Source organism: Xenopus laevis, chromosome 1S (assembly GCF_017654675.1).
Source record: "Xenopus laevis strain J_2021 chromosome 1S, Xenopus_laevis_v10.1, whole genome shotgun sequence".
In the NCBI taxonomy this organism is placed as follows: Eukaryota; Metazoa; Chordata; class Amphibia; order Anura; family Pipidae; genus Xenopus; species Xenopus laevis.
Window position 1 is genome coordinate 60,947,111 of NC_054372.1, and position 128,742 is coordinate 61,075,852.

At 39.9% G+C, this 128,742-nt stretch overlaps 1 protein-coding gene and 1 long non-coding RNA gene across 9 annotated transcripts; one reads left to right on the forward strand and one right to left on the reverse strand.

The window, feature by feature from the left end:
• Positions 1-41,103: 41,103 nt before the first annotated feature.
• Positions 41,104-48,890, forward strand: LOC121399312. Its single transcript, XR_005964904.1, has 2 exons — positions 41,104-42,778; positions 48,081-48,890. It is a non-coding gene; the product is annotated as an uncharacterized LOC121399312 (long non-coding RNA).
• Positions 48,891-54,854: 5,964 nt separating this feature from the next.
• npnt.S (nephronectin S homeolog) lies at positions 54,855-118,197 on the reverse strand. Of its 8 annotated transcripts, XM_041579658.1 has the most exons (15): positions 117,795-118,197; positions 104,612-104,712; positions 92,573-92,626; positions 86,521-86,613; positions 78,131-78,223; positions 75,700-75,819; positions 74,645-74,764; positions 73,258-73,392; positions 70,857-70,979; positions 69,367-69,417; positions 68,860-69,234; positions 62,947-63,039; positions 59,627-59,725; positions 58,759-59,018; positions 54,855-58,441 (listed from the first exon to the last, which is right to left on the reverse strand). In XM_041579658.1, exons 1-15 carry the CDS (start codon positions 117,863-117,865, stop codon positions 58,355-58,357), a joined length of 1,875 nt encoding a protein of 624 aa, XP_041435592.1. In that variant the 5' UTR covers positions 117,866-118,197; the 3' UTR covers positions 54,855-58,354. The 8 variants fall into 8 exon arrangements, with proteins under 8 accessions (XP_041435592.1, XP_041435593.1, XP_041435590.1 ...); XM_041579659.1 differs by lacking the exon at positions 69,367-69,417; XM_041579656.1 differs by having other exon boundaries at positions 68,860-69,417; positions 117,795-118,194.
• Between the last annotated feature and the right edge of the window lie 10,545 nt (positions 118,198-128,742).

Below are 128,742 nucleotides of genomic sequence, written 5' to 3' on the forward strand. Positions count from 1 at the left end.
ATATTATTCAATTCTCACGGATATTATTCCATTGTTATCTCCTTTATCATCCTTCCCAAACACAAAACTCACCAGTGGGTTCCGAGCAGGATCTTCATTTTCTATCCAGCACTGTCTCCTAAAAGCCGGTCTAATTATCTCTTTCTCGATCCACTCTTTGTCATCAAGCACAATGACTTCAATATCATCATAGAAAACATGTATAGATGCTATGTTGTTACTAGAGACCTATAGCAAGGGCAAATAAAAAAAGATAACATTAAGCATTAATGGAGAAAATAAAATTGCAATGAATGCAAGAAGCACACTTACTCAATACCATGGGAATAATAAAACAGTGTCTTATTATCCTTCCCAAACACCAAACTCACCAGCAGGTTCCAAGCAGGATCTTCGTTTTCCATCCAGCGATGTCTTCTAAAAGAAGCTAAAGACAAAGACAACTATAAGTCATCAGTTTGTACCAAAACACCATTAGAAACTCTGCATATTAAATTATGTATTTACATAAATATGATTATGATCATATTTGCCCTCTCTAATCCTAACCTCCTCTTTATAAACATTACCTGGAGTGGTGGGTCTAAGTACTTCTATCTCGATCTCCTCGCTTTCAGTGTCATCAAGTGAAATGACTTCAATATAGTCATCTTCTTTGTAGCAAACAGGTATAGAGGCAATATCTGTGCTATAGTCCTATAGTGAAGGCAAGTAAACAAAGATAATGTTAAGGCAAGCAGTACATAATTTATGAGCAGAATAAAACCATTGTTATTATCCTTCTCAAACATAAAACTCACCAGTGGGTTCCAGGCAGGATCTACATTTTCCATCCAGCACTGTCTCCTAAAAGGAGCTGGGGAATAAAAAGAAATAGATCATTATTTAGTACCAAACATCATTAGAAACTGTACAGATAAAATGATTGGGCAAATGGATATTGGCCTAAAGGGATTTACAGACAGAGCAGGACTTGATTTAGTTCCAGGTATTTGATGTGCTACCAGGTCATGGTAACTTTGCCATGTACATAAATGGGCTCATGATCAGAGACTCCAATTCTTTACTAATCTTACCTGGAGTGAGCGGCCTTAAGAGCTCTTGCTCATCCTCCATCCATCTTTGACTGTCATCAAGCTTAATGATTTCAATATCTTCCTCTTCCTGGGAAGGAACTGGGAAAACAACAACAAATATATATATATAATATTAGCCATACTAATATTACAGAATGTGTTCTTACAAACATTGATTGAGAATATTGGGTTCTGTGACTGTTCCAATACCAATTATTTGTTTCCGCCACCATATATATCCCAATTGGGTGAGACCAAGTGCCTTTGTCAAAAGACCACAATCCCTGTTGGTTTTTAGTAAAGGGGTTCTAATACTTCAGTAGGAAATATGTATATAAGGACATAACTATCACAACAGCGCAATCCCTTATATTAGAGTGTATTTAGAATTATTTTGCATGTGAGTGATGTATTTAGATGCACTTTAGAGTTGGAAATTAAGCATCTAGGGATACACAATGTTTTAGGCAGGGTTGTGATCATATTTGCTCTTTATTTTTCCTTAAAAATCTTTACCTGGAGTAACTGCTTCTTCCACATCTTCTTGGGGAAATTCTGGTTCATCTGCAAAATCGCTACTGCATTGCTATGGAAGAGACAAGCGAAAGTCACAATTAATCAATTACTGTAATTTGAATATTGTATTTGTATATTGTGTTGCTCTTATGACTTAAAGACTCCCACAAACAGTATTGGCTCAAGGGCTAAATACCAACCACTAAAGCACTGAGCTCAATAAATGAAAATGCCAATCAGATTCTGCCCTGGAATTGTCTACAGGCTTGTGATTGGCAGATGATTTATGTTCCCATTCCCTAGAAGTTTTCACCCTTACCTTCTTCCTACATCCAAAGAGTCTTGAAATTCTCTTTCTGAGTTTTCTGAGCTTTCCAGGCTTCCTGGTTCCTTCTATAATGTAAAATAGAGAAAAAAAATCTTTATTTATAGGAATTAGATACAGTAGAACAGAAAGTGAATACTGTTATGAAAACAGTACAATATAGTTTACATAATATAAATAAATATATATATATAAATCTAGATTCCTTACCAGGAGCTTTCTCAACTGTAGGTTCTGGGCTCAGTGATGTTTCTTTCTCTTGAATTTCAATGTTGTCCTTAATAAATGAAGAAAAGCAAGAGAAAAATGCAAAAAATTAAATATAATCCTAAACTGAACACAAAGGGGCAGATTTATTAAGGGTCGAAGTTTATGGGAGTTTCTAAAAACTCCTATCAATTCCCATAAACTTGAAATTGCGGGGGGGGGGGGATGACCAATTGCAACTTATTAAATCGTTTTTTTGATTGAATTCTATTCGAATGTTTTCACCAAATGAATGTTTTTTCAAAAGTCCACTAAAATACAAATTGATTGTAGGAGGTCCAAATCCAATTCGAATTTGAAAAAAAATTGAAAATTCAAATATTGAAATTTATCATGTACTGTCTCTTTAAAAATTTGACTTAGACCATTCGCCATCTAAAACCTGCCGAATTGCTGTTTTAACCTATGGGTGGCCTCCTAGAACCTATTTGGAATTTTGGTGGAATTTGAAAAAGTTTTTTTTTGGGAAAAACTTCTAATCGAATTCGATCGAAAGTGCTAGTCTTTCGATTCAGATTCGGCCGAATACGAACCTATTCGGCCGAATACAGACCTATTCGATCAAAAACAGACCTGTAAAAAGTAGCAATAACAATACATTTGTAGCCTTACAGAACATCTATTTTTTTTGGATGGGGTCAGTGACCTGAATTTGAAAGCTGGAAAGGGTCAGAAGAAGAAGGCAAACAATTAAATAAACTATAAAAAGAAAAAAAACAAAGGCCAATTTCCACTTGCCATTGGGGTCAGGAAGGAATTTTTTCCCTCTTGTGGCATAATTGGTACTGGCTTCAGGCTCGGTTTTTTTTTTTTTTTACCTTCATCCGGCTCAAAAAAGCAGCTATATGATCATGTATTTTACATTTGGGGGGTTATTTAATAAAAAGTGAATGTTAAAATCTCAACAAAATCCACTATAAAACTTGAATTTTTAGAGAAAGAAAACCCTCTAATGTTTTGAGATTTATTATGACCCCAAAAAAAATCTGAAAATCCGCCATCTCAGACTTGTCAAGGTCCTGTCATGGGGGAGGCACTTATCCCAATTTGAAGTTTTTGTGGTCTGTGCTGGGTTTAGAAAATCTGACTTCTGTGGGGTTTTTGGACAAAAACTGCCCGCCCCCTGTGTTCGGGTTTAGCCATCAGCAAAGATGGCAACCCAAATTGACTCCCAGCAAATGGCTCACCTAACATTCATACATCTGGCTGCACCATAGCCTTAGGCTGCCTGACAGTCTCCCATCTGGCCTGGCTTTTGATGCTGTTAAATTATCTGCACAGATCCTATTACTACAAGACATAGAGTGCTCTGCTTTCATACTTATTGTTCCCTAACCTAGCCCCCCCTACTCTCCTGCTGATCTGTGACTACTTTGCTGAGCTGGCTGACTACTGTTACTATGTATAAGCAGCCATCCTTCCTCAGCCTGCATCCTCCAAACCCCACAATTCCCTGCACACATGATTTCAATAAGTAATGAAACATCCCAGTGCAATGCATTGTGGGTTATGTAGTTCCTGAAATGCTGTCTGTAAGCTGTGGAGAAGTTGTTTCAATTTGTAACAACAGTGTTTAGTCCCTCCTTCCCTGCCAGGATTTCAAATGATGCAGAAAGAGAAGAACTGTTAAACAGGTAAAGAAACAGGTAACTATGATGGGTTTATTAGAGGTTTCTGTGTTTTATCAAATTTTCGTTTGGAAGCCGGAGTTCCCCTTTAATAATATTTTCCTTTTCTGTCCAGGCCAGATTTCAGCACTGGTTATGTATACAAATGATTTCATGGGATGGAATGTTTTGCTTTCTAAATATGGATGTTCATAAAAATATTGAAATGCATGTCTGAGCCAAATTCTATTTCAGATTGTGAGCATAAGAATATGCTTGGAGCACTACAGCACACTGTGCAGATCATAAAATAATCCACGTCCCCATTCTTTGTGGGTTTAATAGTTACTAACCTCTGTGGCCCTTGTCATTATCAGTACTTGATGATCTACATTGCCACAACCTCAGTTCTATTTCTTTGCACAAAATGCATTTGTAGCTTCCAATAGGAATAATGAATTATCATTTGAAGAATTAACATAGAATTAAAGGTACCTGCCTACAATTTCACATCCTCTGATGTCATGTAAACTGTGCTTAGCCATTCATGGCTGGCTGGCTATGCCTTCCCTTATTAGTATCTCTCTCAGATATTGATTTGCTCAGGACTGCATCAACCAGTGGATTCCATGAGTCTATACACTCCCTTATATGATCAATAGTCCAAATCATTGGAGAACCCTAATTGGTCCCACATTTTTTCTTCAAAACACATTTTCATTACATCTAGAAATGCAAGTAAATGTTGGTCCCTAGCAACAGGGTCTGCTGTCTCCCTCCAGGGCTTAAGGTCCCCATAGACGCAAAGATTTCTCTTGCCGAACGACCGATTTTAGCGAAGTCCGACCAATCCTTCAAAATTATCGTGCGGTTAGAGGGATTCGAACGATGGAACATCTTACGATTTTTCGGCCGACATCTGTCAGGAAATTGATCGGCCAGGTTAAAAAAATCTTTGTCGGCCCAATTGCAATCTATCTATGTTTGCAGGGCCAAGCAGGGAGCTCCCCTTTGTTTTCCTTACTTTATATACTTTTCTGTTAATCCAATTCCTGTACCCAAGGCAACCCTTTACTGTATTCATGCACTTTTTATTGTGTGATATTCTCCCACTATTATTTTGTCACGTGTGTTTTATTTTCCTTGGAATATTCAGACAATTTTGAATTAATTGCATGCAAAGAACATTTGTGCGCAAGAGGTAGCATAAATTTTGTGAGGTATATATGCAAGTGTAGAGAGAGTGTACAATTGCTGTGGAAGTTTATTCTTTGGGCTAAATATGGGGTAATTTAGTAAATATGCACCCACAGCAATCATATTTCCTTTCAAACAGGTGTCTGGTTGCTGTAGGTAACTACTATACCGGTAGAATACATTGTACACTTTATTACATTACACCCATGGAAAGCTAGAATCAAATTTACACCAGTTCCCATTTAATTCTTTTCCATCATAGAATTGGTGCACACTCCTACAAATTAAATGTGAGGTGCCAATCCCTTGGAGGCTGCCCATTAAAGTCTCAAATATAATAATACTCAAAATAAAGAAAAAGGATTGCACATTCAAGATTGAAAACGTTTTTTTTAATTCACAACAATATTTACGTCATACAGTAACTGGCCATTGCCCTATGCGTTTCAACCAAAGGCAGTCTTCAGCCTTTTTTTGTAATCTTTCCCCTGATGAAGACCACCTTTGGTCGAAACGCATAGGGCAACGCCAGTTACTGTATGATATAACTATTGTTGTGAATAAAAAACCTTTTTGCTTTTTTCAATCTAGAGTGTGCAATCCTTTTCCTCTTTAATTCTTTGGATTTTTATCCTTTTTTTCTTGTGGCTCAAGAGCAAATTGCTTTCTCTTTTGGTTAAATACGTCCATTCTCTTGATGCTCCAGATAAGTGCTCCATACATTTCCTTTGTATTATTATGAGAAGGAACCTCAAAGTTCCATCCAAACAACAAACAGCTGGATGTTCTGGCATCGTTCAAACATGGGAAAAAGAGATATATAGCGCTGTCAAGATACAGTGCTTGTAAGTTTTTTTGTGGTGCAGTTATTTATATACGTTTTGTGTTATCTTTGGTTTGATATTAGAAACTCTCTGTTAAAAGGATTGCCCCCTTTTAGATGATTGCCATTTGACAAACATAGTTGAAGGCCAAGGGGCAGAAGTAAAGCGTTTGACTAACTGTCACTGTAACTGTTCAAATAAAATGCCAAAAAGAGATTGCAGACGGGTGGAAAATGAAATGGCACGCTGCCTGATGATGCTGAAACTCTTTAATCTTCTAAGAGCTTCTCTTTTAATTTATCAATGCTTAGGTAGCTTTGATTACTAATATTAAAATAAGAGGCTTTGAGTTTTACACTGGTTGTGGAGAATTAAACCCATTATAGTTGCCACGACCCATTATTATGCTGTATAGAGAGCAAGAAACATAAAATAGCCAGGAAAAGATCATGTCAGTGGTCATGGTATTGCTTACTTCTTACTCAACGGGGAACTATTGCGAAAATGAAAATTTAATATAAGCCTCCTCACACTGATGTAAGAAACTTTCTAAAAACAATCAAATCAATTAAAAAGTCTGCATTGTTTCTGAAATAATCAAGTTTATATTCACTATCCCTCTCTCAGCATGTTTCTTTTCATTCTGTCTTCATGCAGCAGTTGGGTGTCAGATGAATGATCCAATATATCTTTTAGGGGGGCTCCCTTTCTTAGCAGATGTATTAGAGCCAGTGTCGGACTGGCCCGGCGGGACACCGGGAAAATACCCGGTGGGCCCCAACCCTCATGGGCCCCCGCCGGGCCAGAACCCCTTTCTAAATATTTATATTTAAAAAAATAAATACAAATTATCGGCGCTGAGCAGCGCCGCCTGCGCATGCGCGCCAAGCGACGCTGTTGCGCATGCGCACCGAGCGGCTTCCTTGCTGAGCCGGCGCGTCACAGTGGGGGGACGGGTGGCCGGAGGGGGGCCCTCGGCAACAGTCCCGGTGGGCCCCGGTCCCCCCAGTCCGACCCTGATTAGAGCTCTTTCAAGTAACTGATTCCAGTACAAACAAAATAACTGCCCTTTGCATAAATTCTGCATGTAGAGAGACAGTATTTCTGGTGATTTTAATAGAGTGAGCTCTAATACATCTTCTAGGCAAAAGGACCCCCTTATAAGAAATATTGCATCTGACACCCAACTCCTGAATGAAGACAAATTTAAGAGAAACAGATGCTGAGAGAGTAATAGTGAAGATAAACTTGATTATTTCAGAAGTTGTACCAAATTTTTAATTGATTGTATTTAGAAAGTTTCTTATTTCTGTATGCTGAAGCTAATATTACATATATTTTCACGATAGTTCCCCTTTAAACTGAACCCAGAGACTGACCCCTTTTAAGTTTTTTTAATGCTCTTATGAAAATAGGTAGCAGCTTATACTGTGTACCATACCTGTTTCTTATCAGTGTTTGGGGAGATAGAGTGATTACCCCTGGACATAGCTAAGTAGGAGTGAATGTTTAACTTTAGGAAGCCTGAAGGCCTGGTGCTTTATCAGCATTCAGGGGTGGGCTGGAGGTGGTTAGTTGAAGTGTGGAGGCTAAAACTGGAGATGAGAGAGGAGCATTGGACTGCGCTGTTGCTGAAATGGAGACAATTCCTGCAAAGAGACAACCAGCATTATCCTATATACCTATATTATTATCAAATCCTTTCATGATACATTGAAATGTAAAGTGCAGAAGGAATAATTCTTCCTGTAGATTTCCTAAATTAATTTATCTTGAGAGTATTTGAGATATCGACACACCTCTGGTCCCCCACAAGAAGACTTGTAAGCGCATATTTTAGAAATCAGTATGTGTTCTACTTGTAAATTTTGAGGAATGAAAGTAGAAGTAGAGAGACTGCACATGATCTATAGTCCAGTTAGCCCTTAAGCAGCTGGAATTTTTAACAAGCAAAGGTGAAGCGCAGTGCTTGAATTCCAACTGAATCATAGAGATAAGGATTCCAGGGAATGTGTGTGCCTGTTGTATAGCAACCAAAGGTGGTGTTATTCAGAGATGTTTTAGTAATATGAACTAGCATTCAGTTAACGTCACATAGCAACTTCTATAATACAGAACTTTATTGCAGCAATTTCTTATTCAGGCCACATATGCAATAGCAGTTTACTTGAATATGGCCCAGTCAAGCAAAAGTGAAAACCAGCTCAATCCAATTCAGTTTGTAGCTGTACAAGTCTACAATTCCTGTAGAAATCTGTTTGTGGCTAAATTCCATTAACAACAGTTGGTAGAATTGTAGCTTGGACCTAAATTTCAACATCTGAAGACCAATTTTTAGCACAGTGGAATCTGGTATAATGTTGAAGTGTATTGGCAACTGCAAGTTTTTTTGCTTGTTTGTTTGTTTGTTATTTTTTTAAGTTTTAGAATCAATTGTTTCAGGTATATTTCCACCTCACTTCTGCAATAATTCTGTGATTGTCTGTAAAAACATTTGAGTTGCATTGTGAGTTAAAAACGTTTTGCATCTTAAATCACGGTCTGTATTGATTTGCATCTAAAATCATGGTTTGCACATTTGGCTCTGGTCACAAATGACCCCTAGAGACTTTGAAACTGAATCCTGATGATTTCTTGTTATGTGTAACATCCCAGAAACATAATCTTGATCATTTCTTCTTCTGTCCATGATATGCCGTTTACATTTGTAAGGGTTACAGCGTGGAACCGCTGTGATAGTGGATAGCCATTCCATTGGGAGAGGATATGGCGGAAGCCCAGGGGTGTACCCATAGATGATAAGGGAGGCAGACATGGTGAAAATAAAGCAGGTTTACTTGGAGCTTGCAAATAACACAGGAACAGTTCAAAATAAGGTAATTACCAGGAAGGTGAGGATAAGGAAACAATGCTGGAACAAGGCAACACAGGAGCTTGGGATACAGGTAAGGAAATCACAGGAACAAGATACAGTGACCAGATACAGGATACGAATACAATTAATGACTCAGCCCTGAGCAAAGCTCAGGGCGGGGTTAATAAAGGGACAGTAATTGGGAATGGGAAACACATGAGGGTAAACGAGGTGGGTGGAGAATGGGGAGGAACACACTAGAAACTGACAGGTACATGAAACACAAGAGACACAAGGCTAAGGATCAGCCTCAAAGAGCCCCCAGTGGCTCAAAAGAACACACATTGTCCAGAATCTGGGAAATAAAGGTTCGAGTCCCGGGCTGATCCTTACAGTACCCCCTCCTTAAGGGTCGACCTCCGGGCGACCCAAACGAAAGACCCCCATCCTTTTTAGTCCAATGACTGGAGATGGGGACAAAAGTTTTGCCAGGGTCAAAGGCTGGATAGCCGCCAGGGTCAAAGGCTGGAGAGCCGCCAGGGTCAAAGGCTGGAGAGCCGCCAGGATCGGAAGCCAAAACGGAGAAGTCACCAGGTTCAGGTACCGGAGAACCGCCAGGGTCAGGAGCCAGATCAGAGAAGTCGCCAGGGTCAGGAGCCAGATCAGATGGACGGCCAGAGTCAGCCTGCATAGCAGAAGAACCAGCCAAGGCACCCATTACAGGCGGCGGACCAGCAGAGGCACCCATTACAGGTGGCGGACCAGCAGAGGCACCCATTACAGGTGGCGGACCAGCAGAGGCACCCATTACAGGTGGCGGATTGCCCAGGACAACAGGAAGACCACCACGAATAGCAACAAGACTGGTAGACTCTGGAGCACCAGAACTATCAGATCCTGCAGCAGGAATGGCAGGTCTAGAAGTAGATTTGTCCGTGGGCCCAGAGGCCATGGTACACAGGTCCTCACAGGCTGAACCCAGCAAGGCTGTTGGCACAGAGGCTGGAAGCGGCAAGGCTGCTGGCACAGAGGCTGGAAGCGGCAAGGCTGCCGGCAAGGCTGCTGGCACAGGAGCTGCCGGCAAGGCTGCTGGCACAGGAGCTGCCGGCGGGACCGCTGGCACAGGAGCTGCAGGCGGGACCGCTGGCACAGGAGCTGCAGGCGGGACCGCTGGCACAGGAGCTGCAGGCGGGACCGCTGGCACAGGAGCTGCAGGCGGGACCGCTGGCACAGGAGCTGCAGGCGGGACCGCTGGCACAGGAGCTGCAGGCGGGACCGCTGGCACAGGAGCTGCAGGCGGGACCGCTGGCACAGGAGCTGCAGGCGGGACCGCTGGCACAGGAGCTGCAGGCGGGACCGCTGGCACAGGAGCTGCAGGCGGGACCGCTGGCACAGGAGCTGCAGGCGGGACCGCTGGCACAGGAGCTGCAGGCGGGACCGCTGGCACAGGAGCTGCAGGCGGGACCGCTGGCACAGGAGCTGCAGGCGGGACCGCTGGCACAGGAGCTGCAGGCGGGACTGTAGGAACTGGAGCTGAAAACGTAATGGGAGACATGGAAATTGACAGAGACAGCTTTCGGGGAGCCGGCACAGGAACAGGCAGCTTTCGGGGAGCCGGCACAGGAGGCAGCTGCTGGGGGCCTGGCACTGGAACAAGAGGCAGCTGCTGGGGGACCGGCACTGGAGCAAGAGACTGCTTTCGGGGAGCCGGCACTGGAGCAGGAGGCTGCTTTCGGGGAGCCGGCACTGGAGCAGGAGGCTGCTTTCGGGGAGCCGGCACTGGAGCAGGAGGCAGCTGCTGGAGGACCGGCACTGGAACAAGAGACAGCTTTCGGGGAGCCGGCACAGGAGGCAGCTGCTGGGGGCCTGGCACTGGAACAAGAGGCAGCTGCTGGGGGACCGGCACTGGAGCAAGAGACTGCTCTCGGGGAGCCGGCACTGGAGCAGGAGACTGCTTTCGGGGAGCCGGCACTGGAGCAGGAGGCAGCTGCTGGAGGACCGGCACTGGAACAAGAGGCAGCTGCTGGAGGACCGACACTGGAGGCAGCTGCTGAGAAGTCGGCACAGGAACAGGCAGCTTTCGAGGAGCCGGCGCAGCAGACAGGACAGGCTGGGAAGCCGGCACAGCAGACAGGACAGGCTGGGAAGCCGGCACAGCAGACAGGACAGGCTGGGAAGCCGGCACAGCAGACAGGACAGGCTGGGAAGCCGGCACAGCAGACAGGACAGGCTGGGAAGCCGGCACAGCAGACAGGACAGGCTGGGAAGCCGGCACAGCAGACAGCCAGTTGGGAGCCAGTCGTCGGGAAGGTCCAGCTGGACACTTGGGTAGCCGATGCTGCTGCGAAGCCTCCTCTCTTGGGGGTACTAGGCACGGCAGAAGCCCCATTTTGGGAGGCACAGAACATGACAGAAGCCCCTCTTCTGGGGGCACAGGACAAGGCAGAAGCCCCTCTTCTGGGGGCACAGGACAAGGCAGAAGCCCCTCTTCTGGGGGCACAGGACAAGGCAGAAGCCCCTCTTCTGGGGGCACAGGACAAGGCAGAAGCCCCACTTCTGGGGGCACAGGATCAGGCAGAAGCCCCACTTCTGGGGGCACAGGATCAGGCAGAAGCCTCACTTCTGGGGGCACAGGATCAGGCAGAAGCCCCTCTTCTGGGGGCACAGGATCAGGCAGAAGCCCCTCTTCTGGGGGCACAGGACAAGGCAGAAGCCCCTCTTCTGGGGGCGCAGGACAAGGCAGAAGCTGGGCCAGGACTGGAGGTAGCTGTTGCAGAGGGGTAGCAGGACCGGGAACTGAAGCAGACCGCTGTGGGGTAGAGGGCCCAGGAATAGACTGCGGAGGGATGGCTGGTGCTGGAACAGGAGCAGACTGCAGAGGCATAGCTGGCCCTGGAACAGGAGCAGACTGCAGAGGCATAGCTGGCCCTGGAACAGGAGCAGACTGCAGAGGCATAGCTGGCCCTGGAACAGGAGCAGACTGCAGAGGCATAGCTGGCCCTGGAACAGGAGCAGACTGCAGAGGCATAGCTGGCCCTGGAACAGGAGCAGACTGCAGAGGCATAGCTGGCCCTGGAACAGGAGCAGACTGCAGAGGCATAGCTGGCCCTGGAACAGGAGCAGACTGCAGAGGCATAGCTGGCCCTGGAACAGGAGCAGACTGCAGAGGCATAGCTGGCCCTGGAACAGGAGCAGACAGCGGTGGGGATTTCAAAGGCCAAGAAACTGGAGGTGGACGACCAGACACAGGCCAGATAGCAGTTTGTAGCTCATCTTCGCTCGAATCTGAATCTTCCCAGCCCACATCGAAGACTGAATCCTCCCAGTCATCGTCAGAGAGAAAATCCTGATAGACATCATCACAGAAATGGGAGCTGACTTTTGCCTCATTCTCCCCACCCCAAGGGAGTTGTAGTTCCACATCGGGACAAGAAAGCATGGAGGGCTTTCCCAAGGGCTTCTTGTTTGGCTGAGTCATTCTGTAAGGGTTACAGCGTGGAACCGCTGTGATAGTGGATAGCCATTCCATTGGGAGAGGATATGGCGGAAGCCCAGGGGTGTACCCATAGATGATAAGGGAGGCAGACATGGTGAAAATAAAGCAGGTTTACTTGGAGCTTGCAAATAACACAGGAACAGTTCAAAATAAGGTAATTACCAGGAAGGTGAGGATAAGGAAACAATGCTGGAACAAGGCAACACAGGAGCTTGGAATCCAGGAGCTTGGGATACAGGTAAGGAAATCACAGGAACAAGATACAGTGACCAGATACAGGATACGAATACAATTAATGACTCAGCCCTGAGCAAAGCTCAGGGCGGGGTTAATAAAGGGACAGTAATTGGGAATGGGAAACACATGAGGGTAAACGAGGTGGGTGGAGAATGGGGAGGAACACACTAGAAACTGACAGGTACATGAAACACAAGAGACACAAGGCTAAGGATCAGCCTCAAAGAGCCCCCAGTGGCTCAAAAGAACACACATTGTCCAGAATCTGGGAAATAAAGGTTCGAGTCCCGGGCTGATCCTTACAACATCCTGACAGTACTCCACCTTTGACAGGCTTTATTTATTGTTTTAAAGTTAGGGCTAGGGGTACAGAAAACAATATGCAATAAGCAAGCAAGTACACATCATTACATCTGTTTCAGTTCTTGACAGTGGGGCTCATTTATAAACAGTGGGCAAATTTGCACCTGGGCAGTAACCCATGGCAACCAATCAGATGATTGCTTTCAGTGCTCAACCTGCAGCTGTTTGAAAAAAGCTAATCACTGATTGGTTGGTATGGGTTACTGCCCAGGTGCAAATTTGCCCACTGTTTATAAATGAGCCCCAGTGTTTTTAGAATACCAACAAGTGAGTTATATTGTATTCAGTATAGACATAAGCACTAGTCATGTGCGGGCTGGGCCAATACCCGCAGGACCCACAGGTTGGGTGGGTTTGGCCCAACCTTGCACTCCTCTTCGCCATCTTCAAATGCCGACTTCCGGCTTTATAGCCGCGTGCCTGCTCGCCCTGCCCCTTCTGTGACATCATTACATTACATTTTTATTGTGCGTCCACACAACATGTTTTGGGCACCAAGGCCCTTTTTCAAGTGTCGAAACATGTTGTGTGGATCCACAATAAAAATTTAATTGCAGTTATTCTGCCTTCAGTACTTGATTCCCAAATTCGTATTTACACTGTTAACCAGCTGAAATTCCCAACCTGACAGCAGCAGAACAAAAAAAATAAGACAAACTGCAATTATCTTTGAATAATGCTACTGTATCTAAGTTCACGTTAAGATGAATTACTCTTTTGAGAACTTGAAAGTGCACTGCTCCATTCCTGGAAATGGAAACGTTTCCACTGTTTATGTAAATCAATTAAACTAGTACTGATCTAAACAAGCTTTGCATTCTGATTGGTATGATAGAGGATGGGCTGCTATGATTGTAAATGTCACCTCACAGTTTAAAATTCTAATATTAGATGATTTTTTTTTATAATTGTACTTTGTACTTGTAGTTTCTGACATCAGTCTGTAGCTTAGAGGTTCTGAATAGGTTCAGTTAGATTGCAAACAGGGCCAGAACTATGGGTAGGCAGGTGTCTAAGGCACAGAAACTGGGGCTGCCATTCCCAGGGGAATGTTTTTTCATAAACTTTTGTGTGTGTGTATATTCTGTATATTATATATTTTGTCAATCTTCTTTGCACTTCGGCAGCTACTACAAGTCTTTGTTGGTCCGGCAGCAGTGTATGGGTGCAGCAGGACGATGAGTGGGGCTGTTGTGGTTGTGTTTCTGCTGAGACTGTTTTGGAAGGGCTGGTGTCACTGTCTGGGGGTGATTAGATGTGCTATAACTAGGGGGTGTGTGGGCTGCTCTGTCATACGTGCTGTGATTGTTTAAGGAGTAGGGTTTGGTTGGATTGCTGTGCTGTTATGGGTTGGGGAGATTTGTGATTCAGTGCTGTGAATATTAAAGGAAATTTGGGCTGCTTCATTGTGTCTGGTAATGTGGGAAATGGTAAGGTGGGATGCAGGACAGGCGTGGGGAGCTGAACGTTGCACTTGGCAAAATATCTTGGCCCGGCCCTGATTGCAAATATAATGATTTCAGTCTGTGTGACAGGTATGGAAATCTCTAGTGCTTTTTTAGTATAGCACAAAGGCCCAGTGACAAAGCATCTCTAGAAATGTTTACTTTTTTGGCAACTATGGACTGAAAAGATTATGTTGCTATTTACATAAACTTGATAGCTGCTGTAGGAGTAAGACACCAACGGGGGAATATAATAAAAGTCGCAAAGAGCAAAACAATTCGCACCAATAAGAATAAAAATCCACATCTCGCAATGTAATATTGTTCCTCAAACTGGGAATTTTAATTGCGCACTCTTAAGTAGTGCTTGAAGGTGTCGTAATCTTTTGGAGCAAACATAATGACTTTTTTCAGTAAGAAGTTTTATTACACTGACTATAAAATTTGCTGTCGGAAGTGGTCGGTAAACAGTTTCCGGGTTCATAAAAGCTGTATTAAACTTGTGCAAAGCAAAATTTGTTGGCGCAAAGGCATAACTGTTTGCATTACAAATAGTTTTTCTGTTACCGATTTTATTACATTCCCCCGCAACTGTTCACTGCTTAGAAAACCAATCTGAACAGCCATATATTATAACTTAACTCAGCTTTTTATGCCATTTCACTACATTTCAGGCTTGATATATAGTTAAGTGATATACAGTTCATTTTCGTTGGAACTGCACCATATATATAAAGATAAATGAAAAAAGCAGCACTCTCAATGCCACAGTTAATTACCTTATAATGACTTTAATAACAAATATGTTTTCTTTTAGTACAGTATTTATTTGCTTTTTAAATGTTGCAATTGAAAAGGCGTTGTTGCTTTTGATGAGGTGTAATATCCAGTTTTATAGCACACAGAGCCAAATGCAAATCATTTCCATAATTTCTCCATCCTGGTATATCTTGGGGGCATGTTGTAGTTGGAATGATTAAGGCTGGCAAAATGACAACTTCATGCAACGTGATAATGTGGTTATATTATAGTTATGTTACTGGTATGTACCAAACCACAAGAATGTGTATGCCTAGTGCTAACCTCTAGTTTATAATAAGATCAAAGGTATTTTCCGAGATTACATAAGGATAACAGGGCAATGTATTCAGAGTCAGGGCACACTGAGTGTTTTAAATACTGCAAAGTTTCTCTGGCAAAGTAATTGTATGAAAATTCACAGAATTGCTGTAGACTTCTGTTAAATATGCAGTAGCCCACCTTTTGCATGTGTAATGACAGGCTATAGGCTACTTCCCAAACCTACTACTGATGTTTTAGATTTGGATGATGCCACCTGGGTTCCCGGACTTGACAAATCCAGGCCTGGATTGGCTATCTGTGGATTCTGGCCAGAATGTCTGTAATAAAAAACCAAGGGCTGATAGGGAGCTGTTTGGGCGTTTGTGTATTTCAAATGCCTGGGCCTGGACAAACACCACACACAGTCACATTACCAGCCTGCTTGTCATCACTTACTCTGTAAGGACCACCTAATCAAGAACACACCAATCATTAACCAAGTGTCACATTTCTATAGCAACACTTGGTTTCAAGGTGCTCCCCTTTTGTTTCAAGACAGGTGGAGCATCTCTTTAAAATAAGGGCCATGTGCACAGTAGTACAGCTTCTAGGGAAGTGATGTCATTGAAATCTATATAGTGGTAACACTGGAGATTGTTTTGTTCCAAAAATCAGTTAAATTTGGGTTTTTGAAAAAAATATTAAGGTTAAGGAGACCAGGATGAGGACTAGCTATAGCCATAGTTTTTTTTTTTTTACCTTTCTTCTTCCTTTAAGCTGCAGTTCTCGCCAAACCTCATTTATCAACTAGAGATATTTTATAATTCTACCTGCAGTTAACTGCCCAAAGCTTAGTGCTACTGTGAGTTACTTGACCTGTTCAAATCGCTTAGTGTTAGTTGACACACAGTCAACCCAGAGTAAAGTAAAACATGGTTGAGTAGGGAGTTTGCTCCAATTTGACACATGCTAATGTATGTCCTAATAAAGATACTGCATTACCAGTATTGAGTCTCTTCCTATTTACATATAATTATATTTCCCAAACAATTGGTAACCCTTGGACTGGGGGTTTCCAGGGATGAGACCACTATATAACTTTCTCCAAAAGGAGTATTTGACTTAATGACTTTTTTGATAAAAGAGAAAAGTTATACACCATTTCCTATTATTTACTTAAAATGTATGCCCTCAGAACTTCATCAATGGGGATGTAAGGGCGAAAAAATATGCTTCTTTTAAGGTTTATGAGCAATACATGTAATATTGTTTTTTGCCTTTACACCCTTTTTAAGTACTTGTTACTTTATCATAGATTCTGATTTATCCCTTTTTTGCAATGCTTTTACCAAATACAAAGTATTATTTGACCTATTTTATAATAGGGTTTAGAGAAATCTGCCCTTAAAATAAAGACATATCTTTGAATTGTTATATGCAAACTATGCTATGACAATTTCCGGCTAAGCAGAGTATTATTTAACGTGGATGCCAGTTGATGCCTGGTTAGCTTGTTTGAATCCCCAGGCTGACGATCTAGCCAAGTGCATAAAGAGAAGCTTTGTTTAAGTGATAAAGAAGACTTTGATAATCGCCTGCAATTAAAAAAAAATGTTTTCATTTAATAGCTGGGGAAGGCTCAGCCACTTGTTCCCAATCAAAAGAACCTTTTATGACAATGACTGCAAGGTAGATATTTTTCTACTGATTGTCCTTCAAATGGATTAACTTACTGTAACATGTGAGCCAACGTTTCTGAAATGCAGAATGGCTGTGCTTTTTTTTGAAAGCCAGTGCCAATATGTGACAATTCTTCTGCTACCAATTTCCGCACTGCCACTTTACTTGTGCCTGCTGACAACCCCCCCATCCATTTTTTACCTCTTTTATTTAACCAAATCAGCTGCTGTTTGTGAATGATGTCCCAAGAGATAAAAGTTGTCAGCAAAACATAAGTTGGATGGGGGTGGGTTGGTGGGTTTAAACACCACTCATTTTCTTTGTCATGTATTAGGAGGAAACCTTGAAACTCTGAATATAACAGGTCAGTCAGATGATAAATCAAGATGAGAATGAAAAGAAGCATTGCATTGTGTATTTTATGGCAGCTGAACATAGCTAGTGGGCTGCAGTAACATCTACTAGAAAAAAAGCTGGTTAGATTTATGAATGCCTTAGCTAGAAATACAGGTCCCAGCTTGCAAGGCGCATTGGAAATGAGCTTGAACATTTTTATAGGATACCGGTGTCATGTTGTTTAAAAATGAAGCATGACGCTCCCTGTGCCTCTTGCAAATTGATGCCACGAGTCTAAACTTGTAAAAGTCAGAACCTATAAACTGGTTTCCAAAGGGGCCAATAAAACAAGAGCAATTCAGTAATCTGCCCTGGGGCTACACATGTGTTGGAAGCTATCTGTCAGGCTGCAGCTACGCTGAAGATCTGACTGGACTTTGAATGGGATGTGATACGCAGAGTTTGACATCATGTATAAGCACCTGTAAATACTATTCCGGGATTCAGTGTGCCTTGCAACATATAGGCTAAGCAGTGCTAATTATAGAATACACAACAACATGTATTCACTATTCCCAAATTAATATTTCAGTAACTATGCTGAATTAAGTATATGCTGATTAAAGATTACATAGGCTAAATCTGCTTAGTTGCTGTTTTTGTGCCTTTTCAGATCACTGATTGTGTTCCTCACTGTACCGCTCACTAAATGTACCCTACAGCCCTCTCCTTGTTAGCCAAAATGTTTAAAGGAGAACTAAAGCTAACTAAAGAAGTAGGATAGAAATGTTGCACATTATGTTTTGAGCTTCTGTACCAGCTCAAGGCAACCACAGCCCTTTAGGGTAAGGCCAGACGAGGAGATTCGGGCAGATTTTGTCGCCTGGCGACTTATCGCCACGTCTTTTGCGCGACTATCTCCCCGAACTGCCTCAGCGTCTTTTCCCCATAGGCTACAGCGCAAAATCGCCTGCGCTAATGCACACGCGGCGATGCGTTTTCAATAGTCGCCCAAAGTTGCCTCAGCCTCAGGCAACTTTAGGCGACTATTGAAAACGCATCGCCGCGTGTGCATTAGCGCAGGCGATTTTGCGCTGTAGCCTATGGGGAAAAGATGCTGAGGCAGTTCGGGGAGATAGTCGCGCAAAAGACGTGGCGATAAGTCGCCAGGCGACAAAATCTGCCCGAATCTCCTCGTCTGGCCTTACCCTTAGCAGTGAAGATCTGTGTCTCTAAAGATGCCCCAGTAGCTCCCCATCTTCTTTTCTGCTGATTCACTGCACATGCTCTGTGCTGCTGTCACTTACTGAGCTTAGGGACCCACTCACAATATACAGAATAGAATAGAAATGTCACAATATAAGGCTGATTAGTAATTAATACAGATAATTACTACATGGCAGCACAGAAACCAGTGCAATTAGAATCAGAACTTAATAATCAGCCCTGTAGCATCAGCTTATATTACAGAACAACCTCATTTTCTGTTTGATAATTTGCAACGACCCCTAAGCTTAGCTTCTCAACAGCTGCTCAGAGCCCACTGAGCATGTGAGTGTCACAGACACTTTCCAAGATGGTGACAAGCTTGAAGTCCTGGATCATTGCTGCTATTTTCAAGCTGAAACTTTAGGCTGGTGCAATAAGTTCAGTATATAAAATATGGCATTTTTAGCCATATTCATTTTTAGGGTTTAATTTTCCTATAATAATTTTACCCTGTCCTAGTTGTTTATTATCATGATGCAGTTATATAGTGCAGGGTTTCCATACATAAATATCTGTGTCATACATTTACTGTTTTCAATGATGGTTCTCTTGAATTTCTCTTTATTTTTGGGTCTCACTGTCTACAGTAAACATTATTTTCCTCCATGTTACAAGCTTTTAATGTAGTTTGTGCTACTATAGGTATGGGATCAATGATCCAGAATGCTCGAGTCCTGGAAGTTTCCTGGTAAGGGATCTTTACATATTCTGGATTTTCTTACTTTGCCTACTATCTAAACATTAAATAAATCCAACAGGCTTGTCATACCTCCCATAAGGATGAATGATATTGTAGTTAAAATTAGTTACAAGGTACTGTTATATATATTACAGACAAAAGGGAAATCATTATTAAAATTTTGAATTTATATGATTAAAAATGCGTCTGTGGGAGATGGCCTTCTCCTAATTCGTAGCTTTCTGGATAACGGATCCCATACCAGTACCCACCAAACTGTGTCATGAAAATAACCTCTGCAATGAAAGCCATACACTAGAGCAGTGATCCCCAACCAGTGGCTTGCAAGAAACATGTTCTCACCAATCAAAAGCAGGTTCTTATTCTTCAATTCCTGGCTTGAAGGGAAGCTTTAGTTGCATCAAAATCATGTGTATTGCAAAACAGATCCTCCCATGATTTCAAGAATGGCGTAAAGCATAGTTTGCATTACAGAGAAATGACCATGTATCTGTAGAAAGGAGAAAAGATGGTCTTTGTGTCCCTCAGGGTTAACTCTTTTATTGCTTGGCAGGGAAGCAAAGATTATACATCTGGCTCTTTCTAGTCTATAGCTATGCAAACACCATAGATCGTGAAAAAAGAAAAGTTGGGTTGCAGATGAAAAAGGTTAGTGGCAAGGGTGCTTAGTTTTACTAAGCTTATATTTCTTCTGTAAGTGATTATGCTATAAAGGTGCATCAGAGTTATTTTTGATAAGGACAAGATAAGTATACAGAATCTAATTACTCAGACTATTAAAATGTATAAAAACGTAAATGCCGATGGGTTAACTGTCTCAAAAAGGAAACAGCATGGTTAACCTCTTGACCAAGAAAATGAATGTCATAATTAAAAAATATAAAGAGATACCAATCTTTACTTAAATTGGTATTGGAATTGATGCAGTTTAAATAACAGATTTATTTCAAGAAAAATCATCTCTAACTTAGCCCTATAAATATGGTAGTGTAGTGTGCTATTGCCTAAGCTTGTAACTGCTTAGCGTATTTACGCAGTGGCCGGGTGTTTTTAAAACCCAACTGAGTTTCCGCTGGGTTTTTCGGCTCCTTAGGCCCCGGACACACATGTTTTTTTTTTTGGAGCGGTCAGTGACACCGTTTTTATAAAAGCGGACCGCCATGTAAATACGCTTAACGGTTTCAAGCTCAGGCAATGGCAAAATACGATAGCGTATTTACGTGGAGTTCAGCTTTTTTTAAAAAACCTCCCAGCGGACTGTGCCCAAAAGATGCATGTGTGGCAGGGGTCTTTAAGCTGTAGGTCTGGGGGCATGGACCCCCATTCGATGGGTGAGTTAACCCCCTTGTGGTATATACTGCATGTTTTATTCAAGTATTGTTGTTGACCAAACACTTGTACCTTAGAAACTACACTTGTTATTGCTGTCTTTTTATTTAAGGGAGGATCAGGATAAGAATCATGAGAACTTCAAAGAATGATAAATGCCATTCCTTGACAACGCACTCACAGATTCAGTCATGGCCATATACCTGGAAGCATCAACTTATCATCTGGCCATGCATTCCCAACTGAAAGGGATTTGGCTCCATGTCCTGCAAGTACCACCCTGCAAAACTTCTAAGGGTAAAGCGATTGTAACTGTGGGGCATGCGGGCCGAGGTAAGTCCTAATATGTTTCTATTTCTAAATTCTAATATATTCAATTCAGCCTTGCCATAAAGGTTCAATAAAAAGTTCAACAGGGCCTTGTTAAATAGCAGCAAATGCCTAAGGTATTCCTGGGTAAGATGTAGGAATGAGCAGGGCAAGCACAACAATGTTGATTTTTACTAGCTTTTTAAATTTCCTAGTAGAATATTTTACATTTCACTGTACTAGCGTACTGGTTAGTACTTTTGGAATAGAATTTGCAGTATTCCCAATGCATTTGCGTGTTTGGAAATAAAAGCTATTATAAGGGTTTTGAGCTTTATTCACATTTTTAAACACACTGCTATTATTCTCAACGCAACCCTTAAACTGGTACATATACAGTATGGCCTTGATATATGATCTGATCAATTCAGCTGAGCCCTAAGCACTGACTGTGTGGCTAGTTCAGATGCAAAAGGAGAGGTCCATATCGGTCTAACTGCTGAGGATCACTTGTTCAGCCATCAGGTGAAACACAAAGGTGTTTGCATGGGAACGTCAGGGAAATGCAGTTGACTTATGAACACCCACACATAGGATCATGGAAAGACTTGAAAATCAGACTTGACTGACTAATGCAGTCAATGTGGCAATAGTCAATTATTTCAAAACCACACATATATAGGTTTAGATATAATATAGATGGTAAGCTTTTATGAGCAGGGTCCTCACCCTAGTGTCAACAATGTTATTGAGTTTAGGTGGAAACTGTTATGTCCTATATTTTTGTCACCCTAAGGGGCTATACACCGGCTGGTCAGGTGTACTCTCTGTAGACCGAGCAGATGGCATAGCCTTCTTTCTATTGTTCTGATAGAGCAAAGCACAAACAATCTGATCAAACTGTGGCTCCTCTTTCATACACAGACAGCTCATTTACCCCTGTGTACCCCTATTTGCTACTTCTCTCCTGTCTCTATGTACCCCTAATTCCTCCCTCTCTCCTGTCTCTGTGTTCCCTTATTACCTCCCTATCTCTCCTGTCCCTGTGTGCCACTATTTCCTCCGTCTCTCTCCTGTCCCTGTGTGCCCCTATTTCCTCCTCCCTTGTGCTCTGTGTATCCCTATTTCCTCTCCCTCTGTGCCCCTATTTCCTCCTTCTCCCTCTTTCCCTGTGTACCCCTATTTCCTCCCTCTCTCCTGTTCGTGTACTCATATTTCCTCCCTCTCTCTCCTTTACCTATGTGCCTCTATTTCCTCCTAATCCCTCTTGTCCTGTGTACCCCTATTTCCTTTCTCTGTCCTCTCCCTGTGTCCCTATTTCCTCTTTCTCCCTCTTGCCCTGTGTACCCCTATTTCCTTTCTTGTTCCTGCGTGTCCCGATTTCCTCCTTCTCCCTCGTGCCCTGTGTACCCCTATTTCATCTCTCCTCTCCCTCTGTGCCCCTATTTCCTCCATCTCCCTCTTGCCCTGTGTACCCCTATTTCCTCCCTCTCTCCTGTTTGTGTACTCATATTTCCTCCCTCTCTCTCCTTTACCTGTGTGCCCCTATTTCCTCCTACTCCCTCTTGCCCTGTGTACCCCTATTTCCTTTCTCTCTCCTGTCCCTGTGTGCCCCTATTTACTCCCTCTCTCTCCTTTCCCTGTGTACCCCTATTTCCTTTCTCTCTTCTGTCCCTGTGTGCCCCTATTTCCTCCCTCTCTCTCCTTTCCCTGTGTGCCCCTATTTCCTCCTTCTCCCTCTTGCCCTGTGTACCCCTATTTCCTTTCTCTGTCCTCTCCCTGTGTGCCCCTATTTCCTCTTTCTTTCTCTTGCCCTGCATACCCCTATTCCTTTCTCATTCCTGCATGTCCCTATTTCCTCCTTCTCCCTCGTGCCCTGTGTACCCCTATTTCCTCCCTCTCTGTCTCCTCGATCTACTCAGTTTGTGATGAAGTATACACACCATTACATTCATTTTGGCAAGTCAGGCACAATTACATCAGTTGCAGCTAGGGTTCCCACCTTTTAAAAAAAAAATTACCGGCCAGTGGTGGGGGTGGAAAATAAAGGGGTGGGATGTGACACAAAAAGGGGCGGAGCCGGTGAGGCACCCTGCAAAAGGGGTGGGGCCATGGGGGTAGCGTCACAAAAGGGGCAGGCCACCACCTGGGGTCACCACCGAAGCCGAAGAAAATGTTTTCATCGGCGGGCAAGGGGCTTTGTAAATGGTATTACAAATTACCGGCAGCTACATTGCCGGTAAATTTGTAATACCAGCCCTGGCAGGTGTTTTACCGGGTGGCAACCCTAGTTGCAGCATAAATGCACCAGATCCCATGCCCTTTATGTCTGCAATGACACTAGAATATTGGGAAAAATGCTGTATTGTGCAGAAAAAAATTGCACAGTGGTCACTGCACTGGCAGACGAAAATGAGATATCTTTTTTAAATTTTAAAATGTTCTTCTTTGTTTGCTGGGTAATGCAAGTATAGTCATAAATCCTATGGGTATGTTAGCTGCTTCACATTTGTCTTATGCAATAAATATAAAGCATCTGGATTCACAGTAAAAAATTATAGCTTATTATATCATTTTAAGTAATATTTGTCTGCATTCCTTTTTATCCTTTGGTCATGCTTATATTTACGGATGGAGAACACCTTTATTTTCCTGTTGCCTATTCTTAGAGGAATGTGTTGCTGTGGGGCAGGCTGTGCAGTAAGCAATTTTTGTACTACAAGTGTAATTGTTTCCTCTGTTTCATTAGAATTCTCATAAAATAACCAGTGTTAATGTAGGTCACATAGTTTCTCATTTTGACTTCGGAATGCCTTTGAATGCTCCTGGCTTCTAGCAGTAAAACTACTGTAAATATTGTGTGGATAAAGCTTGCATTATTGTAGAATATGACACAATAGCTAATTTTGCTGTGAGCTCGAGTGAATGGGAAGTAGTATCCATCTGGTCATCCCGACCCAAACGGTCTAGCTCTCAGTAATCTTGTTGTGCACTTTTTCCAAGGTTAAAAAGAAATTAACCATAATTAACCATATATCCAGACTGGATTATGCAATAATAAGAAGACTGGCTTGCTGCTTTCTAGAGTCATTTGCAGCATTATCAATTATTCTTTTTCCTAAGTAAGTAAATAATAAACATACAATAGCTATTGAAAAACATATAACTAAGTTACTCGTAGATATCAGCCCCGGGCACCCATGTCATGCCCCGCCCCCAGTGGGACCGTGAGCAAGTGAGGACAAGTGTGAGCAAACGAGTGCGGACGGAACTGCGTCAGCATGCTTTGCATCAGAGACGCTCTCTGGTTTTTCCTTTGCTATCTCCCAGAACTGCATGTACAATAGCTTTTCCAGGATTCTGATGTTCTGTGAAAAATTCTGATGTTCTGTGATATTAATAAGAAGAGTACAGGAATTCAGTTACATTTAATATTTGCTAGAATACTGCATGCAAGCTCTTCCGTGGGTTACTTTGCTGCATAGTATTATATAGCAATGCTAATCTGTTCCAGGCACAAATGTTCTAAAATCAGATTGTATAAATATTGTTGTTACACAAAAAAATATAATTGTGGCCAAGAACAAAATTATGTTTAATGCTGACCATAAAATCACAATTTGTGTTGTCAGGGACCATATTGGCAGGTTCCTTAAGGCTTCCGACACATGGGCAGAAACCCTTGGGAAATCTGCACTAACAGTGGTTGACATATCTGCAAAAATCCTGTGTATTGGAGTCAATAGGAATCTCCGGCACTAAAACATATGAATTTCATAATTGCCGCAAAGATAAAGCAATTTTTGCAGATTTCCCGATGCATATCTTTTATGAATTCCCACTAAAATATGTGCAAAAATATTTTCGGGAGATCGGTCACCAACAGGTAGCACAGATTTCCTATGGGTAACAAATCTCCTCCCGTACCATCAGCCTAAATTTTACTGTTCGGAGTTATTGAATGCACCACACATTTTACATTGACAGGAAAGAAATAATCAAGTAAACCTAGATTGAAACCTATACACATAATCTGAATGAACAGATCAATATCTTTTATATTGTACAATACAACTAAAATTAAAGAAACCACTGTCTCAAATTTTAAAACATGTGAACTTTTCATTAGGGATGTACCAAATCTATCTATTCGGGATTCAGCTGATTCCCAAATCCTTTAACCCTTGGTGAAACGAGTGGGCATAAAATTGTACATTGCTAAACACCATGCAAACATATTTTTCGTTTTTTTTAAGTGTTTGAATTTGGTTCAGTCCCGTATTGTATCCTGGACGCGGTGCATCCCTAATTTTCATATCCCCTTTCAAATACATGTAGGAGCTTTTAGCCTGAAGATCAGCTTGTTGTATCCAATACTACAGCCCAGGTCAACAACTGCATCATTTTAAGCCCATTCTGTCCTCTCAGAAGGTGACAACATAAATGGCAGTCTGCACAGCCAACCTATGGAGCACTTGCTTCTCTTTTCAAAGAATACATAATCTTTGAAAAAATTAAATCTAATCACAATCAGAATACCTTAAAGGAGAACTAAAGCTTAACTAAAGAAGTAGCAAGAAATGTTGTACATTATGCTTTGGGCTTCTGTACAAGCCAAAGGCAATCATAGCCATTTAGCAGTAAAGATCTGTGTCTCCAAAGAAGCCCCAGTAGCTCCCCATCTTCTTTTCTGCTGATTCACTGCACATGCTCTGTGCTGCTGTCACTTACTGAGCTTAGGGACCCACTCACAATATACAGTACACATAGAATAGAAATATCACAATATAAGGTTGATTAGTAATTAAAAAGAAACCAGTGCAATTAGCATTAGAATTTAATAATCAGCCTTGTAGCATCAGCTTATATTACAGGCCAACCTCATTTTCTGCTTGTAAATTTGCAATGAACCCTAAGCTTAGCTTCTCAAAAGCTGCTCAGAGCCCACTGAGCATGATGCCCAACATAGTGGCAGGTAGGGGCCATAAAGGAAGGATGCCTTTTTTTTTTTTTTATTTAATAGGAATTTTTCATAGATAAGGTAATTAAGAAATACAAATAAATAAAAATAGGTAAAAAGTAGATTAAGAGCAAATAGGACAATTTCAGCAATGTACCATACAAATTAAAGTGTACAATATACACATGCAACCAAAGCTTTAACAGTTATAACAACATGATGCTGCTAAAATATTGTTGGTAAAAGAAGATATATGGTAGCTAAACAAACCCCCTACTGGTTTCTATTTTGCGGAATTAGATCGTCCATTATATCCTCTTTTAGCCAAGCCTCCCAATTAAGATTATCTATTCAGAAACAATATCCATGGTTCCCATATTTTCAAGTACCTTTTGCTTTTATTATGAAGTATATGGGTTATTTCTTCCATCTTCCTAGTTTCTTCAACTACCTGCTGCCATTCTATAAACCTCGGAGGAACCGAATTTTTCCAATGTCTTGGGATTACTGACCTAGCTGCATTCAATAAGTGCAAGGTAAGTGAATCCCTCAGTATTTCATTTTTGTCTCTATCTAGGCTTAACAGGATTAATGGAACATCCACCGCATTAACATTTATATGCGTTACTTCTGTTATTACTTTCAAAATTTTCCCAATAGTGTTTCAAACTCCTACATTTATACCATATATGGACATGAGTCCCCTTATCTTTACCACATCTCCAGCACATATCTGTATTTTCTGGAAACATCCTTTTCATCTTTACTGGGGTAAGATGCCATCTTTTTTCCCTCACTCTTGCCGCTCTAGATGATTTATGACCTAAAGCCTGAATCTTATTCCACATTGAAGGGGAAATGTTGATGTTTAATTCCTTTTCCCACTCCCTGCACGCTGTATCTTCCTCTAAAGAGATAGATGGTATAAGTAATTTATATATAGTAGAAATTGCATTATCAAGGGTCTCTTTACTCTCCAGTATAGCTTCCCATTTAGTTGGCTCTCTATTCTATTCTGCATCTTTCATTTTATAGATATAATGTCGCAATTGGCAGTAGTTCCATAAATCTCTAGGGTGATTGCCCCAGTTCTTTGGAATTTCTGGTAATGATAATATTTTGTTATTCTTCAAAAAATCGCTGATTCTTGTAGGTCTGCCATCTAATTCTTGCCATTTCTTAAAGGCACCTTGTTCTTGGCTGGGAGTAAATGAAATATTGTTCACTAGAGGTTGTAAATTACAGGGTGTTTTAGTCAGATTCCACCCTATTCTATTTCTGTACCATGACATATATGTAGGGGCGATTAATGGATGATCCCTTGCTGTTCTCGGTAAACTATTAGGGTCACTCCACAGGTAAATAAGCACTGTTGTTCCAGGACTACCCACACTTTCTTCCTGCCTTCTAGGGACCATTGTTTTATTTGTGTTAGATGTATTGACGTGTAATATAGCTGTGCATCGGGTAAAGCTAACCCTCCCCTCTCTTTTGGTAGTATTAGTTGTCTGTATTGAATCCTAGCCTGTTTTCCCTTCCAAATACATTTTGTAAACAATGATTTAATTTTTATGAAGAAAACTTCTGGTATCATTATTGGCAAAACTTGTAGGTAGTAATTCAATTTGGGCATCAAAACCATTTTCACTGCTTGTACTCTTCCCAGCCATGACAGATTTAGTTTGTTCCCTGTATTTACACTTTCTTGAGTTGATTTCAATAAAGATACAAAGGAAGGATACCTTTTAATGCTTCCCCCACTCTCCCCTCACTGACACAGTGCTGACTGAAGTAGTCTGGTCTGTATTGGAGAAGGGAGCTGCAGGTCTGTGTGCAGGGAGCCAATTTTGTCTTTTCCTGCACATTGTGTGGGGCACTCAAGGGGATGACCTCAAATCCTCTTTAAAAGCTTCTTCAAATTGTATTTACTGCTTAATATGCATACAAAAATGAAATATTATAAATTATGCGACCTGATCTGGTGCTGTCACTTCAGCTGAATATACATAGAAGGAAAGCCACAGCTGAAAGAAATTCTTTTGGAATCTCATTTACACTGTCATTCTTTTGAGGTTTCTTGGACATACTGTATGGGACAGAGCAGGTGAACCAGTGGCCCCAATGCAAACTGAACCATGGCATCAGCTCTGTAATACATGCTGCATCCTACATTCATAGAAGGGCTCAGTTACAAATCAAGTGACACATAGTTTTTGCACAAATGGGATTTTCTGCAGGGTAATATAATGGCAACTTTTCTTTTGCTCACTCCATAATCTTCCATTTAATTAATACAGTAATTAAAGCATCACCTTAAGATCTCTGGCCAATGAGTACCCAGGTTATATGTGATTTCCCTTCTACATTTGATAATATGAGATTTAAGGTAAAATGACATTTTTATAGATGGGGAGGTGCAAAAAAGAGTCTTTTTTAAGCTATTGCCTTAAAGGAGAAGGAAACCCCCAGGGCGCTAAACCCCTCCCCCCCTCCCCTGTGCTGCCCCCCCTCCCTCCTCCCCCCCTGGCCTACCTGTCCCCCTGGGCAAATGCCCCTAACTTTTTACTCACCCCTCTGCGCAGGTCCTGTCCACGGAGTACGCAGTCGCCATCTTCTCCCACGCGCGTCTTCTTCCTGCTCTGATCGGCGTTTTCTGGCGCATGCGCAGTAGGAACAGGTACCGGTACGGCTCTACTGCGCATGCGCCGAATGTCACGAAGTTTTCCGATTTCACTTCGTGACATTCGCCGCATGCGCAGTAGAGCCGTACCGGTACCTGTTCCTACTGCGCATGCGCCAGAAAACGCCGATCAGAGCAGGAAGAAGACGCGCGTGGGAGAAGATGGCGACTGCGTACTCCGTGGACAGGACCTGCGCAGAGGGGTGAGTAAAAAGTTAGGGGCATTTGCCCAGGGGGACAGGTAGGCCAGGGGGGAGGAGGGAGGGGGGCAGCACAGGGGAGGGGGGGAGGGGTTTAGCGCCCTGGGGGTTTCCTTCTCCTTTAACTCTTTACATTGGATCCTGTACTTTTAACTAAATCAAACTACTTTAGAGCAAGCTGAACAGGTGTATTGGCCCGTGCCGCAAAATGCTAAGGGACGTATATAGGTATAATGTGAATATTATAGTGCTCATACTGTAATTATGTGTCTGTTTTAGTGCCTTCATGTGTTCATATATGAGCCCTATAGATGTATTTATAGATACTTGGCAAACTATTGTCAATCTAATTGATGTATATTGCAAAGTTGCTTGAAATTATGTTTTTATGGAGTTCCCCTTTAATCTTCCTGTCTCTAGTGTCTCAGTCTGGCAGCTCAGTAATCCAGGAGCATCTGAACTGTTACAATTTGCTACATTAATTGATACAATTAGTTGATCTATTTCTCAGCAGTTTCTGTAGAATGTTAGCAACTATTGTATCAATTCTAACAGCTGTCTTTAATAAAGCTCAGGGATTCTGCTCAGCAGGGCTAAAGATAATGAATGTATCAACTAAATGTATCAATTTAGAACAGTTAAATAGTCGGCGATCCCCCCCCCCCCCTTCCCAAAGCTGGTTTAGAAGGTGAAAAAGGAAACTTTACACAAATAGGTCACAAATTGAAAATAGAAAGTAATGGGAAAAAGTCTTTATTTCTGGTGAACAATCTGAAACCAACTGAACTGAAAAAAGTGTTTGAAGGTAAACGACCCCTTTAATGTGCTTTTTTATTTGTTTTTTTGGTAGATTTGAGCAGGACCCTCTTAACCTCTTGTATCAGTTAACAGTATTTTTTATGTAGTTTGTATGATCAGTAAATACACCCATTTATTGTACAGCACTGTAGCATTTGTTGGCACTTTCTAAATGTGGTCTAGTAATATCAGTCTGTATTGCTTGGAGCAGTAAAAACCGGTGGTGATCAAATCAAATGATTAATGTCTCAGAGGGTTTAGTACAGAACCAAGGGATTTAGGTTTCAGGTATAGGCAGGTTGCAGAACTTGAAGTCATCCTTCATATCATAGTGTTGCTCTTAAGGTTCATTATATCCCTATGTTCCCCTGCTGCGCCCTCTTGCCAAATTCAAGATGAGGAATATGATAAACTGTATATTACATGCTGCAGGATTTGTTGCAGATTCTTCCTTTGATGTTGGAATGGGTTCCTTGTGGTTACAGCACCGGTGGGCCCTCTACAGTCAAATCAACCCTGGATAACCGCTGTATGTCCCCAATGGCCAACAGTTCCTTAATTCAATATTATACTCCAGTGCCATCATGTACAGTGGCCTCTCAAACTGTAAAATTAATTCTTCTGTAATGAAGATACAGTTATTTGTCCCTGTGAGTTAGTAGGCCCCATGACCCAGTTGCTGCACCTTATTTAGATACCACCCCTAGATCTTGGGAGAGATCTCATATGAGGCTGATCTGGCAGCCGGCCTGAAATACATTTTTACATTTTATATTTTTTAATTTGCATTTTTTAACTTAACTGATTTACATGTTTCTTCAGGTTTTATGTAACTGAGCAACTTTCTTTAGTGCTACTTAAGGTGGGGCAACTTTCAACATAAGATCTGTAGATAACCTCAAATCCATTTCTAGAGTAGTAATTATTTCAAAGTCGAACGATTTTAGTTCCTGGTCGAATATCGAGGGTTAATTAACCCTCGATATTCGACCCTTAGTAAATCTGCCCCTTATTCTTCTTCCACCAAACTTTACTATGGCCAAAGTGCATTCAGGCAGTTGGTGTTCTCCTGGCATTTGCCAAACAAAGCCTATTTTCTGTCAGACTGCCATATCAGACTACCAGTCATCAGTCATTTCCGTATGGCAGTGACACCCACTCCTGCCAACACGGGAGGCACAGTTATTAAAGGTCGAATTTCGAATTCATGTGAGTTTTTTTCAACTCTAATATACTCTAAATTTGATTTGGGTTATTTAACAAAAACTAAATCTAATATCTTAAACTCGCACAAATTTTACCAACTCGAAAACTGGAATCGAATTCGAATTTTCTCCGAAAAAAACTTGAATGTCAGGAAGGCTACGAACATGTCCAAACTGGTCCCTGGACCTCTCCCATTGACTTTGCATTGAACTCGGCAGGTTTTAGGTGGCAAATAGTCGAATTATAGTTTGTATGTGAGTAGTGGGTGTTTCAGCTGAGGAGCTCTCATTTTTAGATGGAATGTCTGGATACTTTTGGCTGTAAATGTATTCGGATTCTATTGAACATATATTGTATATCTCCTTTTGTGCAAATAATTGCCAGATACTTTATTGTTTTTCTCTTTATATCTTGCATATTTTCACTTCCTTCTTTGGCAGGACAAATATATATTAAAGGTTTTTTTTATACAGTATCTCTAGCAGTAGATATAGTAATAAATAATTGTCAAGCACTCACATGGGCCACCTCTCATGTCATGCTCCAGGGATCCCACATCAAGGTAAGATACCACAGAGCTTTCCAAAGTCCATCACCCAGCACATAACCCCATCCGGTATTATCAACTAAGCCCCACGTTTCATTTGAAGTCAGACGATCAAGGAATTTGTAATAACAAGGGAATGTTTAGATCAAAAAAGCTGGGTGACTGCCGGGCTATTTCCGTGCTGGCACAGATTAATGCTTATGTTATAGCTTTGCCACCATGTTGCCAGGCATGTACCCATAAACCAGTATAAAATTAAGATGTGCTAAAGGAATGGCAGTAATGTAAGATGAAAGTAACTCCTTTTAACTTAAATGCAATAAAGCAGCTGAATGTAATGCATGCCTTGCTCTATACAAAATGGGCAGACTTTGGAGCATGTCAATATATATATATATATATATATATATATATAGATCTATATATATATAGATATATATAGATATATATAGATATATCTATATATATATATATATATATATATATATATATATATATCCTATATAATAAAATCCAAGTGTCTCTGCGTCCAGTCCGTCCCTGTGTCCGTGGAAATGCGCTACTGCGCATGTGCCCCACGGACTGTCTCTGGCGCTACTGCGCATGTGCCCGACGGACGTTAATTTAACGGGCTTAATGTTAACAATAATACAAGTGTCCTTGGGCCGTGCCCTGGGTCCATCTGAGGTACAGCAGGTATCGGGACACAGGGACCTCTGGTGAGTCCATAGCTGGAGGGTCAGTTCCCCACACAGGCGGCAGCACTAGCAATGGCCAGTCGGTCTAACTCCCTCCCACCAACAGGATTGCGCTTCCTCATTCCCGGATCCTCCCATTTCCAGCAGCAGGAGGGACTGATGTAGTCGGGGGATCGCTGCTCGCTCTACCTGCCCTGCCTGGGCTTCTGTCTCGGGGAAAGCTCCTCAACATGCCGGCTAAAAGCCGCTACAACCTGGTGGACGACGGCCACGACCTGCGGGTCCCGATGCACAATGAGGAGGCTTTCCAGCATGGCATCAGCTTCGAGGCCAAGGTGAGCGCTGCCCTGTCTCCTCATTGGAAATGTGTGGCCCCAAATGTAGATTTCCCCCTCTGCCCATTGTACCTGTGTCTGTACCTGTCTCTGTGCGACTCCATTGGCTCCAGAGAGCAGCACAGTCGCTGCTTCTGTTGGACCCGGAGCAGGTGTTTGTTCTGTAATATAATAAAGGGCACAGATTGAGGGGCTCTATTCCCTCCCTATAGTATAGCCAAGTCACCTCAATTCATCAGAATACCTGTTAACTCACAGCTGCCCCCTCCTCTCTTTGCCCTCTATTCTCATCAATACAGCGCTGAGTGCGCAAGTTGCGCTATTATTATCCATACATAGATCAGTGGGGCTTATTTATAAACACTGGGCAAATTTTCACTTGGGCAGTAACCCATGGCATCCAATCAGAAGATTGCTTTCAGTTAGCTAAAAAAAAAAAAGTTGAAATGGGTTACTGCCCTGGTGCAAATTTGCCCACTGTTTATAAATGAGCCCCAGTGAGTCAGGGGGGATAGTTCATCTCCCTGAACAGTGTCGGACTGGGACACCAGGGGCCCACCAAAAAATCTTAGACCAGGGACCCACTTTACTATTATTCTTCCTCTCCTCAACCTCTATTCTCCCAGTCTCTTTTTTTTTTACATATCCTATATAATAAAGTTGAAGTGTCTCTGCGTCCAGTCCCTGTGTCCGTGGGATTGCGCTACTGCGCATGTGCCCCACTGACCGTCTCTGGCAAATTTTCTACATATGTTCTAGCGCCCGTTAAATTAACGGGCTTAATGTCTAGTATATATATAAAATGATTGAAGGACTCGCACACCATTCTTCAGTGAATAAAACGGTGTTATTTTATTCTTTTATGCACTTCCAACGTTTCGGCCCCCATTTGGGCCTTTATCAAGGATATGATGGGGGCCGAAACGTTGGAAATGCATAAAAGAATAAAATAACACCGTTTTATTCACTGAAGAATGGTGTGCGAGTCCTTCAATCATTTTGTATACCAATATTGACCTACGCACCCGAAGTAACTACAAATCTAGTAAGAGTGCATACACGCGAAAAAACTTATATATATATATATATATATATATATAGATATATATATATATATATATATAGACAAATACAAGATTCCTCTGCACTCAACCCATTATCAATATATTTAAGACAGAGACATTTTGTGCATACTGCTACTGAAAAATGCCTTACCCTTTAAACAAAACAGGGATTGTTTGTCCATATATTGCAATATATTTAAGCTGGCCAACTACGTCAAAGTCATCCCATATCTGGCCAGTCCTATGCTCAATTTTCATTTGATTCATTAAGAATTCTATGGTTTCATTATACATTTTATAAAAGGGACGAATACGTTTTACCTGCAACTTACTAGCTGCTTTCAAAGTAAAACTCCCAAACTTGGCTGCCCTTTTATTAGACACCAGTGGGATCACCTGACTATAGTTGGAGGGGGTGGGAGCTACAACATGGAGCTGGTCACTGCTCTTGTAGAACTATAACAAACAAGGGAAAGTTGTGCTCACCACTAGTTTTTAAAATCATTAGGCGGGGGTGCAATGAGGGTGTGACCACAAAATACATATAGACAAATACAAGATTCCTCTGCACTCAACCCATTATCAATATATTTAAGACAGAGACATTTTGTGCATACTGCTACTGAAAAATGCCTTACCCTTTAAACAAAACAGGGATTGTTTGTCCATATATTGCAATATATTTAAGCTGGCCAACTACGTCAAAGTCATCCCATATCTGGCCAGTCCTATGCTCAATTTTCATTTGATTCATTAAGAATTCTATGGTTTCATTATACATTTTATAAAAGGGACGAATACGTTTTACCTGCAACTTACTAGCTGCTTTCAAAGTAAAACTCCCAAACTTGGCTGCCCTTTTATTAGACACCAGTGGGATCACCTGACTATAGTTGGAGGGGGTGGGAGCTACAACATGGAGCTGGTCACTGCTCTTGTAGAACTATAACAAACAAGGGAAAGTTGTGCTGACCACTAGTTTTTAAAATCATTAGGCGGGGGTGCAATGAGGGTGTGACCACAAAATACATATAGACAAATACAAGATTCCTCTGCACTCAACCCATTATCAATATATTTAAGACAGAGACATTTTGTGCATACTGCTACTGAAAAATGCCTTACCCTTTAAACAAAACAGGGATTGTTTGTCCATATATTGCAATATATTTAAGCTGGCCAACTACGTCAAAGTCATCCCATATCTGGCCAGTCCTATGCTCAATTTTCATTTGATTCATTAAGAATTCTATGGTTTCATTATACATTTTATATATATATAATTTTTTTTTTGACAGAATATATATATATTGGCAGCAGATTTCATTGACAGTTAGATCCAATATATCTTATGGGGGGGGGTCCTTTCCTAGCAAATGAATTAGAGCTCACTTAAATAACTGATTCCAGTACAAACAAAATAACTGACGTTTGCACAAATTCTGCATGTAGAGAGACTTGATGTCTGGTTACATAGTTAGTTAAATTGGGTTGAAAAAAGACAAAGGCCATCAAGTTCAACCCCCCAAATGAAAACCCAGCATCCATACACACACCCCTCCCTACTTTCATATACATTATATATACCCATATCTATACTAACTATAGAGCTTAGTATCACAATAGCCTTTGATATTCTGTCTGTCCAAAAAATCATCCAAGCCCCTCTTAAAGGCATTAACTGAATCAGCCATCACAACATCACCCAGCAGTGCATTCCACAACCTCACTGTCCTGACTGTGAAGAACCACCTACATTGCTTCATCTACCTACGTTCATTTTAATACAGTGAGCTCTAACACATCTTCTAGGCAAAAGGAGCCCCCCTATAAGATATATTGGATCTAACTGTCAATGAATATCTGACACTCAACTGCTACATGAAAAGAGAATGATGAGAAACAGATGCTGGGAGAGGGATAGTGGAGATAAACTTGATTAATTCAGAAACTATGCAGAATTTTTAACTGATTATATTTAGAAAACTTCTTATTTCAGTATGCCGAAGCTTACATGAAATTTTCATTTTTGCAATAGTTCCCCTTTAAGTAAAAGCTATTTATGGGTTAGGCTGTGTTTCTTGAAAAAGTAAACTATATAAAAGACCAGTAAGATCATTTGAGAAACATACTTTGTGGTTGTTTATGCTGGTGTTTAGGATTTGTACCCAACTGGGAGATAAATGAGTAAGTATTATTGCCAAGCCCTGTGTTGTATATTGAGCCAAGTGTGAGGCTACAGGCCTGGATTGTGATAGGCAAAGGGTCTAATATAAAGCAGAGATTCCAAGACTGTGACATATTTAGATGACAAGCTTAACACAGGACTATAAAGAGCAGAGCTGTGAGTGTATGACAGCTGCCTAAGCCACTCTAATATGAGCACTTGCTGAGGAAGGATTAGGTGTCAGCTTCACTGGCTAAAATATGCATGCCATTTCACTGCAGCGTGTGCCTTATTTATACTTGGCTTTGTACCCTCTATAGGTGGCCACGTCCCACACTGTATGAAATAGGCATTGCAACATGTCAGCACTTTGAGAGGAATGACCAGCTCCAGTTGTTATGGAGGTCAGATCTGATTATCCTCAGGCTGAGCAATAACTGTATTAGTTAACTGGTGTGTTGTGTAGCTGATAATATGTTAAGAAATACCAAATATTGTTTAGCTGATTTTATATGACGTTTTCCTATGTGTAGAATTGATTACAGATATGGGATCCGTTATTCGGAAACCAATTACCCAGAAAGCTCTGAATTACGGGATGGCCGTCACCCATGGACTCAATTTTATCCAAATAATCTGAATTTGTAAAAATGATATCCTTTTTCTCTGTAAGTAGCTTGTACTTTATACAAACGAAGATATAATTAATCCTTATTGGAAGCAAAACCAGCCTATTGGGTGTATTTAATGTTTAATTGATTTTCTAGTAGCCTTAAGGAAGACCCGAATTACAGAAAGATACGTTATCTGTAATAACCCAGGTCCTGAGCATTCTGGATAATAGGTCCCATACCTGTACCAGTATTTATAGCTTTTGGATCTAAACAGTTTTTAAGTGCCTGGAATACCTTTCTGTGCTGATGGGTGTGTCTGTGTATAACAGCATAACTTGCAGGTAATTTACTCTCCCCCCCGCCCCAAAAAACAAATTCTTCGGCCCACTTACCCCCCAGCCCACAAGGTGGCTAGTAAGATGGTCAGGCTGTAGTTATAGCTTCATGTAGGGTTGCCACCTTTCCTACAATCGGAATCCGGGCAGGGGGCGGTACCCACGACTTCAGAGGCCCGGCCAGTGACATGAAGGGACGGGCCAGTGACGTAAAGGGGCGGACCTGTGACGTGGCAGCCCGTGATTGGCCATAACACCCGGGAAGCAGGTAACAGGCTTGCCCATTTTTCAGACTTCTGAAAACCAGACAGGTATTTTCGAACCGGACAGCAGGTGTAAAAACCGGACAGATGGCAACCCTAGCTGCATGCATGCACTTGGAGACAGCACAGAAGCAAACTAAGAGTGCTCTGGTGATTAGGCTATGGATTATGTACATTCCTGCTAAAGCAAACAGTCTTATAGCATCCATTACTATGCTAATTCAAATAAGCAATGAAGAAATATTATGCTTATAACCAGCTGGATCATAAGGATGAACTGCTCCAGCCATTGGATGCTTTCATTGTTTTAATTCTGCACAGCAGCATGTATCTTTATACTGGGCCACAGGGCAGCCATCAGGGGAGCACAAGGGGTACTCTTGTACTAGGCCCGGGCCTAAAAAGGGGGGCCTGGCTGTGCTGCACTTTTCGAAATAGCGAGCACCCCTTGACAGTGCCAAAGCCATTCCCTGCCGATGTCCAGAAGAGCTGGAGTCCTGAAGAGCCGAAGTCCCGAAGTTTATTAAACCCCCGGCCACCAATGTATTATTTTAATACTCTATAGGCCCCTGCCACCAAGGTTTTTTTAAAAAAATATTCTCTGGGGTCCCAATGTTTCTTTTTAACTTGTAAGGGGGGCCCTGGTGCCAAAGTTTTTTTTTAAATACTTTTATAGGGGGCCCTGGCACCAAAGTTTTTTTTAACTTATGGGGGTTTATGGTTTTTAGTGCTGATGTCTGTGTGGTCTTTTAACTGTGGTGTAGGGTGGGCATGATCTGGGGTGGGGCTTGGGGTGTTGTTGTTGTACAGGGCCCTGTGATTTCTAATGGCGGCCCTGTTGGGCCATGTGCAGGCTGCACCAGTAACACTCATCACATGTTGGGCAAAGATGGGCATGGAAGGGACAACATACACACGTCATCTTTCTAGTTTCAATCAAACAACTTTTACAACATCTTATAATTCTGGCACTTGGCACACTATTTCAGATTTATATATATCTCTAGATCAGTGATAAGATTGTGTGACAGCTATAAACCATGAACCTTTTACAGTTAGAAAGACGATGCTATCATTAAAGCTGTGACTACTTTTACAAATAATTTTCCATAGTGATGTTCGGACATGCTGAGCATTGTTTCTGCATTACGGCTAAAAGAAGGTAAAATGCTAATAAATAGGTAACCTAAAGATTGTTTTTGTAAATGCCTTTAGGGGCATGTTGTAATGGAATTGCTCTCAAACTGTCTAAATACTCTTGATGCAAAGTAACTTTCATGCTCAATACTTATTCTTGTCAGGATCAGCTAGAGATTTGTTCAACTTGTTTTGACAGGTTTCTTAAAGATTTGATGTTAATACATAAATCTGGTTGCTGCCTATGTGCTGCGGCTTGTCATTATTATTATTATATGTTGCATCATATGTATCCTTGCAAAACCCTTATACTGATTTACATGGGCATTAGGAAGTTTCCTTTTTTCAGAGGGATGGCTATAGATGCATATACACAGGCTGATAACAGCTACCAAATTAGCTCCTCCAGACCTCTTTTGGAGAGTTTTTTAAAATACAGGTATGGGATCCGTTATCCGAAGATCCGTTACCCAGAAAGTTCAGAATTACGGAAAGGCCGTCTCCCATAGACTCCGTTTTATCCAAATAATCTACATTTTTTAAAAATGATTTCCTTTTTCTCTGTAATAATAAAACAGTACCTTGTACTTGATCCAAACTAAGATATAATTAATCCGTATTCAAGCCAAAACCAGCCTATTGGTTTTAATTAATTTTTAAATGATTTTTTAGTAGACTTAAGGTATGAGGATCCAAATTATGGAAAGCTCCAGGTCCTGAACATAATAACACCTGTAATAACAATACCTGTACTCCCATGTAGAGTCCTGCGCGGGTCCATTTTTTGGGCCCCGTACCCGCAACCTGCAATCCGCAACCCGGACCCGTGACCAACATTCTTACCCGCTAGGAACCGCTACCGACCTGCAAGTACCTTATCCGCAACCGCGACCCTTTGACCATCAAGAATCAGGAAGTGCTGTCATTGTAAACTGGAAGTGACATCATCGTGACCAGAAAAAAGGAGTAAATATCGCTCTTGTGAAAACCGATGGCCCGACACCCGAGCACAAAATCGCAGAACCGCCAACCCGCGTCTTTACCTGCACCCAGAACTTCAACCCGCAGGGTACCGCAGGTTTTTGCGGGTAACCCATGGGTACCCCACCCACTGCAGGAGTGTTTTTCTGTTATTCCTTTACAGAAAGTAAAACCAAAAATGAAAAAAGTTTATAGGCTGTTGGAGGAGCCCTGCATAAATTGGGACACACTGATCTCTCATTTTTTTGGTCCTCAATTTAAACAATTGCTGACATTTTTGATGTCACCCCACAAGTGTTCTATTGGATTAAGGTCTGTTGATTGAGCTGGCCACTCCATAACGTCACCATAAATACTGGCAAGCACTCCGCAGTCAAAAACATTTCAATCCTGACGCGTTTCGTATCAAAGATACGTATGACTACATATCTTTGATATGAAACGTGTCAGGATTGAAATGTATTTAATCTGCTGAAATAAACTTGAATGATTTTACCCTACGAGTTAACTGCGGAGTGCTTGCCAGTATTTATGGTTTCGAATGCACATCACCTACAGCTACGGGTTCAGGGCGATGCACCCGGGCCACTCGTCTACCTTGGTGAGTGCGGCTTTTCCTAAACCTCTATGTATTGAATGAAAAGTGTTGTAAACCCAGGAGCGTGGGACCTGGGGTATATAAACCCAGGTAATCGGATAAAAAGGGTGAGCACGTTAACGGCTAGAAGGAGGTTATTAGTTTCTGTAAACAAAAAAAATAATAGCGGGATTGAGATATTTCCCAGAAAGAATATTCATGTATACTAATGCCCTATAAGAAATGTAGGTTGAAATTGATCTTATACTTATAGTTGAACTCCATAACATCAGTCTTGTTGGTCTGGAACCTAATAGATCAATGTGATAGAAAGGAGGTAATTGCAGGAAGTCCACGGCAGCAAGCTGAGTCTGCAAGTGTATCTTTATTGGGGTAGTGAACAGCACACAGTGCACACAGTGTGCTGTTCACTACCCCAATAAAGATACACTTGCAGACTCAGCTTGCTGCCGTGGACTTCCTGCAATTACCTCCTTTCTATCACATTGATCTATTAGGGTATCACCACAGGATACCCTGCAGGAGTACCACCAACACATCATACAACTTGCCAGAGTTCAGCCCTGCTACTTTTTGGTCTGGAACCTAGATGTTAATTGTTTACTGGTGAGTTGTTTTGTTGAAACATCCATTTCAAGGGCGTTTCCTCTTAGGCATAAGGCAACATGACCTCTTCAATTATTTTGATGTACTGATACTGATCCATGATCCCTGGTATGTGATAAATAGGCCCAACACCAAACATTCCATATAATCACAGTGTACTGTGGCTTAAATGGATCCTGTCATGGGAAAACATGTTTTTTTCAAAATACGTCAATTAATAGTGCTGCTCCAGCAGACTCCTGCACTGAAATCTGTTTCTCAAAAGAGCAAAAAGATTTTTTTATATTTGATTTTGAAATCTGACATGGGGCTAGACATATTGTCAGTTTTCCAGCTGCTCCCAGTCATGTGACTTGTGCTATGATAAACTTCAGTCACTCTTTACTGCTGTACTGCAAATTGGAGTGATATCATCCCCAGCAGCCCATCAGTAGAACAATGGGAAGTTAACAGATAACAGCTCCCTGGTAGATCTAAGAACAACACTCAATAGTAAAATCCAAGTCCCACTGAGACACATTCAGTTACACTGAATATGAGAAACAACAGCCTTCCAGAAAGCAGTTCCATCCTAAAGTGCTGGCGCTTTCTGAAAGCACATGACCAGGCAAAATGACCTCAGATGGCCGCCTACATGCCAATATTAGAACTAAAAAAATACACTTGCTGGTTCAGGGATGACATTTTATATGGTAGAGTGAATTATTTGCAGTGTAAACAGTGTCGTTTAGAAATACAAACTGCATCATAAAAATTATGACAGAATCCCTTTAAATTCAGTGTTTGGTGCCCCTAAACCCCAAAAGAACAATCCTGCTTTCATCTTTCCTGTTTTTGTAACCATGATTAATCGAGAACAATCGAATCACAAAACGATATATATAATTTTTGAGTGCTGTGTTGTGTCAAACATTTGAGATCTTTAAATTCAACATATGATAATTGCCTCCTGTCATAATACCAAAACACAGTGCTGTCATTATACGTCTAAATCAATTTGCAAACACCTTCAGGAAAGAAAAGAAAACTTTCACACCATAAATCTCTCAGTCTTTCCCCAGCCACCAGCTGAGAGAGTGAATATAATATCTCCTGATCATTGTGTTAACACTGATAATAGTAACATATCATATCTCCATAATGTCCCTGTTATTATTGTATCATTCCATATGAAATAAAAGCAACAATATATAACATACCTTTGTGTGATGTAAATGCCTTCAGTAATTGAAAAACATGTATAAACGACAGTAAATCTGTTCCGTAGACATTGGGCACCCAGCAATGAGTGCAAATTCTCCCTTAGAATCAGGCACTAGTGTCTAACAAAGAGAAAGCTGAATAACTGTGTTTGTTTAGGAAATTATGGTTATATTTACTAAATACAGAGTAGATTTGGGGGCAGATTTATTGATGTTCGAATGGTAAATTTGAAATTTAATTTTCAAGTTGAATTTTTGGTCAAAACTCAAAAATTCGAATTAGGAAAAATCCAAACTCGAATTCAAATTCAACATTTATCATACCTCTACCCTGAAAGTAACTCAAATTTGATCACCACCTAAAACCTACCGAATTCATGTAGAAGTCAATGGCAGAGGTCCATTGACCCACTTGGAGATGTTGATGTTTCGGAAAAAAAACCTCAATTTGAATGCCTTTGATCTGCGGTCAAATTCGATTTGGGTTTTCGGGTCGGTAATATTCGTTTGAATTTTGTTAAATAAGATACCTAGTTTCTAGGTTAATCTAGTTCATTCAAGGTAAAAAAAATCTCTCTATCACTGGACCTTTGATAAATCTGCCCCTTAATGTATCAAGGTTCAAAAGGTTTTCATTAAGGAAAGGTATTATGTTTTCCCACTTTCCCAAAGAGTTTATATTTGTTTCACATTTAGCTAATCTCATTCATGGTGGTGTGTATTTCTGGCATCAGTTTTATTTACGTCAGCCTTTGTATCAGCTGCTACAACTGTCATTGACCAGAAACTTGCAAACTCACTTGATCAGTTTGGATAATGGATAAAATGCATGCAGTGCTTGATAACTCAATGCAACAGACAAAAAATGGTAAATCCAGATAATTTTTTAATGACATTTTGTGACTTATTGGTGGAGTCTTGGAAAATAAATGGTACAAAACTAAAACTTGGAAATTTTGTTCTGACTATTCTTTGGGGGTAACAATCAAATGTAATTTACACTTTCTGAAAAAAAGTCTTCCCCTTACTACTGTAGAGGACACCAGGGTTGGCTCCTTGACGGGAGGTATATTTCTCCATTATTTGGGCTGTGGTCCCTTTAAGCAGCGTGTGTTTCAGGGAAGGAGTCTGGGAGTTATTTGGCAGCAACACCAGTTGCTGTTTTTTTCTTAGTTTTTCAGGGACCAGACTCTGGAATGGGAGGGAAGGTACAGGGTGGGCCTTCCCATTCCACCCAGGTACACACCTGACTTTTACTCTGCATAAAGAGGAGTCACAGGTGCAATTGAGTGTAGAGAATGGTGTCTGGAGCCTGTGAGCTGGAAGTCTTTCTACAGGCTCAAGGAAAGGACTAAAACAGATATCCTTGTGTGCAAAGGACTATGGAAGAAAGTCTGCTAATATTGAACATTTGCTGGTTTTGTTGTTTGGCCTCAAGTGGACTGACCAGGCCTACTTTGGACACTGTAAAACCAAAGGACTTTCACAAGCTGAAGTAAGCTGTTTATTATATGTCAATTTACTTTCTGCTGAGGAAAAAGCTTCTTTGGGTTTAAGTTTCTAAATAAATTGACTTTCTCTAAGAAACTGCATGCTGACTGCGATTCCCCCTCAATATTATACTATCTACATGTAACAAATGAATCCCCTTTCATTAAAATATCTACAAAATGAAATTCCTCCCTTCATAATCCCACAACAATTAGTAACACACACTTTCCCAATATTAACATATTTCCCTAATAATCAGTGCTCTTATCTCTGGAATAGCAATAATAATACACAGTCTGTGTGCTGCATGAACGCATGGGTGACAAAATACTTGAAAATGTTCTTCTGTTGCAGCACATTGAAATCCCATGGGAATATCAGTAAAAGTGCACCCATAATTCATTAGGAGGGCATTCCACTCTATTACTGATGTACATATGCGCCAAGACACTCTGTGAGCAATGCCTTCAAAAATGATCGTGGTCCTTCTTTCCTATAACACTGGAATGTTTTTATCAGTTAATGGAATGATGAGTAAGTGTGAGCTCTTCTCCCACTGCATCCTCCCACTGGGAAAAAATCTGGTGGGCGCTCTCCCAGGCCGCTGATCTCCCTCCCCTGATGTGCTGAAGGAAGGTTTAATTTACATTTAATTAATTATTAATTTAATTTGGGGAAAGGGGTAGGGTGGGTGGAGGCAGCTACTGTGTGGGGGCACGGCAGGGGCTCCTTGGGGGTGCAGGGACCCCCGGCGCTGCACCCACCATTCCAACCCTGAACTTAAAGGGGAAGGAAACCTATTCGGCGCAAACCCCCCTCCCATTGTTGCCCACCCTCCCTCCTCCCCCCTGGCCTACCCGTCCCGCTGGGCAAATGCCCCTAACTTGCTACTTACCCTTCTGCGCAGGTCCAGTCCAGGGAGTTCACAGACGACATCTTCTTCCACGCAATCTTCTTCCTGCTGTGAACGGCGATTTGGCGCATGCGCAGTAGGATCATATCGCCGGTACGGATCTACTGCGCATGCGCCAAAAGTCACGCGCATGCGCAGTAGATCGTACTGGCGATATGATCCTACTGCGCATGTGCCGTTCACAGCAGGAAGAAGATCGCGTGGAAGAAGATGTCGTCGGTGAACTCCCTGGACTGGACCTGCACAGAAGGGTAAGTAACAAGTTAGGGGCATTTGCCCAGCGGGACGGGTAGGCCAGGGGGGAGGAGGGAGGGTGGGCAACAACGGGAGGAGGGGTGGGGGGTTTGCGCCGACTAGGTTTCCTTCCCCTTTAAAGTCAGCTCTATTCTTCTTCTATGTACCTAATTAATTATTACTGTTAATACTGTTACCTCCAAAGGAACAATTTGACCATTAAGAAATCTGCCTCACAAGTAAAATTTTGAAAAACACAATGTTTATTGGAAATATGGCAAGTGTTTGAAACACTGTATATATACATACAGGTATGGGATCTGGGTTCAGAATGCTCGGGACCTGGGGCTCTCCGGATAACGGATCTTCCCATAATTTGGATCTTCATACCTTAAGCCTACTAGAAAATAATTTAGGCATTAAATAAACCCAATAAGGATTAATGGTATCTTAGTTGTAGGGTTGCTACCTGGCCTTGTGTTTATGCCTTTTGCCAAGCCATGCCTGAGCAATTATTTTAGTACTAGACATTAAGCCTGTTAAATTAACGGGCGCTAGAACATATGTAGTCAAACATTCGCCAGAGATGGTCCGTGGGGCACATGCGCAGTAGCGCAATCCCACGGACACAGGGACTGGACGCAGAGACACTTCAACTTTATTATATAGGAGGATACAGCATAGCATATATCATATAGGAATGAAATGTACTCTCAGTAAAGCTGGGGTCACAACGGCTATGCATGGAGGGGGTTGAAGTTTCACAAAAAAATTGCATCCTCAAACTAAGAGTATTCCTGCACACTAAAAGGAATGGAGTTTATGAATATGCCCCCCCCCCCCAGCTGCCAGGATGAAGTGATCCCACTTGAGTTTTATCTGCACTGCTGACTGGGCTGTGAGATACTGTGGCGCAACAGAACAAAGCTTTATTATTTAAATCTCTCTCTTTGTGCCACCAAACTTCCTCTGCTTTGTGCTGAACACTTTCAGCAATGTAAAGACTATCAATGCATCTCACAATTCTTTTCTATTTAGAATTATTGTTTTTACCTGCTAATTACACTGTACATTTAATTGCTGCTTCTATATGAGAATGGTCCCTTTGCCAGTTACACTGCACTACAGCACTCCGCTGGATCTAGCAATGGCTTATTAGCTGGAGGGATGGGTATCAGTTCATTCCATGGGGCAAATGCACTAAAGGGCAAATTTCTGCCACACTTCACGCTACTTTGCCAGGAGCAAATTCGCTACCACTACACTAATTCACTAAAATACAAAAGTTGCTTCTCTGCAGACGGCGAAGTTTCACTAACGTTAATTTGTCAGCTCGACCATTTCATAGCGAAATTTCACTAGCATAGTTAAAAATACTTTGAAATTTGACCATCGAATTAAAATACTTCGAATTTGAATATCGAATACGAACGTTTTTTCATCGAATTTGGCCATCGAATGATTCGATGGTCAAAGTATCCAAAAATTTCTTCAAATTTCGAATTTTTTTAGTTCGAAAATTTCCTCGGATGGGATTTCTGGGGAATTTTCGGTAGTGACTTCCACTTCGCCCTTTGATAAATCTGCCCCCATGTGTTTTACCGAATCATGCTCATACACACCAGCTCTGCAACCATAAACCTATCACCGATCTATTCTTACAGTATCCTACATGTCTACAATGGGAGCCTCATGGTGCAAAAAGTTATCATTCCTAAATTTCATCAACATTCCTACTTTGTGCTGCGGTGCTTAAAGGGCACGTTTACCCTTAAATGAATTATTTTGTCATTTTACCAGTTGACATGAATATGCTATTTGTTTTAATGATTTTTTCCCCAGTTGAAAAAATGAAACCATAGGTCTCTTATCTCTTAAATATGTGAATAATGCAGTACTATTATTCACATATTTAAGAGATAGGAGACCTATGGTTTTATTTTTTCAACATTTTTTTCAATAATAGCACTTCATAGTATTGTTGTGGAACTTCAAGCATCAGAGACCACTTGAGGGAAAAAGATGTTCGGTGGATTCTGAACTCACAAAATGTCAGAACCCTGAACAAAGAAATTATAGAGTTTTTATAAACTTGGGAACGTTACATAAAAACTTACGGGCAGAAAAGGCAGTTACCATTGCGAGAGCATAGAGATATCTCTTCACAGCACAGAAAAACAAAGAACTTTTCAAATAACCAATCAGATGGTTCTTCCTCAAGGTCAAGGTGATAATGACCAAGCTAGCTTGAGAACAGAATCCGTCCATCCATTTTGGAGGCTCCCGGGGGAATCTGCATACACAGAATTTTACTGTTATTCTGATTCTCAGTATCAGTCTTATAGCTGTTCTTCTTATGCCTTACAGGGGGATTTATTGTGTGCTGCTTGTGCGTACACACATTTTTGCAGAAAAACGGCAAGCACTCCTGGAGCCACTCGTAGGTAAAAAGAGCTTTTATTCAGTCGGTTAAAAACATGGAATCCTGACGCGTTTCGTATCTTACCGATACGTAGTCATGCCCATGACTACGTATCGGTAAGATACGAAACGCGTCAGGATTCCATGTTTTTAACCGACTGAATAAAAGCTCTTTTTACCTACGAGTGGCTCCAGGAGTGCTTGCCGTTTTTCTGCACATTTCCTCACTCACCCCAGCTACGGGTTCGGGGCGATGCACCCGGGCCACCCTGCACGTTCGGTGAGTGCTTTTTCCATATTAAGCCGTGTTTGAGTAAATTGCGGGATTGAATTCATGTGCAGGACCCGGGGTTTCTTATACACCTTGGTCAAAAGAGTCTAAGGGTGAGCTCATATGAGTCAAAAGATTGTCCTCACCTTTCTCTGAACCTTTTCATTTTATTGCACATTTAGAGAACTTTTTGTTCCTTTCTTTTTCCCGTTTTCAATAATCAGATGCAGGACTACTTGAGCCGATATAAATTCTTTTTTTGTATTAACGTACACACATTTTTACCAAATATATTCATGTATTAATAAAGAAAAAACATTCTTAACCTAGGGGGTTATTTACTAAGCTCCGAATACCTGAAATTTCCCGAAATCCGAAAAAGTTTGTGATTTTTTTTTTTATAAAATCGGACTTTAAAAAAATCACAAATTTTTCGGAATTTATTAAACCCTGAGGGCTAAAAAGCCCGAATATAAAAACACGGCATCTCAAACCTGTCAAGGTTGCATAACAGTCAATGGGAACAGTCCCATTGATTTTTGGTTGTGTCGGGGGTTTCGGGCAATTGCACGATGTTTTTGGAGCTGAAAACTCTGAAAAATTTCCGGGCAAATTACCAAAAAAATCGTGAAAATCTGAGCTTTTCCCGCAAAGCAAATTTTCGGGAAAATGAAATAATAAATAAGCATTAAAACCCCAAGCGGGTTAGATCGGAGTTTGTAGCAGCCGATATTGAAATAAATTTGGGCCTTGATAAATAACCCCCCTAGTGGCTCTGTCTATTCATTTTATGTGTGGTTATTGTACTGTATTTATTGCTATAGCTCCACTAATGTACACAGACAGGGGTAGTGTTTTTATAAATCAAACAGTGAGAGTAAACAGGTGTCATGACATGAGTTTCAATGCAAAGTTGGAATGAGGCCCCTGCCTGAAGAGCTTACAATCAGTGATGCCTCTATAACTCCTAGATGCACGTAAACATTTCCAAAGCTGGGCAGTATCAGTCAGCACTCGTAGCCTCACTACAACACAACATTTAGCTTAATTTTCAAAATGCTGAAAACCAGCAGTGATCACCAATCCCCCCGGAATTGGAATACTGGCACTCATATGGTTTAGGCAGTTGTAATGAACCAGTGCTGTCTGCTGGCATTGGAACTGTTCAGGTACCTCAAGGTTCTAATGTAAATGTTGTGTATCCTTGAGCAATAAGCCTATCCATACTGTAACATACTGCCATCAAAATGGATATGCATTTAGGCCAGCAAGTTTAGCCACTGAGTAACAAGGGCCTCTATGTCTACTCTGTACTTCTGTCTAACTCTAGGTTAGCATTATTGGGGGTAGAATACTATAAAAAATAGTATGTTAATAGACGTTTGTAGTAGGTATTTTAAGACAATCTGCATATATTCTTTATTTTTGTATTGTTTTGTATCTATTGATTTTTTTGTTTTTTTTCAGGCTTAGAATTGTAACTGCCATCTGGTTGCTATTCGTTACCCTAACATCCAGCAGTTTGGAAGCCAGAATTGAAGAAGAGAATAAGTGATAAAACAAAAGCAAGAATAACAATAAAATCAAAGCTTCACAGTCTGTTTTTTGGTTGCCAGGGTCAGTGACCCTAACAACCAAGCGGCATTTTCAGTTACCCTTCAGAAAGAGGCAGAATAACAAGGCTGATAGTTTGAAACCTCTAAAAATAAAAAAAATTATGACCAGCTGAAAAGTTATGTAGACTAGGTTCATACCGGCACGTGGTGAATAGATGGTCAAAAAAATACACAACGTAGTGCCACAACAATATAATAATAATAATACAATAATATAATTCACACTAAGGTAAAAATATCACATTAGTTTTGTCAATGTGGTTTAACAAATGCATTATTGTTAAGTGAAGAATTGTTATTGCTAAGTTGTTGCTAAGTGAACAATTGTCACAATACCTCACCATGATTGCATGCAATGTGTAAGTGTGGGGAAGCACAACATTGTAGCATATTTCTCCTCGGATTCTCCTGAGTTGCAGAACTGGACTGTGAGAGATTTAAGCTCTCCTCAGGCATGGGGCTATACATAAAAAGTGAATATTTTTCCATTGCGTTACTTACCTGAAATCCGATTGGTTCATTTTTGAACCGTTGTCTCCTGATTGATTGATTTAAAAAGGGGGCGTGGCTTATCAAAAAGGCGCAAAATATATACGGGTGGCCTTGCAATGCAGGGCTCATTGTTGAAAGAGGATTGGCTTTGAGATCCCTTCCACCCACCCTGGCTTGGTAGTAAACAGGCGGGAAATTAATGCTTCTTGATCCTTTAAGGAGGCCCACTGTGGAGAACTGATCCAGGGGCTGGCTGGAAAAGTATGTACTGAATGGTTATTAGTAATGGTACAGTTCTGATTGATATGATAGTTAATTAATACTAAAACAACAGCTGTGGCCATTCTTCACCATGTACCTGTCCAGTGTTTTTATTATTGAAATGTTTGGTTGTTGGTAAGTAGGTAAATGTTGACTACAACTCCCATGAAAACGTATGTTAAATCATAGCAAATTATTACCACAATAAGCTAGAATTCAGAGAATTCCTTAATTATGGCTTTTCAGCTAGAAAATGCCCACAAAGTACTTTCCTCTGGGTGTCAGCAGTAATAGGATGATAGCTGTGCTGCCAGTGTCACGTTCGGCACCCTATATCCAGAACCCAAGCTAAGCTCCCTGGTCTCAGCTCTCACTTCTGCCTCTAACCACCGCCTTTCACCTCAGGAGGAGCCCTTGGCTAATTGGATCCTGCCAGGTCTTGAGAGAGGAGCTAAGCTAACAGTTCTGGATGAGCAAAGGGGCACGATAGTCTCACCAGGATACTGGAAGGAAGAACACCACCAGGAACAGGCAGGCCGGGCCAGCACAAGCAGAATAGTCAGACAGGCCGGAATCGGATTGGAGAGCTTAGAAAAGTTGGAGAACAGGCAAAGGATCAGGATTGGAGAGATCAGAGTAGTAAAGCAGGCAAGGGTCAATACACATTAAATAGATAGAATAAACCTAAGCAGGCACCTAGGAACTTACTAAATAGAACCTAACAACGGGCAACTTGCTACAAACAGAATTCCCCTTTTAAAGTATTTGAATTTCACGCCTATGCGCAATGACATCATGCTGGCGCGTAAACCAGGAAGCGCGCCGGCGCGTGCGCCATAGAGGAACCAGACTTAGAAAAGAAAGGACGCATGCAGTGGGCGTCCCAGGAGGAAGCCACTGGACCACCAGGGTAAGCGTTCACCATTAAACCACCAGGGATCCTTACAGCCAGCTTCCCTCCTAGCAGCAGGAATGTGAAGACGATTCTGAAGTTTATTCTGATACTGAGGAAAATGTCATGCACCTATAATAAGGAATTTGCAATTTATCCCTTGGTTTTATTTTTCTAATAGCTGCTTTTAAAGGCATAAATAAATGTATGTGGAAAATGCATGTCTTTAAAGAGTTGTTGAGTTTACTGAAATTAAAAGATGTATCAAAGAAGTTTATCATTAAAGTAACGAGGCAAATGAGATATGGGAACAATGGCCATATCCTTCTTCATTGTCAGTGTTTGCTGCTCGTGTGAATTACTGAAGATTAGTGACCCTCGACCACAATCTGGCTGTAGATATTATGAGAAGGTGAGTGGCTATTTAAGGGGGAAGTATAAGCTAAAAGGCACCCATTTACTACAGAGAGAAGTGTAAGTAGACATTTGATAGATGCCAATTCCATGCAAAATAACAAGAAGTTCTTCAAAGCAGATGTGCAGTTTTAGATATAGTGATGATATACTATGACATGTAGTAGATGTTTATCTATAGCAGCTGCAGTTCCTTTTTTTTTGTTTCAACAAGGAGATTTCTTAATTGCTAATTTCTTATGCCAATAAACTTCAAGTAGACTGAAAGAATTGTTTGGATATTGCTTGACTCTTCAAAGATTAGGGCCAGAACTAGGGGTGGTCAGAAGAGGCACATGACTAGGGCACAATGGTGGGGGGAGCTATGTATGATGTACCTCTGTTGCCTACACCTAGTCCAGGCCCTTGTCCACCTACTGCTTGCTGGTCATTTCCCCACCTCCCTGGCAAAGATTGAAGCCCTTGACCAATTTTCTAATTTTACTGACAAAAGATTACCAGTGTTAAAAAATAAAATAGAATAACATAAAATAGAATAAAACTGAGATATGCTGATTGTTTATATATCCAATTCACTTTAATATTTTGTAGAGTTGCTGTTTAAATCAATTACAACATTTTGTCTTTAAGCATGGCTGGATTTACATAGCGGGCAGCCCTTTGCCAGATGCTGTTCATATCCCCTGTCCTTCATTTATGCACATGCTCAAATTTTCATCATTGGGTCTAAAGCACTGGGGATGGATGCACAGGAATTTTTTTTAAAATAAAAACTATTATATCTCCTATGCATTCCCAGTGCTCCAAAAGCAGTGTGGATGTGGTTGGGCAGCATGCCGTCCCCTAAAATTCTGCTGCACTAGGCCCCAACACAAATCCAGACCTGTTTCTTAGGGTAAGTAGGTACCAGCTTTACACACTGTTCACTGGTTAGGATCCATTCTTCCAGTTAGATTTTCTACCTGGTTGTTTGGGCTCTGCTTACCAGGCCAGTGTTCTGCTTAATAGTAGCTAGTGATAGGGCAACAAAGTCATAACTCAAAAAGTTTTGTGGTTAAATCTATAAAATGTCCAACAATGGGCCAGCCAAAGCTCTGATCTCAATCCAGCTACATATGAATACAATCTCTGGTTTTATTTGAACATTTAGACACACAAAATATTCTGCCTTATAATCAGACCCCTTGGGGAGAAAATTTGGAAGTGATGCTTTGCAGCCATCGCAACACTTCACCAGGTGAAAATTCTCCCAGCCAGCGCTAATTTACTAAGTTGCGCCCAGCGTGCCAAACGCTGGCAATTTTTATCTAGTGTTACTTCGGCAATGCGAGCAGATCCTAGCGCAATTTTGTTAAAGGTCTTCACTCTAACAAAACACATCTGCATACAGAGGGAAGTGATAACGTTGAATGGACGTATATGTTGCAGCAAATACATTACATTACACAAGTCCAGGGAACCTTAATAAAGAAAATAGAATTGTTATAATGCCCTACACATGAGCCCACTGTATAGTTTATGTGCCATATGTTAGAATATTTATGGGGGACCCCGGTTACCCAAAAAAACAATTTTAAGGACTTTTGAAGGCTATCACTCTGAAAAATCGAAAAAAGACGCCAGCGTTTTTTGGAAACTTTTTCTACTAAAAAATATGACGTAAGTAACAGAAGAATAAGAAAGATCTATGCACTCCATTGCACTTTGACTGGTCTGAGCTGGTGAAGGCAAGTCTGGCGTAAGAGAATTTGCGGAGTAACGTCCATTCGCCAGAGCAAAAATTCACCTAGCATTAGAGCGAAGTTCTGCCTGCTCCCGTAAATCAGCAAAGTGCCTAAAGACGGTTACTCTGGCAAATCATCGCCAACGTTAGTCACTTTGCCCTTTAGTAAATCTGCCCTCTTGACTTCTAGAAACTTTCTCAACAGACATAATCAAGTCAGTAAAGCATATTTATCGATTCCGGTGTCTTTTTTTTTTTTGTTCAGTTGTCATTTTAATGTGTTTTGAAATCCCTGGTTTCCATGGTTGGTAACATATCGGGTGAGGCTTTCATTGTTTGCCTCTGCATGGCTTCCTACATATGTGCAAAAGTTCCCTCAAAGTTCACGTGTCAATGTAGCGCATAATCTCTTCTTTCATTGAGATTCAGGGATTGTATTGGGTTCCTGTGGAATTGTTTCCCTTTTTAATCCTATAACACAGCATGTTCATAAATAGTCTTATGAAACTGACAGTCGGGGACCATGAATAGACATGAGAAATAGAATATAATAGATCCGATGTCAAAGGCTAAATTCAACTGGGAAAAGCCTCTTTTGCTTTAGCAATTAAAATTAATTTTCAATAGCTTTAGCTTTTATGGCCATTTATAACATAAAAGAATGGGTTAGATTGTCCTTCCCCAAACATATTATATTAGTTTTACACTCTGCACATCGCACTAATGCGTATCTGAAGAAACGGCACATTTGAGGAAGAATAATGGCATATAATTCATCCAATCAGATTACCGGATTCTCATTACAGCAGTGCTTGAATCCTTTTTTAATTATGATTAATCTCCGAGCGCTATGCAAGCAGTAAAATCTTTCTCATGCACAGCATGTGTGATTAGGACATTATATTTTTAATTTTACTAATGGTCATCTGTTTTGGCGTGAAGCCCCATGCAATTTCCTATAATTTGGCCCTGATGAACGCATGTGAATGAATCTCTGGCAGTTTAATGAGGCATTTAATTAGGCTATAACGATGTCTGGGAGGCAGAAATTTGCATTTATACAAGAGCTGTGGTTTTGCATATAATTGAGCTTTTTAGCGGAATGGTTTTCCGGTGTGGGTCGGTGCAGAGGATACGGAATCAAGATTATAGGTTCATTATAATATTCAGAAGATGAAGTGAAACTCATTTGCCTTTTTCATTAGAGTCACTCAAAAAGACTGACCAGCGCCGGTTCCACCGATTCCTAAAGTCTAAAAATGGGATTCTGGGGACTGCTGAATGGAATCTTCCTACAAAATGCTGATGGTCTGGCCAACCTCATCCTAATTGTTGGGACTTAATATGTCATGTTGAAAATGAGGGTATTTTGTATTTAGATTTGTGTTTTCTCTCATTATATATATATATATATATATATATATATATATATATATATATATATATATATATATATATATATATATATAGTGTGCATATATATTCAGTAGGAAGGCTCCATACCACACTCAGCCTTCACTGATTTAGAACTTGGTAGAACTTGGTGGCCTTATCATTTAATTGCCAAGCAATATCTCTCAAGGAGAAACATATGGTGCTGTCTTTAGGGTACCCTTGTTATGCTGCTGCTGATTGCTGTACTAGCCCTTGTGGCGCCCCCTAGAAATGAATGATAGGCACCTGGGAAGGATATCAGGGGGTTTCTTTCCTTTGTGCCCACCCACGGTCATTAATCCAGTTGGTTTAATATGGAAGAATGTCTATTTGTTCTCCTTGATACACCTAAAACCCAGCTCGAATATCATTTATAGTCAAATTGCAGGGCTCCTAGAAATTATGGGTATCTACACAGGAGCTTGAGAGGATATTGGGTGGTTCCTTTTCTTTGTGCCAACCCCTGATCAGAAATCAAGTTAGGTTATTTGTAAAGAATGGCTATTTGTTCTTCTAGATACACCTGAAACCCATCCTGAATGTCAATTAGGATAAGATTGTGGGGCTCTCTAGAAATAAAGGGTATCTAGACAGGAGCTAAGGAGGATATTAGGGGGTTTATTTTCTTTGTGCCCACACCTTAAACCCAGCTTGAAAGTCAATTATGGTAAGATTGTGGTGGATCCATAGAAATAATGGGTATATACTGTAGATAGGAGCTTGGGAGGATATGAGGGGGGTTCCTTTTCTTTGTGCCCACCCCCAGAAATCCAGTTAGGTTATTTGGGAAGAATGGCTATTTGCTCTCCTAGATACACCTTAAACCCAACTTGAATGTAATATAGGGTAAGATTGTGGGCTCCCTCAAAATAAAGGGTATCTAGATAGGAGCTAGGGAGGATATTAGGGGGTTCCTTTTCTGTGTGCCCACACCCCAGTCAGAAATCCTATTAGGTTATATGGAAAGAGTGGCTATTTGCTCTCCTAGATACACTCTAAACCCAACTTGAATGTCAATTAGGGTAAGATTGTGGAGCTCCATAGAAATAAAGGGTATCTAGACAGGAGCTTGGGAGGATATCAGGGGATTCCTTTTCTTTGTGTCCCACAGTCTGAAATACAGTTAGGTAATTTTGGAAGAATGACCATTTGCTCTCTTAGATACATCTGAACCCCAAGTTGAATGTCAATTAGGGTAAGATTTGGGGTGAAAACCTATTTGCTGCCCTAGATATTGTTGCACCTATGACTGAATGACCAACTTTCTCTCTATATCTGTGAACTTGTTATTATCATAGAGGGTCTTGAACTGCAAATTGTAACTTATGTTTTTTAGTAATGACCTCGCTTTCTTCTAACAATATGTTATTTTTGTAGCAGGAAGGAAAAAATGAAAGTAAAACAGCTAGATCAAAACATCTTTTATTCATTCCATGAATATTCAGATACAGTATTTAAATAAAATACAGAAACAAAGTGATGCAAATGGTATGAACTGTCAGGTATTGGTACATATTCTTTATAAATAAAGAAGGATATTTTCAGTGTACCTTTATATACAGTTTCTATTTTAAAAAAACAAAGAAATGTCCAAATATGGTAGAAAAAAAAGAAAAACACGCACATAAAAAACAGCAGCCCTAAGTACAGTGCAAGCTGTTAACTCAGATACTCAAATAAATTAATATAAATTGTCAAGCAATTTCATGAACTGGAAATGTTCATTTGCTTGAGCTTGAATACTGCTAACTTTGTGATGGATCAAAGAAATCTATAAAGGAGGACCAGATAGAAATATTACACTGTGACAAAAACCATAAAGGAATAGAAACAAGGGTTTCAACAAATTTCAAATACAGTATCAGACAAAATATACACGATTTCCCTTTAACTTGAATTTCAGTAGTTCAGTGGTGACGTTTTATGACAGGCTGCATTATCTGCAGATCTGCAGGGTATTGCTGGCATTTTATTATTATTACCATTCCTCCCTACATTTCCTACTGGTTCCTTAGAACCCATCCATTCCCCTAGTTAGAGTCCTGCATCGGGTCGTGTACCCTCAGAATACCCGCAAAGTGGTTGGGTTTTGGGCAAAATTCCTTGGCCATGCGGGCAGTCCGCAGTTAAACCAACTGGGTACCCACCCTTGTGGTTCTTCCAGTTTTTAATTTTTTTGGGGAAAATTTGGCACAGGAGTGACGTCACTTCCAGGCAAATGTGACATCACCTTTGGTTTCACGTGTCCCCCAGGTTGGAAGGTTAGTTGGCCTATTGCGGGTCGGGTAGCGGGAACATAGGGGTCAAAACGTGGGTTGCGGGTTCAGGTTGGGGGTATGGGTCGGGTTTCAAAAAATGGACCCGCTCAGGACTCTACAGCCAGTCCACCACCCAGTTTCTGGTAAGCCTGTCCCAGTTCCGGTCAGCAAATCAGGACTGTCTCTTCTGCATAGGGCCGTTGGGGATTATGTGCTATCTGTATTTCATAAATATCAGATTTATTCCTTTCCTTAAGGTGAATAGACAAACAGAATTGAGCTTCCTAGTAAGGCAGCTTGTCTACATATAAGTGCCAAAGAAATTAAAGAACACATATGACAACATATGAATATATCAAACAGATCATAATGCAATCCCCCACACCCCAAAAAAATCCTGTATGCCCAAGAGGGAATTTCTGAATTTACATCAGAAATTCTAATGAAATCATGAAATTTAGAATGTGCTGCTTTTGAGTTTTCTCATACCTTTTACTTTCATTTGTTGCTTTTAATCTACAGTATGTAACAAACTGTGCAGACTGATGGACTCTAGGGGGTTATTTATCAAAAATCCAAAAATATCCGAGTATTTTCTGAAAACGACTCTGACCAAATCCACACAGATTATATCCCCTTATTTATAACTAAATTTTTCCAAAAATGTCCTGTGTGGGAAAAAACTCAAAAAAATCGTGCAAAAATTGAATCATACAAATTTTACTGATTTTCTGCCCGGAATTTTTTTCTTCGGATTATTGCATGAAACCCAGCGCAGATCAGGATATCTTCGGGACTTCTCCCACTGACTTACATACAACCTTGGCAGGTCTGATATGCTGGATTTTCTGGATTCAGACTTTTTCCATCCTCATGGGTATAATAAATCCCCAAAAATTCGTTTTTGGCATTCAGACTTTAATAAATAACCCCCTATATCTCATATATATATCTGTGGGCAGTGAGAAATTAGAATCCCATGGAATGGTCACTAGATGACTTGTTATTCAAATGTATATATTCTAAGAAGCACCACTGGCCATAAAGTGCAGTACTTACTGTCTACCTGATTACAGGAGTTTCCTGCTCCTCGTGGCCTGTATTTAAAATGAAGGACTTTTGTCCCAGGAGCCATGGCTAAAAGCATGGGAATCTGGACTTGTGGCTGGGCCAATGGTCATAAATAACACTTTCCAATCTGCTGGATGTTGTCTTATACACACAGACTATTGTATAATGTGTCCATCTGATTGGTTTCATTGACTAGAAATGGTGTAAACTTTGCTCCTGTTATTACATTACTCATACAGAGTATTCATAGGCCCTGCACATGTTTATAATTGAAGGTATACTTGTTCTTTTCCCCCCATGTTATCGGCAGTCATTTTCAAACATTTGGCACATGCAATAAGGCACGTTGCTTCTACAAAACAGAGCTAAAGTATACACTTCAACATGGCATCCTGAAAATCAATATGCAGTTTGTCACCAAAAGTACATTTATATGGAAGTGGAACCAGATAACTTCAGTTAATCAGTACTAGTGTTAGTTTCTGGATTAATTGTCTTTAAATATGAATCTTTCTACAGCCATGTTTATTTTCTTATTACAGCACTTTTGGCAATGCATGTCAATGTAACGGTTCATTTGTTTTTGGTGTATAAATAGACCTTTCATTAGATTTGGCACTTGCTACGTCTGGGTAATGTGCTGCTAATATATGGCACAACGTTGATGTCTGATTATGATTTAGATGGCCTGTTAGAATGTGGTGAACCTCCCCCTATAATATTCATTGGGGTGTTATTTAGTTTGGACAAAGTCGATTTTACTAGATAGATAGAACTGAGTCCTGACTGATTCTACTTTGTTGTGATTAGATGTTTATCTAACGGAGGGAGGATTGAAATCATCGTCTTAAAATAATATTATTGGATATGTAATCTTATACTTATAAGGCACTTTTTCTTATCCATTCTATGCATATGATAGGACATCCCGCTAGCAGCATCACTGGTTATGTGCCAACATTGCATCCCATTCCCATAGCTGATGAATTATTATTAATTATTATTTTTTAGCTATGCTGGGAGATGACTAGATGGAATGACACGCTAGATAAGACATGCAATTGGACACAGGCTTATTTCTGCATTGTTGTATCCACTGTACCAGTAATAATTTGGGTATATGACCTTGGACACCAAACAGATTTATTTACACCCCATCACACTATTTCTGGAGGCCAATTCTGTTAAAACAGATAAATGTTATTATACAGTAAGGATTGACATGACTTTTCATACTAACAGGGGTGCTGGGCTGTGCTTCCTGTTGCTGTATACGAGCAGGTATTTCAATAGTATGCAAATAAACAAAATGCATTTTCCTAGTTTTCTTTTCAGTCCCCTCCAGGAATTGATCTTGAGTAATATATACTGTTAATATATACATATAAAAGTATTCTTTGGAAACATGCTGACTTGAAGTTTTGTGTCCACTATCGGGTTCTTAAAGGTGGGAACAGAGTATCATTGAGAATTCCGATTCCATCAGAAGTTCAAAAGAGCATTGAATTTCCCTTGTGGTCTTTTCCTGAGTGTAGCCAGGCATTGAATGGCTGTCACTTTAAGTTCCGCTCGAATGTGTTTTAGAGGCATTGACCTCTCTTCAAACTTATGTTGTCAAGCCCAAGTCGTCCTATTCTCTCTCTACTTCTTTCAGCTTTAAAAATGATCTGTTAAATACAAAAACCCATTAGGATGGTTAGGTGAACAAGGTTAAAGGCAACAATGACATCCTACTTCAATTATCAAGTGGAAGTGTTTTTCTTTAGGAAAAGTTACAGCTTCCCTCTGTGGTTTGTGGTCAAGAAGTTTCCCCTAATAAATCTGGCATTTCCATTTGTGCACAACTGGAAACATTTTAGCCAGTGTAAAGGTTATTTGATGGGGTAAAGTTATTTCCCTTTTATACCTACTACTATAACTATGAGTCAGACATTTTTAATAAGTTTCGTTATAATGAGAAATGCAATGTATATTTAATGCTTACACTCTTGATGTTTTTTCCCAGAATATTTATATGTGATTCTCTCCAGCCATTTCCTCCATTCCTCCCCCAAACAGCAGGTCCATGAGAAGCACCAGTTCTTCTTACAAAGACCTGGAGTTTGCCAGAATGTTCCCCAGACAGAATATGCCTAAAAGACAGGCACAGGTCTCCAGAATGTGATAGGTGTCCAAGATGAAGGGCCAATCGTGCTGCTTTTCCTGCATGTCCTTTGGGCTCCATAACTGTTAGATACTGCCCACCTGTAAATAAAATAATCATGTTTTGATCATTTTGGAAAATGTAAAAACCATACCCACATTTTTGTACACTGCAGACGTTACATTTAGGAAATCCCCTAAGAATAGCTGCCCTTAGCTAACACTTTACCCTCTTTTAAATAATCCCCTAGAACTCTTAGGGGCAGATTTAACAAGGTCCGAAGTGAAAATTCGAATTTCAAATTTGAATTTTCGAATTTTTTTAAAAATTCAAAAACGATTTTTGAAATTTATCATACTGACTGAACTCAAATTTAACTATTCGCCACCTTAAACCTGCCAAATTGCTGTTTTAGCCCATGGAAGTCGTCCTGGGATCGATTTGGAGTTGTTTGCAGCCTTCCTGACATTCAAGTTTTTTTCAGAGAAAATTTATGTTAAGTTATGGGAGTTTTAAATAACTCCCAAGAACTCGAAATTCGACCCTTGATAAAACTGCCCCTAATGATAACTACACACTTCTCTTTTCGTGGATTCTTCAACAACCAGAAAAACTCCTTGCTCCCCTGTTACCCAAAAGACATATCATTTTATCTAACAGATCTCTCAACCAATACCTAATCTACTGTTGAAAACACAAATCTTCATACCTGACTCATCTTTAACTAGTTCCCAATGTAAATCATTGTCTTTATCCCTGATCCAGCCGCACAGTCCACTGTCAAAATTACAGGAATGAATCAAAGCACCTGGAAGACAAAGAACAAAATATTCATACTTTTTGTTTCCTACAGATTTAAAAAGAATATAACCTCCGCTGTGTGTCTCCAATGAAACAAATCAGCCCTATATCAGTCATCTTGTTGTTATCTAACATAGTAAGATTACTATGCTTGCCAATATCTTACTGTAATCAAACTTAAGGAGGGTGGATATGGAGTTTTGAACTATAAGAAATGTGCTTAACGTCTCAACGACCCTGGAGGCAATATTATCTACTGTCCCTTAGATGTGGGGAAAAGTGTTATTTGGAAATGTTTTTTTATAAATGTAACCCAGATGTTGCAAGATTTCAGATGCCTGTCTGCTTTAACCTTTGATATTATGTTGGATTATTGTGGGATTTGTAGAACGGCTATATCTATTCCTACCCAGCATTTAGTTGATTTAGAGGTAGTTGAATTCCCAGCTGAATTCTTTCTGTCTCAGAAGAAGAAAAGGTATCCAACCCTATATTGAATAAATCTCCCAGTACTCTTGCTTCCGGTAGAGAATTTCAAAACTTCAACATTCCTAAGGGTTTAGACGAAAACCTCTTTTCTCCAAATTTAAATGAAGAAAAGGTCATTTCACTGAGGTTGCCAAGTTGTTAAGCGACCCTGTGATTCTTGTCATTTACCTGCTACTCCAGCCTTCACTGGCCTGGAGTAATGTCTGAGGACTGCTGCACCGCCATCTTGTTCTGGTGTCACAGGCATCCCTTGTGCCTACTGCAGCTGGAGCAAAGTGCTGTACAGAATTTGTGAAGAGGTTGTGCACTACACATGCACTCACTAAGGACAGCAAGGGGATGTCTGGGACAGTGGAACAAAATGGCAGCACAGTATAGAGGAGTCACAGATGAGCAACTAGAATCGCTGGTGAGAACCTAACAGGCAACACACATTGGTTTAACCTTTCCTTCTCCTTTAATAGCTGACCTCACATCCTATGGAATGGGCTAGCCCCAATTCATTATATTAGTTATACAATGTAGTATATTGCCTCACCAGTGCACTGAGATCCCCATCACATCTCCCAGGTTTTTCCAATGCTCTATGAACACTGCAGTGAACAAGGTTAATATCCAGATTTCACAGTCACCATCAACACAAAACTGAGGGCCACATTTTTATTATTGGGGAAAAACGATATTCAATATCAATTAGGAGATCAGTTTATCTAATAAAATTTGGCCCACTATTGGCTAATCAAGGTAATGCCAAAACTCCTCAGCTGGTTAAAAATGTACCTAACTGTAGTGTTGGAAGGGATTCTGGGTCCATGGAGAATATATACCTGTACTGCCATTGTGCTTTCAACATCTTGTGATGCTCAGGTTATATTTCCAGTGTGCCATGTGACTACTCATTGGAAGTGATGTGTTTCAGCAAGTCAGACATTGTCTGAAGGGTTTCAATGAGAGCAAATCTCTGTTTGTGCTTTCCTTTGTATTGTATATAAAATTCACAATTTAGGAAACTAATTGCACTATAGTTGGATCACAGTGAACTGACTTACATAACAATCTATTTTCTACTCAGTGAACAGCAATTCCTTTTCTTGGTAACCTTCAACATTTTCAGCACCAGTTAATCATGACATGCCAAGTGAATATTTCAGTTCAGGCTCTGCCATCCTTGAATCAAAGCAGAAACTCCCTCGGAATTACTTTTCATCCCTCACAGAATTTCTGGACCATGACAAACACAGATCATGAGATACTGTATACTGTACACCGACTAATGTACAACAGTAAGGGATTGTTCACTCAAGCACTTCTAAGAGCTACTTTCCTACATCTGATCTGTTTTAAAAATGGAAATGGGAGCGAGCAATCCTAATCTGCTCAAATAGATTAAAAATGGGCATCATGCAGAAACATAACCAAAACTTGAACAAAAATATTTTCAATGCCTTTCCTGCCCTTGGCAAAATATAGATGCAAAAATATTGCATGTTTTTCATACAGACACAGTATTATTGTATACAGTGAAACCTCAATTCTATATCCCCTGATTTTAAGTTTTCATGCATTTTACAATCATTTTTGTGGTACCACCAATATGTAATCTACAGTATTATATATTTCCCTGATTTTACATTTTCCTGGATTTTACACCATTGTTTCTGCTCCCATGAAAAAAGTAAAATGGGGGTTCTACTGTATTATTCCCACAAAATAGCAGTGGGTAGTTTAGTTCCCACTGTATGAATGTTTTCTTGTATTCTGCACAAATAGACATCAATTCAGTTCTGCAGTGGCGTAACTAGAGTGCTCCAATCCCCATCCTCCTGTCCACTTCCCGTCCCTCAACTGCCACACCCACGTCCCGCCTCCACCCCACCCATACCTTGTACTGACCCCACCCACTCCTGCACAACTTGCTTCCTCCTTCCTTGCCAGTAAGACAGAGAGGTTGGGAAGGAGGGTTTCTTATTAGCTATAGAAGAAGCAGAACCCACAGTCTGGGCCCCCTGTGACTGTGGGGTCTGTTTCCTCTATAGTTAAGCCACTGCAGTTCTGCTACATTGTTCGGCGAAGAAAGGGGACTTACAAAGATGTGAGGCTCTCTCCACTGGCCTATACTAGGGAATTAAAGACTCAAAGACATATAAACCTGCTCTGTTTGCAATGACAGTCTTCTAGTAGCAACATGCTTCTAGTGATTCAATAGAGTGTGAGAAGACTTTACTCATTCAGGATAAATAAATATATCACAGCATCGGAGCAGAAAGATGGTGATAGTAGAGATAGTTTTTATAGTTTTTTTAATTATTTGCCTTTTCTGGCTCTTTCCAGGTTTCAAATTGGGGTCACTGATGCCATCAAAAACAAGTTCTCTCTAGGGCTACAAATGTATTGTTATTGCTACTTTTTATTACGCATCTTTCTATTCAGGTCCTCTCCTAATCATATTCTAGTCTCTTATTGAAATCAATGCATGATTGCTAGGGTAATTTGGACCCTAGCAACCAGATTGCGGAAAACCAAACTGGAGAGCTGCTGAGTACAAATCTAAACAACAAAAAAAAACCCCACAAATAATATAAATTGCACAATTTAAAGGTGAATAACTCGTTTAATTCATGAAATCAAAAGGAAGAACAGATGGGAAAGAGGTGATAATAGTATTAGTAATCTAGCTCCAGTGACAGAAATCTCCAAATAATTTATTTTAAAAAAAAAACACACCACAGTAAATCTCACCTGGATCATCATTTTCTTCATATTCATCTGCACTGAGCCCCTTTTCTACTTCAAAGATATCAAAGAGATTGTGTTGCACTCCTTGACGTGGAACTGCAAGTGAAGCAAGGTAACCAGTCACAACTTTAATTTGATCTCTAGATTATGTGACATACAGTATGTGCAAATACCTTGAGAGCTAAATATTTTATATGATATGAAGGGTGAAGGGACGCAAACACAATATTCACCAAAAATAGTATATCACCATTTTATTCAATTTCATAGGACTTTGAAGTTAAGTTGTCTGCTCACCATTTTTCCTAGGTTTTGTTATTTAGGATAAAGACAAACAAGCATTTGACAGGCATTCCTATGGCAGTCTCCTGAGTAATAATCACCTGAAGCTCTGGTTGCACGTACAGGTCAGGTGATTAGTGGCCTAATGACCCTTCAATTACCTAAGGAACAAACCAGTTGGTCACACATTGAGCTGAAAAACGACTGGCCAACAGAAAGCTTGGAATCACCCCATGTTCCTTTCTGCTGACAGTTACGTATCTCTGCCATTGCGTGATAGAGCTTCATTTAATTATGAAATATACACAACATTCCACAGGCTGATGGAACAGACTAAACTGTGAATGATGGCAAATCATTTTCCACATATAAATGCAGAGAGATGATCTTTGAAGTCAGTTGTGATTTTTATCTTTTTGTAAGTGGCTAGCAGTTTCTGTGCCTGCTGCTTGTACAGAAACTAAACCAGGCATGTCCAAAGTCCAGATCCTGGAATGATCCTGGTCGTAAGCTAGCTTCCTCGGAAGGGATAGCGGTGTCAGGCTGAATGTCAGATGGAATGGTAAGCCCCCACACATTTTCACATCACCAAATCTGGCCCTTGTAACAAAAAGACACCCCTGGACTAAACCTTTGTGCATATCAAACAGTCAAGCTAGAGTCCTGCGCGGGTCCATTTTTTGGAACCCGAACCGTAACCGCAACCCGTATTTTTACCCGCTTGGACCCGCTACCCAACCCTACCCGCAAGTACCTTATCCGCAACCCGCGACCCGCTGACCATCAAGAATCAGGAAGTGCTGTCATTGTAAGCCAGAAGTGACATCATCAGAAGTAGCCGCGATCAGAAAAAAAAAGGAGTAAAACAGGAAGTGCTGTCATTGTAAACCGGAAGTGACGTGGCCAGAAGAAAGGAGTGAATATTGATATTGAGAAGACCCGCAGCCCGACCCGCAACCCGCAAAACCGCCGACCCGAGGGTATACCCACACCTGGAACTTCTAAACGCAACCCGCAGGGTACCGCAGGTTTTTGCGGGTAATCCGAGCATACCCGACCCACTGCAGGACTCTTAGTCAAGCAGTAAAACTTTTGCCTGAAAAAAAGCACTGTCTCCTTCATACAGTATATCCCAATTTCTATGGAGTGTGTCTGAGAGTGTTCACTTCTGATGTGTATATAAGAACTATGTGCCTTTTAATCTGATCACCTCACCACAGCTAATTTTCCTAAATACATTTATTTCATTTTTTATTAAATAATTATCTGATATATAATATAATGCACTTCAGAGCAAGCACCATGGAGAGATCTTCCTCTGCTTCATTCTTCTGCTATGCAGATGCACAGTAGAGTGAATAACTTACACAAACAGCCATTTTTTTTTTCACTCTCCTGCACGAGTCGCCCCTGGACCAACAATGAATAAAGCAGTGGAAGATGATGTCTCCATGGTGCTCAAACAGAAATATCCCAGGCTACTGCAGTTTTCTGCCATCACGGGGCACCAGCCCTAACATTTGGTACCCCCAGTGATTTTAACTTTTCTTCTCCTTTAATACAATTGCATTCTACAGGGCCGAAACTAGGGGTAGGCAGAGTAGGCACGTGCCTAGGGCACAAAACTGGGGGGAAGCCAGGCACGTACCTCTCTGTCGCCTACCCCATGTCCGGTCCCCTCTCTCCCTGCCTCTGTTCTTTCTGCCCGGTGTATTTGCGCTGCTGCGCATGTTGACTTTCGTTTACCAAACTAAATAGTGCTTAACTGTGCACAAAGCCTCTTCTTGAAAAATGTATTGTTCAAATTAAAAGGAGTGGTTCACCTTAAAGTTAACTTTTAGTATGTTATAACATGGTCAGTGCTAAGCAACTTTTCAACTGGTTATAATTATTTATAGTTTTTAATAATTCCTGTAAGCCTGGAATTCAAAAATAAGCACCTGCTTTGAGGCTACTGAGAGCAACTTCCAAATGGTTGGGGGCAACATGTTGCTTGCAAGCCACTGGTTGGGGATCACTGTTATAGCTCTCCAAAAGTTGTCGGTATGTTGTGTTTGTGTTTCCTATCTACCACGCCTTGCTTGTTACTGGGCCCCACATAAAACTCAAGAGGGACCAGTCCCAGTTTTCCTATTTAGTCAAATCATTCTGCAAAAATGCAGCATCCTGCATGGAACAAAAACAGGGACAGTACTTTCAATGTCTTTTCTAGTAGGTTTCTGCACTACATGAAATAAAAACTTGTCATTTAGTATATTTACAAACTTGATCGTTTTATATGACTTGGCCACCCCATTACTCCTGTCAATGTCTGCATTTTCCTTGCGAGACAACTTTGGCGACTTTGGAAAGCCAAAGCAACTTGTATGTTTTTTCCACTGGCTATTGCAGGAGATTAGTTACCCATGCTAGAGGATATTACTCTTGGGGTGACTAATCTTGTCTGTCAGAGCCCTAACACACTCACATCGACAGTTAAGCCAATTTTATCTGGAGCCAATTAACCTGCCTGTTTTTAGAAGCCTGGCAAAGAAATGGCCACAGGTCTCTGCTCTCTGTTTAACAACCCCCTTTAACATAGTACATGTGGCTACACCATTAAAACAGCACTGTATACCTGTCCAATGGCATACGCAGACTACAAAGCCCCCCTTCACTTACTGACTGTCCCATGGAAGGGGATAAGACAGAGCTGTCTTAAAGGAGAACTAAACCCTAAAAATGAATGTGGCTGAAAATGCCATGTTTTATATACTGAACTTATTGCACCAGCATAAAGTTTCAGCTTGTCAATAGCAGCAATGATCCAGGACTTCAAACTTGTCACAGGGGGTCACCATCTTGGAAAGTGTCTGTGACACTCACATGCTCAGTGGGCTCTGAGCAGCTGTTGAGAAGCTAAGCTTAGGGGTCGTCACAAATTATCAAGCAGAAAATGAGGTTGGTCTATAATATAAGCTGATGTTACAGGGCTGATTACTAAATTCTGATGCTAATTGCACTGGTTTCTGTGCTGCCATGTAGTAATTATCTGTATTAATTACTAATCAGCCTTATATTGTGACATTTCTATTTTATGTGTACTGTATATTGTGAGTGGGTCCCTAAGCTTAGTAAGTGACAGCAGCACAGAGCATGTGCAGTGAATCAGCAGAAAAGAAGATGGGGAGCTACTGGGGCATCTTTGGAGATACAGATCTTTATTGCTAAAGAGCTGTGGTTGCCTTGGGCTGGTACAGACGCACAAAAAATAATGTACAACATTTCTAACCTATTTCTTTAGTTTAACTTTAATTGTCCTTTAAATCAGCTGGTGCTCCACTTTGCAGCTTACACAAGATAATTAAGCTTCCACGAGGTACAGAAAGCAGCTAAATCCCAGTGAAAAGTACTCTTTGAATGATGAGCACTAAGGGGCAAACATTTGCTCCCCTCAATGCTTTTGTACTTTTGTCCAGGGTTAATGATCCATTCTATATATTCCCTTTACATTTACTTTCTGCTAGAAAGTCACAGATAGTGAAAGTCACAGGTGAATCAGAAAAGACTCAACTTGCTTTAGCCTATGTTTTGCAATAAACATTTGGTAAACATTGTACAGTTTTATTATTGTATACATTTTCAGAAGTTAATGTTAAAAGTAGTTGAACATTGTGCTGTTTAATATCTTTTGGCATGCTGTCTGTGGACAGTGTACTGCAAAGCATGTGTGGGCAAGGCAATCTCCCAGACAGCTTCCAAACATGATTCAATTTGTATTCTTAAGAATTTCTAAATTTAGACCTGGATCAGCCAAAAGAGAAGTAAAACGAGACAAAAATACTGACAATTTGTAGTAATGTATGGGAGCTATTAAAACTACACAATAAAAAAAATGTTATCAGATGAACTATTTTTCCATAGAGATGGTTTAGAATTTCCATAACACAGTTTATTTACTATACACCATTAAGCTGGTATGTACCACCAGTGGAGACTGGGGTAAACTCAATTTTTTCGAGATTTACTATACCCCGAGGCTACTAAAAGTCAGAATCTGAAAATACTCCATCTCAAACCTGCCTAAGAATTCAGGGTTTTCGAGCGATATCACAAAAAAATCTAGTGTTTCAGACAGCAAACTCGATAAATTGTTTGTTTAAAAAAGTAGAACGATTAGAATTGACTCCGATCCGATTTTTCAAAATAAATTATAAGTGAATAAGATAGGAGTTTGTGGCGAGATGGCAAGTTTGTGTTTTATTAAAACATGAGAAAAATTTGGATCTTAGTAAATAACCCCCTAAGTGTACAAAGCAAAGCCATTATAAGGCTTTACCACATTGTTTTGTGGGCTAGCTCAAAAATATTTTAAATATTTTGATATCTGAAAACCAACAATTTATATTAACAAGCCAACAGTTTTGTGGGGAACTCTGTAACTTACACCATCTTTGAAGCAATTTTGCATGACATGGCTCTGCTTGTTTCCAACTGTAGGTTGTTCTTGATCCTTATTTATAGGCTGCAATTGGACTGGCATTCCACCCATGGAATGCCACCAGATACTGCCCTGGCATCTCATTAAGGTCCATTCAGAACAAAGGCAACATGCCTCTCTGAAGTACTCACAAATGCACTGTGTTTAGTTTCAGAAGCACTACTACGGTTAATGTAAATAAGCTGTTGCGTAGAGATGGAGGCAGCCATTAAACAAAAATACAGATGTTTCCACAGCAGATAACAGATAAACTGTGTAGGATAGTATGATTTTAGGTGGCCTTACATGAGCTGATCTGTTATGTTCTCTGACTGATCAGTCTATGTTACTCAAAAAGATACTGTAAGTAACGCCAAGTGTCATTCGTGGCTCACTTCAGAGCTTTAGAATGGAATCCTCTCTCAAATAAAATAGGATATTTGTTAGAAGGAGTAAGTTCATTTGTAGGTGCTAAACAGACAAAAAATATCAAGAGAAAAAAATATTTTTGCTTTATGATATTACTTATTAATCCATTCATTTTTGCATACTATCCTTAAGCATGCAAGGCAGATATTGCATTCACAATTCTGAGCATTTCCGGAGCCCAGACAGATAAAAAAAAACTTTGCCCAAGGTGCACAGGGCCAGCCCTGATACAGCCTTTTTGCAACCTGCAGCAACTCCCACTCATCTGAATAATGGACAAATTAGGAGATGGGAAGGGGGATGCAAATGTGCCTCTGTCCTTCATGAATATATTACTGCTAAATGCAGACCGCACTATATTCTGCACTTGTAAAGTGCAAAAAACTGGACACTGCCTATTAAGTTGAAAATTAACCCTTCAGTCTCTTTACCCTTTAAAAAAAAGGTTAAAATATTTGAAAATGTTAAGAGCCTCTATTATCTATAAAGCTTTTTGGCTCATTTTACTTTGGACTTCCTTTTATTATAACTAAATATAGCTTCAAATGCTTTGAATGTATCATGTTGCACTACAGCTGTCAGTTATTGATAAAAGAGGATATGCAGGTTGAGGATGGCAGCAATTAATAAGGATTCCTCTTTTCTAAATATACAATGTGTGTACTTCACATTTAAGTTCTTATAAAAATAGCTTTGCAGATGCACAACGCACAACAACTGTAATATATGAAAGTAAAAGGACTTACTAAAGACATCGCCTCTAGGTTTCTCTGGCTCCACTTGTATCCTATTATCAACTGGAACAGCAGTGCGTAATGTAATCCCAGGTTCTATTGTAACAAGTGCTGGCCTTGTTGTTTTTATAGGAGAGCTTGTGGTTGGTCTAGGAGCTGGTTTAGTGATAACTGGTGGAGGAGGTCTTGTGGCTGGTGGTGGTGGGGGCCTTGTCACTGGTTGTGGTCTTGTCACTGGTTGTGTTGGAGTCCTTGTTGTAGGCTGTGGAGGTGGCCTTGTTTCTGGTTTTGGAGCAGGCCTTGTGACAGGTTTGGGTGCTGGCCTAGTCACTGGCTTTGGCAGTGGCCGTGTTGTAGGTTTGGCTGTAGTTTTTGGAGCAGGTTTAGCTGTAATATATGAGGTTGAGGGAGGCCTCTTAGGATCTCTGCCAATTAAGTCTGGAATCCTGTTGCTGCTTCCTTCACTACCACTCAAATTGCTGCTATTTCCTCTTATTACATTCCTTGTGCTATCTTTACCTGGTAGAAAATTATGTGGACCTAATGGATCTATTATCACTCTTGGGATGCCTAGAAAATAAAGTATAAAGTATATTAAAAAAACATTTAAAAAATTATAGGGGCAGTACTCTTGTGCAGTCACAATGTAGCATTAACAAATATATGTACAGGTATGAGAGCTATTATCCAGAATGCTTGGTACCTGGGGTTTTCTGGATAAGGGGTTTTCCCATAATTTGTATCACCATATTGTAAATTTCCAAAAAACATTTAAACATAAAAAAATATAATATTGTATTGCCACCAATATGCATTCATGGAGCTTAGTTGGGATCAAGTATACATCTAGTAGGATCAAGGTACAGATGTATTACAACAGAAAAAAGGAAATAATGATAAAGAAAATAGAATTATCTGCTTAAACTGTGAAACTGCCTTTCCGTAATTCTAACCTTTCTAGATATTGGGTTTCAGTATATGAGATCCCATACCCTACATACTTCATGTGAAAGCTAAGCTTTGTATTTCCTTTCCCATTCTACAGGATGCTTAAAAAATGTTTCAGGCTGCTAAAGTACAACAGAGGATGAGAGTGTAAAACAGATTAAATACTATATGACACCCTTTTATCAGCATGAATGTATGGATTTGCGTTAATGATATCATATTCTGGTAGGCCACAATAAACAGATTTTGTATTTCAATCTTTCGTCCCAATTCTACCCCATTGGTACACCACTTCCACCAAATGTGGCACAACGTGGATGTTCCATGTCAGAGAACAAGCTCGGACATTGGGCTGTGACCATAACGTGTAAATAACTTAGGTGTAGCCTTCAGCAATGTTAGCCCCAGTGCCAGGTTTTATCCACATAAAACTGACACTGTTCATGTAAGTACATGTAAGCAGTCTGTCTTTTGGGCATTCTCCTGCTACAGACTGATTCACACCTAAATAAGTCTCTGGAGGCAATCTGCTGACTATAATAGCATATCTAGAAAAAATTACTGCATGCTATACCTATTGTAATAATATATAGGTAGATACAGGTAACCTAATAATATTAAAAATACAAATTAAAAATAAAACAAAAGTGGTTGCATTTAAGGGGAACTATTGTAATTGTACTGTTTCTGAAATAATTAAATTACACTTCACTATCCCCTTTTCGTAATCTGTCTTAATGCAGGAGTTGGAGTCAGATTCAAAGTGACAAATATATTGATATGTGTTCCCTTTGCCTAGAAAATGTACAAGAGCTAACCCTTTCAAAGAAACAACTCTGACACAAAGCCTGCTAATATGGAGACAGATTAAAGATTAGGGAAAAGTCAATAGTTAGTCTGACTAAAGTAAATTAGTCAGAATTGGTAACTGACTTTATTTAACAAATTCCTTACATTTAAAAATTGTTTGTTTGCTAATCAATTAACTAAAGGCAAACTGCAAAATGCTTTTTACAAAATAACCGAACATTGTGATATCAGCAGATATAGAAGAAACCTACGTGCACACTCGGCTCCATTGCCTCGATAACCTTCACTACATTTACATTTGTAGGACCCAGGAGTATTGTAGCACCTTGCGAATTGACTGCACTGATATTGGCCTGTGTAGCATTCATCAATATCTGCAAAATATAAAAGTAGACTTAATAGAGTCATGCTAGACAAGAACAAGTTATAGTATGTAATTAAATGAGACAAAAGACCACTGACATTCACAGCCCCCTCCACAGTCCTCACTCCCAAACAACACCACCGGGGACTCGCCAATTATCATTTTGTCTTGTTGAAAAATGCAGAGTAGTGCAGCGGGGTTGTGACTAAGATCTTGCACAACTTCATTGAGTTTACTGATGCAAAGCATGAGCAGTTGAAGCAAGGTCTAAAATGCCTTCAACTATGCATGGTTTGCAGTGAAGAGGGCCTGGAACAGTGCAAGAAGAATAGAAGAGATTGCTACTTTGGTAAGTTCCCAGTGGTGCATTTTGGAACAGAGTAGTTTGAAACAGGCTGTAGGTCTTTATAAACATATATCAGTCCGTATACTGTATATATATATATATATATATATATATATATATATATATATATATATATATATACTGTATAACAGAGTTCCATAAACATAAAGCCTATATAAATATACTTTTCAGGTAGTATTTGCCATTGAAAAAGCTGGTTGGTTAAGTTTTCATTCTGAAAACTTTTAGACTCTTCAGATCTTTTAAGGCTAAGGCAAATAACAGTATTTTATATTTTTTAAATTTTCATAAGCACGGAATATCTAAGAATATTTGTACCTGGGCCTTGGGAATACTTAGCACTTTATAAAGAGTTCATAAAGGTATTGACAAGTAATTGAAGTATGTAAAAGTGTACAAGCTACATATAGAGATATACTGGATTAACCAGCCTGGTCATTCATTTTTTTTACCAAACACACCTCATACAAAGCATAGTTACAGGGGTACATAATCTTGCTTAAAATGACCAAATGACTCCCAAACATCTCCCTTAATTATTATTGGGGTTGCAATTCCCAAGAGACAATAGCCTACATTTCGCAGAACTAGCCAGTGGTAAAAAAAATCAGAGTCTACAACCTAATTGAGAGTGTTCTGGAGAATTACTGAATATAGCAGAACTAGATGAAATGCGCAGTCAGTTTAAATAAAGTGTTGTGTAATTGCTTGTATGTTGTATTCCATCATGCTGTATGCTTGTTTCTAAGAGGGTTATTTACTAAACTCTGAATGCAAAAATCCCTTAAAATTTGTGATTTCTTTTTAATAAAATTAGACTTAAAAAATCACAAATTTTTCTGAATTTATTAAACCCAGAGGATGGAAAAGTCCGAATTAGAAAATCCGGCATCTCAGACCTGTCGAGGTTGCATATAAGTCAATGGGAGAAGTCCCAATGATTTTTTGATGTGCACTGGGTTTCTTGCAATACCAAAAAAGCATAAGAAATCTGAGTGAAAATCTGATTTTTTTTTTCCCTGTAAAGCAAAGTTTCGGTAAAATTTAATAATAAATAAACATAAACAACCAGAGCGGATTTGATCAGAGTTTGTAGCAGAAAATGTTGAGATAAAATCGGCCTTTGATAAATAACCCCCTAAGTGTTTCATTTCTAAAATTCTTAGAACACAAATAAGATTGTTTAGAAGAAGTTATCTGGCTTCTTGGCTGCTCTTTCTGATTCCATCCATGGGCATTTCCAGGCAGCACTGCTCTGAATGAGTCTTTCATGTAAAAGGTGGTTGCTCTGTGTTTTGCAAGACACTAGCTATGATTGTGACTGAATATCTATTAAGCAATGTGTGCCATTAGGCAAGAAATGCTGCTTTTTATCTTCAGAAAGCAAGTAAAGGGTTTAAGCACACGGCAGATTCTGAGATAAATGACTAATCGCCTCTTCTGCGGGGCGACAATCTTCCCGAACTGCCTTCCGGCTGCTATAATGATAAAACGCCAGCGCCAATGCACTCGTGGCGCTTCGATTTCCGAAGTCGCCCAAAGTAGCCTCAAGAGGAAACTTCAGGCTACTTCGGAAATCGAAGCGCCACGAGTGCATTGGCACTGGCGTTTTCACATTATAGCAGGCGGAAGGCAAGGGGAAGGCAGTTCGGGGAGATAGTCGCCCCGCAGAAGAGGCGATTAGTCGCCAGGCAACTAAATCTCCCTGAATCTGCCCGTGTGCTAGCTCCCAAAATGAGTTCCAGAAACCGTACTCCCCAATACAAACATAAACACTCTTTTCAACAGTAGAATAAAAATAGCTTCCAAACCTATACCACTTTACACATTCCCACCATTTATAAACACTTTACATTCTGACAAGAAGTCTTAGTTAGTATGCATATAATTATAATACATATTATGCAACTAAAGTACTTACCAAAGCATTGGTATTTCCCTGCAGCATGTATCAGGTCATATCCTTCATGACACTTGCAAATGTAGCTTCCAAAAGTGTTAACACATTTTCTTTGTCTGGGGCACACAGCTTTTCCTGTTGCACACTCATCCACATCTATTGCAGATATGTACATAAACATGTTACTAGGCCATAGCTAGTTATACTACACCATTACACAGTATTACAACATATTGGTTAAAAACTTACACATAAGATTTTTCATGAAATGCTGAGTTCAATTCTTCTCATCTACAAATGGCAAATTTATATAGAGAATAAGTACCCCCTGTTGTAAAATACAAGGATATTATAAGTCACCAAGGAGTTCCATGACCATATTTTATACAGATGTATGGAACTCTGAGGTTACTTCTAATATCTTCATATTTCCAACAAGGGGTACTTTATTTATTATAACACACGTTTTAGTGACCAATATGACAAAAATTACATCACTAAACTCCTCATAACTGATGACATCACTAAGAGCAGTTTATAAGTATATAATTTGTATTATATTAATAAAGGCATCTTCTAGATTTTCCTGTGAGACCACAGTACTCTAGCAACTATGCTTTATATATATATATATTACATATCATATCACTTTCAAGGATACAAATCCCTATGAACCAATGAACCACGTTACAATTATAAAATCAGTCCTTATAGATAAAATGACTATTACAAGCTGCCTTAAAGGAGAAGGAAACCCAGTCGGCGCAAAAACCCTCCCCTGTGTTGCTTCCCCTCCCCCCTGGCCTACCTGTCCCGCTGGGTAAATTCCCCTAACTTGTTACTTACCCTTCTGCGGAGGTCCAGTCTACGGAGTTCACCGACGCCATCTTCTTCCAAGCGATCTTCTTCCTGCTTTGACCGGCGCATGCGCAGTAGGAGCATTTCGCCGGTACGGATCTACTGCGCATGCGCCAAAAGTCACAAAGTTTTCCGATTTCACTTCGTGACTTTTGGCGCATGCGGTACCGGCGAAATTCTCCTACTGCGGATGTGCCAAAACGCCGGTCAAAGCAGGAAGAAGATCGCATGGAAGAAGATGGTGTCTGTGAACTCCGTGGACTGGACCTGCGCATAGGGGTAAGTAACAAGTTAGGGGCATTTGCCCAGCAGGACAGGTAGGCCAGGGGGGAGGATGGAGGGGAAGCAACACAGGGGAGGGGGGGGGGTTTGCGCCGACTGGGTTTCCTTCTCCTTTAAGGACTGATCACAAAACATCATACTGTTAGGAACTAAGGTTGGTATAAGGTAATGAAGTAATTTTATGTAAAGGCAGTATGCTAATAAAATTGTTAAGAAGGTCACATAAAACACATGCTGAACCAGGTATATGTTCATGGAGGTCACTTACCTACACAGGTTCTGCCATCTGGTCCGAGTTGCAAACCTGGGGAAGGGCAGCGACAGCGAACATCTCCTTTCACTACGTCACAGCCATATTGGCAGTTTGCCATTGAACAGGTTAGCGCATCTGAAGAAAGGATGGCAATTACATACATATGGATTATTCATTTAAATTAAAGCCAGACCTAGTTTATACCAGTATTTTGTATGGTTTACAAATTTTTTTAGTATTTCTTAAAAGACGTGTTCTCTATACTGCCTCCAAACTGGCTTGTCTTTCAGACATGCAAGAAAGGAGATATGGTGGATGCATGGTGCTAAAGAGGCCTGTCCTTTCTACATTCTTATGCCATGAGATATGTATGGGCTGCATTGCCAAAGCAGCACTGAGCCTTGCACCACCAGAGACTGCACTCAAATACCCTGCTGCAAGTGTTCTATGAATAAGATGGTGCTCTAGCAGTTGTGGAAAGGGAGTTGGTAAATTATTTGTTTTAATTCACTCAGCATGATCTGTTCTTGAGCAAGGATGGGGCTGTCCCCCAAAACATTAAACACACATTTCTTGATGCAGTTATCAAACCTGGTGTGTAAAACCTGTTTCTATTTTATAAGTGCTGCTGTTACAAGATGCCAGAGCATGTAACAGTTTTAATCCCACATTACATTGGATTTCTTACAAATGTGTTGCTGTAGTACATTTAAAAAGTGCATATACACAAAGTAGTGTTTATTGCAACAGTGGTCAGTTCAGAATCCACCTTACACAGCATGGCAACTGGGCATCAATAAACTCTGTAGTATATTGTTTATAAGGATTAATAGAGAATGTCTAGTAACCAATAAAAGCAGTCAGTCTTATTGATTTAACTGTACAGCAGTTAGATTAACTAATAACAACTAACTGGCTATGGTCAGGTTACTGTACAGGTGTACACTGCCAGTTTCACTACTTAGACCCATATTTTACATGAAAACAGTCTTTGTTTTCACATTTAGAACAATACAGAAAAAAATGAATAACCTTGCTTAAATAACAAGAAATGTAGATTATAAACATACTTGAGCAGGATCCATCTGGCATCAGCATATATCCATTCAGGCAGTAGCACTTGTAGCTTCCATATGTATTCATACAGCGATACTTGCATGGTCGAGGTTTCAAACCACATTCATTCAGATCTATAATGCAGTTGGGTGAAGTTGAACAGTATTACAATTAAAAATATTTGGCAGATCTATCAATTTGTGGAAAAAAAATAGACATTTTTTTTGTCTTCAGTGGAAAACAGAAATTTATTCATGTTTTTTCATTGGGAAACAATTTTTAATTTCTTATGTACACACTATAATTTGCCATTTTTTCCCAAATGATTGTCCTATGGGAGACAATATTAGCCATTAAGACCAGTATGAAAAAACTTTTGTAAATAGGGTGCTTGTTGAAATATTTTTGTTGCCATCAACCAAGTGCAGAACAAACACTAGAAATATTCTCAACTTTTTGTGAATCTGGCAAAAATGGCCTGTGTAAGTGGTTCTGTATTAACGATTTTACATGGGAAATACATTTCCACTTTTGATAAATCATCCTTTGCATGCTGCATATGAGTACAGTCACAATGGGTAACATTTGGAAAGATTAAAACATTATGCTTAAAATTCACTTTTTTAAATAAAAGTCTCGCAAAATCTACTACATTGAAAAATCATTCTTTGAAACAGATTATTCGGTTTGTCAGTAAATAATCTGAACATCTCGTTCGAGTTGTAGACATTTAAATATTTTCTTAAATAACCTCCCAATTGAATTTCGAGAATATTCAAATCTATTCGAGTAAAAAAAAAATTAATTTGAAATTCGACCTTTGGTAAATGGGCCTCCTCATGTTGCTTCGTAGCCATTTTAAACAGAAAATTACATGGCTAGGGAAAAAAATCTTATATATTTTTATACTAAGGTTCATATAGTAAATTGACTTCCTGGTAATTGTATTAATTGTTTTGTTTTAAATGAAAACTGCATGTCTGCCACAAAACAATGTACTATCCAGCATTTTTGACATGTTTACACAAATATTCCTATATGTGTTATTGTTTAAATCCTGTTCATTTCTCCTACACCTTATTCTGACAAGCCAGCTGGGCATTTTTTTTATTGGATATGTTTTGGAGATATTTTCAGAATATTTGCCATAACAATGAAATTATTTGAATTGATTTCAAGAAACACAGTGTTGGACAACTCAACGCAAATGACTTCTGGCCTGTTAAGAGTCAAATACAATATTTTTTAAATGTGAAACACTAAACAGGTTAGAAAGTCCTTTCAAGTATAACTCACATATGACTTTGGGGTTGTCCTGTGGTTAAAGATTTATAAACCTTTCAAACACCATTCCAAGGCTGTAAATGTGGTCTCTAAATGGTCCACTGTAGCCAATTGGCATGACTTTAGCAAATGGGCTTTTGCATTTTCTAATACCAAGTATACAAAATATCTAACTATCCCCTTGGATGTATTTATCAGGGAATATTCCAAAAGAACCAATAACGTACTCCTGAGTACTATTAAAATGTTTTGAAAGCCAAATGTTTGATGACCAGGGTGGCAGACATCGGGAAATAAATAAACTGCAGGTTGATACATTGATGGCTACAAAATATTTTTATTTAATCAGGTAAATATTACAATCTAACAAATCAGCATGCCATTATTCTGTAATAATACGTAGCAAGCCAGAACCATCAAAAGTATGAAAAAGTGCCTTTGGTGAGGATAAGAACAGCCATAAGCATATTTTAGGAGAAGTATAAGAAAAGAAAGGGTAGCTGAGAATCAAAAGGTGAAGGGGCCACTGTTCTTTTTCCTTAGGCTAGTAATGCAATAAATTGTTATGCATTAATTGTACCTAGGGTCTTTCTATCTGACCAGTCCACTAATAACAACACTAAAAACAAGACAACTTGCTCCTTTCACGAAAAGAGCTTAATGCTGAATGGCTATAACTGTGATTTTTGGAACAATACTGAGGACTGGACTTTAAACTCAGCTGGACCCAACCAGTTGAAAATAACTTTTTAAATTACAGGAACATAAAAGTAGTGGCTCCATCTATTTCTGAAATGCAGTCCCTTCGATTTTTCAACAGAACTGTTTAAGCTAAAACACATTTAAAATCATGGAGCATTGGGAAAATAAGTTGTCCCTTAGTAAGGAAAATACAAAGACCAATGTTTGCTCTTGAGTAAAGAATAGAGCAGAAGCCAGGCAAAGAGAAATGTATCTGCTTTTAATTTTGGAAGAATAAAGGGCAAGATGTGCATCTGCCAATGCATGAACGCTTCTCATGCCTCAGGCTACAACTTAGTTTCTGTGCCATAGCCATCTCCTCCTTAGAAGTTGCAGCCACTGTTTATAAGTCTAATCATTCCTTGACAGCCAGGCAGTAACATGGAGATAGCTGGCTTAGCTAATTATAGACATCCTCACCCCCGGGAGGTACCCCAGTTGCTGGAGCCTCAACAGGATACAAAAATGGGACTTCATGATACCAGTCAGGCACTGTAGTCAACAGCTGTTCATCTTGCATAGAAGGAAAATCGAGGGATAAAGTCATGAGACTTGTTTCCTTGAAGAAAGTACTAAAGCTTACACTATACAATGGAGAATTCCTTTTTTTATTTTTTGGATTTAGTCATGATAACATTTTAAAATATTGCCACCCTAATAAACTGCATTTTGTTATTTATCTTTCCCATGACAGCCCCACCTTGGGTGGGCGATATCGTAGAAATGTGATTGTTTGGCCCTAGGGCCAAATGATCACATTACAAAGAAGGGGAGATGAAAACTCAGATCAGACGGAATAATCAAGATCTAGCTGAATTTTGGACGAGGGACCCACACACGGGCAGATAAATTGGCAGCTTAAATGTGCCAATGTATGGCCACTTATAGGGGCAAATTCACTAACCTGCAGAGTTGCGCAGGCGCAGGCTTCGCCACACTTCGCCAGGGCGCCACTAATTCACTAAAATCCGAAGTTGCGCTCAGGGAGGCGAACGGTAGCGAAGTTGCGCTAGCATTAATTTGTCAAGGAAAGTGAAGTTACGCTAGCGATGCCTAATTTGCATACGGTGCCAAGTTAAAGTACAATTGACGTATATGTAGCAGCAAATACATTACACTACACAAGCCTGGGAAACCTTCATAAGATAAAATAGAGTTGTTATATTGCACTATACATGTGCCCACTGTATAGTTTAGGTGCCATATGTTAGGAAGTCCCTTCGCCATAGCGCAGTCCCTTCGCCTGGCGTAAGGGTGCGAAGTAGCGCTAGAGTAGGTCCACTTCGCTAGTGAATTTACGCCAGCACCCGTTAGTAAATCGGCGAAGTAACGAAATGACGTCACGCTGAATTTGCGCTAGCGTTAGCCACTTCGCGCTTTAGTGAATTTGCCCCTTAGACTTAAAGGGACAGGAAGTGTTTGAGATCTTCAGATCATTATGAGCCACAGAACATGTCCTAAACACCCAATTCAAATGTTAGGTTTTTAGATCATGTAATAGGTTTTTTTTTTTCAAAAGTAAATATATTCAGTTCCTTTTGAACTCAAAAAAAAAATATTGCAATATATGGACAAACAATCCCTGTTTTGTTTAAAGGGTAAGGCATTTTTCAGTAGCAGTATGCACAAAATGTCTCTGTCTTAAATATATTGATAATGAGTTGAGTGCTGAGGACTCTTGTAATTGTCTATATATATATATATATATATATATGTTGCATTGACTTTGAGTAACGAACTACCGATATTGTCTAAATTTCACTATTTGTGTCAAGTCAGCGTTGGTGCTTTTATTAATCTCTGTATATATTAATGTTAACATGTACTTTTTCTGCAATTACTGCTTGCCTTGATATGTATATATTATTAACCTCCCCTTTTTTCTTTGATGGTTTCACTTCACTTTACTCCCACGCCCCTTTTGTTGCATACTGTTTATCCACTTAACATTCCTGACCTATGACATCACTTTCCCTCCCTTCCCGCCACTGGGGGTTTAAAAGGTTGGTTTTTAGTGTGCATTTGTACTTTGAGAAAGGCTAGAGTGCTAGCCGAAACGTCAGTTTTTTGTCTAATAAACACCTTTTGTTTTGCAATTAAGACCTGTGTGTGCTCGCCTGTTTCCAGATATACATTACTATTTTGCTGTTAGCACCCAGGCAACAAGACTTTTTAAACGAGCTGTGCTGGCTTTTTTTGCTCTTTGTTTATACTTTCAAGCCGTGGCACCCGAGTTCTGCACCTTTAACCCCATTTTTTGAAAGACCAACTTTCTCACCTTTGGCGATGGAACATCAGGAGGGAGCCGAACCAATCGATATCCCTCTCAGTGGATTCCAGTTTTCGGACATCGAAGCTGCAGACATCCTATTCACTGAAACCGCCGATGATCTTGTCCCGACAGCAACTACATTTGATCTATATCACCATCTTCTACGCTTGAAGGAACGGGAAGTCGATCTCAAGTTACACGGCATCTACCTCTCCGACTTTTACAAACGGCACCACATCCCAAGGGGCTTCAGGGTGAAAAACATACCTACCATTGGCCGGAACAACACGGACTTTTGCAAAAAGTGGTGCCAAATTCTTAATAAATGTTCCATGGATTTAATGCTACTTGTTATTGATGAAGTCTCCAAAAACCTAAGGGTAGTCCGCACTGAGATCACAGCCTATGAGACAGCTAATCTACACACCTTACGTGCCGATAGAGACACCAAGTGGATTGAGAAACTTGAACACCAGCTGATCCACTACACTTCCGAGCTGCACAAATTTAAAAGAAATAAAATACAGATCGTTAACACTGACTACCAAAACAGGCGAGTCTACAGCTGGCTCACTGGAGGAGATACGACTGGGCAACGTTTCAACAGACCGCATAGACAGCGGGTGGGCTTCAGCGGGTTTGACTCCTCTCCTTACACCTCCTCCCCTTCAGACACTGACTCCTTCACGCGAGGCAGGGGACGCCAGAGGGGCAGATCCACACGCCCTACAACTACTTCCCATTCTTCTACTCCTGATCATCCGAGCGTTTTTTTAGGATCAGTCACCCGATCCAAAACAAGGGACGCCCCCACAAGAGACGTGGGGGATATCGACACAAGACCCCCCTACCCATACAGGAGGAAGTAGTCTTCAACCTGAGCTCCCATACCCTCAGTCCAGCTGAACACAAACTGCTTACTAAAGGCCTCTCTTTTGTACCAACCACGATCGTCAGTTCCCTTGATCTAATGATTGACATACACCGGTTTCAGCGCACTATGAAACTTAAAGAACACTTCAGAACCAAGACCACTAATGTCACATCTCCTTTTCGGCCTTCCAGCACTTTTGAACCCACCAATACGCCTAAGTCCATTGCTGCTTTCACCAGGCTCATGATGGATGAATCACTTAAACCCAGAGACCAGACTAACAGGTCAAACATTACCAAGGCCGAGAGAGAAGCCATCACCACGCTTGCCAAAAACGCTAACATCGTTATTAGAGCAGCTGACAAGGGTGGGGGTGTTGTCGTCATGGACTACACATCATACCGCTCTGAAATATTGAAACAACTGAGTGATACCTCCACCTATCAAGTATTGCAGTCTGACCCTACAGGCCACTACAAGAGAAAGGTTGACTCCATTCTAAATGCAGCTCTCCTTCAAGGCCTCATATCTGAATCCACACTAGGCTTTTTGACACAGGAGCATCCAGTATGCCCAATCTTATACACTCTTCCAAAGATACACAAACGCTTGAAGGACCCCCCTGGCCGCCCTATTGTTAGCGCCAGAGATTCTGTACTCCAACCACTAGCAATTTTTGTTGATTACTATCTGCAACCGCTTGTCCAGAAGGGCATCACCTATCTCAAGGACACTGGTGACTTACTGCAAAAACTACAATCTTGCCTACCGGTTCCATCGAATACTCTTCTGGCTACAATGGATGTCACCTCTTTATACACAGTCATCCCTACAGAGCTGGGTATACAGACTGTATCTGACACCCTTTCCCAGCACAAAGATCCACAACGGCCCAATACAGGCTTCCTTCTTGACCTTCTCGGCCTTTGTTTGAGACTCAATTACTTCAAATTCGAATTGAGCTATTACCTACAACTTAGCGGCACCAGTATGGGCTCTAACGTGGCACCATCCTTCGCCAATCTGTTCATGGCAAGCTTCGAGGACCAACACATTTTCCCTCAGTATGGACAATTCATATACAGACTTTGGCGCTATATAGACGATCTTTTGATCCTATGGGTTGGCACCGAAGACCAGTTCACAACAATGGTCAGGGAGCTTAATGACCTCCCCACCCCAATTAAATTCACTGCTCAGATCAACTGCAAAGAAATACCCTTTTTGGACATCCTATTATCTAAACAAGAAACCACATTGAGCACGACAATCTACCGTAAGCCGACTGACCGCAACACCCTGTTGCATTATTCTTCCTGCCATCCACCACATTTACTCAAAAGTATCCCATACTCACAGATGGTACGAGTAATACGCAACAACAGCAACCCAATACATCTTGCATCACAGCTGGACGAGCTAACATTACGCTTTCTACAACGTGGTTACTCTGCAGATGAACTGACAGAAAGTCGTAACAGAGCAGCCCAATTGACTCACGCTGACCTCATTTCCACACCAACCCACGCCAAGAAAGCCAATGATGACCGTCTTACTTTTCTTACCACCTACTCGCCCAGTACCAAAACTTTCATGCAAACAATCAAGGATCACTGGACGATTATTCAGAGGGACAAAACTCTTCCACCAATCTTTAAACAGTTACCTAGGTTATCATACAAACGTGGCTCTTCTTTGAGAGATCTGCTGGTCAAGACTGACCCCACACCCTGCTATGACCAGTGTCGGACTGGCCCGGCGGGACACCGGGAAAAAACCCGGTGGGCCCCGACCCTCGTGGGCCCCCGCCGGGCCAGACCACCTCTAATATTATAAAAATTTTGAAAAAGTTTCCGGCGATGCGCATCGCGTCGCCGCTTGCGCATGCGCATTGCCGCTTGCTCAACGAGAAGCGCTGCTCGCGCATGCGCATAGCGGCGGTTGAGCGGCGCAGTAGGGGGGCGGGGGGCCCTGGACCAGCAGTCCCGGTGGGCCCTGGGCCCCCCAGTCCGACCCTGGCTATGACACCTCCAAGACTTCGACCTGGCTGTCAACCCCCAGAGCCGGGTGCTACCGCTGCTCTGACTGCACCACCTGCAGACAACTGATCACAGGCTCCTCGTTCACCCATCCACATTCTGGCAAACACGTTGTGATCCAACATCGGGTCACTTGCACCACCAAGTTTGTCATCTACATCATCAAATGTCCATGCGGACTTTTATATGTGGGCAAGACTATCACCACCTTTCGAGACCGCATGGCCAATCACCGCTCCTCCATACGGACAGCATTACAAAAGGGCTCAGGAGACACCCCGGTCTCTCAACATTTTGTCTCCAATAGACATACCTTAGCGTCCCTTAGGAGCATGATTATTGACCATGTCCCGCCCCTGGCACGAGGGGGCGACCGAGAACGGCGGTTACTACAACTTGAGCTCAAATGGATACACCGTCTGGATACCTTGAACCCCAAAGGACTTAATGAGATGATCTCATATGCTCCATTTTTCTGAACAGTCATAATAATCTTAACCATGCATTTCTGTTGATAGTTTCAATATGTTTACCTGATACACACAACTATATGCTACATCGATTGCTGCCAGACATGATTAACTGCGACCCCACTGGTTTTTCCTTTACCATGCGTTAGTTTCCCTCTACCCTGTGTTAGTTTCCCCTGTTTGTTACCCACCCCCTGTCTTTCCAATACCCCCCATGCTCTGGCTTCTGGCACATATGAGGCATTCCTTGTGGTCTCTTAGACCCTATTTGCAGCTAGGTGGATGTACCCCCAATGATACACTTCCAGTCGTGCACATTACTCGGGAGGGTCACGTGTCTGAATGCCCCTGCGATCTCAAGGTGGATGACCGGACCCCTTGCCCAGTGTACTTCAGGTTACAGATGCTGGTTCTCTTTGAACATGTCCCCCAGGACCTACCATATTTAAACCTGGCTCTTTCACCATAACCTTTATTAAAAATAATGGTCTAGCCAAATTTAGGTTGAGCCATCTACTTTAACAGCATCACTTGGCATTACCGTTGGCTTGCTTTCTAGCCACTCGGACAGACTCCGCCTCAGCTCAGGAGCACGTATCATCAGCTCAGGAGCACGTACCATCGCCTCGCCACTTTCTGCCACTGCCGATACGTACCCATACCCACCCTTCCTTATGTTCCTTCCTTATGTGTACCTCCCCTCGCAATTATCATGAGCCTGCAGCACGATACACATTCATCTCCCTTTTATTCACAGCAGACTATTCCCCATTCAGTTCCGTACCTAATACCTGTAGATCGCTAGTTGTGATCCTGTTATCTATTACTTCGTGATTATTTTTCTCCTGTTAGAAATAAGTGAACTTTGATCCTTGAACTTGATCTCGTTGCAATCCTTCCAGGCCCTAGCGACGCTCACCTTCACATTGAGTTTACAGCCAGCCTGAACTACACCAGATCTATTGCTGATACCACACCCCTTACTTCATCTCCATAATGACCATTCCCGCGGACTCCACGCCTTGAATACAAGCGAAACCTCTCTGCTGTTTCCCCGACTGATATCCACGGTAGCTCTCAAACAGCCGCAGCACCACTGGATGCTCCACACCGCTGCGCACTCTAAGGCGCATCACGCTACCGATCTCCTGCCTCTGATCTGATGGATCTCACGGCCCACAACAAGGTACACCACGTTCCAGCACTTTTACGGCCGGACCAGTCGACAAATACAGGTAACCGCTGTGGAACCGCCATTACATCTGTCACTACTTGACATTTCCCTCCATGATGACCCACCTGGCGATCAATGCGTTAACTAACAGACATCACACAATGTTTCTTTCCCTCAAGCGTAGATACAACTTTGTATCGCTTTATACATCTACTTTGTCAAGGGACTTGTATCTCTATTATGAACTCATATATTTTTATGTTGCATTGACTTTGAGTAACGAACTACCGATATTGTCTAAATTTCACTATTTGTGTCAAGTCAGCGTTGGTGCTTTTATTAATCTCTGTATATATTAATGTTAACATGTACTTTTTCTGCAATTACTGCTTGCCTTGATATGTATATATTATTAACCTCCCCTTTTTTCTTTGATGGTTTCACTTCACTTTACTCCCACGCCCCTTTTGTTGCATACTGTTTATCCACTTAACATTCCTGACCTATGACATCACTTTCCCTCCCTTCCCGCCACTGGGGGTTTAAAAGGTTGGTTTTTAGTGTGCATTTGTACTTTGAGAAAGGCTAGAGTGCTAGCCGAAACGTCAGTTTTTTGTCTAATAAACACCTTTTGTTTTGCAATTAAGACCTGTGTGTGCTCGCCTGTTTCCAGATATACATTACTATTTTGCTGTTAGCACCCAGGCAACAAGACTTTTTAAACGAGCTGTGCTGGCTTTTTTTGCTCTTTATATATATATATATATAATGCAATTATATATCATTATTATCATTATTATATAAATATTATATATATTTATTTATTTATACAATGCAGTTGTATGTTCATTTTACTATACAACGATATTACACATAGGTGGACAAACATATACAGGTATGGGACCTGTTATTCAGAATGTTTGGAACCTGGAGCTTTCTAGATAACAAATGTTTCCGTAATTTGGATCTTTATAACTTACGTCTACTAGAAAATCATGTAAACATTAAATAAACCCAATAGGCTGGTTTCACTTTCAATAAGGATGAATTATATCTTAGTTTGGATCAAGTACAATATACTGATTTATGTCTACAAAGAAAAAGGAAATAATTTTTAAAAATGTGGATTATTTGGATATAATTGGGTCTATGGGAGGTGACCCTTACGTAATACTTGTAATATACATACTGACAAATTTTAATATACACAGTAACAAAGAATAAATTGTATATATTAAAAAGCACAGAAGGAAGAAGGTACCTGTCCATGGATCTTATATTTTCTTATAAATTGTTTTTAAACATACGAAATATAGGAATGAGAAAATACAAAAAAAAAAAACATTGATGTTGCCATCACGCTGACCAAAAGGTCCTATTGGTATGTTAACCATTCATATATAGAGAGAGAGAGAAAGAGAAAAACAGCAAGTGAAACTGAGAAAGTATATAACAGCAAGGGAGAAACAGAAGGAGACAGAACACTCTCAACAATGCAAGTTACATATTAGTTGAGACAATCAGTTGCTGGCACATATTCAGCACTGTACTTTCCTTAGCTAGGGGTTTGAAAGCCATACCAAGAACACTTTTATCTGTTGAGAGCATACTTCTAAATAGCATAACTAATTATTAAGGTAACAACTGAAATATGTTAACATAATGCATCTAACATGGTTTTAATCATTTGGATGTAGAAGAATTAAAAGGAAAGCCAGGTGGGTTGCAAGCAGCAAACCTACTGATGCAATATAGTTGTTGACAATGAATTTTTTATGTTCATAAGTGAGCTGTAAGAACTGTATTATTGTGGTAACATAAATGCAGTACATCACACGCTCAACAAATACACCAAATCTAAAAATACAGCCATATATTTTTCCAGCCAGAATCTAGAATATGGGTATTTATTTATCTGGTAATCACATAACCCCCTACAAAAAAAAATAAACAATGCAAGTTACTTATAATCTATCCATACCTTGGTTGCAGGTTTTTCCGGTGTATCCAGGATGACATTTGCACTTGTTAGGGCCTACACAGTCTCCATGTTTACATGCTGGCTGACAAATGGCTATAGACAGAAAATAAAGGATATTGGTTACATTTCCAACATTCTAAGTCAAATATTTGTATGTGTACTGTATATGTATAAAAATACAGATGTTGCACTGCTTGTTGAAGCCCTGGATGCTATGAGCACAAGCACAGCAGTCTTCAACTAACTGTGCTCCATTCTTTCATATACCCATTGCATTGTATGCATGCAGAAACCAAAAGCCACAAGGAGGTGGTATATAGTACTATACATTCATTTACAAGGCTTCGTTATTCAGGCTTGGCAAAAGTAATCATGATTAGTCCTGAAAGCTTCCCCAGGGATCCCCAGGGCAACACAGATATCAAGAAAAGCATACTGTCAACTATTAATAGTAAAATAAATATTATAAATATGTTTACTGTAGAATTTTTAAAAGCCACAGAATAAATAACAGTTTTGTCTTCAGTTTACATTTCCCCTAAAAAAGCAACAGTAGTAAAAGAAGAGATTTTTTTAAAATAAAAAAACGTCTGGCCAAACTAGAATCTACGATTTACCCTTATTTATCAATAAATAAAAACTATAAAAAAAATTGCATCGACAAAAAACGCAACTTTTTTGGATTGTTGCACAAAAACAAAGATTTTTACAGATGGACTCAAATTTTTCAGACTTCAAATTTTGGACTCCAAATTTTTCAGGTTTGTTGCCCGAGAAGTAAGAATTTTTTGTGAAATTGGCGGAAAAGCCTATTGTATGTTCAGACTATTGTATGAAACCCAGCTCAGACAATAATATCTTCAAACTGCAAATAAGACCGCTGCCATTGACTGCGTCAGGTTGAAGATTGAGTATTTTCAGATTTTGTATAAATAGTATAATAAATCTTGAAAAGTTTTAGTTTTTCCCCCCACTAAAAATGCACATTTAATAAATAATCCCCTTAATGTTTAGCTTTTCCCTTGAAGAAAAACATGGAATCTGCAATTGTACTTTAGTCTGAATCAGTAGTGCATTAGTACAGCACTTCCTAACGAAACACTATAGAAACAAGGGCAACGAGAATCAATCCGCAGACATCATGTCATCTCTTCAAAATGCCTTCAAAATAGTAAATGATATGTTAAGTAAAAGTCTAATATTCTGAATGGAAAATAATGCTCATGTGTTTTCTTGAAATGTTAACCGATCATTAGCACTATTATATTCGAAAGTTAAAACAACACTTTTGTGTTCATGGAAAATCTTGCAAAATACTAATTGCCCTACAGCTCTTTCAAAGCAAGAGTTGTGCAGCAACCTTTCTGGCCTTTGTGCAACATATGACTTCCCATAGAAAAGATGAAAGATAACAACTGGATTGTGCATGGTCCTCACTCATATGAAACAGCTGCATCCTTCACACAAATGCTGACCTTTTCCATGGACTATTTTTATATCTACACTACAGAAAAAAATCAGTGTTGTGAGTTGTGATAAAGCTGTAGTACAGTAGGAATATGCACAATACAGTGTGTAAATGGCAGATGCTGTGCTAAGATATCACATTTGTTAACGTTTGAAGTATTGCCAAGAGCATCACATACAGTATAAGGCACAAAGTCAGTAGACATTTAGTCTGCTAGGATTTGCCAACATTTGTTTGAGCTTTACTCTACATCAATGAACATATCAGTCTCTTTGTACGGAAAGATGGAGCACCATCCAGCCAAAACCACTGATATCAGAAGAGGCCTGCTGTACACAAAGGCGACGGGGAATAAATTGATCGTTTGTCTAATCTCAGCCCAAAGAAGGGCATTTAAAGGGATGGTTCACCTTTAACTTAACTTTTAGTATGTTATCGAATATCCAGTTCTAAGCATCAAAAATTCTGGATTATTTGGTTAAAATGGAATCTATGGGAGACATCCTTCCCATAATTTGGAGCTTTCTGGATTACTGATTTTATTTCTGAAACGTTTAATCTACGTTATTTTGTTAATATCATGCAAAACATTTGTAGAGATACAGTTTATTTCATGTTGTGGTAGTGGTGGGGACATCATCTGTAATATGAATACATCTGGCTTTTAAGGGGGTGGTCCACCTTCAGTTTAACTTTTAGCATGTTATAGAATGGCCTTTCCTTACCATATTTGTAATTGCTCTAAATTTTTATAGTTTTTCAATTATTTGCCTTCTTCTTCAGCTTTCAGATTGGGGTCGCTGACCCCAGCATCCCAGTGTTCTGAGGCAACAATTTTATTGTTACTCTTTATAATTTATTTTTTGTTCTCTCCAATTCATCTGCCAGTCTCTCATTCAAATCACTGCCTGGCTGCTAGGGTAAATTGGACCACTGCAAAAATTCCAGCACTAGAGTGCTGAACAAAAAGCAGTATAACTACAAAACCAAAACAAATTAAAAGTGAAGACCACTTGCAAAATGTCTCTGCATATCGCTGTCCTCATCATACTAAATTTAATTTCAAAGGTGAACTACCTCTTTAAACAAAATAGTAAAGAAAAGAATGCATGAAAAATATTAATGACAGAAAAGCAGGCAATAAACTTACTGATCTGAAGTCTGGGTTATGACAAGAAAATTCAGTTCACATAGTGTTTTCGCTACTGTAAACCACTGGACAGTGTCCATATTATATAACTAAAAGCTAACACTAAAAAGGATACAAACCACACCTGATAAAATTCGGACTTTGATAAATTACCCCCTACAAGTGTGGCCTAAGACTTTCTCTATCAACATATTTTAGGTTGCAGGGAATCACCAGAACACCCATGCTGACTCCCACTAACATAGCCAGTACAAGATGGTTTTGCACCATAACACACATTCAATGGGCGATGCTATGGGTTCTCTTTAAACTATAATTGAGGCCATGTTAACTCCATGTTTTTATTTTAATCTCCTATGCAGTTTATTGAATATTGTTGTAGCCATTTCGTGTTGTAAAGTATCCCAAAAAGAGCTATATGATGTGGTATAGTAATACTCATGTTAGCCCATAAGGATAACCTATTTAATTAGACAATAAAAAAATGTTTACAAATTCCCCACATTTTGTAGATACAGGAATGCCCTGCATGTTGCAAGAGTAAAGCAGGGGAGAAAAATTCCCTTGGTACTGATAACACTTCAGAAGCTTTCCAGAAGTAAAATGGCAGTGCCATTTACTGGACAAATTCAATGATGTCATATAGAAGAGTATATATACGTAACATGCAATAGACACTAATCTTTGCTTAGTTTAGGCATGTTCTAGAGGTCAGACAAGAGGAATACATGGGGGTACTCCAGTAATCATAGAAAATAATTTAAAAAAACCCCAGATCATAGAAAAAGCTCTGTTTTGATAAGATATGATTCTGCAAAAGCAGTTACTTTTGCATTTTTTGCAAACATTTATTTCATGGTAATCCTAAAACAACAAAGAAATCAATACAGGTATAGGATTCCTTATCTGGAAACCAGATGTATCCAATCAATTAAACTGAGGAGAAAAGAGTTCATTGATGACATCAGTATCATAAACTGATATTTAGGACATACCTAAACTGAGGAACAATTATTGTTTTTACATGAATTGGTTAGCTGATGGCATTCGGCTTACTGTACTATCTCAAATGTCTGAGGCAGTTTCGTCACACTTGTTTGCTGAACAATCCCGCAGCTGTCCCCAACACTAGTTCTGTTATTGGCATTACAAAGATCTGTCAGAAATTGTAATCAGTAATCTAACAAGCTATTTATATGTTTGAACAGATGGGACTTATTTTCTGATGTAAAATGACATTTAAGAATCCAGGGGGCATGTTAGTTCTGTAAACTTGTCGATTGAAAAGGATTAATTAATTTGCTTTTTATTATGCACATGACAGAAGATTTTATCTGCAGTAAGTAAATCTTTCATTTGAAGCCCAGACATAATGTAAATAGTTCATTAATCCTGATATTGGTATTTAACAGTGTGACTACTAAGGATAACTTTCACACTAGTGTAGGAAAGGTGAACATCTCTAACCATTCTATTTCTAGATTAAATGTGTATACACTTAGGGCCCCTAGTGTTGGTGTCCCCATAAAAATGTGAGGTGGCTCTATGCAGGTGAATCTCTTGACAGATTCAGTGTAAAATGAGACACATCTTAGAAAGCAACTCTTTAGATATGGTACAGTTAACAGAACCTAGGATGAACATCTTGATTATCCTGATCTCAAAGCTTAGCATGGGCTATTGAAGAAGACCCCAGGCAGAAGAAATAGCGCAATGAGAAGGAGAGAGAGAGACTAACAATGTTAATTACTAATGCAAACACACCAGTTTTACCAGTGCAGGGTAATAGTACATTTTATTGTCATTCCATTTTTTGGTGTTCCTGTTCCTTTAACATTAATTTAATGAATAGGGCTTGTGCCAAAATTTATGGTTTTGTTGTTTCTTAAGCTAAAAGGACAAAGAGGGAAACTGAAGCTACTCCATGTTTGGTCCTTGCGAGGTAGATAATTAGATTAGAATATGCACCTGCATAATAGACTCCATCTTATTTTTAAGCCAAGACAGTCACAACAGGAGGGGTTAGTATACTGGTAGTATACAGTAGCCAGTCACCGACCGCCTGGATGCAGGGTGTGCACATGGGTGCCCCCCACAAAATTGCATGCGGACACTCGTGCTGGAAAAATCTCCCCCTGTCCTGTCATCTGAGACAAGACTTATTGTGATTTCAGCGGGCCCAAAGGAGGTGCGGGCCCGTGTGAGATAGTACCCCCGGTAGTTTCGCCACTGTCTACTTATCGACCTTGCGAGGACCAAACATGGAGTAGCTGCTTCATGAATACAGCACTGTTAAATGAAGGCAGTGAGTCAAAGGTGGCGGCAGCTCCAGGGTTCCCCGGGCAGTGTCAATTTAGGAAAACTTGCACTTAAATAATCAGACGACATCTTGAAGCTATGTGCCATAAATGGTGACTTTTGAACACCGAAGATTTTTATCTGAACTGCGTGCAATTAGCATCAATTGTCAGACACATCACCATCTACCTTCCAACCACATACCTTATGTTATACAAGGTTCCAGTACAATGAAAAGGTAATGGCACACATGGATATTTGGATAAAATAGAAAAAATAATTTACTTTTGGTTTTCTAACAGCACTGAACCAAATAATGCTAACTCATTGGTTGCTATCAGCTTTGGGTAAACCTTGCTCATATTACACCATTGCCCCTTAGGGATTTACACATACAAAATATTAGGTAAGGTGAAACTATACATGTGCATCTCACTGTTGGAGGGGGTGAAGGTAAGATTTCAAGTTTTTTAAGCAGGTGTATGAGAAACTGTTTCCCTTATAAGAAGAAATAATTATGGCATTGACTTTAAAGATGAGAAAACCCAGAGCCCCAAAAAAATCATGGTTGTGGTGTAAACATTTCAGTTTGCTGTGTTTGATTGAAGTGTTTCACAATTTAGCACCTTTTTCAAATCTTGGAACTGGGAGAGGGATAAATCAAGTTCTCTAAATCCTTTAATTTGCTGTGAGTGAACTTTAGAATACAACTTCATCACATACACTGCTATCAGCTGACATACAGGCATTTACAAAGTGGAATTTCAGTTATTTATTACAACAGAAATGCCATCAAGTCCTTAGGATGCTGTAAAATAAAGCAACCCCAAGGCAAAGAAGTGCAAAGAAAATTTAACATCAAATATGGTTAGTTGTTCAGTTTATCAGTAGAGTGGAGAAAGGGGGTCAAAATGAATATTCACATAGATGCAGTTAGCATTTTAACTAGTATTTGCTTTAAAACATGGCTATTTCCCAGAAACACAACTTCTTGGAAGCATAACACTGCCCAATCATTTATTTCTATGTAATGACAATTAACCAGAAAATGACGTGTTCTATGTGTGACCAAACGTCTGTTCTCTTCAGACATAATATATGCTGCCAAAACGATTTAAGAAATATGTAAGGCTAACCTTGCGATCGGCACCTTACGCTGGCTATTCTCTGTCTTAAGGCGGAGTAGAAAGCTGCAAAAACAAATGTCCAAATAAGGAATTGTAGATCTGTTTTGTTTCCTTTGAGGAGGCTGGATTTGGGTTTTAATCAACATGCTACATTCCGGGAGGCTTAAACACATTCAACTTTCAGAGCTTTTCTGCAACAAGAAAAAAAAATCTGGGACAGGTTTTATAAAAGCAAGAAATAGCGCAATCACATTTGTTACTAAATGAAAACACACTGCATGCCATAACAATAAAGAGGTTAGTAAAATGGCATAACACTGATACTGAGTCAAGCACATAAACAAGTGGAGATAACTCAAGAGGCCTGGGACCGGCAACCTTTTGGTCTCCAACAGAGCTGCCAGAAACTGTGGTTAAGAAAGAGCTGGATAGTTAAAGGTTGCCTTTGTACCTTTAAACATGCTTATATATTACATTTCTCTGCCTTATACAGAATAACTGAGCATTTTGGACTAGGGATCCTATATATCCCATTTTCATTAATTACACACACACACAGCTCAGACATAAAGATGACTTTAACGTTTTTTGTATATATAACTGCTATTGAACACGGTCTCTTCTGAGACCAAACCCTTAATTATAAAAACCCCTAACCCCCTACCCTACATAGATCCTAACTCATTACTTACCGTATATACTCGTGTATAAGCCGACCCGTGTATAAGCCGAGGTACCTAATTTACCTAAGAAAACTGGAAAAATGTATTGACTCGTGTATAAGCCTAGGGGTGAGAAATTATTTTAGGACATGGCCAATTTAAAGCTTTAACGTTGCTGCTTACTCACTGATTTGAAGCATGCATTAACTCCTCCATGCTGCTGCACATACTTCTCCCCCCTCCTCGCTTAATTCTGCTCCAGCCCCTCCCCTCTCAGCTCTTGTCAATCAGTCCTCCCTCTTCAGCCCTTCCCCTCCGTGCTCAAATGACAATGGTAGCTCTTCTTTCTGACAGGCACCATAAAGTATTTAAAAAGTACCGTATAACTCCAGAGCTGCAGCCCCTCCCGCAACTGAAATCAGGCTACAGGGAAGCGCAGGATACGAACGGAATGTCCTCCTCCTTTCCCCCTATTACGAGGCTTCAGCGTCCCAGGGCAGCGTCAGAGACTCCCTGTACAGGTGCGTGCTCGTATCACAGAGTGAGCGTGCACCTCATCCCGTCTCGAGCGCTCCTCTTCTAAACTCTTGTGCGCTCCTGCGCGCAATACAGTAATGCGCACACATTGTCCCACATCTCCTGCGCAAAAAGGGGAAGGGCTGAGGAGTACTGTGTGACGAGAGCTTAGAGGGGAGGGGCTGAGGAAGCCACGAGCGGGGAGAAGTATGGGCAGCACGGAGGAGTCACTGCACACTGAGTAAGCTTCAACCTTTTTAGCTGACCCGCGTATAAGCCGAGGTAGAGTTTTTCAGCACATTTTGGGTGCTGAAAAACTCGGCTTATACGCAAGTATATACGGTACCTTTATTTGCAAATTCAGTGCAGCGGAGCTCACAGGCACCATCTTCTTCTCTTCGGTCAGTAAATACCGTATCGGCGCATGCGCAGTTGAAGCAGTCTTTGACAACTGTGCATGCACCGAAATTGCCGAAGCGCCGGAAGAAGACCCGAAGATTACCGAAGAGCTGGAAGATGGCGCCCGTGAGCTCTGCTGCGCTTAATCTGAAAAACGATTCAAAGGATTTAATCGTTCGATCTAACTATTTTTCGTTCAATTGAACTATTTGCGGTAAATCCTTCGACTTCGATATTCGAAGTATTTAAATTCGGCAATCGAATATCGAGGGTTAATTAACCCTCGATATTCGACCATATGTAAATCTGCCCCTTAGGGTCTACTAGTGAGTTGAAGCCCAAACTGGTTTACTGGTGGGTGGGGGATTGCTGTCCGACCACTGTGGAACTGCAACTCCCCACATCACAATATTTTCTTTCTTTCTGCTCTATGCTCTTTTCAAACCTGGGGTACTCCAACTCGTTCTCAATTGAATCTGGCTCCTACTGCTCTCTATATTGATTTAAGCCCTCACAGACCCATTTGAAATATATGCACTGCATCCATCATATCATATATCTGATAGCCTAACTATATGTAAGACAAAAACTACTCAAAGAATGCATTCTCCCTTAAAGTATAACGAAACCCTAACAATTAATGTGGCTAAATAATAAACTTGTTACACCAGGCTAAAGTTTCAGCTTCTCAATAGAAGCAATGATCCAGGACTTCAAACTTGTCACAGGGGGTCACCATCTTGGAAAGTGTCTGTGACACTCACATGCTCAGTGGGCTCTGAGCAGCTGTTGAGAAGCTAAGCTTAGGGGTCGTCACAAATTATCCAGCAGAAAATGAGGTTGGCCTGTAATATAAGATGATGCTACGGGATTGATTATTAAATTCTGATGCTAGTTGCACTGGTTTCTGTGCTGCCATGTAGTGATTACCTGTATTAATTACTAATCAGCCTTATATTGTGACATTTATTTTTTATGTGTATATTGTGAATGGGTCCCTAAGCTCAGTAAGTAACAGCAGCACAGAGCATGTGCATTGAATCAGCAGAAAATGAGATGGGGAGCTACTGTGGCATCTTGGAGACACAGATCTTTAAAGAGCTATGGTTGCCTTGGGCTAGTACAGAAGCACAAAACATATTGTACAACATTTCTAGCTACTTCTTTAGTTAGACTTTAGTTCTTGGAATGGGGCATGGAATCTTGAAAATGGCCACACTAAACATACTTTTCCTGCTCGCCCCTTATATTTTTATTTTCAATTGATGGTAATGACCTATGGTATGGTCTAGTAATGTAATAACATGGGCAAAAGTTGGCAATGGCAATTGCATGCTTGCTACTACTAAAATAAATGCAACACACTAAAATTAACCAACTAATTATTGTTTACTAGGTGAGAGGAACTTTTTGTCTTTAAAACATAAACCAACGAAGGGACCAGGGTCTAAATCCTGCCAAAAGTGTATACAACATATATCATAGAGACAATTGCTTCCATTTCATTTTAAAAAATAAAGGAAGGAGAGACTTATAGGGGCAGATTCACTAAAGGTCGAATTGACTAACGCTAGCGAAAATTCGCCAGCATGATGTCATTTCGTAACTTCAGTCGCTGGCATAACTTTGCTATCGAAAGAGATAGACTCTAGTGGGAATTCGCTCCCTTACGCCTAGCGAAGTTGCGCTCTGGCGAATGGACGTAACTACGCAAATTCACTAAGATGCGGATTTTACTAAACGTTACATCTTGCGCTAGACTTGCCTTCACCACCTCAGACCAGGCGAAGTGCAATAGAGTAGGTAGGACTTCCTCAAAAAATAGTTGAACATTTTTCTAAGTCCCAAAAAACAATGACGACTTCATTTTTCAGGGTGATAAGCTGCAAAAGATCGTAAATTTTTTCTGGGGTACCCGGCTTCCCCCCTACATTTCCTAACATATGGCACATAAACTATACACTGGGCTCAGTAATGCAGTTAATTTTAGTCTGGCTGTACTTTTGGCTGTCCGCCCATCGATAGCCATCGAGTATTATTTAGGTAGGCAGTGGATCAATCCTGTTTCTGTTCCCTGTGACATTATACAATCTAGTTTTAATGCATAGAAACATTTTGCATTAATATAAGTGCCCCTTATAACAACCTTTCTTTACAAACCCCAGATCTGTGCAGAAGCCCTCTTTTGTTAAAAGGGGATGTAAAGGCAAAAAAATAAAATCCCATTTTTTCTATCTCCAATATACTTTAATTTAAAAATGTTTATAGTTTTTATAAGAAGCCTGATTGTATGCAGTGAAACTCCCCTTCATTTTTACTTGCTCTGCTGCAGATAGAAAACAGACGGTTCCTAGCTGCTCTGCAGGGAAACAATCATACTTTCAAATGGCACGGGGGAGGCCCCCCTCACCTTACTTCCCAGAACTTGAGCAGCTTTGTTGGTTTACCTGTAGAGCAGGCAGCGACTGTGTAGAGATTTGTACCCGCTGACCCAGTGCAGTCTGCATATTTTGATTATTAATCAGCTTCTATGGAAGATTTTATTTGACTTGTGCCGTTTTGATAATTAAGGACGATCCCTAAGCCTAACCTCCCAACAGCAGCCCAGACCACAATGAGCATGTGCATGGTCTGGGTCTTGCAAAGATGTTTTAACATAGTTACAAGATGATGACCCCCTATGGCCAACTTTTAAAGCAGAAATCATTTGTTTTATTAGGCTTGCGGTGCAGTAAGTTCATGTTTATGTTTAGTACACAAAATACAACATTTCAAGCATTCTTCTATTTTAGGCTTTAGTTCCCCTTTAATATCCTGCTATTTTTGAACAGTTAGAATATTGCTTAAATGTGACTCAGTACACACAGTGTGATGCAATCTGGATTAGTAAAACAGGGTGATATGGGGAAGCATGGATGTGCATAGTAATCAATTTAGTTAATCTCTCAGCGCTAAACAGTGGCACAAGTATTAAAACAAGCAAAAAAACTTCAACTGTACAGTGAGTGCGAGAAGCAGCAGCCACATGCAACCTTGAAACCTTTTTAGCAACACAATTTTTGGATTCATTGTATGCTTTGATTTCGGGGGTTATTATGCTCAGGTGCTTACTTCTTGGGAACTCATACACATTTGCTAGTGAAACTGTGATCTGGTATGGAATCAACAATAAAAAGATAGTGATTTATGTATCCAACTCTGCCTATGTAGATAGTTGGTGTGCATGGTGTGCGTGTGATCTACTTACCAAATTCATTTCAGTGCCGAACATCTCAGCATGTTGCAAATGTCACAGCCACCAAAAACATTTCTTTTTTCACAGTGATGCAACCCATGCATCATTCAGATGCACAAGTTAGGAAGCAGGGCTGCGATGAAGCACTGTACATACTGTCTAAAGAGCACAACCAGGCCCCAGGCACATGAGGTGAGCTTCTGTACCCCTTAGTGCTCTTGCACGTGCATCCAGGGTGTTAGTAAATGATTCCTACTATATACAGTAATATCATAATAACTTTCTTTGTAGTTTTAGATCTCTTAAAGGGGTTGTTCACCTTCCAAACACTTTTTTCAGTTGTTCTCAGATTTTTCACCAGAAACAAATACTTTTTTTCAATTGTTTTCCATCTTTTATTTTTTACCAGCTTCCCAAAATTTAAGTTAAAAGTTTAATGTTCCTCTAGCACTGGGGTAGGCAACCCGCGGCTCCGGAGCCTCATGTGGCTCTTCATCCTGCTTGCTGCGGCTCAGTCTTGCAGCTTTGCCTGTCACATCGTCTATACAGCCCTCGCAACTGCTGGCGACTTCTTGAGTATGTGACTGCGGTAAGCTAACAGTTAGCTTACCGAGGTCGCACACTCAAGAAGCCGCCAGCAAGTGTGAGGGCTGTATAGACAATGTGACAGGCAAAGCCGCAAGACCGAGCTGCAGCAAGATGATTCATCATGGTCCTTACCATGGTCACACACTCAAGAGAGGGAAGATCAGCATGGAGCTTCAGAAACAGAAGTCACATTAAACAGATGAGAACACTTACATTTAATAGGGCTATTCAGTGTTTAATTTATTTCAAAGTAGGCCAACACATACACACTGCACTTCTGTTTGTTGTTTTCTGTTGTTGTAACAGTTAAAATTAATAAAATGTTAAAATAAAGGCTTTTGCCTTAGTCCAAATATTGAATTAACTTTCTGTGAGTTCTATAAAACCAAAAATATCTTGAATTTGGGGCTTCCTATTGTATACACATCTGAAAAAATAATTCCTGAAATATTCATTGACTGACAAAATCCTTGTCTTGCTCTTATTAAGCCATATTATGGCTACTCTAAAACCAGTGCTCAATGATTGCACCAAATGGGAAAGTTTTAAATGTGCCATAAACAAGACCACCATCAGTGGAGGACTGTTGTCCCAGGCCTGGTTTAATTTTAACCCAAGGAAGGGCATGGGCGGTTACTATGTAACTTTTGTAGAAACTTCCATTACTTCTGAAGAAATTTACAAAACTTAAAGGGATTCTGTCATAATTTTTATGATGTAGATTTTTTTTTCGAAATTACACTTTTTATACTGCAAATAATTCACTCTACAATATAACATATCTTTCCTGTACCAGCCAGTGTATTTTTTTTAAGTTGTAATATTGGTGTGTAGGCAGCCATCTCAGGTCATTTTACCTGGTCGTGTGCTTTCAGAAAGCACTTTTGGATGGAACTGCTTTCTGGCAGGCTGTTGTTTCTCCTACTCAATGTAACTGAATATGTTGCAGTGGGATCTGGATTTTACTATTAACTGCTGTTCTTGAGTGCATTTATCTTGTGTTAGGGAGCTGCTATCTGGTTACCTTCCCATTGTTCTGTTGTTAGGCTGCGGGGGGGGGGGAAGAGTGACGGAAGTTTATCAGAGCACAAGTCACATGACTGAGGGGCAGCTGGGAAACTAACAATATGTCTAGCCCCATGTCAGATCTCAAAATTAAATATAAAAAAAACAGAGAAATTTATTCCATTTAGAATTCTGCTGGAGCAGCACTATTAACTAGGGATGCACCGTATCCACTATTTTGGATTCGGCCGAACCCCCGAATCCTTTGTGAACGATTCGGCCGAATACTGAACCGAATCTGAATTTGCATATACAAATTAGGGGTGGCAAGGGGAAAACATTTTTTAATTCCTTGTTTTGTAACAAAAAGTCACACAATTTCCCTCCCTGCCCCTAATTTGCATATGCAAATTAGGATACGGATTTGGTTCGGCCAGGCAGAAGGATTTGGTGCATCCCTACTATTAACTAATGCATTTTGAAGAAAAAAAAACATTTTTCCCATGACTGTATCCCTTTAAGTAATCAATGCAATGACAATTTAGAACAGCCACATGATACACAGCCAATAACAGATAAGCTCTGTAGTATAAAATCGGATTCTTCAGAACTGAAGGGAATTCAGTGCTTCAATGGCTGCCCCCATGGCTACACAGCAGATTGTCTGTATAAACTATAGTAGAGTTTCTGAAGCAAGCACACCAGTTTTTACCAATGCAGGGCATTCCTTTAAAGGAAAACTATACCCCCCAAACAATGTAGGTCTCTATTAAAAGATACTGAGTAAAACAGCTCATGTGTAAAACCTTGCTTCATGTAAATGAACCATTATCATAATAATATAGTTTTTTAGTAGTATGTGCCATTGGGTAATCATAAATAGAAAATTGCCATTTAAAAAAAATAAGGGCCGCCCCCTGAGATCGTACGATTCACTGTGCACACATACAAACCACATGTAAGGTCACATGAGCCAATTAACAGACAGAGTTCTGCCTTTTGTAGTATTTCTGGTCAGGTGATCTCTGAGGCAGCACAGATAGAGTCACGAAAAGGCAAGAGATGTAAAAGGGCAATATTTATGTAAATATATATTCCAGTTTGGTAAGATTCTTTAATATGTCATTCAATTTGATATAAACTATCTGTTGCTTAAGTGTTCATTTTGGAGGTATAGTTTTCCTTTAAGGCACTTTCATTTTTGGTGTTCCTTCAAATATCTATAGTTTACATGAAAGGACACACATCAAAGTAATAAGATGTATAACTAGATCTTAAAGTAACTCTCATTGTCATCTTTGGGTTTAGTGTTCAGGGTAGCAGTGTTAAAAACATACATAACTGAACTCAAGAAGTTAACAAAAAGGAATGTTTTACAAAACAATTGTGGCCTAATTTGTTTTTGCATGGGAATGGTGGTACAAAATCTATCAGTACCGTACAAAGTTCATGAAAACATTTCTACCTTTACAACTACAAATCGAGTAGCCTTTAAAGAAGAACTAAAGCATAACTGAAGACATAAGCTAGAAATGTTGTACATTATGTTCTGTGATTCTGTACCAGCCCAAGGCAACCACAGCCCTTTAGCAGGCAAGATCTGTGTCTCCAAAGATGCCCCAGTAGCTCCCCATCTTCTCTTCTGCTGATTTACTGCACATGCTCTGTGCAGCCATCACTTACTGAGCTTAGGGACTGACTCAAAATATACAGTACACATAGAATATAAATGTCAAAATATAAGGCTGGTTATTAATTAATACAGATAATTACTACATGGCAGCACAGAATCAGCCCTGTAGCATCAGCTTCTATTACAGACCAACCTCATGTTCTGTTGTAAATTTACAACAACCCCTAAGCTTAGCTTCTCAACAGCTGCTTAGAGACCACTGGGTGTCACAGACACTTTCCAAGATGGTGACCCCCTGTGACAAGTGTATAGTCCTGGATCATTGCTGCTATTGAGAAGCTGGTGAAATAAGTTCAGTATATAAAATATGGCATTTTTAGCCACATTCATTTTTAGGGTTTAGTTCTCCTTTAATGAAGCATATGTCTCAATGCCTCATTACATTGGCACTGCCATTTTTCCAGTGTAGCAAATGGGGCTCATGTGTTTCATACTGTACTATGCTGTACTAGATGTTTCCATATTTCTGTACACAAAAATACATATATCTGTATGCCACTGTATATTACGGCAATCCCTGTCAAACCTGAACATTTCAGCCAAGAAGCCGATATATTTTGCTCTTAGCCTCATTGCTCATATTCTCTCTACTAAGGTGTCATAGTCAAGTATCATCAAGCAGTTTAATCCCCTCTTGAAGGCTAACTTGAGGATATTTTTATATGTAAATTGAGAAAACATCGGTATTATAGGATAAAGCAGCACCACCATCTTCGTATTCAAATAATTCATCAAATATTGTCACATGACAATACTTGTATCTTTTTTTTTGTTCATGGTCAACTTGTTTGCTCATTTGTAGGAACTGTAAAGAAACATAGGAAGTTGGCACTCTATCTGAGGAACTCTTTCATTCACTAGTCATTGTGGTGGACTGTAACTGAACAATGCTCTTCATTATTATGTTGGAATTCATTAGAGGCTTACATGATTTAAGAGGCCCAGTCCAGCAGCTTGCTACAAAACAACAGGTTTAATGATGGCTTGATAAAGTATATTTTGGCAACTTCTAACTAAAAAAAGTGTTCACAGAAAACTAGTCTAATGGCCAGGTGTCACTAATAAAACAAAACTTCATTTTGCAGTCTAAATGAAAACAACAGAAAATATTTTCAGATGAAAGATACAAATTAAAAACTGCCGTTATTCTAACAACCTTCTTCCCCTCAAGTAAAATGTGTAAATAGGCCCAGACTCATCCTGACCTTTTTGCACTATGCCGAGGTCAAGGGATTAATCAAAAGAGGGCTACTGGCCCAGGAGGCAGGTAGAACTAAGCAGGGCTATGCAGATATGTGGTAAGGAGATATCTGAAATAGTTTTAGCTCTTTCAGCTAACAGATCCACTTGTCTTAGAGCAATCCCATAATTATGATCATATTGACTTTAAAGATATTTAGTGTTAACCTTGCCAGAGTATCTGGACAAGCTATAATTTATACTTAATATACTTAGTTGTTGCATATACAGTAACTGTATATAACATTTAGCATAAGCAAGGTAAAAAAATAACTTGCCACACCAGCTTGCTTGGATGTCAGGTTGTCATTAAATTATATGCTAAAGTTCTGAGTTTTTAGCTGGAAACCTTCTTATTTCTTTAATCTAAAAGATATATGCATAGGACGATATACCATACTAAACTGTCTCAACACAAGCCCTGTAGAATATTCTCCATGAGCATAACGTTACAGTTAGGTCCATAAATATTTGGACAGAGAACTTTTTTTAAATTTTAGTTCTGTACATTACCACAATAATGAAACAACGCAGATGCAGTTGAACTGCAAACTTTCATCTTTAATTCAGTGGGTTGAACAAAAGGATAATTCACAAAGTAATCCAGTCAGCACCTGTGCCTTTCAAGCTGTTCACACTGATGCAAGTCCAACAGTTTCCACTCAAAACTTGTTAGCCAAATACTTGTATAATGGACAGCACCACTCACGATTCTCTTTTTCTTTAAAAAGCCTTTATTCAGCCATGGGCTCTGACCCCAAACAATTCGACAACGTTTCAGACCGCCATCGGTCTTTTGTCAAGCCACCTTGGTAACACCTGTGCACAATCATTTATACAATTGTGCACAGGTGTTACCAAGGTGGCTTGACAAAAGACCGATGGCGGTCTGAAACGTTGTCGAATTGTTTGGGGTCAGAGCCCATGGCTGAATAAAGGCTTTTTAAAGAAAAAGAGAATCGTGAGTGGTGCTGTCCATTATACAAGTATTTGAACAAAAGGATTGCATAAAAATGTGAGCCTTTTTTAACACAATCACTTCATTTCAGGGGCTCAAAAGTAATTGGAAAAATTAAAAAAATGAAAATAAAATGTTAATTTCTAATACTTGGTTGAAAACCCTTTGCTGGCAATAACCGCCTTCTCAATACTTTTTTCTTGCCATCATTCTGGTAGAGGTTGATCTTGGTTTCATCTGTCCAAAGAATGTTTCCAGAACTGTGCTGGCTTTTTTAGATGTTTTTTTTTTTTTTAGCCAAGTCCAATTTAGCCTTTCTATTCTTGATGCTTATGAGTAGCTTGCACCTTGCAGTGCACCCTCTGTATTAACTTTCATGCAGTCTCCTCTTTATGGTAGACTTGGATATTGATATGCCTACCTCTTGGATAGTGTTGTTTACTTGTTTGGCTGATGTGAAGGAGTTCACCAGTGATTTCTTTCTTTCTCAGGATGTACCAAATTGTAGATTTTGCCACTTCTAATATTGTAGCAATTTCTCGGGTGGGTTTTTTTCTGTTTTTGCAGCTTAAGGATGGCTTGTTTCACCTGCCATCTTTACCGTATGTTGTCTGTTCACAGCAAAATCTTCCACATACAAGCACCCCCCCTCAAATCAACTCCATGGCTTTTATCTGCTTCATTGATAATGACATTGGTACAAAACGTTTCGGGGACGTGCCCCTTCCTCAGACATGTCTGAGGAAGGGGCACGCCCCCGAAACGTTACATCACTTGACAAAATAAACGTGCAGGGGATATCCCCACTACACTAGCCTTCTGTGTTTGGCAAATTTTTGTACTAATACTATTGGGAGAGGTGCCGACCCCTCCAGCCAACACTAGGCAACTATTACCAGGAGAGTACTTAGGGGAAATAGGGATGTTTTTGCATAATGAAAGAATTGCCCACACCTGCCCATGAAATAGCCTTTGAGTCAATTGTCCAATTGCTTTTGAGTCCCTGAAATGAAGTGATTGTGTTAAAAAAGGATTTAGTTCCTCACATTTTTATGCAATCTTTTTGTTCAACCCACTGAATTAAAGCTGCAAGTCTGCAGTTCAACTGCATCTGAGTTTCTTCATTTAAAATTCATTGTGGTTATGTACAACAATATAATTAGAAAAAAATTGTGTCTGTCCAGATATTTATAGACCTAACTCTATATAGTATAACATTACCTAATACATTTTTTTTAAACAATATAAAAAAAACGATCATTCAGCATGACCATAAATAGTCAACCTGCATTTAACCATACTGTTTGCATAGGTACATTTTAATAAGTGCTGAGTGGACGAAGCAGATAATACTGCCTCAAAGATGAGACCTCAACGATGAGTCCCTATGCTATCCCTATCCCCATAACCGACATTTCTTCCTACAATAGAAAATAGTAATTCATATTCCGTAACATAGGGAGCATGTGTGTAGCCAATCAGATATGGGAATTTAAATTCTCAACAAACAACAGGCAAAAGTATTCTCTCCAAGGCCATGCTGTTGTTGTCAACAACCAATCTTCACTGATACCTGGAACCCCAGTAAAATTCCCTGCGTAAACCAAGAGTCGGTGTATATTACCACCTCAGACCTGCACGTGCAAAGGCTTCTGTTCTTGAATAAGCCCTGCCAAAGTGTATGAAAGTTAATAATAGATATGTAAATGCCCCCTATTAGATGGTGAAAAGCCCCAGCAATGGCAATACTCACGCTGACATTGTCCCCATGATTGGCGGGACCATCCCCAGCAGCAGTCTATTCTGTTACCATAGCGACACAGTCCGGTGGCAGATGCAATCTGTCTGGGCCATCTGCGTATAAAAATGGGCATTAAGCAAGTACCCTACTTTGGAAAAAACAACACAATTACTATATGCAGAGTATAAAAAAGTAATATATAAACCTCAATTTGCTATAAAAGGAACAAAGGTGCTAGCTTGTAAACAGATTCAACATGCGTACCTCACACAGAATACAAGTAGCTGCTCAGTCTCTATATAGTCACTAAACCATAAAATAAATACAAGTGCATTAACAAGGAACAAGAGAAAGAGATTCCTACCAAGGAGTTTCCAATCTAATTGGATATAAGAACCTACAAACCATCCATCTGTGAGCAGCTCTACAATGCAGAGCACAAAGTATTTAACATATTTATAAAACAACCTGTTTCATTGATATTTTCAAGTCACATATTCATAGTGAATATAATTTGGTCAATGGGCAGTCTAATTTGGACTGACGAGCTTGCTGAAATCCCATCAAAGGTTGATCTGTCAAATCAATGTTTTTTATCAACAAATTTGGTTAGAAAATGACCAAGTGTATGAGACATCTGCATGTGACAAATATAAGAGTGTAAAATGCTACTGGGGATTATAAACAGCTCAGACATCTTTAGTTTCAGGTGTTATGTCCCCATCAAGGCTGAAATTGCTATGAGACAGACTGAAACCTTAGAATGAACAAAGGGTGAGAGGTCAGGTATGAAATAAAAAGAGCCAGAATTGGGTAAACATGAGATAGGAAGTGAAATGAAGTAATGAGTTTTCATCAGAAGCAGCCTTAAAGAGAAGAATAGAAATCCAGAAAATGCCAATAGAGAAGTCAACACTCGAAAATGAGTTAGTATGAAAGACAACGAAAGACAGCTGAAATGGATGTGCTTTCAAGGAACAGTTCAATGTAAAAATAAAAACTGGGTAAATAGGCTGTGCAAAATAAAAAATATTTCTAATATAGTTAGTTAGCCAAAAATGTAATCTATAAAGGCTGGAGTGACTGGATGTCTAACATAACAGAACAGAATTCAACTTCCTGCTTTTCAGCTCTCTAACTCTGAGTTAGTCAGCGACTTGAAGGGGGGCCACATGGGACATAACTGTTCAGTAAGTTTGTAATTGATCCTCAGTATTCAGCTCAGATTCAAAGGCAAACAGTTATGACCCATGTGCCCCCCTCAAGTCACTGATTGGTTACTGCCTGGTAACCAATCAGTGGAAACCAAGATAGCTGTAATGCAGGAAGTACTGTTATGGCTATTATGCTACACATCCAGTCACTCCAGCCTTTATACATTACATATTTGGCTAACTAACTATATCAAAAACATTTTTTATTTTACACAGCCTATATACCCAGTTTTGAACAATTCCTTTAAGCTATGTTTTTACAGTATCATATGCTGCAGAAAAATATTATCAAAGAGTGTGGACCTTTAGAACTTTATTAGTTTTTTTGGCCTAAAACTGTTTCAGTAGAATGAACAGTCTAAACCTCAAAGCTACAAGGCATCACAAACTAATGTCACTCTAGAAACTGGTCAAGAAGACTGGCCATACCTGATTTAAATAAGAGAAACATAAGGCTTAAGAGTAAGGAAGTGCAGTTTTATTCCAAGAACATCAGCGGTCAAGATGGTTTAACAATTTTGCATATAAAATAAAACCCTCCAAGTTATTCTTACTGTAATTACTGTATATACTGTATACACTGTATAACAGGCTGGAAATATACACAAGTGGCTGGAAACACTTTTCAAACTAAAAGAGTTGATCAAAGACACAATTCAATTAATTGATTTATCTCAAATTCAGTTCAGCATTCAGACAAATTAGCATTTCGCCAAAAAAACATCAATATATATATATATATATATATATATATATATATAATGGTGCATACATTATTGTTACAAAAATACAGTTCTGATGTATGGTAATTTACAACAGTAAGTGAAACAAGCAAAGAGTAATTGTGTCTGAACGTGTATTTGGGCCCTTCTCATCAAAACCAATGCACTTGCACAGTGGAAGTTGGAGTTAAAATGATCAGAATAGGGATAACATCATTTGGCACTTGCCAGTAAATTTACACTTATGTGCGTTTCTTCGGGCATAAGCCTGCAGCCTTTATGGATGTAACACAATGTGGAAACCCTGCCCTACTCTTCAGGAATCCTTTGCATCAGTAGATGCATGATTAAGCAGAAAAGTCCAGAAGGCAATGGTGAATGAGTACTAAGCATATCAGCAAAACAGAATATGCAAAGATTTATAAAACTTAGTTCATAGACTCAAACCTGGAAGCTCCATTAATATAGCCAACACATTTTATTCAGTTTACGAAAACAAAAGCAATTCTTTTTCTCCAGGTTTTCTACTAAATTTCAACATAAATTTAAAGGGGGAAGGAGTGCAGAACAGAGAAAGAAGACTCTGCAGCTACTGTAATGGAGCAGGAATTTAGATGCCCACTGTGGACCTAAACGATGAGCTTCTTTCATATATTTTTGAGTAGACTCAACAAATACAAATATTCCTCATTATTCCAGCACATCTTTAGAGCTGGCTGCACTGTCCTGATGGTGACAAGCCAATAGCCAAACAGGTAATAAAGGTGGTTAATCAAATAAAAGAACATCAAATAAAAAATTCTCACAAATAACTTTCTAAAAAGACAAGATCCTTTTTTTTCAAGCTTATGGGGGATGAGAATTTAAATAGCAGGTATTTGACCTCTCATTAAAAGAACGCAGTCTCCCTTTTGTACAGGATCCCTAAAGGTGGGCATACAAAGGCCAATAAAAGCTGCTGACTCTGTCCTTCTGGACTTAAGCTTATTGGCCTGGTTTGGTGCCAAACGACAGCTCTGGGTGAAAATCGACCAAATATTGATGGGGCAGATCTGTGTGTTGATGTGGTCCTTGTCCCAATGGTCTGCATAGCTCTAATTGTGATTCACTTGATGGCCTGAGGTCCAAATGATCGATCAGAGTGACATTGCCCAACTCAAGGTGGGCCTGTCAGTGAGGTCACCTAACAAGCGGATCTTCTGATGTATGCCAGAATTAAGAAAAAAATCTGCTGGCTTGCCTGCCATCTGGTTCTTGCAATGGCAAAGCAGTCTAAGTTACCTACAGTATCTGACAGTTTGAGTGAGTATCTTATCCACTGTCAACCTGGCCTTCTTGTGGAAAAAAAAACCTTCTAAATATAACCAATTCAACATTCTGCACCAATTCTAAAATAATTACATTACACTTCACTATCCACTTCACAGCAATCTGTTTCTCTTCTTGCAGAGAGTTGGTTATTTTGAAAAGCTCTAATAAATTGTCTAGGATAGCAAATAGAGCACACACCAATATGCTTGACCTATCAATCAAAAAGAGAAAGTCGCTAGAGTAGATTCTCGAACTATTGTAACTCCGCAAATTCACTAAAATGCGAATTTTACAGAAAGTTAGCTGTTTCGAGAGAGTTTCATTCACCACCTTAGACCTGGAGAACAGATAAGATGAAGCTTCATCCTCCTCACTCTTATGTCAGTGACATCATATCCTGTATGCTGGAAACTCATAAAAGTTGTAAAAAACGCTAGAGTTTTTTCATTTTTTAAAGCGGGATTGCCTTCAAAAGTTGTAACTATTAAAGATTTAGGTGTTAACATTTTTTTCCCAACCATTTGAGGGGCATGTCACATTTGCTTTAGGGTGGGCTCCTGTCTAGGGCATTAGAGGATCTCTTTTGTCTTTATTATGGTTCCTTGGACATTTGTAATAATAAGTGGCCACTTCAAGCATTTGCACTAACATCACTAACTGAGAAGTCCATACGACCTATATGTACTCTCCCAATTCAAATTGACCTAAGCGTAAGAGTACTAAAGAAGTTTCGCTAGGCAGATATGAACACTTAAGAAAGATAGCTATGAAATGGTCGCTCTGACGAATTAACGCTAGCAAAACTTTGCCAGTGTTCTGGTGCCCAGACTCAACTTAGCGTAGTGGTAGCAAATTTTTGTCTGTTGAAGTGGAGCGGATCGTTTGTTGGCGAAAATTCGCCCTTTAGTCAATTTGCCCCTTTGACTTCTGCATGAAGAGAGACCGTTGGCTCGGCTGAGAGGGGGATACTGAAGAGTAACCTGATTATTCTAGAAACCGTTACAATATTTTAATTGATTATTTTCTCATTTGCTTATTCTTCTAGTGTGCTTGTGTGGGTTTCCACTGGGTACTCTGGTCTCTTAAGCTGGCCATAGATGTTGAGATTTTTAAAAGATCAGATCCTGATCGTGAGACCACGATCTTCTCAGAACGATCGTACGATCGTACGAATTTACCATCAACTAAAAAGACCAATTTACCAGGAAAACAAAGGGGAGCTGCCTGCTTGGCCCTGCAAACATAGAGAGATTGCACTGGGACCGACAAAGATTTTTTGACCTGGCCGATCAATTTCCCGACAGATGTCGGCCGAAAAATCGTGAGATGTACGATCGTTCGAATACCACTAACCACACGATAATTGGTCGGGCTTCCCTAAAATCGGTCGTTCGGCAAGAAGAATCGTCGCGTCTATGGGGAGCTTTACACACTCTACAATCATACAGGCAGGTTAAAATTTAACCTACTGTGTTTGAATGTGATAGGAACCTTACATTGTAAGCTCCAGTGGGCAGGGACCAATGTGAATGATGCATAACCTCTGTAAAGAACTGTGAATATGTGTTGATAAAATATAAAGGTATGCTCCTGTATGAGCATGACTAGCTATGTTTCTTTTATGTGTACAACAATAAGGTTTATTTGCAGGCTGCATATGTATTTTCTTTGCAAGCCTTATGTGAAATATTTCTAATCTATGTTTGGACTCTAATGAGTGTTTAATGCAGTGGACCATGCTGTGCCACTCTGCAAAATAAATCTTTGGAGGGGCCCAGCGTAGATTAGCAGACCCTAGCAAGCCCCCTTTCCCCTTGACCATACACTACTGTGGTGAATCTTCCAGCATGTTTTTTTCAACGAGTTTGTACTTGCAGCCGCACGAAAGCACCAAATGTAGGTAGAACTCAGCTTGAGTGAGTACAAACTGATTGAAAAGAAAAGGCTGCATTTCTTGATGCACTTCGTTGTGGTGAAACACATAAAGTTCCATTGCAGGGGTACGCAGGCAGAAATGCTTGAGTGTAAGAGCCCTTTTAGAAACACAAGACTTCCAAGACTAGAACACATCACAACATCATTTACAAGCTGGAATGCAAGAACCATTACAGGGTATAGGCATCATAGTCTGTTCCCACAAACACCTCAGCTATTAGTTGCAAAATCTGATACTGACACTGCATTAGAATTGTTCTGTTTTTTTTTTTTTATGTGTCATGTTACTATAAAAAATGTGATGTTATAAACTTTATTCCTGGACTGAATGTCAGGCAGCCATATAAAATCACTATCTATAGACGTTGCGGTGCAACCACTGCTTGATTTGAAACAGTGTCTAGTAGCAACTTGATCACATTTTTAAAGTTAGACACAGATGGGGGGGGCATTCATTTAAAAAGTGCAAAATGTAAACTAGACACAATGTTGCAATCCCTTTGCCTGCCTGAAATATGCACCCATATCAAGTACACTGACTGCAGTTGTCAATCTACTCAGGGAAGTAGCATTCCTACTGAGTTTCCCCAGCTGTGAAGCTAAAACTCAACCCAACGATACACTTGGGGGTAGATTCGCTTTTATTTGTACCTGGGATTCCGAAATAATGTGAGAGAGATCTAAATCTTGCACAATGTGAACATTATGAAAAATTGTATTTACAACTGTTAGGCAACATAAAAACATCAATATATATTAACCAAAGTCCTTTGATCGCATAGCAGCAAATATTAAAATGCATTTTGCTTCAATTTCCCATGCCAAACACTTCATTTCTTAGCAGTGCATGCAGATAATACAGTTGATTGCCCTGACAGCCAAGCTGCAGGAGGTAACGCACAAAACAGATGCCTTTATTGTAAAAATAATTAGTTTTATTGCTATGGGCTATTCATGCCAAGCATACCCATGTAAGTGAATGTTATTTATCTTGGCTTCAAAGCTTATATCAATATTTATTGCAAACTACTAAAGTCAGTTTCAAAGTTCATGGCAGTGTGAACTGATCTATTAACATAATCAGTTTAATCTTTTGTGCAAGAAATGCCAAGAAAATGGTTTTCTTCCCATCAGTCCTGCTCCTAATAAAGAGAATATGAAAGGTACCCTCAGGTTTTGTTAGACCTGGAATGTGGAAGGCCTTTAGGTCAGTTTTTCTTAATCTTTTTTGCCATGAAGTGCAAATTGAGTTGTGGAATTTGCTTTGCAACCCAAAACTTGGTTTACCAGTTATGGGCCTTTTTTAATTTCTGCTTTCTATTGCAGCAGGAAATGTTAACTTTATTCAGAGGGTTATGGAGACCCATCTTTAACAGAAGGTAGACCTATTTTTTAGTCCTGACCCATAAGTTAAGAATTCCTGCTCTAGGTCAAAACATTAAGTAAATTCGAATTTTTGAGTTTCAAAATTCATTGTGAGATTTATCATACCTCGACACGGAAACAGTACTAATTCGAATATTCGCCACCTAAAGCCTGCCCAGTTCATGTACAAGTCAACGGCAGAGGTCCGTTGAGCCATTTGAAGATGTTAATAGCCTTCCTGACATTTGAAATGTTTTTTTCGAGAGAAAATTTTGATTTGTATGAATTGAATGTAATTGAAATTTCTGGTCGGAACCATTCAATCGAATATTCTAATTTTTTCTTAAAAAACCTGCTAATCAAATTGTGAGTATATTCAAATAAATTCACATGAATTTGAAATTCGACCTTTGATAAATGGGCCTCTAAGTATTATTTGATTAAAACTGAGTCTATGAGGGATTGTCTTCCTGTAATTTGGAGCTTTTTGGATGACAGGTTTCCAGATAATGGATCCCCTAACTGAACCAATTGGGAAATTTTTTTTACAACTGGTAGGACATATTGTAGGCCATATTTTACCTCAAGTCCCCAGTGACTTTTAATAAATTAACATAATATAATCTCAGCCCCTGAACATTGAGCAGTGTGGATCATCATGCTTTTTATTGATAAACCTGGACAGCACGGGACTGTGGCATACTGTTTACACTATGGGTCTTGCGAACTGCTTGTGCCATCCCTTTGTGCTGTCAATAAATAATGTAAGGTGAATATTGGCATCTAAATGAGTCTCATGTGCTGGCTTCTACTGTCTTATTGTTTACCGTAGGTAGGGTTGCCACCTTTTCTGGAAAAAATACCGGCCTTCCTATTTATTTATCTTTTTTCCCTATTAATAACATTGGGATCAACCATCATTTTTACCGGCCAGGTGGCAACCCTAACCGTGGGTCATCATGATCAACAACAGCAAATTACACTAATACTTTAGACACACAACCATAAAAAATTACACATGAAAATTCATCAATGAGAATTAAGCTGACCAAAAACATAATATAGATATAGATGCCACATAATTTGCAAATAAAAATAGCTGAATGCCAGAGCTATGTCAGTCATCTTGCTGTTTTTTTTTATAAAAAATTTGTTTGCCCTTAACGAAAAAAAAACACCAGCACACATTTAACTTTACATTCGCAAAGACTTTATTAAAAAATATCTTACCGATACTCCGCTTGCGCTCCTCTTCTGAAAAGGCGACATGACGACGATCCATCTGGTGGCGCTCCATTTCTCCTCCCTGGCTATCTCCTATAGAAGGCAGGGAGGAGATATTGAGCGCCGCCAGATGGATCGTCGCCTTTTCAGAAGAGGAGCGCAAGCGGAGTATCGGTAAAATATTTCTTAATAAAGTCTTTGCGAATGTAAAGTTAAATGTGTGCTGGTGTTTTTTTTTCATAAGGGCAAACGAATTTTTTATTAAAAAAAAATTCATGATACTCTTCCTTTAAGCAAACAGGGGGGTAAATATTCAGTGGCTCAGTGCTAGAAAAAATGATCATCAAAATGAATTTAATGCTTCCAAATGCAAGAACAAAGAACATGGAGCCAAATTTTGTGAGATCACATTGATGCTTATTTGGGTGATGCAAAAAGCTTAAGCACTCCCCCAAGAATTAACTCACAGAAAAGTAATTTACTGGTGAATTAACTTTTAAGCACCTGCCCAGTGAATTCGCTTTTCCTTGTCCTTTAATGCAGCCGCAGGCTAGTGTTTCTTTGCCTGAAAAAACACAAAGAGGCCTAACTCTGTTTTACTTACACATGGGCTTTATTGTCCACATTCCCCTACAGTGGATTTTTCCTGTGTTTCACCACAGGGAGGCACATCCCATTCTTCTAAATATGTACTCATTGAGGTGCAGGCAAGCGCTGAACACAGGTGAAATGCAACTTGATGCATTCTGTCTGCTGTAGAGCACCTGTTTCCCCGGTAGGCTCCTGATACAGTGCTGCCATGTTTTAGTGCGTACATGCTTTAGTGAGTGGTTCACTCTCAGAGTTCATTCGGGTGACAAGTGCCCTTTAATAGAAAAAAAAATACAATACAGGTATGGGATCCATCATCCTGTTATCCAGAAAGCTCAAAATTACAGACTCCATTTTATTCAAATGATCCAAATTTGTACAAATGATTTCGATTTCTCTGCAATAATAATTAAAACAGTACCTTGTACATTATTCAAACTAAGATATAATTAATCCTTATTGGAAGCAGAACCAGCCTATTGGGTTCATTTATGGGCAGATTTATCAAGGGTCGAATTTCGAGTGTATGGGAGTTTATAAACTTGAAATTTGGAAAAAACAACGCTTTTAACATCAAAAGGAAATATAAACAGAGAACTCACAATGTCTATCCACCCCTACATGGATCTAGATTTGTGGCCTTGGTCTTAATATTCATATTAGCAGCCTCCCAAGCCAGTCTCTTAAACCATAATGATGATGCCCATAGTCACAGACATGTTACATACTTGCTTTAATTCAAGAAAAGAAAATTAAATTAAAGCATGAACTATAGCAGCTGATATTCCTTTTGACTATTTGCTGGGCTTTTAGAGAATTACTATTTGTATATATACAATATGATTTGCATCCTGTTATTTACAATAAAAATTGTATTACAGTGCTTGCTATTACCAATGCCTTATGCATTATTAATTATTTTTCTTATTCAGTCAAAAACAATTAAGTAGAATGTCAACTCCAGAAGAGGGTAAGCTTTAGAGTGCTGAATAGGTCATGCTTTAAATGCTATTCACCACTCACTTTCTGTACCAAATAATTGAAAAGAGGTAGGCTGGTGCCTGTAAGCCAGGTGCTATGACTTAAACTGGTGGGTGGGACTGCTGAACCAAGAATGTAAAAGCCAGGTGATTATTGCAGGTAGTCAGCCGCTCACCTGTAACTTGCCTCAACTTGTACATGAGATAAAAACCACTATGTTAGGTAGTAGCTACACAACTATATATAAATCAAGGCACACATTCCTGAATAATGAATACTTAAGTGAGGCATCAATCCTAAACTATTCAGAAAAATGTATCTTTTTTTTTCTGCTAGTGCTCACAAGGACCCAGTGAGGTTTTTCTGATGTTCACTATAGAATTCCAGTCTATTTTATTTCACTGTTGGTCACAGCACAGAAATCATATCAGTTACGGATAATATGACTCCAGAAGCAAACAGCTTAAAATGGATGCAAAATGACATAAACAGCTGTGGATTTCAAGGCAACATATAACTCAGGTGATAGCTCTTCCATATAAACTATTAGTTCTGGAACAACTGAATATAAGCAACTGAAGAGCTAGGCAATGCCCTAGGTGTGTAAATTAGGAAATAAATATGTAAAAATAAGGGTGTAGCTCTAATAACTGCCGTTGAGCTGTAATTTTCCATAAAGCAAAAGCTTTCAGAGGGATGTCTGGTGTTTCTGGTTAACAACAGCAACACTGCTTACATTTAGGGGGTTACTAAAACTCGACTTTTTCTCACTCTGTTTAAAAAAATATCTGACCAAACTCCCAAACCTGAATACCCTTAATTTACCAATAATATTTCTGGAAAAATCAGTGCCAAAAAACGTTGCAACAAAATCCAGTGTCAATTTCGAATTCTGCAACTTTTTCGAATTGACTCTCCAAAACCTTTTTCGAGTTGTCACTCGCTTAACTTGAATAATGTGGATTATCAAAAATAACCAGCGCAAACAGCCTGAAACTCTCAAGAAATCTGAAGGTTACATTTTTTTACAATTGTCAAAATGTTATGATGTCAGAAAGGCTATGAATATCTTCAAATGGTTCACCAGACCATCTGTCATAGACTTCTACATGATTTCAACAGGTTTTCGTTGCCTTATTTTTGATTCAAATTTTTAGCAGCTTTGGAGCATAATAAATTTTGAAAAATTCAAGTTTTTTTTCCTCTAAAAGCTCAGATTTTACCCCCTATAAAATGCAACCATTCTGAGATAGAATTGATAACTACATGTAGTTAGCAATGCATTAAAGGTGTAAAGTTATAAAGTTATTCCATTGTGCCCCCTAGATGTTGACCAAAACATAACATGCAAGAAAAGTCACCAGTGACCATTTATACTGCCCAAAACTTAATTACAGCTGCAAAAGAATTCACTGCTGAGAATGCTAACTGTCAGCACTATGTCAATCATCTTTCTATTATCATATGTACGAAAATAAATGTCATTTTGGCTTCGTTATATTACACTGTAATCAGACATGGGACAAAAACAACTTAGTTGTTGACTGGAAGGAAACTTACTTAATCCTTTTAACCTGAACAGCAGGAACAAGCAGCATGGAGCCTGATGAAGGATTATTTTGCATTTTAATGCAGTATCTGGGGAAATGTTTACTGTGCATTATTGCTTTACAAATGCAACCCAGATGTTGCTAGACTAAGCTCTCTGCATGACTTAACCTTCATCGTATTATGTTGTCCACAACATTGTCATTGAGCAGGGAGGGCAGCAGTGTTTAGAGCACCTTTAAAAGTGTACTTATCTACTATACATTAAATGTAATTATATTATTGAGTCTGCAGTTTTTAAAGGTATCAACCATGTTATGTCTTTCTATATACAATATAAAATGCACACCTGTTTGGCTGGTAGGAATTACCCACTGCAGCTTTAGTAAACCAAGAAAAGCAGTGGCAGTGGGTTGGATTTACTAGTATTCTGTGTGGGCAAAAATTCATATTTATAGCTGTGTAGCTATGGATCTAAAAAGACATAATGGGCTATATGGGTCAGTGAAGAGCCTCCCAGCTGTTTCCATAAAAAGGGAAACATACATGTCACAACACTTCTGGATGCATATTTATCTTACACAGCCAATCAGAATTGCTGCCTCAGTCCAGCAACATTGCTGGATTAAAAAAAGTTAGAGTGCCAACAATGTAGATTCAATATTTCCACATTCCATTCAAAGAACAGGAAAAAAATGATGTGTCGGGTGGGCTGTTGGCAGTCAAGAGGTTAAAACAATAACCATTTATTGTCTACCTGCTAAATGACTAATTGGCATTTCATATGTATACCGTATGGGTGCACTCATTTCTTGGTATTATTTGGCATGTATCAGAAACCTGTAACATTTTTGCTGATATTTTTTCTCAAAGTCATTGTATCTATAACTTTTTAGTAACTTTTAAAATAAAGAAAATACAAATACGAATTAAAAATACTCGTGGCTGGACCAAAGTCAGAGCCAGGAATACATCTATCCATGGAGATATTTAGGGAAGTGTAAATAGGCAGGAACAATATACCAGGAAAGGAAGGGGAGATTTTTTTTCCACTTCCCAAAAATACAACTCTCCGGGTCATTTGGCCAAAGTATAAATAGAAGTTTGAGTTCTTTTGGGGGCGTTAAGGATTAGCACATTGTCATCCATAATAAACTGCCTTCATTGGAGTTTCCAAATTCAGAAAGTTCAAATGAGGAGCTGGGAGTATCGTTTTAGAGCTCTAAGACATGAATGTGTTATGTTAGTGTATGTGCTGATGAATCCCGGTTACGCAGGGTAGTGCATACCACTGAGTCTGACTAGCTGAGGAAAGCCCTGCAGGCAAAACTCCATGGTGACCCTGTGCTAGGAGAAGGAAGGACAGAAACACTGAGGTCCATTTCAGCTGGTCTCGGTTCAACCCTAAACTGAGAAGTCTGTTTCTCAATTAATATCAACTTACTTCAAAGTCGTTATTAACAATTAGATGTCTATCATGTACAAAGCCAGTAACAGCCCTTAAATGTTAATAAACATGTTTCCATTAACAATAAACAGAGATCTAGCACTCCCATAAAGCCAGCATTGGGATAGATGACCTTAAGCCTACAGCTATTGTAAAACTACAAATCTCAGAATCTACCCCCCCCCCCCATTAATTCTAGGAGGTAGTAGAAAGAGTTATGTGGGAAGACTGATGTAACTTTATACCCCTAGGACCTGCAGGTGTCTTTATCTCTCTCAGCACATCAGCACCTTTCATTCCTCATGCACATCTGACAAACTGCCTGTTCTGCAGCTGCACTGCCACTCCAGAAAGGTATAGGGGCAATCCCAGCAACCACTAGTCCTAACTAGTACTGATCTCTTACTATTCAGCATCTTTCTGCAGATCCAAGCTGAACTTCACTTTTTCCCTGTGAGTGTCTATGAATATTTTTTTTATTCTTGAAACACCCCCAGGCGATGTTATTAAATGGCTGGTGGTATTACACAAAGCCAGAGGGATTGACATTCTATAGATTATTAACTGCCAGCATTGTATATAAGAAATATGTCCTGGGACCTGTTCAGCTCAAATGCAACAGTTTTTATCTATGCTCGCTGAGGATGCTGGGAGCTGTACATTTTAATCAGGCAGAAGAACTAAAGGTGAGGTATCCCAAGTGCCACTTCATTAGCTGAGCTGCTGCATATACTGGAGAAATGACAGAAGTTCCCAGGGCCGGCGCAGACGCAGTGCAAGTGTTCTAGGGCAGCATGTCTCCTGGGTAAGTCAGGTGAAGGGCAGCGCACAGGTACAGGGGTAATAGTCAGTCTTACCTTCCATCATAGTCCCCCGCAGCCTTCATGTACAGGGAACAGGCAATTATTAACCGGATAACTAACTCCATGGCAGACACAGGGAGAAGTAAGTGCGTCACAGCAGCAGGGTATCCAAGGGCATGCAGGTGAGAGGGGGAATGTGGGGCTCCCCTCTCTGTTCTTCCCACACCCTGTAACAACAGATGCAGTGGTAGGAAGGATGAGGCACCCAGTGAGAGCAGCGGCAGGTCCGTCTGTGTGACACAAGCCCAGCTCCCTCCCTGTTCAGCCCGGCTCAGCGCTAGGAGGAGTTGGAGGAACCCACCCTCACTGATTTGCGCGTCACCTTCACTTTCCTCCCACCCTGCTCGCTGGGCAATTCGCTTTCAGTCAGAGCACACCTCTCCATTACCCACTCACTCTCCCCCACCCTCACAACAACTTCATTGAGTTACAGACAGTATCCCGCTACCTCTAGCGCTTAGTATTAACCCTCCGGCTTTTATCAGGCGACAACTTCCAGCAGAGAGCCGCCAACGTCGTGTTTATTGATGCTATAAGCCTATTCAGCGGCATTTTCAGTCTTTCTTATTTATTGGGCTGCAGGTGTGCGCGTGTCGCTCGCTTGGTGTCAGTGTGGAGACAGTGGAGTGGACACACTGGGGTTTACACACACTGGGGCTTCCACACCAACACATTGGTGGCCACCAGATTTTTGCCCCAAAATTGTCTGAAATTGAGAAAAGTCAACGAAAAATGCGAGAAAGCTTAAGAGTGATGGGAGACTGGGGTACAGAGCCCAAAATCTGGTAACTCCCGACTTCTACACAAGTCAGTCCCATTGCATACGGGTATTGAAGTTTTACATGAAACTTGACAAATTGTTCAACAAAATGAACATTATCCAACATGCATTGGGAGACGCAGGCTTGGCACATTAACGCAAGAAAAAACTTTGGCTGGTTTCAAAAGTACAAAACAGCCAAAGGCCCAAAAAGTAGCCCAAATCCGTACCTTGGTTAGTTTGTGCTTTCAAAATCCACCTGGGCTTTAAATAAGTAGCCCAATTTGACTGGAAACTAGGGTTGCCACCCGGCCGGTATTTTACCGGCCTAGCCAGTAAAAAACCTACCAGGGCCGGTATTACAAATTTACCGGCAATGTAGTTGCCGGTAATTTGTAATACCATTTACAAAATTTCCTGCCCGCCGATGAAAACTTAAAGGAATAGTTCAGTGAGAATATAAAAACTGTGTAAATAGATAGGCTGTGCAAAATAAAAAATGTTTCTAATATAGTTAGTTAGGCAAAAATGTAATGTATAAAGGCTGGAGTGAACAGATGTCTAATAAAACAGCCAGAATCCAACTTCCTGCTTTTCAGCTCTATAACTCTGAGTTAGTCAGCGACTTGAAGGGGGGCCACATGGTACATTTCTGTTCAGTGAGTTTGTAATTGATCCTCAGCATTCAGCTCAGATTCAAAAGCAACAGATATGACCCATGTGGCCCCCCCTCAAGTCTCTGATTGGTTACTGCCTGGTAACCAGGGTAACCAGTGTAAGCCAAGAAAGCTGAAAAGCAGGAAGTAGAGTCCTGACTGATATGTTCGACAACAAATCACTCCAGCCTTTATACATTACATTTTTGGCTAACTAACTATATTAGAAACATTTTTTATTTTGCACAGCCTATCTATTTACACAGTTTTTATTTTTATACTGAACAATTCCTTTAAATTTCTGTCGGATTTGGGTGGTGGCCCGCCCCTTTTGTGATGCTACTCCTCGTGGCTCCACCCCCTTTGTGACGGTACTCCCCAATGACTCCGCCCTTTTTTTTTTAAAAGGTGGCAACCCTACTGGAAACCCGCCAACCTGAGTGTACTTCCCAAGTCTGACCTGCATCCAACCCAAACCTGCAATGGATGGCCAAATATCAACCTGAAATCTGCCTAACAGGCAGGCAACCTAGAGTTTCAAGTCAAACCACACATTACAACTTCTCATATCATTTGCACATGCCATAATAACCCAAGTGTTAATTAATTATGGGGGACGGTGATTCCAGTGTTTTCTAACATCAATAGGTGCTCTTGCACCTCAGCAGAACAGACAGGACAGAGGTAATGGTGTCTAGTACAGCTATATAGAAGTGCAAGAAGTGTCTTTGGACTATTAATGAATGGCATAATTATGTGAAACATTAATTTTAGCACAATCGCACATGCAGCTGCATTTATAGATAAGGCTTTGCTGGACTATAACTCCCAAGGTTCAGAGAAAAGCCACATGAGGATATTAATCATCTTGCGATTAATCTTGTCTAGCTGCTTTCCCAGTAGCTAACATGTGAATCGCTACTAGGGAAATATATTTTATCCCAGTGGTGACTTACATGTTAGTCGCTTAACCCACTCAGCCAGCTAACTATATACTACCCTTACAAATATGGTGGCCACTTCCGCAGACACATTTGTGTGGATTTATATAGCAGGGGTTGGGTTGTGATGCAGCTGATTGCTGGACAGGCATGTGAGCTATGCCACTCACACAGGAGGAATCTAATCCAAACCATATGCAGTTCCTAGAGCAGAGAACCTTTTCTGCCCTATTGCTAGAATATAACAGTTGGTTAAGCCACTCAGACAGACACACGCATGTTGGTATTTTAGACTACCCACATCTTATATCTATTCTTTTCCTATTCAAGGACATGAGAGTTAAAAGGGGTGTTTGATCTCCATGGGAAATACATAAAACAAAGTAGCACTTTTCAGTAGAAAAATATGGCAATTTTCTACACAATGCTTACTTAGGTCTACAAATCCATATAGATCATCAGGGTGGTACAGGGAGTACTGCAGTCAGGGTCACCATGGCAGGGAGGGAGGGAGGGAGGGAGGGAGGGAGTCCTGAGATGGAAAGACACAATTCATGGGTTGCCAATGGGAAAGGGCTTGTGGGTTAATGGGTAGTTGTTGAGAGGGAGAGGAGTAGGGTTTTGGCATAAGTGGGGCATGGCAAAGGTATTTTTAATTAAAGCCCCCGTTTTACATTTTGGTAGAACCCACCACTCAGGGATCTCAGTTGATTGGTGGGCTAGTTGGGGCCCCCTAGGTGGGCCTAGTAACTTAGTAGTATGGGACCCTGGTTATGCATCCATCTTTACCAGGGGCAAAACGATACTTCAGGCCTATGAGGACCCATTGGAAGAAGACTCACCTGGACTAGTAAATTGCCAGTTTGATCCACAGGAACCAAGTTGGCAGCTTATTACGCCTATGTATGGCCACCTTATGATTTAGAAAATCTAATTTCCTTGAGGATGCATTACTGGTGTTTTTTCTTTTCTATGTTGCAGTTCCAAGATTGAAAGCTAAAAGATATTTGAACCTGTCTTACATCTTGTTTTTCCAATCTTATTGTGAGGATTGCCATAGAAACACCAGCAACAAGAAATTAGACCATTACACCTGCCTCTAACATTTTGGATAAGCCCAGACTTGAGAAAGATAAACACTGACTTGTGAAAAGAATGTTTAGGTGATGAGAACTGGAAAGGAGTGCAGCAGATTGAAAGTCGGAGATGCATAAATCCAAGTACGGGTGTGGTATCCATAATCCAGAAAACTGTTCTCCAGAAAGCTCTGATTTATGGGATGTTCATCTCCCATTGACTCTATTTACATTTGTAATAATTATTTCCTGTAATTCTGTAATAATAAAACAGTACATTTTACATGATCCCAACTAATACAGATACAGAATCTTTTTCGGAATTCATTGAATTGGAGCCTGGTGTTTACGGGATAAGCAGGAAGAACAGGAAAGAAAATTGATCTGTGGTGCTCACTGAGAACAACCTATTAACAAAATATTAATTACATTTAGACATTTTGTCCATTAAGTTAATTTTTAAAAAATGCCTTCCCCTTTAAATAAAACAGGGATTGCTTGTTCAAATTGAAAAAGTGAATAAAGCTCAAAATCCCTATAATAGCTTTTATTTCCATACACGTAAATGCATTGGGAACTAGGGATGCACTGAATCCACTATTTTGTATTCGAATCCTTTGTGAAAGGTTTGGCTGAATATCAAACCCTAATTTACATATGCAAATATGCGGTGAGGGGGAGGGAAAAAGAAAGCCAGGATGAAATCCAAATCTGTTTTAAGATTTTGCTTTCCTTTGAATCACTGAACTAATATTTAGTTGTATAAGCAGTGTTTCTGAGAACTGCTGCACATCTGTGTTGCATGGAGTCAACCAACTTCTGGCACCTGTTACATTCCACAATTATTCTGCATTTCTTGGTTTTCAATTGAATTAAGGTCAGGGGATTGGATTGGCCACTACATAACGTCAATCTTGCTGGTCTGCAACCAAGATGTTACTTGTTTACTCCTGTGTTTGTTGTTGTTGTCTTGTTGAAACACCCATTCAAGGGCATTTCCTATTGGGCATAAGGCAACATGACCTCTTTAAGTATTTTGATGTATTGAAACTGATCCATGATCCCTGGTATGGGGATAAATAGGCCCAACACCATAGTATGAGAAACATTCCCATATAATGATGCTTGTGCCACCATGTTTCACTGTCTTCACATTGTACTGTGGCTTGAATTCAGTGTTTGGAGGTCCTCTGACAAACTGTCTACAGCCCCTAGCCCCAAAAAGAACAATCTTGCTTTCATTAATCCACAAAATGTTGAAGCGGCGAAAAGACCTGAAGTCACTAAAGGAGGCGAAGTTGAAGTCCTGAAGCCATGAGTTTAATTCTACTGTTTTTTTTATCTTTTAAATCCCCTAGCCACCAATGTATTATTTTAATAAACTATAGGTCCCTGCCACCAATGTTTTTTTTAAAAAATATTCTCTGGGGCCCCAATTTTTTTTTGAAAACTTTTATGGGAGGGGCCCTGGAGCCAATGTTTTTTTTTAATTTATAGGGGGCCCTGACCACAAATAAAAAAAATTAATTTTTTCTACATTTTTCAAAAGATCACGTGGATAATCAGGCAGTTAGAAGAATGTTCTATGGACAAATGAGACAAACATAGAACTGAAGTTAAATAGAAAGTTGGTCCTACATCAAGACAACTCCAAACACACAAGTCAGTATACCAAATAATAGTTAAAAAAGAAGAAAGTTAACATAGACCCCCTTTGGGGCATCCTTTATTTACAGTTGATAGCTTTAGGTATTTGGGTATCTGTATTACCAGAGACCCATAAAGGTACCTACTCTATAATGTATATATACTAAAATACAAGAGAGATAAAACACAAATCTGGGAGAAATCAACACTAACTGTTGCTGGCAGGGTTAACTTGGTAAAAATGGTGATTTTTCCTAAAATATTTTACACTGTTATACACTCTCCTATATTCTTTGCATAAAAGCTATTTCAAAATCTTACCTCCCATGTACTCATCTTTATCTGACACAAGCTCAGATGACCTCTCCTGAAAAACCCAACCACTAATGGAGGGCTGGCCCTCCCTCAATTCCATCTACACTACATTTATTCACAGTTAATGCAACTCTCAGACTTGTTCCATGTTCAGGGTCAAAATAGTGCAGAGAGAATGGGGTTCATAGATCACATACCCACCAGGGACAGAGTGTATCAACTACTTAAAGGATACCTAGCCTACCCCACTCCAAAACCCACAATTACTCTTATGATACAGACACTTCAGATCTGGGATAAAGCTGGAAGACTGGTACCCCTACTGGCAGAGACGGCTGAACACTACACCCACTGTGGGATAGTAATTCTTTGGCTGAATGTTGTACAATGCATCATACCGTCCTCAAAAAAATAAAGGCATTTGGTGCCTAGGCAAAGTACTGGAAAACTGCAACATTAAATCATTTGAACTAAAGGCAGAATTTAGGTGCAATTTTACTAAAGGGAGAAGTGACTAACGCAGGCGAAAATTCGCTGGCGTGACGTAATTTTGGTAGGTTGTGATTTACTAACGGTCGCTGGCGTAACTTCGCTAGTGAAGGAGATAGACTCTAGCGGTACTTCGCTCCCTAACGCCTGGCAAATTTGAGCTCTTGCGAATGGACGTAACTATGCAAATTCACTAAGATGCTGATTTTACTGAACGTTACCTCCTGCGCCAGACTTGCCTTCGTCACCTCAGATCAGGCGAAGTGCAATAGAGTAGATAGGATTTCCTCAAAAAATAGTTGAAAATTTTTCTAAGTCCCAAAAAACGCTGGCATCTTTTCCTTTTTCAGGGTGATAGGCTGAAAAATAAAGTAAATTTTTTTGGGGTAACCAAAAAACCCCTTACATTTCCTAACGTATGACACATAAACTATACACTGGGCTCATGTGTAGGGCAATATAGCAACTTTATTTTATTGTATTAAGATTTCCCGGGCTCGTGTAGTGTAATGTATTTGCTGCAACATATACGTCCATTAAATTTAACTTCCCGCTGTATGCAAATTAGGTAATGCTAGCGCAACTTCGCTTTGCTTGGCGCAGTAACGCTAGCGCAACTTCACCAGCGTTCGGCGCCCTGGACGCAACTTCGGATTTTTGTGAATTAGCGTTGTCCTGGCAAATCTACACCTGGCGAAGTGTTGCACTGTGAGCAAAGCCGTCGCTGGCGAATTTTAGTGAATTTGCCCCATAGTCTCATCAATCATTACCTGTTTAGATATTTACAACTCTGTGATGCCCTATCTACACAATACCCCAATTGTTATCCTACCCTTCAATCCTACACCTTATATTCATTGCATGCAAACTGGATATCCAAGTTATAAACCATTCTTTAAAAACCCATCTCCAACACGCACACAGAGTATTCTAAAAAAGCATGGCAAGATAACATTTGACAGCTAGATTAAGAGGAATGGGAAGAGGCCCTGGAAATCCCTAAATATGTCTTCCTATATATACAAAAACACATCATACCAACCTATATTCTACGCACACCTTATTTAACCATTCTGCAGAAATGCAGATCTGTTTTACCCTAAATTCCACTCTGACTGTCCTAATTTTTACCACTAATTTTACTAATCTTACTTACTAATCTGGTACTGTACCTTGTTAGGTACTGGGAACAGTACTGGGAACAGTACTGGGAACAGTACTGGGAACAAGTGATCAAATTCAAACATGATGTGATGGGCTAACAGGTCCCACTGGACATCAAGGTCTGCCTACTTGCAGTTATAGATGATCTATACCCCAACACGTATTTTCGAACCACGATTGTGGAATTGCTCTGTTGTGCAAGGAAACTAACAAGTAAATGGTTATCTCCACAAAACCCAACGCTGACCTCTGGATTACCCTAGTAAACCAAGCACTCCCATATAGGGAAATTACCTATAAGAACAGGGGATGTTCTGACAAATATGACAATATATGGAGCCCCTGGCTTGACAACCCCCAAACTACAATACATTAAAACTTGCACTCCCTTCATAATAGTTCCCAAGTAAACCATGTCTATCTGAATGATCACATTATCCTGCACTCTTACCTGAAATATGCAACATATATGTGAATTTACTCAACTGTGCAAAACCTCTATGCTAAAATATGTCTTGTTGTACTTGTAATCTCTCTGAGCGAATGTACGCTGATCCATCTTTATATTCATTGATCTGTAAGCAATATACTCACTGTATGTCTCAACCTAGCAACAAACTTTGAAACTCAAATATGGCTGAATAATTAAAAAAGAAGAAAGTTAATGTTTTGGAACAGCCTAGTCATCGTTCTATAGAAATATTTTGGAAGTACTGGAAGTGGGCAGCTGGTGCGAGGAAACATAGCAACAACCCTGAGCTGAAGCTGTTCTGTAAGGAGGAATGGCCTAAAATTCCTCTAAATCAGGACTGATCTACCAAAAACATTTAGTTTCAGTTATTTCTGCCCATTAGGATGCTTGTTATTGAAATCAATGTTTCATAAACTTTTTCCATACACATAGTTTGGATAATTTTCCTGAATAAAAAATTAACAAGCATAATGTTACTTACTTATTTGTTTAAATTGGGTTTCATTTTCTAGTTTTGAGACTTTAGTAAAAGACAAAAAGAGAGAGAAGGCTTTAGGTCATATTTATGAAGAAATATTGAAATAGGGTTCACAAACTTTCACCACTGTAGGTCCATAGTCAAGGGCATCCCAAAATAACCTTCAAGTTGGACCTTCATGAGTATCTAAGAAAGCATTCTTCCAAGATGTCACCCTAACTGTTATTTAGGTTGCGTCCCAGCCACCGTAGAGGGTAAGCAACACATTGGGATTTGTCCTTGAGTGTGGTAGCTTCATTTTTCACAGTACAGCAAAAGTAGAGCATGTTGTTCAATGCTACCTAATGCATCACAAAAACAGGTCCCACAATATGGTGCCAACCATAAGGACCTTGGAGGTAGGGAATATGGGGCTGATCTGATTGTTTGTCCTTCCGGCCAATGATAGGATCCTAATTCTTGTTATGCTGGCCAAAGGATTGATGACAATATCAACACAAGTTTCTCAATTCAACAGAAAAATCAAACCTGTTCGAACAACATCTGGCCAGATCAACATCAGGTAGATCAATTGGATGGCTTTATGCCTAGGCATCTAAGCCTACCAATCATCTGAAAGGGCAGCTTAAATCTGCCCATGTATGGCCACCTTAAATGAACAGTAACACCAAAAACTGAAAGTGTTTTAAAGTAATGAAAATATCATGCACTGGTAAAACAGATGTGTTTGCTTTAGAAACACTACTATACTTCATATAAACAAGCTGCTGTGTATCAATGGCGGAAATTGAAAAACGGCTAAATGGCACAGGATAGATAATGGATAACAGATAACACCATTAGACAGACAGAGCTTATCTGCTGTCTGCTGTGTAATTTGAGCCTTTTCTCCTTTGAATGGCTGCCACCATGGCTACACAGCAGCTTATTTATATAAACAATAGTAATGTTTCTGAAGCAAACACAGCAGTTTTACTAGTGCAGGGCAACACTGCATTATATTTTAATATATTTAATTTTTGATGTTACTGGTCCTTTAAGTAAAGCCAGCAGGAATTGATTAGTGAAAGTTAGTATTCTAAACTCTATAAACATTTATAAAACAAATGCTTGTCTTCAACATTTGCAGAGTGAAAATTCATGGAGACTGATTTATCAGTGGCTGATTGCTGTGGCAGCTAAAAGATGATTCTACATGTATCAGCTTTTCATGGGGACCTCCTATTTAAATCCCCTGCTCCATCTTCCACTGAGTGAACTTACATCCATACAAAAAGCTAACCCCCTGTTCATAAACATCTATAGAGCCTGGAGAAACATATGCTATAGATGGAAATTTTCAAAAGCCTCAGCAAAACACCCATCCCTCTGTAACCACTACTTTTATTACTTACAAGCTTCCCACACTATTCGAGAGATGTTCTGTGTAGGATGACAGATCAGAATACCTCTAACCCCCTAAACCATATATGGAAAGGAGTCAATATCCCACGATCCACCCCCTACATCTATAAACTTATTCGAACAAACTCAGACCCCTCTGGGGATGACACCCCCTTTGGAAAGTGGTCTACCATCGCACAAACTATTACCACACCTGATATAGCCAAACTCCACTCTCATTCTATGGGAATACTAACGTCAAGCCAATATCAGATTATGGCCCTACAACTCCTACATCAATCTTACATGACATCATTACGGAAGTTCAAAATGGACCTAATGACCAACGATGTTTAGAAACAGAAGCCTCCTTGATTCACTGTATGTGGCTTTGCCCAGTTATTAATGCCTTTTGGCTGGATGTCTATGGATATTGGCAAATGGTGACCAAGCAAAATTTCATACCCAACATAGAATAGGCCATATTCAGTTAACTCAGAGGGGTACAACTAATATGATGGACTTTATATAAAAACATTTGGGAGAAAAAAAAAAGATTATTCTACATGTACCAGCTTTATCAAGCAACCTCTTATTGTGAGATGAGTTGGAGGCTCTGAATAGTGAACAAGCTGAATATATGTATATATATTATAAGCTATAATATATGGGTTGGTGTCTTTTACTGAAATGCAATTCAAGTAATGCTGATTGGTTGCCTGGCCTCATATAATTTCCCATCAACCATCATACCTCAACTGTCATTTCTCACACCCATTTCTTGATTCATTTCACCCTCAATTAATGCATTATGTATTTGTTTTGTAAGTTAATAGCACTTAGTACAGAAGAATGGGGTTAACTTCTATATTGCCATATGGTGGAACACACAAAAAAGTCACTGCACAGGAGCAGCTCTAAATGTACATACTGTATGTAAGAGCCCTTGTTGTGGCACTATTGCACTACCAGGCAATGTTACTCCTAACCATTACTTTCTAACATACAGTATTTCAGGCTGGCATTTATCACTTATTCTCGTCTATCACTAGGGAAAGATTGCGTGAGGCAGTCTCACAGGACATGCTTGCTTACATAAGTATTTACATAGAAGGATTTCCTATAGTTGTAAAAGTCATTTACATTTTTTCTTATAATAAAATTACATGAAATCACATTGTTAATGAACTGAAAAAATACCAAAAATATTTGTGTGATAGAACAATGTGAAGAATGTGATATTATACCAAGCAGCAGCTAATGTCTTACAAATAGCGAATGCAAACAGACATGAAAGTAGTGTTAAGTGAATACCTCTATATATGTGGTATGTGCACTACTATTCTTATCCTAGATGCCTTGACAGTAATTAGTCACAGTCTCCTGAAATCAAACAACACCATTTTCTTAACTCAGCATTGTTTTGTTACAACATTGTCATATCATCCAATATAGAACTATACATGAGCCAAAAGTTCCCTTCTTAGTGCAAATGTATAAAGATGAAATATGGCCAGGTTATAGTTACTTAAGTAAAAGGATATTTATGTGCAGTGCCTAA

What these genes read in the sequence shown, in the direction of transcription:
- npnt.S (XM_041579656.1), bottom strand. Translation starts at nt 117,865, where the DNA reads ATGGAGTTAGTTATCCGGTTAATAATTGCCTGTTCCCTGTACATGAAG. An exon ending in CGTAAGGTGCCGATCGCAAG is followed by an intron (nt 86,614 to 92,572) that starts GTTAGCCTTACA and finishes TTCTGTCTATAG; the next exon opens with CCATTTGTCAGCCAGCATGT. An exon ending in CGGAAAAACCTGCAACCAAG is followed by an intron (nt 78,224 to 86,520) that starts GTATGGATAGAT and finishes CTTCTATGCAAG; the next exon opens with ATGAACAGCTGTTGACTACA.